We start from the raw sequence: 142,787 nt of genomic DNA, 5'->3' as shown, positions 1-142,787 counted from the left end.
GTTTAAAAATAAAGTAATATCGTTATTGCGCGTCATAAAGTATATCCTTAAGGTATCGAAACGAGCAACACACCTTGTCTGACGGAGTCAACGGTTGTCGAGTCTTGAAGGGAGTCAAAGATTTCTTCGAATTCTCAAAAATTTTAGCGGCATCGCACTTGTCTGCGTTTTTCTGGATATCATTGTTTATCTGTAAGTGAATTCGATGCTGTCTAGGATTGTTCGAGATTTTATCGAATACGATATGCGTTACTTTAAAAATGTTTCGATCGCATCTCGAGACGTTGATGGTTGAGTGCGTTGAATCCTGTGGAAGAATTACAGCAACGTTGTGCGTTGAACATACCGCGGTTGAATTATTGTTCAATGTTCTGGGCCGACACAGGTGATTGATAGGATCCTTTATAGAATAAATATCGCCTCGGAAATTCTAATAGAGAAAAATGGGACTCTCAATATCATAAATGTAACGTATATTTTATAGTAAATTTGCACAGACGTCTTTGTCTCGCAAAAACTTGGTCGATCCTTATCAATTACCCTGGAAGAATTTCGTCTCATAGTCCAATCTATATCATCTAAGATCCTACTGGTTGAATCTCCATTTTTTCTTTCATTATAATGCTTTCTTCTCGATGAAACATTAATTCTCTCTTGATCTCGAATCTCACGTGCTTTAACATTTTTTCCTTGATTTCCCGACGGAGTTCCGTACGGGTGTCCGCACCTCTTCGCCAGAGAGCATTCCTTCCACTTTACGTCCGTTTGCGACTTTAGAAAAGCGAATTTTTACATATAGAGATGTGTCAATGTCAACCCGTTAACCTAGATAAGTCTTCATTAATTTAATAAAACGTTGCTGCTAAAATACTGTTCGATGTACAGAGATCGCATTGCGCGTCGTTCCAGGAATCAACATTTTGGTTCTCGTCAACTCTCTCTCCATTACTGCGTATCTTTCCTCCATCTGTCTTATATATTCCAATAAATATTGGTTGGATGCATTCCTATAATTATTACAATTACACTTGACTTCGATAAATGAAAAGTAAGAATAGGTTCTCAGAAAACAAGTTTGTTTTTACTAACGTTTGTCGCGTTCTGAAAAAAACATCATTCGGTTGAATGTAACCAGTGTCATTAAATAGGATGAAATTTAAATCGAGCGTCAATCCATCATCCCTTAAGGAAGGGATGTTTGCCACTCCGGTAAATGGTATTCCATATGCTTGACACGCTAAAAGTTGTCGAAGACACTCGTTGCGATTCCTTTGCTCGCGTTGGTCATTGATCGTTTCCAAAGGAATCTGTTGTCCGAACATACTTGTAAATTTTATATTGTAAATAACCACGGAAAATTTTGACAAATTTCAGTTGCGATCGAAATCAATTTTTGTGAGTTTTTGTCTAGGCTATGTGTTATCCATCGTATTTTTTTTTTTTTTTTGAAGTAGGGCGAAGAAAGCGTGAAGTTCGAGCCTCGATTTCGAGTCGATCCTTTCTGACAGTTGTTCCAAAACAATTGCGGAGTTTGTTCAATTCTCGTTCCTACGATAGATTTCATTCTGAAGTGACGAGGAATACACGAATTGGCTCTAGAACAAAACTGTATATGACATTTGGCGGAATGAAATTTTACAGAAGGATTTATTCCGTGCTTCTAAAACGAAGTTTCGCGCTTCCTGTGTGTATTTATTCAGCTTCATCTGATTAATGCCAGTACGCATGCAAATATCTGGCATTCCGAAACCATTGGCGACTGTTCTATCGTTCTGTATTTTACGCAATTTTTCAATATTATGTTCTTTGGTTTTATGAGAGACACTTATAAGCTTGTTTCTATTCGTGTATTCCAGGATATGGTAAATATTTATTAAACGAACACGTATGTGCCATGTCGTTCGAAAATAGATGTATATTTTGGGAACATAGTGATTTTGATTTTAGATTATAGACAGAAATATAGTTTCCGTCGATTTAATTTGTTCTGTGTTCGACGAGTCGAATTTTATACATGTATTTTCAGGCGTTCAATTTTATCGTCTGCTGGTAGACATTTTGGTCCGCGTCACGTGTTACAGCTATGATTAATCACACGTAAATTAAGCGTCACAAGAGTAGATCATTTATGTGATGTGTCGCATCGCAAATTAAAAAGTACAGTTATTCGGAACAGCTGCTTTCTATAATGAAGAAAAATTAATAAAACTGTTTGCTTGATTATGGAAAGAGTTTTTCTTGCATTTCACTTTTCAATCCTTTCTTTGTGCAATGGTCAGCCTTGTCAGAAAATTAAACACGTCGAGTAGCGTGAGTACGATTAAAAAAAAATTCTAATTGAGTCATAGCTTTATTGTATCCATTTTTTTCTCGGTCTCAATGTAACGTAAACATAACCTCCATTCGCGACGCTCTATGCGTAACGTTCAGACTAGTTTTAGAAACCAACTCGTTATATTTTATCGCATCGGAAAGCTATTAAACGACGCGATCGTTTGTAATACGTGCATTTGTTAGGGAGCTGTGTTTTTTGATGCGCCTAACAATATGGACGACGAGGAATACCTTCAACCTGTGTTGACTTCTCAGGAAGAAGAACAATTTCAAAAATTAGATACTGTGCCAATCGTATCTATTCCCCTGATATTTGGTGTAAGCCTCAACTTCGCTAATGGTGTTAAAAGATTGTTCAGATTTTGCATCTAATATTACAAGGTTATTTAATGCCTTAGGTATCTTTAGAAATCATAGGAATTGTGTTTGCATCGGTATGGCCCGAAGAGAAAAATAAATGTGACACATATTTTATATATCTGTACCTCCATTGTTTTTATTGGTTGGTGGTTATGATAACCGATCATCTTGTGAAGGCAAAACATCATATGTTACGTATTCATGGATATCTTGACTTTTATCAGTCAACATATCAGCACATTCGAATACCACTTTTTATAGCATCATTGTGGAATGTGTGTTATTTATTGTTAGCTGTGATCTTGCACCACACGCATAAAGTTGATTATGAAGCATATTGCAGATCATCTGAGTGGTTAACACCATTGAATTATTTAATACTGTTAACTTCAATGGAACTCACAATTATTGTGCCAGCTTATGTACATTATATCAGTAAGTATATAGAATATACTGAAAGATTTACAATGTAAAAAATTCTTTCTGTATTTTAGAAAAGGTTTTGAGATTCAATCGATTGCGTCCACCACCCGATGTTACTCGGGAAGAGTGGTTGTCTTCTTTCACTCAGGACACATACGCGGGTAGCGGTGAAGTTGGTTATCGTCCTAGAGAGTCGAACCTGGAAGAACTGATTGAAAAACAAGCAGACTTGATAAGATATTTGAGAGATTATAATGTTCAGTTGAGTCATAGAATGATTACAATGGCAATGCAGAACAGATTGCCAGAATCATGAATTTGTCATGGTATACACAAATTACCTAATGGTACATGATTGCAACCTTGATCTAATATTTGACAAATATAAAGATTTTAGACAAGGGATATAGAAATTTTCATAAATACGAATCCTATAGTAAAATGTACTTTCGATTTATATCTTTGATATTTGTTTTTATCCTATTGGCATTATCATGTATATTTTCTTTTTTTATCTACATACATCCAGTTTGTACGTTACCATATACGTGCTATCGTAATATCTAGTTTACTCCTATTTGTACACAAACCTTGTACCCATCTTGAATTGCTAATACTAAACACTCTTTCCGACATAAATTATTGCATAGAAATTTTTATAACAATATTAAAATGTAATTAAAGACAGCTTTAAAAATATGTTAATTTAGTTAGTGAAAATTTATTACTTACTCAAGATAGGATGTTTCCGATTTAAACGAGCCTCCTTTTGAGTGATGTTACAAAGAATCAAAAATAAGTTCTGTGATGAAGTGTGTAATAATAATTTAAATAAAGTGTATATTTTTTTGAATGTGCAATACTTATCATAATTTTACATGATATACAGTGGTCTTTGAAACATAACAACATTTATTTTTTAATAAAATACTACAAACATTACTGTCGCGTAACATATACGAAAATAAAAACAAAGATTTTTTTTCGGTAACGAATCAAAAAGATGTTTTTCGTACAAAAACTTCGTTTCAAATGTTACGCAAATACGATGGAAGTATCGAGGGACGTTCGAATAACAATGGGATGCATCAACACGTACTTAATGTTTCTGTTATAGTTTAATATTAACATTATAACACAAGTCTATTCATGTATTTTTATACATATGTATATGTGTATATTTCTATAAATGCCTAATAATACCTATTTTATGCGGATACAAACCTGACGCAATATGCACGCAGAGACAAGAAAAATCTTACCCTTGTTGGACCATGCTTAATACGAATCTCCTACTATTCGCGATACTCGACGAAATAAAAAGAATTCTCGATAACGGTTACGTTATTGTGCAACTACATCGCAAGGCTTTTCGCCGGTGAACACTTTGGATGATGGATTACGCTGAGAAAGAAATCTATTTACAAAAGCTCTACGCGTATTCCGACAGGCTTAGAATCCTATGCTATCATACGTATGCTTACGGTATATAAAACTAACTTACACGTATGGAACACTGAAATATACAACGCTATAAAATGTATAAGCTTGTACTTCGTCGAGATTTACTAGATTATACACGATCGCAACGCTTCTTTTAAAAAGCGAAATGACGATGTTCTATCAACGTGGTGGCGTGTCGACGACACAAAGTGCTAGAACCAAAGCTTTCCACTGTTTCCTGGTCAGCACTAAGTTTTGCTGTTCATATCTCAAAAGTTTGTACTACGCTTAGGCCAACCATTTTTTTTTTCTTTTCTTTTTGCTGTGTATGTACATAAAATAACGGTTTTGTTAGTACTCTTTGTCTCGAGATTTTACGAGAATACGCCGAGTGTTCCTCATTATTGTCGTAACTAGAAGTATTTCAGACTTTGCGATAAAACACAAGAAGGATTATCTCTTCGAGCAAACAAACTTCGAACGATACGCAATGGTTTTCTACGTTGATGAGCGATCGAGCCGAGCCTCGCGCAATAAGTTTTCATTATTACAAAAGAAGTGCGCTTGGGCGCCTCATATTTTCATGATCTTCGCAATGAGGTTTCTAAGAATGACAAGAAGAAGCAGAAACACCGAAGCGAAGACGTCTCGTTGCTTCGCGTAAAACTCAAAAGAAGCGTAGAAAAAAGGATAATCTCGTACTTAGGGACTAATCGTCGCGGCGGATTACGACAGTGTAACGAGCTGCAAAATTTGATAGGTATAGTTGTTTTATGACGTAGAATACGTGGATTGATAAGCTAATTGGCCATAAATTTTACAGAATTAAGTAGGTTTGTAATTTGACGTATGTATTTTCAGGTAATCGATAAATATTTGATAAAATTGCATACTCGTTTTCGAACAGAGAAATGTCTGACTGCTATCTGCTTTTTCAGTCCGTCACACCGTCGTAACCCCTTGATCGAGTTTTCAGATCGAACGGTCGTTCACCTGACATTCGTCTTCGATCTTTCTATTCGACGTATCCGAGCCACGCTTTTCATCGCATCGACTCAAGCATAATTTTACCGCATTCGTTAAAGTTCACTCTTACAGTAATTCACTTTTACAGAAAAACAGAGAGTTCGTCGCTTTAGACGCGTTTCAAAAATACGGGTTACGTCGACACTTTGTTTTCTCGGGTGCGACCGAAGTCACTGACGTCGAACGAGTATTTTTGTACCCGCACAACAACCATTATCGAAATTTCTGCAATTTCCATTATTGAACGAATCGGTGCTGCTGCAATCGCGAAAGGGCAGTGGTCCCAACCCAATGACTGTTCTGCCCAATTAAGAATGGAATCACGCGTGCGTGGCTCCCATAACGTTTCCGGTCGACGAGAGCTGTTCCTCTGCTTCCATCATCTTCAGCTTCCTCACGACCTGAGCGTGTTCTTCGAGCAATCTCGCAAACTCTCCTCTTCTAGTCTCAGCTTCCACCTGCATCTGCTTGATTCTTTCCCTGGGACCACCTGGGCTGTCCAAAGGTGTTTGAGTAGACGAATTCTGAGAGCTGCTCTCGTTCGACAGACCGTCCAAGTCGGAATTTTCGCTCGACATCGAGTGAGAGTCGACGTCGTCCACGATTAGGCTGGAAATTAAAGGAAATCCGATATAACACAAATGCGTATTCGCTTGGTGGTTTCTTTTCGACGCTTAGAAAATATCTCTAAACGATACTGTCGTTAGACGTCTGCCTAGCAGGCTTCCTGAGATTTTGTACAAACACCGAGGTATCGATTGATTCTAATACCCGAAATCTTGCCACCGTATCCCGTGTACGATGCACTTGAGATTGAACACACAGGTGTCTATATATCCGTTATAATCTCTACGTATGTGTATACGTATTTACCTCAGAATTTTCGAACATAGTTCGCACACCTTCGTACACGGTCGCGTCCAGTCGATATCCCTTCGATTTCGATATACGAAAAAGCGTGGGTAGATTCCAGCTCGTTTCGATTACCTCCAGGGTAAGAGAAATCAAAAGGGGAAGCCCAGACATCGACCGTCGAACGTCTGGAGTTCAGGTTTTGAGAAACGAACGGGTTTCGTCGCTAAGGAGGAGGCGATTTTCGTAGTCGGACCGAACTATCGACGTTCTGCCCTGCAGCATTGTAGTGGCAACAATTGTCGCTTGCGTCAATGTTACGTCATTGGTACTGAAGCACGTAGCCTAGACTATGGATAACGGATTGATTTTACGTGAAATATTGCGTTACGTCGATGTCGAACGTTTCGACTAGCGATGACATCAGAAATAGAGCGAGTACGGTTCTTCGTTATCGAGAAAAAGTTTTTGTCTGGATGCTTTAGGAGAAAATTATTAGGAAAGAGGGGAAAAAGAGGGAACGAGAGGACGCGCAAATTCAGGGACTCTTATTTGCGTCACGGTCTATAACCATAATCGTTTGAACCACTTCCTACGATACAGCGGCCTCGATAAAGCTATGAAAATATTTGTACTGCGAGAATTATAATCCGCGAATCGCGTTAAGGCGGAAGCCGGAACGAAGCGTACGATTGCTTTCTGGAAAGGTGTCTGATAGGATGATTTTGTTGATCTAGCATCGCGGGGAAAACACCGAAGCGTTCGGTCTCGCCAACTTATTGCGAGACCTTCGAAGCCAGAATGGACGCATTATTTGTGCACCAAACTGGATTGATAGTGCATCCAGATGATCATATAATCCAACGATATCGACTGCCACCCACGCAGACTTTTCCGCAGAAACGATTACAGAAAGGTCGTATTGGAAATTTACTCCCACGAAAATTCTGGAAATAACAGGCTTCTATGCGCGTATTTGCAGCCACGTTACATGGCACTGTCAGAATCGCGCGACACGTTGCATTCGAGAACTGACGACACACTCGTTGTTTTTGCAACTCTCGTCGCGTGACAGAGGTTGCGTAAAATTAACGAAATTAATCATTTATTCGGTCGTCGGATCGATACCTTATTTGTTTTGGCTATATTTGCTAACTCTCTTAACCCTCTCGCAGCTGCTGGGACACGTACGTCCCGGTAATTGTGTCCAAACAACCCAGTACGGTTTGTTTTCTCTGTTATTTTTATATTTAGACCACGTAGAAGTGAACGACAAAGACGTAGAAAAATTTGCTTCCGCTTACCTGAATGCACCGTAAATTTCTCTTCCCGATGCCATCGTCACTGCGATATCAGGCAACGACCCTGGAACAAAAAATGCTGTGACGTAAATTCATTAATTCCGATGGAAAGTCTTTTGTACATTCGGTTCCACGAATCGAATCCGTGCACGCGATATGATTTATGGCATACGACGGTCTCACGGATAACATAATACCCGGTGACGTTAAACAATTTTTAAGCTTTGCTGCTCTCTGGAAATAACGCGATATTTTAAATCGCGTTATCGCTCGGCCTATGTGCGTGGAACTACAAATACTATTCTTAAGTACTATGTAATTTTAACGCAACGTAACACGCGTAACGCTTCGTTCGCTTTCGCGGAGTAATAAAATTTCGTAGAACCTATCAAGACAAGTACGGATGATTTATGGGGATTTTCGGTAATAACGACTCGATTGTCCAGGCGAACGTAATCGTGTTACACGCGTCTCTGGCGAGGACACGATGCGTGAAAGAAGCCTCATTTATTTCAAGACAAGGAGCACGTATAACGGAGAGTATCATCGATCACGCTCGATGTCGCACGTAACAACGATCGTTTCATAGTTGGAAATTAATTTTCCATGTAGCGTTACCGAAAGATCGCTAGTCGCATGATTTGGATCGCATCGGATCGTAACGGATGCCCGATCAAAATACGATCGAGTTGTTCCAAACAGTAAGGTAGTTGGGGAAGCACATTGCCTGACATTAACATTGACACGCCGTCTTCTAACATCGTCTTCTTTTATCATTTATAGGCCAGACGATGGACCATTCAGCGATTTTCTCACATGAACCGCGTCGGTTCGCTTTATTTAACGAGGTTCGATTGGCGAACGATCCTTGTTATCGAGCCATCGATCGTAAAGAAAACGACGCCCCTCGAAAATCGGTTTCTCTTTCACGGTTTACATTTTTCGAAAAAAAAAATCTTCGAAACAACCCTCTTAAGCTCGGAGTCAGATGGCGATCGACTGTTTTGCGCAGACGACACGTGCAAATTTACGTGACGGAAGTACACTACGTCGGGCGCATTTACACGTGCACGCTCACGTCACATCCTTCCACGTCATTAACTACACGAACCTCGGTTTATATTTTGCTGGATATATTTGATCCTTGCCGCCTAATAGCAACGGTTAAAAGTTACACGAGATTAGGACACCGCGATTGAACGGAGTAGGCGAATTATTTCTGCGGGTATAGTTCGTTCGCAATGGATCGTAATTATCGACGTCTATTGCGAATCTGTATTCCCAGAACGATCGGTGATGTATAGGTAACCTGTCTCGCTCTTTCTAAAATAGGATCACGAACGCGAATCCGACTCGATCGAAACCTTGGCCCCCATAGAGAAGAGCTTACGTCTGTTTCGTTAATAAAATGGTTAATTAAACGTCACGTGGACCAAGAAGCATCTCACGTTCGAGCATCGAGATCTTAATAAGCGATCACCTTGGGAATAAATTTTACCAACGAAGCTACATAACGTGTTCGCCCCTTTATATTTGCAATTAAGAGAAATACACCGGGAGAAGAATTATACGACTATTGTTTTTGTAAAATTTCGACTCGAGATCACAATACTCTGGTAATTTTAGACTCGATCTTCTTAACTCGATTCCACCCTTCAATCTGATACTGTTCAACCGTGTTCATCGTACCATGTTCATTCTGTCTTTTCTATTTATATACGTTCTTCTACGTGATTGCCGTCAGCGTTTTTCAAACTCCATCATCCCACGAACACTCTCGATAAATGAATACTTTTGGCGGGTCAATTAGAAAACCATCCTAATGAGAATAAAATACTAGTGGAATTATTTGTATAATTCCACGTTATAATATACTTTCCATCATCAGTTTGAGCGTTTGAGAAACGCTGCTACATTGTACAACGCGTATAAGATGAATAACCCGTTTACTCGTTAAATAAATAAACGAATATATAAATAAACAGAACGTGACGTCATTCGTAGGATCGCGAAGCAGATGAAAGAACAATTCCACGAGCAATACAGAAGGAATGCTCTTTATTTGGTAGAAGCCGGGAATCGACCTTCGCAGTTGCACGAGGAAGAGGATCGGGCTCGAACGAGACGAGTGCCTCGCGACCTTAGACAATGCGACCTGCACACGAGACATACACGGAGCCGTGACCACTTCTGCCAGCACGAACCAAGAGAAACAAAGAAGGTAAGAAAGTCGTGACAGAGAGGAAAGTATCATCTCGTATTATTACACCGGATAAACGTCAGAGCCGTTTAGAACCAGTTGTAACGTTTCTACTCGAGATTCCTGTGTCGATTTCAAGCTGAACGTTTTCGTAGCGGTTCGTCGAGAACTACTTCGCTCTAATTGCATACCAGAGTCTACGTTTTGAATGCACGCGCGAGATAAGTCCGGCACCCGCGGCGTAGCCGTGCGTGCCAAATTCAAATATGCAGTTCCGCTCGTGAATCCTGAGTAGATATAGACGGTTTTTGGTCAGACGCGATTTTGCTCGATCCTATCGGAGCACCGGTGACCCACAGATGAAAAGTCGGAGCGTGACACGATCGCGGTCGAAGGAACAAATTTTAGTGAATGAAACGCGGTAGGAGAAAATTAAAAAACTAAGAAAACGAGTAAAGAACTTTCCCACTCACCTCTGACCATCTGTGCTCGACAGTTTTCGTTGTATCAGCGTCCGTGGAAATTGAGTTTCCTTGGTCGAACTGAAGTCGAGCAACGGGCCAAGAAATTGTCTCTATTCGGTATCGAACGAACGTAACAGAGGTCGTAAAGCGTGCGTAGAAAACCTTGTGCTCGAGTTGATTGAACGTGGAAGGTATCCGAATATCCGAAAGGGACGAACAGAAGAAACGACGTTCACCGCTCGAGAGACTCGCGCAGACTGATCAGCTCGGCCTCTATTGCCGCGCGCTACAACCTCAACTGCAGGTTACCGCTCCACCGGAGAAGGGGGATGCAACCGACAAATTTTATTTTGTGCCACCCCGCCCTGCCCCGTCTTAGTGTTCTCGTCACCGTTCCCGCTGTTTTCATGCACTCGACCAACTCCCCCGCTTTGATTTCGATCGAAGATATGCGCTTTATCGATCGACCGTGACGATTAGTTATATCAGACGTCATCGAGATCCCCGTTAAACAAAAATTCCAGCGCGGTTAATCAATAAGCGAGTCTTACGAATCTTGATTCTCATAGACGATTACGCGTAGAATGTGAATTTATGTAACCCCTCCTTGGTGAGTGTTTCGAACTTAGGGTGGCAAAAGTCAGAAGCGGGCAAATGGGATCCAATGGTTGGATAAATGTCAAATTCAAATAAAATTTACTGTTATGATTGGAATGGTGACTTGTTTCGGTGTAATTATAGTCTTGGCAAATTATATAGTTGAGAAGCAGACAATTGACGTCTACGAGGAGCAGCGGGTAACGGTATTTTAATACGTATAAGAATAGAAACAATACATTATTTCTATTCGTGTCGGTGGCGTTTTGAACTATCCACCGATTCTTCAACACCTTCTTTTTAAATACATTCGTTTCGAGCAAAGGCCATTGCCGTTAAATGATCCTGCGAAGGGCCTTCGACTTTCTTACCTACGCAGAGACGATTAACGGGATGTCCATAATTGTTTTTCTCCGCGATTCTATCCGTCGACGTCACGACGAAGCGAAACCTGACCGAAGAAAAAGCAATTTGCGATAGAAAATTGGATTGCGCTCGTGGGAGCCACTCAGGCGGGGAAAACCTTTTCGAGGTGACAAACTTGCTGAATGGAAGGTGATGATTGTTCGAATCGATGTTTCTCTGAAGCGGATACTGGTAGCTTATTTAATCGGCGGATGAATCATTCCCAATGACGTTCATACTCCTCTGTGAATTTCGATGAATCTTGCGCGTAATACAACTGTACTTTGAACGAATAATCAAGTGTCGACGAAATTATCTGGATATATGGAAAACTCGTTGAAAAAGTATAGGGCATCCCGTAGCAAGCAACACGAACGACAGTTTTATTATATTGACCGATAGTTGTACCGGATATCATTCGTTATGCACGAGCAGTTTTAATAAACCGACGTGTACCGATAGTCGACAGACGTAAAATCTTTACGGCTGTTTAAATCTGTAACGCTAGACTCGTTCGCTTTATCGCATTGTTTTTACGAAATCGAGCTATAGACGTTTCCATAGTCGTGCATTTTTAAATTGCAAGCTCTTTGCGATAACACCCACGACCCGTCGTCGTTGAGAGCCTTGCGTCTTTGATATTCGCGTGATCCATGTATCGTCCACTGTCATGGAAATCTATCAATTCGCTCGAGATTGGGCCAGCGTATCACCAATCTTCCTTGGAATAGATTCGTACTACTTTCGAACAATTTCCTGTGGAAATTCCCATTCCTGCGAGGCAAATATTTACTGAATGCAAATACGGTAAGCTGATGCATTTAGAGAACAATAGAAGACGGAATAATAAGATAAGGTTCGTGGAAGTAGTTGATGATGAATGGCTAGCATGCCTAAGCATAGGTAAATATTGAAGAAAGCTGTTAGGTACGTAGCAAGACCGAACTTTTCCCAGGAACGTGGTTATTATCATCCTGAAAAATGGTATCGTTGTTGGGAAATAGTATGTGGATCATAGGAAAACCTAAACGTTTAGAATGTCCAAGTACCCGCTGGCAGTGGTACAACCATTCGGGACAATACCAAGATATGGACGCCCAAATCATCACAGGAACTAATACATGCGAAAACTTTGAATAAAACTTCGTAGACCTCGGATGTTTCGGTCTCGCAACACGATTGATGGGTTTACAAATGTATAGCGACTCGAAGAGACAGAGTATAGGCAATCCCAGACTTTTCGGCGGTAGTGTACGGCGGATTTCAGGGTCACTGGTGAAACACTAAACAAAACAGACGAAGACCATACAACTCCTCGGGGAGTCCGGTGGTAAATTATTTCGGTTGGTCGCTAATTTTGTCGCGGTATGCCATACCGCACGGAGACCGATGGTTAACCACCGTCCTCGCGTACAACGAAGCGTCTTCGGCGTTGCACGCATCCTTCCATGCGTATGTTTCCGTTCTTTTCTTTCTCATCGAGCATCCTCCTTTTCCTCCGCTTTGTCCCCTTTCAGGAGTATTTGCTCGTCGATTGGCTCCCTATTTTCACTCGTTAGAGTCGGTGTTCAGTGTACCGCATCGGCCGGCCAGGGTTAACATCTCCCTCGAGGCTGAGAAAAGCTTGCAGTGTCAACGAGTCCGTAAACTACCCTGAAAAATACGAGCATTCCTATGGGGAGTCGAAAACGAAGAGCAGGAGGGAATTCGTATGCCACCTTCGCTATAAGCGCACCGTTCCTCTTTCTCGCCTCTGTAATAATTCTTTCCTCGCGTCGTCCCTTTATCTCCCGCTCTTTGAACCCCGTACTTCAGCGTTTACTTCGGAACGTGGAAACTATTTTCTCGGTCTCGCCCTCCCATCGATCAGCGTCGATTTTAGCGCAAGAAGTGTGTTTAAAATTCACTCGATATACTCCAGGATTTATCCAGGATATACCTCGTAGGGGGATTCGATCGGTTCTTAATATAACGCGAATGTATCTAGTTTCTACAGAGTCAGAGGGTCCTGCTTGTACCTCGAAAATGCTCCGTCTCTTCGTATCACAAGAAAAAGTAATATCCCAAAAAAAGTGTAATACGTCTTCCAAACTAACGACACGCGTTGGTTCCCATCCCGGAATAAATGACGTGAAAAATTTAGCAGGCCGCGAGTGGCGCGTTGGTCAATAAAAGGGTTAATTGCGCGCACGTGACGCGGTGGAAAATAAATAGCGATCGTTATCTGAAACGTAGAACACGCCGAGCGATCGTGAGGAGTTAATGAACGCGACGTGCGTCAGTGATAACGATCGTCGAATATCTCTTGTATCGGCGCGTCCAATCGGAGACGAACCGAGAAGAGCGGTCCCGTCTCGGCAGAAGATGAAAACTGTCTCCGAGATAGCTGTGTGCGTCAATGCTGATACTGTATCTTATCTGGCTCTCTCCACTTTTCCATAGATCGTAATCTTCGATCGCCGTGAAAAATTCGTCTCCGGGAAGGTCGACGCAGGTCGACCGTTTTAGATCCCCAACGACTTTCTCCTTGGGGATGTTTTCTCCTCGATGGAAACTAATTTCTTCGGTTCGCTCGTCGAGTATATTCTCGTTCGTTTTCATCCGACCGGCGCTCCATGTCGGATCGTAGAAAATACGAAGCCTTAAAATACGAGACGACCGGAGACCAGCGACGAGGTCTGCTTTCAAATACGTCAAAGCCGTTCTTTATCAAGGTCGTTTTGTTCATACGGCTGGGTACTTTTCCGGATCGTTACGCGAGCCAAGGAATTCATTTCTGTGCAAGCCCTCCCCGTGACAATCGTTTTACTCGAAAAAAATCGACGATGAAATGGGAAAATATCGACATAGGAAGTTTTTTGCGAGTTAGCGGTTGACAATACACGCGCATATCGTAGAAATGCAGAGAACAACAGGATGCCGAATGTTGAACTTTGCTATCGGTGGGCGCTAATGCTACTCTCCCTCTCCATGGAATGGGGGTAGTCGAATTTTCGGGGCTCAGCGCCGTGAAATGAATCACTTGACCCGCGTAATGGATGATACGAATAAAACATCCTGGAAATTTGCAATAAAAGTGTCATCGCGCAGTATGCACAAATTATTCGACTAAAATTATTAGCGGCTTCGTTCGCTGTGCCTGGTCTTTCCTCGTTGGAAAATCTCGTTCGAAAAACGACTAGAAAATTGGGGAATTACTTGTCATCTTTCATCCTCGAACCCATTAGTCGAACAAAAAAGGACTGAGACCTTCGGTTTGTTGCGGACCTTGGATTCGGAACCTGACTCAACGCATCAGACATTTGATATCGAGGTTAAACGTTCCTCTCGAGTTGAGGGAGGCGTGAAGAAAAAAGAACAGTTTGTTTCTCTTAGCAAAAGTCGCGAGGGCGTCGAGAGATTCCACGCATACCGGGTACGAGTTAATAAATCTGAATTTCTTCGTTCGTCGATTCTAATCGCTCGAATTCGCTTCCGTCTCGAATCGAACTACTTTTGGCTGCCGTCCAGCGCGGATATTTTTTCGATTAATTTAGATTCCGGACGGAGAACAATCGCAAGACTTTTCGAGGGACTATCGAGCCTTTTTCAACCAAAAATATTTGGATAAAGATTATGAAGTTTCGCGTTCGTGAACTTAGAAGACGGATAGGAATACTTCGCCTGTACCGTATCGAACTGGCGATAATGTAAAAACGATTAAGCGTAAAATGTCAACATTTTCTGACGGTGAATGAGAACGTTTGGAAATCTTTTCCGGTAGATTGAAACGTCCGGCCATACCACGACGTACGCTGAAAGTCTATAAGCCGCCGAAGAGTATTTTTGTCCGTGGATATTATCGATTGCATATACCCCTGATTCGTTCTCTCTTCCTCTCGCGGCCGTGCCACGACCATATAGATTCTTCTCTTTATTTTTCCTCCTATACGCGGGTTCTTCCTATCCAAAACTGATAGACGAGCTGTACGCGTCGTTTCCCGTTTACAAATACACAGCCGCGTCCGCATAAATCTGTTCCAACTTTGCGAACTGACACGATCCGTGGCAGTTCCGTCCATTTTTAGTAACCCAGGACCGCGTAGTAAACTTCCGAAGCGCGAAATCGTCGATCCTCTTCGAGTTAAACTTTTAATCTACGGAAATGGACATGCTCAGACCAGATTCGAAAAACGTTGGAGTTAGTCTCTGGAGCATTCCACCTTCAAGGGCTGTAGCTATGTTCGATTGTAGCTACGGTACGGGTTTAGCGATCCCGAGGTACTCGAGCTACAGAGGGGTCAATGGGCCCTAATATACTCCTGGCATCCTTAAGGGGAATACAGATCGGTAAAACTCAGAGCTGCAAAGATTGAGAAACCCTGTACTCGATGATCCCCAGGGGAAACATCAAGCGCAGATCCTGTCAAATTTCCTTAACGAACGGTACAGGAATAGCTTGGACTGCGTTCCCGATCGGGCACGTTGTGCAATGCAGGAATAATTCGCGAAAATGTTACCCGTATTTAGCTACCAGGTGGATCGTTTCGAGTCACGTTTTCTCAGGGAAAGAAACGATCGATCCCGCGTACGGAATTGCCGCGCGGACGAAATTGTATTAGAAACGTGGAGTCTGACGCGACGAGACACGAGGCAGGCTCGAAGTTCGTAAATTCGATGGTGAGTGACGTGTCTCAATTGTGATTCACTGCAATGCGTCACAGCGAATAGAGAATCTTATTCTTGGCCCATCGCGGCTCATTGTTCGCAGTCACCTACTTTCATTTGCCCAATTGTATCGTTTGCTTCGCGCGTCACTCTATGGATTATACGTACGACTGGGTATTCTAGAACAGGAAACTTGCACGGTCAACCCCCGCAGCCTGTGAGAAATTTTTGCTCTTCCGCCTCCGTCGGTTCGCCTGTCTCATAAATCTTGGTTCGTATTCCATCGTATACGGTAAACAAGACGCTTCTTATCGATCCGGCATTTATTTTTAAGAAAGTTGTTCATCGCGAGCGATCACTGAAACAGTATCGTCGGTTCGATGAAAAGTTCCATCGTGATTGGCGGAATTTCGCTAGTCAGCTGGTATTTCACCGCATCACGTACTATAAATAGTTTAAATAATCACGTGACGCCCGCATACCACCGCGTACGTGTAGTATTGTAGGCAGCAGACATTTCCGAATATTAGGTTTAAGGATGAGAAGTCAATCTGCGTCGATTTGGTCGACTCGATCTTTCGAGCGATCGTTCCGACGATGGAAAATACCGACTTTGAGTCTGAGTCCATCGAATCGATCGATCGACTCCTTTTTCACCGACAGCATAAATAAATAACTCGCGTAAATGCGACCTCGAACGCTTGAAATTACAATCGACGCTGACCGCTGGACCTTGAATAAGTTCAAACACGTTGGGTGCGAAATAGCGTAGCGCATCCATCGTTTTTTAATTCATGAAACAAACTTGAAAATTCAACTATATGTTGGTGTCGTTTCTCTATTTTCGATAACGAGATAATCAACGAAATTGGATCTTCCTCCTCGACATTTTACATTGTTCCGCAGATGAAAGAGCGACGGGGTTGCGTAGGAAGTCGTAAAGCAACGAGCAATAAACTTGTCTCGAGTCGATGAAAAACTCCCTGTGGTCGGTCCTAGAATTCGGTTCGGTGCTCCGTTTTCCGAAGCTTTAAAAGCTTTCGGCTTTAAGCATCGATCTTAATAGCTGATGCGAGAATTCAATGGCACACGCCATTCCAGCGGTCTTCACGGAGAAATTGTAAATCTCTTAAACCGCCCACTTCGTCCGACCAACTACTCAAAAAAGAAACGTTTCCGACTTTCTTTTCTTTCTCCACTGTCGCGGGATTTACCAGAGATTTCGAACGTGCGTTGTTCACGGGCGAACACGCGTAAAGATATCTTTCCGGAAAACACTCCAGAAACGTCGAGCGAAAAAATATATCGTCGTAGCGCGTCGATGTAGTGACACGCGTTTTTTGTTGTTTGTTCAGCTGCGAAGCTTCCCGCGCCTTTTAGATTTCGTTTTTACAATTGTCCTTTGTACACGGGCTTACGCCACTGGGTTCGCCCAGAAGAATCGGTAAAATAACATAGACTAAGAGGGCGGTTGGAGTAGCACGAAGTGAGATTACATGGACGAGAGAGGATGAGGGACCCAACTTCAACACCAAAATGGCGGAGGCCCGGAGGGTTGAAGGTGGCACGTGTTTGACAGCCTAACGCAGTGGCGTAACAATGAGTTTACACCGTTTACATTCGTCGGTGGTTTATAGCTTCGATTCGCGATTGTCAACCGAATACGATAACAAAGAAGAAAACAAATAATTCATTTTCGCGAGTCATCTCCTTTGCAATATTACCGTCTCCATTTCACGCGATACTTGACCAATTAACGCCGAAGAAATCGAGTCACACAAGCTCGCATTCCTAGCTTCGCGTTGTATATTCAAGTTCACGATGTCGTTTCGATACGACAATTGCAAAACGAAGAGAAAGTTCGTTTCTTTATATAATTTTATGCCCACAGTTTTCCTCTAATATCGCAACCAATTCGAACATAGAATACCGAGAAGTTGTACCAATAATTAAAGCCTAAAAATATTTCTCTCGTCAGCCTGAATTATCCAAGTGTCTTATTCTATGTCGCGGATTATCGGGAAAATTCTTATCGCTGCTTTCCGAACCCTACGCCTCTGAAACTCGACCACCACCGCGTACCACCCCAAACCCACCCCTAATGACGTCATAGGACAGTGGCGCCAACAACCCTGCACTGACGTCAGCTCCGAACATTGGGCAACCGAGGTTACCTTTGTGCAATGAATTCCGGGTTTTCCCCATTTCGTTACACGGAGAAAAAGGATGCGACAGACAAATATTTGTCTGGAAATCGCGTTTCTTCGTTTATCGTTAATCAACGTTGACGATGTTTGTCGGAGTAACGTTTTGCACACGGTCGGGGAGTTGGTCATAGCAGACGTTCTGCATACATACATACATATATGGCGCCCTTATCGAGCCGGCGTAAAGCGGCACCTTCGTCATCGATTCACCATGACGACGCCGATGACGATTTCGCTCGTCATTCGTTACCTGAGTTTTAGTTGCGGTTACCACCCACCGATGCGGTCGGCTAGACCGGTATATTTATAAGCGAACGCGATAACGTCATATCGATACCTTTTACCGAATGAACTTTCCCCATTATTTCACAGTACGTAATAGCGTCCAGCCTTTGGTACATGTACAGATTGTTCATAAATGAGGGACCACGATTTTGAGAATTCTATTCCAATTACCATCTATTCTATGCCAACTTATTGTGTCGAACAAGATAAGAGAGAAGGATATTACATATAAAAGAGTTAATCTTTTTGTTTCACCTTTAGTCTCACGATGTTATAAACGATGTCGAGTAATCCGTCATCTAACCAACGAACACATTAATATTAATATTTGCTAAAAAGACCGAGGCACGTGAATTTTTTAGTCTGGGTACGTTGTAGATTCCATCGCGAGCTTTACGTAGAATACAAATCGCGTGGTCGTTTAAGGGTTAAAAGAAGGTCGTGTTGAAAAATTAATGAACGCGAAATCGTTCGTAGGTTTCATCAATTAAAAGATGATTAAATTCTAACGTACACGATTCGAGGTTGAGCGGATCAATATTTTGTCGCGGGTGTCTCGAGAGGAGATACGATGCCGTCGTGAATTGACTTTTACAAACTTCCGTTTACGCTTACGTTCGCATCAAGCTATCCGGCCAATTCATTGTCAATGCCACGTACAGGCGGATACAGCCCCACGAAGAGCGATGAGCTAAGGTCCCCCAGTTTCGCATTCGTTCCAATAACATTTCAACAAATATAGGTAAATGTTTTTCTTTTGCGATCGTAATTCACCCACCGTTTATCGTAACAACCGATTTATCCTTGTTATATTATTCCACTTTATTTGAGCCTACTCATTCGTATATTTCAACGAACTCGAATAAATGGATTGTCATAAAATTGGCGATACGCCAGGACTGTCATCGCAATTAACTACTATGCCAGTTCAAACGGATTGTTACTCGAAGCGTCCATAAATATTAGTACCTTTTATCTGATAATAAGGTGATCCTAATTGTCCAATGAACATCGGCAAATGTGGATTACAAGTCAACTCTACGCGATGACGAACAATGAACGTATACGTAATAATAAACGAAGGATCATGCATAATAAGCAGACGATCGATATTCGTCAACATTTTTCACTCGTAGGATGTTTGTTAGAAATTCGAAGCACTTGCCATTCATGTTTCCTAATTGAGAAATAATACGTTCAACCCACGCTCGTGATCTTCTCGCTGTGTGTAGGTCGAGATTTACGTCTGCAACTCTACAGGGTGGTCCATGTGAAGAGCTGCAAAATTCATTTTAGCACATAGCGAAAAATATAAATAATCATTAAGAATAGTGATCATGCTATATTTTGCAGATGCAAAGTAACTGATTTAATTACTCTTTATCTACCTTTCACTTACCAAAAGGTATTCTGAAAATGAGTTAATAGACTTGTTATGACAAAATTATTATATCGGAAGTACATTGCATCATTTTCCAAATATCTGGGAAGAATTGATCATTCTCGCGAATAATAGCGAGCTAATGGGTGCGAACTTGTAATAAGTATACTTAAAATTTTGTTAATTCTTTCCAGATATTTGGAAGATGATGCAATGCATTTGCGGTACGATGATTTTGTTATCAAAAGTCTAGTATATCGTTGTTTTTTTTTCTCGAAGACACAGTATACGTGTGTAACACTTCGGTTGAACACCCTGTATATTCTTCGGCTTATGTCCGCATCCCGCTTTCTCGACTATTCATTGTCGGTGATATGCACACCGTCCTCGCAAACGGACGGACAAACGAACGCCGGATCCCTCTTTTTATTGTCGCGACGATGACGTCAATTCTCTCTAATCTTGGCGCTCATTTCCGAAAATTATGATACCACCGTCAGGCCAACGTACGACACAGGCCGACGGACGTTTAGGACGATCATCGGTTTCCTGATTACGACCCTCCTGCCTTTTACAAACGATTTCGCCTTGTCGCTCGCGGCTTCTCATTTTGGAAATCACGCCACACGAACAACGCGATATCATTTTTACAAATTTATTTATTCTACGAATGCTTCCCTTCCACCGGTACCATCATTTCTGTAGACGTAACTAACATAGCCGCATAATAATATCGTTCCCATTTCCATTTTACACAATTGGTTGAATCGCCAGTACATCTACAAGTTTCACAAGTTCATTGGAAGTTGAATCATTTAACGAGTCTCGTATGACAAGCAAAGCTGCAAAGAAAACAATGGCTGATGACATTTGTGTTTTCCAATTACGATTGTTTCGTATAATTGTCGAACTACGTACAAATATGGTAATGTTCTACGATCGTAACGTGTTTTCCACTCTTTCGTAACGTAGCTCGAGATGTCTGCGTTACGTACGTACGTGCTCATCGATGCCTTCATTATCGATTTGCATGGTCGCTGTATTAACGACCGATATTATGTAACGTTAACCAAGGTCGAGGTAGGCGACCGTTCTCACTGATTGCGAGCAAAAGTTCTCCAAGTCACGCTACCATTTTTCTTATCGATACCATAACGCATAGACTGTTTAATTGATTTGATGACGAAATACTTAGCGAAGTAATTAGCGACGAGTTAATAAAATTTAAAAGAAGAATGACCAAGAAAGATCTGTTAACGCGCGTTTGTCATCTCGTTTGCATAGAGCCACCTCGAGCACCATATAATATTCGGCGTGGTTATCACGGTGACAGCGGGCCAACATACGTTGACCCATATAAAGATACGCGTTTAGTATACCGAGTTATCCAGAGGTAGCTGGCACACATATTTAACCTCATTTTTGCTTGGGAGCAACACTGTTTAGACTTCGTTTCGAGCTAGTCCGTCTCTCGTTTGGCCTACTTCGCGCAATCAGGGATTGCCGCGAAAACAGCTCCGCGGATGTTTTCATTCGTCGCGCGAAAAGTATCTTAAAAATTGGCCTCGCGAAATATGTCACGAAATATGCACCGTACGTGAAAGCGCGAAAAGAAGATGTCACGAGGCGACGATGAATTTATAAGCTGGTATCTACCGCCTACGGCCATTGATCAAAGACTTTGACCTGAAAAACGTTAGGGTATGCTCAGAATCTTTTTTACCGGTATTAATGTTAATAAGCCTATCGATAAGGCTATTACATTAGGATTAAACAGGTTGAGAGAGAGAGAGAGGATTACCGAAACGGCAAGCATTAATTCGATTAAATCAACGAGATTGAGGTTGCTTAAGTATTTAAATGCTAAGATTTATTATCGTAGAAGTATACAGAAAATATGCATTGCGTGAATATACAGTGCGTGCTACAATTGCGAACGTGCGGTGTGAATTAAACGTAGGAACATCGTAATACATAATTAATATATATTAATATATTATTATCTTCGTCGAAGATATATTTTTCTGCTAACATAGGAAAACTACCTTACAAACTTTGCGCATACGTGTACCTAATTTTCCTTTTATCTTGCCGTTTCTAACGCGATCGCTATAAAATTATTAATATTTTGCTTGCTTTCCAACGAAAAATATCGAATGGTTACGTAATACTAAGGAAAGCCTCTTTTTATCGCGTCGGAAACGGTGCGGTATGAAATAAATAAATTTATCAAAATAAATAGAATAAACGCGACGATCTGATAAAAATTCATTTAAAAATCTACGCGTCTCGAAGAGACTGTCTTTTTATTTTTCAAATTTCTGACGCGTCACTCGCGTAGTTTGTAACAATTTCTCGAATAAGATACGCGGGTAGCTTAAAGATTAATGCGATGTCAGATAAGTAGGATAAGGATGATACGAAGTTCGTACCCTAACTCGGTACTCGGAAGACTCGAAAGCATCGTCAGCGGCAAACCGATGGAAATCGATGTTCAGCCTCGATCAACTGGTTGCCACTTACCGATAGCGAATCTTGTGCGTAGATGGGTGTTAACGATGAAATAAATAGATGCGCGATGACTCGAGGTTAAAGAGAGAAAGATTCGAAGCGATTCAAATTAAACGACATTCAACGAGACTCGTACCATAATTGGCAAGTATTCATCTTCCTTTTACACGCGATTTAATGAGATGCGACGCTGTTAACAACGATAATTATATAGCGTAACGATTACACAGAGAGAACCGTAATTTCATGAAAGGGTTACGCGTCTTGATCGCCCCATTCGAAACTCTCTTCCCCACCAAAAGTGACTTCCTCGATTCTCGACGTTTCTTCGATAGCTGTCTCGCCTGAATGGGGTTTGCCCTCGGCTCCTTCAGGTTCTTCGACGAAGGGGGCGTCGTGCGTCTCGTAATCTTCGTCTTCCGCGACTTCCTCCTCGACCTTTACGGAAAGCATACCAAATTTTATTATCTTCTAACGAACCTGTCTTGAGTTATAAGCGAAGCAAAAGAGAAGCCAACGTAGTCGCTAATCTTTCGAAGACGCTTACCCTCGTCTCATCATCCACCATCAACTCGTAGGGTCTCTCCTCCTTGTCTTGATCCGTGACTTCGCACACATCGTCGCGGGAATTGAGGTCTTTCGCTTCGTTCACGTCGTCAAACGTAACGTCCGCTAGCCTCTCTTCTTTCTCCTCTTGTTGACGAACTTCCTCCAGGTGTTCCTCGATCACCATCCTTTCTTGCTCCTCCAATAAGGCCGCTACACGTGTTTCCTCTAGCTGCCTGGATACAGAAAATCGATATTTCATCGCGTGTGATCCGCACTCCAAACACCCGTGACTTCTTATCGTCGGTCATACAGCAGCCGGCGCGCAAATTACCTTTCCGCTTCTAGTACTCTCTCGGTTTCCAACCGATCGGCTTCCACCTTCTGCTCCTCGGCTTGCCTCTCGGATTCGGCTTTCTCCTGCTCAAGTATTTCATCGATATGCTCTGCTCGTTCCTGCGCCACCTGCAGTGCTTCCCACGCCTTCAACTCCTCTAATTCGAGCTTTACTCTTTCCTCTTCGGCGGCCTGCTTCCTCTCCTCGTCGGTCCTATGATGAAACGATCGCGAGATGTAATGATTCGTCTGTGTCGTTGCCGATCACTCTCCGTTAGAACTTGATCGACGCGAGTACATGCACGGAATTGTTATATTCTTCGAAGATGTTCACTGTGACACAGTTCTAGCGTGAAGAAATGAGTCGACTGTCATACATAGGAACTAGGCTGTTCGCGATATTAGATTGTTATGTTAGTGTCCGAGATACAGTGCCCTATTAGTTCCAAAACGTTTCGAGATCAGTGAAGGTGCAAATTTTGGCTACTATATCGAGTCAGTTAGCAGGTTACCTGGCCGAGTTCAATGTTATGGCGTCAGTCGTTCAGTGAGCGACCGGCAACTATGTCGATGCAATTATTTTCAAGCATCTATTCGTTGTGTAACATCTCGCTATCACCGCCAATTTCAATAGACTGTACGTACCTCGCCTCTTCGGCAGCATTAATGAGATATTGCTCTATCCTTTTTACCGCCTCCTCCTTGTCTTGCTTCACTGAAATAAGAATTTATCCGTTAAATTTAACCCTCGTTGAACGCTCGAGCATAATTTGTATCGTTGAACGTTGAGAAATTTTCGTCGTGTATAGTGCACAGGGTTTACGACTATTTTCGCGAATTGACTAGAATAGATTTTTTCAAAATTGAAGAAGATTTCGTATAGGTAACAAGATGCTACATTTCATGCAACAAGAAACAAATTTCATGACAGGACTTTCTTACGGACATCGATAGTAACGAACAAAAGACAAATTTTACATAATGCAATAACGTACAAAGGACAGGTTTCTTTCGGGAACATCGACAACGGTCACATTTCATAGATACTCGCCCATTTTTGCATGTTTCCCTTAAGTATAGATTCCCATTCAATTTTTATCTCAAGGTAACACATACCGTTCTTATCATCTGCTCCTTCCGTTTCACTTACAGCTTCCACCGCCGCAGCAGCGGGTTCGGAACTCTCTTTCTGTTTCGGCTCTGGTTCAGCCGCCGCTTCTTGAGCTACTTCCGGTTGTGACTCTTGCACTGGTTCTGGCTCCGGTTCCTTAGCAGGTTCTTGAACTGGTTCAGGTTCCTTCGCGGGTTCTGGGATCGGTTCAGGTTCTTTTACGGGTTCTGGGACTGGTTCGGGTTCCTTCACAGGTTCTGGGACTGGTTCAGGTTCTTTCACGGGTTCTGGGACTGGTTCGGGTTCCTTGACAGGTTCTGGCTCTGGCTCAAGTTTCTTCACGGGTTCTGGTGCCGGTTTGGATTTTTTTACGGGCTTTGATTTCTTCACAGGCTCTGGTTCTTTTACTGGCTCTGGTAGAGGTTCGGGTTCCTTCATAGGCTCTGGTGCAGGTTCGGGTTCGGGTTCTTTCGCAGGTTCTGGCGCAGGTTCGGGTTCTTTCGCAGGCTCCGGTTCCTTCGCTGGTTCCGCTTTTTCTCGCTTAGATTCGCGTTTCTTTTCCGGCTTCGATTCCTGTTCTTTTTCTACCTTAGGTGCTACAAGACACACGAAACGATACGGGAATCACGTTCGGACATAACATGTACTTGCTAGGACGTGAAGGAACGTAACATACCCTTTCTCAGCGCTGCCTCGTCCAAATCGGGTTGCAATGCTCGCGCTAAAATTTGTTGTGCTACGTGAGAACAGGTAACTGGACAACGTTGGTACAGTCCAGGACAAAATTGAATGGGCAGGTGTATAGGTAACCATTATTCAAATCTGGATAAACAAGCCCAAATATTGCATTCGTGGTTCAAACTATCGTAGTGCTTATTTGAATTTGAATAATAGTCATTTCTATTCCCCTTCCACTTAATGTTGTCCCCCACTGCATATACAGCGTGAAACACTTAGGACAGACTACCTAAATAATTCATTCAATTGATTTCAAGGTCTGCCTTAAGTGTCCCACCCTGTATAGACACGTATCGAACAAATTGTACAGACCCTTCCGCAATTCTCGCTCCGTCATCGGCAGTTCTGGCGCTACGGGATGCATGAAACATAAACGCATTCTGTTAACGACAAAGGATCGACGTCGCGACGTTTCTGTCTCTAAAATGAACAGGAATGATCATGCCAAACAAATTCGTAGTTACGAAGTTAGTCCGTGATAGACGTGGAAAGTGTGTTGTAACAAGGCACTAGTGTTAATCGGTTATGCACTTAAACGTTACCAAGAAAGCTATAAAAAAAAAAAGAACGAGTGATTAGTATTTAAGCATACGATGGTGTGCGACGAATGAATTAGGATATTAGAGGAACATCGAACGCGATCGGCGATCGACGATGAAATTTTTTCTGGAATCGGTAACATTTCCAGTTACTAATAGGTATTGCGCAGTAGTTTTAGGAACGATGGAATCAACGATGAACCAGATCCATTGTTCTCGTCTTGCTTTGATGACACGAGTCTGGACTCCGACTACAATCACGGTGTTCGAGTGATGGTCAATTAAAAACACACACACGGTATACTTAGCAACGTGTTTTCATCATTTCTGTTCTCTGCGATGAAATTGAACGTACGTACAATACAAGTTACGTGGTTTTCATTAGAATAATTAGACATCGCTCGCACGCAGAACGAGGACGAATTGGCGCGAGACTCCTTCGTCCCTTTCGACGCAAAATTTCATTGCGATATCGTTGTCGTCGTCATAGGTTTGTTGTTACCGCCGTTAACGTTAATGTTTCGTTTTCTCAGCAACCGAAAAGCACTCAACTTGCCACTTCAGAAACAAAACGTCAGCCGACCTAATTTGCTAGAATAAAATTAAAAAGCACGTAAAAGAAGCTTACCTCGGGACAACGCATTCGCTCGCTAGCCATCTCTTCTAACTTTCCAACTTTCGTGCAAGGAAAATAATTGACGGTATTGTTTACAATTAATCGGGTACAATCATTTTATTCGGACATTTTCTGTGCAAGCACGGACAATTTTAAAGATCGCTACACGTAACGGTGCGAATGTTGTGTTAGTGTTTAATGCAACGAATACGTGCGGATTTCTATTCGAAAAATACTCGTTCTAAAATTCCTTGTTCATTCGAATTCGCGTTCGCCATTCGGATTTTGGATCGAAGGGGAACTGTACGAACGATTGCTATTTCGTAGCCAGTGCTACGGGGATAAGATTCTGTAGGGGATTGTCGATACTAAAAAACAAAAATCACTTTTTACAAAACTTTCGTAAAAACGTACTCGAGCTACATCTCGAAGGCTAAATTATTTCAGAGCGAGATCGTAAGTTATTTCTGTGCATGAGTACGCGTGTATTCAAACGTGGTCGCTGGTTTTCTTTTTTTTTTTTTGTCACAGATTTAAGAATAAACGATATTCAACGCGAGGGTTGTCACTCCTCGGCGGGCTCGTCGTTCTCTATGTCTTCCTCGTCCTTCTTTTTGGGTTTTGTCGGATCCTCGTACAGCTCTGGAACACGATCTCTCCACCCCTTGCCTGAAACGTTCAAAAAGCTCGAACTGGTTCTTCTGCCATTTTTACCCGCGTGTACGTGTCCCAGTCATCTGGTTCTGCCATTATACTGGAGTCTGCCATCGTGTAAAATCTTGCTCTCATTCCCGTTTTCTGTTTCACGCTGTATACTCGTCGATTGCTCTTTTCTCCGTATGTGTAACACGCAATTAGAATTTCGAAGAAACAAAATAGAAAATGGAAAAAGAAACGAGACACCCGCTCGACACAGTTTAGACGGGGGAGGGAAAACCGACATACTGTCTCACACCTTCGTCGCTACGTGTTTAATTAGACACAATATATAACAGAAATGGGCAGGTACGAAACGAAGGAGAAAAAGACGGATAAAGGGGTGACCGTGTAAACGAACGTGGCATGAAAAAAAAAAAAACATCAAAATATAAGAGCCAGCACAGCACAACCAAAAAATTTGTCAGACAGTGCGAATCAATGGCATTCATCCAAAAAAAGTAGGGAAGGAAAAAAGTAGAGAAACGAGCGGGAAAGAAAAAACCAATAGAAAAAAGGTGCACACAACGGCGTCGCATGGCCGCTTTTATTTTCCAAAATTCGCTTCAAAATATATATTCACTGGTAACGCGCGGGGAAGGTTAACGCCGAATAATGCTGTTCTCGAGATGTTAATGATAAAAGAGGAAACGAAACTAGCGTTTCGCGACGATTATTCGTAATTACACCCTCCTCGCGATCGTTCGCTTCTACTCTGTGCCTCTAACTACGTGTTTCGTGTTCGGATTCGGTCGATTTTCGTTCGCATAAAAAATTAAATAAATAAATGGACGAGCGAGGATCGTTCGTTCGTATCGTTTGCCACGGGGACTCGACCGAAATATAAGGAAAAACTTGTTTTTTCGTTCAGTGTCGTCGTTGTAATCGTCGCAGTCGTTCCCGATTGCTGTCGCGTACGTTGATCGGTTGTTTGTTTGGCGTCGCGTCGGTGTAACGAAACTACTCACAGGCGTTGGCGGCCGCCTGACGATTCTTTTTGTAGTAGCTCAAAAAGTTAACGTCGTTCTTGATGTCCGATGGACGTAGATCGGCGACCTTGAAGTAGGGTCTCCTCACGGACTGTGGACTGCCAGCGACATACTTGACGCACGCCAGGTTACCGAAGTTACCTCGTTCGGGCACCTCGTACCATGAAATCGGTTCCGGGTCTTTCTTCGCGTTTTGCTTGCCGGAAATCAGTCGGCGAACGTAGTCTCCGCAACGCATACGTTCCGGCACTATTTCTTCCAGAAAGTCGCTGCAAACATGTTTGAAATTTCGCGTTACGTTCACGATGTCTTCGCTAGATCCATTAGATAACTTGTCGATTCTCTAGATACCTTGCCACGGCTCGTGGGACGAAGACGTGAACTCGTCTCAGAAGGGAGTCCACCCTCGCGCGTATTTCCCTCGCCTCATCGTCGAAGTACTGCGAAGAGACACACGTAAAATATACATTGTAAACGAGCCGACGCTCTCTTGCGAGAGGAATTAGTATTCGCTACGTTTCCTTGTTATTCGATTATTCCTGTTAACTGAGAATCGAGTGCGATTCGACTCGGTTAAATCGGTATTAATATCGAAAAGACGACGCGATCCCGCTGAACGAGGATGACCAGCCCGTCGAAGACGAGCAAAAATCACGAGTAGATGCGACGACGAAGATGATGGATGGTGCGACGTGTCGATGACATGGATGATGACTCGATGACTCTCAATGGTAATGGCGACGAGTTATGGATCTGTTTCGCGCTTCGATAGAGAATCCACGAGGGACGTGGCAGACTTACGATGCGATCCCTGGATTGTAGATACTTCTCCGTGTAGGATTCGGTCGAGGGCCTCGTCAGATGCCGTATCCTGCTGAGTTCGGCTGCGAGGACGCTGGGACGTACGCGCGCATGAACTCTTATCGGTATCAGACTTCCGCCGTGGTACACGGTATGGTACGGCATGTGGATTACAGTCACGAGCCTTTTATGTGCCACGTATGGCATGTGAGGAATGCCCCTCAACTGGAGGGCACGATACTATGCTTTACTAATCCGTCGAGTATCGACTATCATCGTTACGTTCCCAGCGGTGTCAGCGGCAATTAGCATCGGAGAAGCGTGTTTCTTATTAAGCTTGCGGTAGCGCGCCAGTCTCGCTTTCTCTCTTCGATGATCAACTAACGAATCGATCGTGCAATCGTTCTCTAATGGATCTGGCAGCAGTAGACAATCATTCCGAAGCGTGACAATGATCAACTTTCCAGTGGCATTCGAAAAGTAGGAAGCAGGAAAGCGTTGAAACGTGCGATTGCATCGAGGACGATCCTCGAATTGTTTATTCAGCGATCGTGAAAATGAGTAAGCGATGAATGAATACATTTAGTCGGGGAAGATTCGATGAGCATGAGTAGCGAGCGATGAGTAAAGGAATCTTTAACCCCAGGATCACTTCTGGCAAGTTTGAAATGTCTATATTTCTTTTTCTGATTCTTAACGCGAGCTATACGGAAACTCTTGGTAATCTAACCCAGAAGTCTCCTAGAGTTAACGATGGCAGAGGGAGTCGAAAAGCGGCGTTATCGAATGCGCGTAAAAGCGGTCGTTGAACCTGTCGAATCGATGCAGCTCGAGGAAAGGAAACGGGTGAAAGCTGATGGACTCGAGCAAAAAGGCGTCTGCTCGATCTGGTCGTTGCGAAAACCAGAAACAATTTTACTTGGGTTATCGCAGCGGCGTTATCAAAATCCACGATCGCACTTATTGCATTTAGCGTTTAGCGGTTAAAGGCTTCGCGAGCTACATTTTCGTTTACTAGCATAAATTCCATGTTACTTACCTGGAGGACAGTAGAGATTGGTAAAACAATGGGTCGGTCCTGCGGGTCCCGGTTCGGTTGTATTTACAGTAGGCGTATATTTTTGTGCGTTTAATCGATTTTCGACGATATTGGGCGCAATCCGGCGGCGGCAGGGGACGAGGAGTCACATGGGAAGCAGAATAAATAGAAAGAAGAAGAACAACACCCGGTTAGTAACTTTGCCAATACAGAAACAGATGTTTCAGCACTTTCTTTTATTTCTTTACTTCATTTATTCATTTAATTATCTACTTATTGTTTCCTTTTACGCACGTGTCTGTCGTCAAATGGCGATCATCGATCGAATCGAACCCGTGCTCTCGATGTGTCGGGATTAAGAACAATGCGAAACAGAAAGGAGTGTCGAACCAAGAGAAAAAGTATACCTTCGACGAGAGATATAAGCAATACGATTCAAATTATCCGCGAGCAAACATGTTTGGCCAATTGTCGCGTTGTGTGTCTAACGAGATGACGATGAGTATGGGTTAGTCACGGTTAGTTTGGTACACATTATTCCCATTGCGAACAAAGGTCCATGTACCGGCATGAAAGCGGTCGTGTTCTCTCGATACTTGTCTGTCGCGTGAGAAACTATGGTTCCTTTTTTTGTTGACGACATTATGTATAACGAACCTCGTTCTCGAGGTTAAATTAATATTCACACCGACGCTCCACACTGTAAAAGAAACGAAATCTATGGTTGCGCGAATATAAAACGTTCGGTCCGCTATGCGAAAGCAAGAAAACACTCCCACACGTATAATCCATAAGTGGAAAAAGACGAATTACAAAATAAGTTCTACGTTGAATGCATCAAAGAAAATCTAAAAGAAAAATCTATAAAACGCACAGAGCCGCACTTGCATCTTTTTATCTTCTGCGTAAGAGTTGTTTATCTTTTCACTCGATTTGTAACCGCTGCCCAACTCTGAGCCATCATCTTCGATGGTACCTAGCGCGTAGCGAGCCTAGCTTCAAAACGTCTAAATGCAGTTACGGGATACATGTTCGTTACAATATGTGTTACAGATGCACAGCGGCAATTCGGTTAACAAATGACAAAAAACCTGAGCCGTCTTCCTGTCCGCGAGGATACAACGAATGGAAGCGTTCGACGAGTGACAGGAAGGCGGCGTATTCGTTTCGCCAAACTCGATGCTCGCGAAAGCGTTGGTCGAATTCTTGCTTGAAAATTTAAAAATTGAAATTTCATCGCATCGAGAATGGTGAAACGAAAGTATCGAGGGCCACGGGGTCGGTCGAGGCTTTAGACGCGGTAGGAGAAATGGCGGTAAGTGGTGCCACCAGGTAAACGGCCGGAAGCATGGGACTCGTAAGAGGAATGATAGCTTCCAGGACCGCCGCCGGACGATGTCCTAGACGATCTCTCGGTCGAGTACGATCCGTAAGGTCCGCTCTCCCTCTTGACGACGCTCTCTGTGCTGTAGCTAGACCTCTGCGGACGGCTGTACGGATCCGAGGAGGAGGAACTCGCCGAGCTGGTGTTGGTGTAGGCATAGCTGTACTGCTCTTGGGCAGCCCTCATGCCGACTTCCGGATAGTCACGGACCACGTAATGCCGAGGCGTCTATAGATTCGGGTTACACAAGGTCAACAACGTGGAGAACAGGCTTTTCCGGAGAACAGAACGCCATTCGCGACTACCAGCATATCGATTCAAGGGAAATTCGCAATGGCTCGTGATCTAAGAAGCCGTATTTTAATTTATCGGCGAAACTTTGTGTCAAATGTTTTCAACCCAATCAACTCCTGCATCGCAGAAGATGACCCGAAAGCATCGAGTTAGGTAGAGAATATTCGATACAAGTCACCAATGAATACCTACGACTTGTTAGACACTGCCTATCACTGAGTTTCAATCGTTTAGAAGCGAAAGAATTTATTTACGCTGACTTTCCTTTTCGTTTCGGGTTTCCAATCACCTGGTTTGACTCTGTTCTCCGTATCGGAATAACGTGTGCTGGATAAGAGGACGTTGTGTGTCACGGAACAATGGAAACGGGAAGAAAACTACGACGCGTGAAGCGATGCTTCGTCCGGTTCGTTTCGCCAAAACCTCCTCGTAGGATGCTCGTTAAAACGATCCTTCGTTCAGACGCGATTCGATCATCGTTTCTAAGCAATTGTGAGGAATCCAGACGAAGCGTAGCGAGGGACAGTTGGAAAGGGGTTGACAACGTTAGGCACAGTTAAATGAAGATTACAACGGTCAGTGGTTTATTCATGTTACAACGTGGAAGATAGAGAGTAATAGGTTCGATAAGGCGTTTCGCGGTAATATCCGATCTATCTGTAGACACACAACGTGCGGGCCAATTATAAACGTAGAGCGGTACACGTATGCATTAATAATGTCTCCTTGCCGAGATATTCAGGACACTCGGAGTGCTACGTTGAGCAACTGAACTCGCCCTTGCCAAGAAACACATGGATTACGTTACGCGAAACTGTGTACGTTTATGTTCGTGTTCTTTGCTCGAGTATGCACGAGTGCAGCTCGGTGTCTCGTTTCGATGTCAGTTTTCGTCTTATTGTTAGAAGCTTTATCTCGGAGCCTCTTTCGATTTCACCGTCGCCGTTTTTAAACTTCGCGTAAGCATCGTCTTCCGGCTATCGTTGCCGGATATAAACTTCACGGTATCGATAGTATCGACATACTCGACCGGTTCGTTTCCTTCTTTACAGGGAGGCAAGGTTGCCTAGGTGTGATTAGACGCGTTTTCTCAGGAACGGGTCAAGTAAACGCGTTTCTTAAAATCGAAATACTTTATTTCTCCTACGTGCGTACAGGTGAAATTAAAGATTGATTTACAGGTTAAGGGGACAGTCTGCCTTAATTATTCGTAATTACATAAGAAACGTTGTCTCTGCACGCGAGTGGATGCTAAAGAAGAACACGTAGATACATATTAGGTCCGACATAAAAAGATAACACCCGAAGCTAAAAGCGTACTCCAGGGCTATTGTAATCACTATCGATTATGGAATTCCAGTTTTAACCGTACCGACATCCCTTTGAAAAAATTCCGAAATAAAATCCATATTTGACCGACCAAAGTGCACGTAACGCACGCTGTGTTTTTCGATAGAACGACGCTAACGTCTTCCTGACGACAAAGTATATTTCCAGTATTCGAAATTGAAGTGGTTTCGATAGCCAACTACAATCTACCAAGCAAGGTATAAAAATATCTCCCAGTCGAGCTCTAAAACCTTTTTCTTCCACAAAACGGAATCCACCGACAGACGTATCGTTCGTTTGTTTGCGAGTCGCCCTTAGAATCGGTACCAAGATGGCGTTTGGAGTGCCATTAATATCTTGGTACGACCGCTGGCAGGAGTGGTGACGCGTCTTCCAGCACCTAGATGTCTGGCGAGCACACCCTTCTCGAAGACGTGACCCCTGGTCGCCAGCTCGGTCGCCGCATCTAAAGTGACCTTTGACACGGCGCCGCCGTCCACCAGCTGTCGTTTATGTTCCTCTTTCGCGGCATTCTTTCCACGCACCACGCCCTCCTTGTCCTTTAGGGTGACATATTGGTAAAATTCCTTCTGCGGATCCTGCTTCTTACGACCCCAAACGGTGAACGGGTCCGGTACCAAAGATGGCCGTGGAACAAACGGTACCTTCTCCCAAGGGAAGTAGTCCTGCTTCTGTAAATTTTATTCCGTTTGGGGCGTTTTTTTTTTTTAACTCTCCTCCGTCTGGATCCCTCTTCCTTTCGACGTCTTCACTTCCACACCGATCCTCCTACCGTTACACGGAACGTTCGGCGACAGATGTTCGAAACTTCGAGGGGTGATTCTATATGCCAGAATAAGACGAAATTCAAGTAAAGTGCTTCGACGAGCAAAATCGCCCTTTAAGTTACGGACAACCGTTGTCGAACACCCTGCGGCTTTTCCGTTTGTTTTATCTGGCTACAAAAGTTCTAAAATCATGTTCGATGACTAACGAAAAAACATGTGCCAAATTTGACGATAATCTGTCTCGCGCTTTCGCTGTATAAAATTCCCAAAGATGTTCCTTTTTCGCGTCGGCGAAGGGAGAAGACCCCTTTATCTTCTGATCTCGGTTGTTTAAAGTTCGAGCATTTACCATCGCGCTTACGATAAGTACAAGGAAACCATGGATGCTCTGTCTCTCTTCTCTCGCCTGCAACGACTCTTGCCGCGAACGCAAAAATAGATGGAACCAACGTGAATGGTGTACGAAGAACGCAACACCCGCGTTTTCGTACACGCCCCCGCACATTCCTGATCGTTGATCGAAGGCTATACGGCAACCCTCTTCTACGCGGCTTCTATAAATATTATGGTATCTTTAAGTTACGAGAGTCTTCTTCTCTAAGTTTGTCAATTTTTCGAATAATACGAGGAACATTCGCGACTCTCGCGTAACTTTTCCCGTGAAATTACCACAAAGGACGCGGTTGTTCGGTGATCCATCGCGTGGGTCGAATCGCAGCAGCAGCAGCAGCCAAACATACTACGGTATGTCGGGATCTAATTATAACTTGAGAATCGAGAACTCTCTCTCCTTTGTCGTATGAGGCATATTTAATAAAGACATTTCGCGTTACATCGCGTTAGTATAGATCGTTTCGAACGGAATTCGCCATCGTCGATGCAATTCTTTAAACGAACGAAACGAGGAGAAGCGTGCACTTTCGCGATATAGAGTTTAGGTAGCGTAAATATGGCTACCAGAAATCACACGTATGAATTTCCGTGACGAATTCTAGCACTCGTGGTGGGAGTCAACATCGCTGCTACGTCGTGAGCCTAAATTAGGACAGAGTAACGCAACACCCGACGTTCCGATCCCCTCTACCGAAACGAAGAAAGACGTGAAATTTCTTAATAACACACCAGCCGACTATTTTCTGAAAGAGCTTTTCTCCCTCGTGTGTCGATTCACCATCCTCTGTCATTGGAATCGGTCGACATGCTCAAGGTAGAGACCTCGACGAAGATCTTCCGGGCATAGTTAGAATCACTGACAGGGAGTTAGGTATTTGGGCCAGCTTTTAGCGGCACCATTGATCCACGATCGACACCGGAACGGCGCGATTATCCGAGTTGTCAAAACAAATGCTGACGGACGAAACACTGCCAAAACTTGGCGTTTCGTTCTCGGACGAGAGGCTCGATCAAAAATGCTGCAAAGCATTTCGTGTTTTCCGTTAACTTTCGAACTGATGGGCGTCGCGATAGAAGCTTCGTCGTTTGATTTGTTGCTGGAAACGATCCGACGTTTCTTGAAATAGTTCATCGCCAGCTGGTTTACCTACATTCTCGGATACACGCCCTCCGTTCAATCATGCAATTTTCGGCGTGTGCAGACATGTCGGCCAAATACATTTTCCTGTTCACAGATCCAAGATTCGCCGGGTCGTACGGCATCTAAGTTTAACACAACGAAGTCCCGGAAAATGGCTGCGATGCTATGAATAGTCTTTCCTCCAATTCCCTTCTCTCAAACCACTATTTATATCAATTTTCAAATTTTCGTTCGACGACAGAGACGGACATTGTAACTTAAGACTCGTAACGTTTTTTATATTCGATCGGCTCGTGTCTTTGCTTAAAATAAATTGGCTCAAAAATGTTTCGTACGCAAAATAACTCGATATTTAAATAGTCGTAGACGAAAGGGTGCGTAAAACGTGCAGCTGACCCACAGCTGCCAAAATCCCCGTTACTTCAGGGTACAACGTATGCATACAAAACAGGTTCAAAGACGGACACAGCGAGGGGATGATCGTGACAACAAATCATTCAACGGGTGGCTTGCCGTCCGTTTAATTCGACGGATGAACTCGTGACAGAGCTTGTTTTGGTGCAGGTGCAAATTAATTCCGTAAACTGGAGGTTGTGACCGTGCAACAACGCGTATAAATCTTCGCTAAAAAGAAACAAAAAAAAAAAGGTACAACTCGATTCGTGCTGTTAATCTGGCACGTTATCTGAAATGTAGATTGCAGTGAAATCGTTGACAGTCGTGCGACGATTGATTCGTATTGGATTTCCGGTTTGACTTCCGGGAGACACCGAGTGCACGTTTCGAGGTCGGAAAAAGTGGTAGACAATGATAACAGTGGTAGCAACAAGTAATACAGTGGTCGGAATACAGTGTGGAAGTAGAGACTTCGATGTACATCGAACTCGATCTGCCGACAGTAACAACGATCCGTTTAGGTCGGACGCATCTGTTGTCGTTGTCGATGTCGTACCTGTCGTTGATCGATTTCGTGAACGAACGGGTGATCAAGGCGTGTCATTCTTTCGATCATCCGAGACTCAACGTTTCGCCGTTTGACAGATCTCTAACGGTTCCCGATACGAGTGTTCGATTGACTCCACTCGAAGTTTAAGAAGAGGAGATGATCCTGGAGAAATCGTCGAGGGGACGAAACGTTGATTCGGGATCGGATAAAATCACAATAGGGTTGGCTCAGTTAAAGTGTTTCCGTGTCACACGGGGCTCTTACTCGACGTTAGTGCCATCCAGCAAAAACATTATTAAGACATACTTCATCCCGCTCTTTCGGCAATTCCGTTGTTATACTGACCGTGACGCTGTAGGACGAGACGAGGGGCCGCGAATAGGGTCGTCGGGTTGTGTAGAAGTCGCTCTCGTAAACCATTTTTCCTCTCGCTTCGTTCTTCTTCTCGGCTGAAAATTTGCTCGTTCGTTCGGTGCTATACGTGTCTTCACTCGAATTCTCGTCGACAATTGGTACTACGAGTGTGTACGTGTACGTGTCGTAACGATAACGTGTGCACCAGGGTGGAAGAGATCCGCTACTGTGGTCGCGATGAAGGTTCGTACGGTTCTGCTCGTTCGCCAGAACTCTTCTTCGGCTTCTACCACGATCGCCTTTGCCCCACCTCGCTGCGTCTTTTTCTTTTACACGGCACGAAGTACGACGGAAGACGTTTTAACGTGTGTCGTGTCTCCCCGAGAAGAGACCCACAGTCACCGTTTCAATTGCGTCATTTTCAGCACACGGTCTGATGCATCGAAAGAAATAGAATCGTGTTAAGGTTGCAAACCGGCCACCCTCTTTCATCGCCCTCCCACGATCCTCACCTTCGATTCACGGTCCCTTGTTTACCCCGTTTTCCAAGACCTCTACCGAGTCCTTGCGTCAAGACCTCGAAGAATGCCATATCCCTTCGAAACGTTCGTAAACTTAGTGAAGTTTTTCTTTGCGAGGCTATCGATAAATATATAGTAGCATTTCTTCTTTAACCTTAGGGCTTCCGTTGAAAAGCTCATTTAAGAAACACACTTGAGCGTGGGATCAACCAAATATCCAGGAATTCTCGTAGGGTTAAAAGCGGCACACCGTAAATTCTGGGGTAGGAAAATGATGTCAAGGTGCCGGAGCGAATCATCGGTCAGGGACTTTAAAAAAATCGTCGCGGTCTGCTATTAGTTTTTATTTTTGTCTCATTCCACGCAAAGCAACGCAATGAAGTCGATAAAAAGGTAACACGACCATTGACATCAACGTTACAATAACGTGAATAGATTTCTTATTATTCGAAATACCGGGCGATGACGTCTTTTCCTTACAGAAATGGAACGAAATGCTCGACATCACTTTTGTTTATTTAACAATAGACTGGATCCTCGGTTGTACTTCTATTACTTCACATATTACACTGGCAATTCTCCAGTTCAACGGTTGGATCCAACCCTAAGTCTTTGTTACAAAAGCGTTAACTGGCCATACATCTGTTTCGAACAACATGTTTCTGTATGACAATCGCGTATCCTTCCATTGGAATTTAACATACTCGTAGAAATTGATAAACTGCCAAGTAAAAGGCCTCGACTTCTGCGCAGTTCTTCGCAGTTAAATTTGGTCCTTTAATTACAAACAATTATTGTTATTTTCGCGAGAAAATCAAAATATTCGAAATCCAATACATTCATTGCGCGCGCAATGGTTAAAAAAAGATTTTATTCGTTCTAGAAAGAAGGGGCAATAACTTGAAAGGATATTTCTGTAGTCTGCCAAATCGAAGGTCATAAATCTCATGAATGCAGACCGAAATCTATTCACGTCTCTCTAAGTAGTAATGAGGAAAGACAGGCTATTAAAAATACATTTATAGTATATCAATGAAATATATTGAACTTATCACTTGTACACCATTCTTTTAAAACGTTTCTTAAAAAGCTTTTAAATATTCTACTTAGTTAGATGCAGATTTGATCGATAAAGTAACAGGCAAAATTCAGAATGAACCTTTCTTCTGATACAATTTAACGTCACAGGAATTGAAGTATTCTAAACTTCATTCTGAAATTTAATTTTGATAACTCTATTAAAGCTCCAAAATCGCATGACAGAAAATAGCATTGGCTGACACGTCAATTCTATATCTCGTCTGTAGCTTTATGTTGAAATAGATGGAAGGTGGAACATTTCAAAGATGTAAGCACAGATGGAATTTTGAATATTTTAACGTCACGCTAGAGTACATGGGACTAAGAATGTTTTCCAAGTTATAACTGTCCTAGCACCTTACTAAAATTTTCCAAATCCCATCTATTCTCAGAGCCTAATCTGATATCCTATATTTCATCAGAGACCTGGCGGAATACCATTTGGAAATTTGATATCTCTCGTTAAAATAAAATACAAACAATGTTAATCGCTCTAGTTCCATTGATATAGAGTTTAATCGAAACAGTATTTAATTTTTTTCATTCACAACAATGTGTTTGTTGTTTCTTTCATTTGTTTTCTTACAATATGTTTCTCTATTCTATCACCGATAGGGTTGGTAGAACCATGAAAGTGTCAAAGGGGCGAGTTTTTTTCGTGTTACCGACAACGATAAGTCGATATGGTTTCCAAAGTTGCTATCCTTAAACATAGAGGGTGCTTTAAAAGTAATGCAATCGGTAAGTCGATAGACTTCAAGTTTCAATTGATCTGTGTCTGATGGCGACACTGTCGCCTCACTGACGCTGAAATATTTATAGCGACGATGCTGACTGATGCGATAGGCATGTAGTTGTGATACCTACTAGCACTACCTACCAAAGTTTCACTAAGTAGAAACGTGAATTCAATATATTTCACCTACTCTTAGACTCCCTATGTTGATTTTGTCCCTCTAACATTCTTTCGGAATATTCTATACTTATCCTCTTATATTATTAATATTTCCTAATATCTACCCGATATTCTAACGTAGGAATATCAAAACAACACTCGGAAGTTTAATATTTTTCTTAGAAAGAAAAGAATTTAATCATCCGTGGATAATGCAGATGGGAGTAGCTCCGTATGTTTCGGTCTATCATCGTAGTGTCAAAAGTTATGGTACGGATATCGCTATTCAGTAACAGTATTCGTAAACTCTTGACGCATCGGAAAGAAGTTTCATTGTCGAGAAAACACGTGTAGTAAACGGTTAAGCATAAGTATCTGAACTTTATTGGTGTGATTCTGTCGAAAAGACAAAGACTACACATGTTACGAATTAGAGTTGTCATTCCGGGACAGTAAACAGGAAGACTTTCCCGTCCTTGGAGTAGCCGAACATTTCAAATGTCTGTTACCGAGGAAAGAATTCAAGAATTAAACAGACGGTTTCTGGAGTTTATGAACAAAAGCGAGAATGTTGAAACGGCCACGAAAGAAATCTACGAAGACCTTCTCGATGAGGTCTTAATGGGATTTGTTTTTGACGTGCATCGAACTACAAAAACTGGTAGCTCCGATGTCGAGGAGGGTATACCCGATGACGAATCTTACGCTATCGTAGGTGAGTGAAGCAAGTAAATTTTCTTAAAAATATCATCTAACCAGATGATATTACTCAGGTTATGTTTATTTATTATTTTGAGAGAACGTTGTGTGTGCTAAGCGAGTATGTGTGTTGAATTCGAGACATTTGTGGAATCTAACAGTAAAATCCATCATAGATTCTCCAGGGTTAGATGTGTTTGGTCAACACCCTGTAAAAAAATCTCAAGAATGTAATTGTCCAAATTGTGACAGAGGAGTGGCAGCATGTCGCTTTGCAACTCATTTAGAAAAGTGCATGGGTATGGGGAGAAACAGTTCAAGAATTGCATCCAGACGTATTGCAAATAACTCCAAAGATCTTAGCAACTTCAGTGGAGTTATAAGTGACGATGATGATGATGTTGATTGGAGTTTAAACAATGATAAACGTAAACGCAGAAAAGACCGTAATGGTATTAAGAGAACAAAGCAACAAAAGAATAATCAAAGAAATGGAGACAGTATAAATGAACACATCCATAGCAGCAATGAAAATTCTCCTTCAAATTATGAAAATATGTCTTTAGAAGACAAACGGATTCTGTTAACTCAAATTTGTGGAGTGATATCAGAACACACTAAAAAGTTGTGCACAAGATCTATGAGATGCCCGCAACACACAGAGGATCAAAGGAAGGAAATGAGAGCAAATTTAGAAACAGGTAACAATACGCAAACTGGTCAAGATAATCTTCATGTAGATGTAGATACTTATGAAGAAGGAGATGGACAAAATTTGAGAGAAGTTTTGGCACGTTGGGATCGCGAAGGATCGAGTCATTCGAGCCCAGCAGACTCGACATCTACAACGTCTACATCTTCGATAAGTAGGAAACGAGAAACGAAGACAAAAGGCAAAGGAAAAGGGTCCAAACGCGATCGTGGATCCCCTATTTCGCAAGGCGATTAAAATATTGTATTTAATTTATTTTTTAGTGATATAAACTTTCTAACAGGGAAATTTATGTAATATTAATGTTCCTATGCATTGTACAAAGCTTCGAGAATACACTGTTCCACACGAAATACAGCTACAAAAATATCTCCTACGCGTTGATTTTAAATTATTATACAAGTAACAATTTGTACTTTGGTATTCTCATACCATATTATAACTATCATATCATTTTTGTATTATTTACTTCTTTGACGTTATCGTAACAGACTATTCTGTATCAATTAATTGCAATGCAATATAAACAACCTTAACATATACATGACGTTTCTTAACAATATGTATGTAAGCTCGGATGCTGCATACTCTTAGTACGGTGCTGAACCATGCTGAAACCACGGACATGTTTCTATGTACGTGAATATAGGAATTTTTTTTTGCAAGTTTTCCACAAAAAACGCTTCATAGATCGATAGGTTTACTTCCCCTGATTACGAAATGCGTAATCATTATGTGTTTCTCTCATTACTGTGCCTGAAAAACGCGAAAAATTGTTTCGTAGTTCACCTACATTTCCTTGATGGCGCTAGTTTACTTTCTGCGCACCTTTAATGAATAATAAACACTATAATGGCAGAAATTAATTCACCGTCTGAAGAAGTGTTAAAACAAGCTATTTTCGATCTTAAAGAGCCGGTATTATTTCAACGAATGCTACAGGATGCAACAGGTGCATATACCTGGAAATTATTGAATTGGAACTTGTCAGAACTTGCCAAAAAATTTGGAGATTCTAAGTTACCGTTTCGAGTCGGTTATAATGCTAAATCGAAGGTAAATTATTATTAGTTTTTATATGTGTATCTACTTTTTGATGCACAAATATAAATATTAACATAACAAGTTTCAGAACTTTTCTTTTAGTATCCCCAATGGGAGGTGAATTGTCCAATGATTTCGATGACATTGTCAGACTTCATTAGGAATGTAGATCTTAATGAAAATGATAAAAAGTGGTACTACTTTGATTATAAGTATATGCATGAATGGTTTAAAGATAATCCAGAGGTAATAGATTCACTGAGTTGGAAAAGATTTGGATTTGACAAGAGTGGATCTGAATCTACTCTTTGGATTGGAAACAAAGGTGCTCATACAAATTGTCACCAAGATTCTTATGGTTGCAACTTGGTAGCACAGATTCATGGAAGGTTAATTATTTACTTTTCGTTTATATTCATAAATATTTTGTTATCTTTTGTTTTAACAAAAGAACTTGTTTTAGAAAACAATGGTTATTGTTTCCTCCAAGTTCAAGTAATTTCTTACATCCAACAAGGATTCCTTACGAGGAATCAACTGTATATAGTAAATATAATTTCTTCTCTCCTTCCAAAGAAGATGAGGTAGAGATACTAAAAGTGCAACAAGCACCAAAACTGATAACACTTGAGCCAGGGGATGTATTGCTAGTACCTGCTGGTTGGTGGCATTACGTAGAATCATTGAATTTTTCTATTAGTGTAAACACATGGTTACCAATAATAACAGATAATATATCACGAGTTAAAGAAGCTATTGTTAAATTAGTAGTAGCTAGAATTGGCAAAGATGTCTACAATACATCTGATGATGCTCACTGCAATTTATCTTATTATGTGAAATTGGTAATTTATTAAAAAATATCTACAAATATTGTAGTGATGTGGACACGAGTTAATATTAATTTTTTGAACAGCTCAGGGTTGCTCTTAACGAATGTAAAAATGTGGAAAGCATGGAACAGTCTTGTAAAAAAACAAAGCATACTACATGGATAGCAGAAGATTTACAAGCACAATATCCAGCTTATGTGAAGCTTCTTTCTGAACTTAAAACAACAGAATTGGAGGAATTTTTGAAAACTAAAAGAGAAAGATTTTCTGAAAATATTACTGAATTACAAGGACACTCTTCTGAATCTGACAATAACATTCAGAACACGTTTCCTTCTTGCGAACCATTGTCTGAAGACATTGTTAATGCTTTTTGTCATCCAGATGTTGTTAATAAAGTGGCAGATTTGCTTCTATCATTGTAAACGTGTATTTTTTTTTTAATTTCTTAGTACCATTTAATTATATACCACTAAAAACTTTAGCGTTTAACGTCAATGTTGACTGATATAGGTTAACTTCGTTTGACAAGTAGAGGGAGTTTTGCTTTCGATCGTTGGATATTCGGATATTTTAAATCATTACCCGCAGTATTTTTCATGTAATATAAAATGGGCTTGTTAACAGTGCTTAAAAAGTTGAAACAAAAAGAAAAAGAAATGCGCATTTTAATGCTGTACGTATTCTTCTTTTCAGTCTTTGAATAATTTTAAGGTTAGAAAAGAGTTCTGTCACTTTCACCGAAATAACACAGTTTACAATGAAAGTATAATTTAGTACAAAATAATTCATCGATTGTTCTATTAAAGTTCATATTTGCATTTTAATTAATATCATTTAACATTAAATAATATTATTTTCTGATTTATTCGTTAATATTGCACGTCTTTATAGAGGTTTGGATAATGCTGGTAAAACGACAGTTTTGAAAAGGATGAGTGGAGAACCTATCGACACAATATCACCAACTCTAGGTTTTAATATCAAAACTTTGGAGCATCGTGGATACAAGCTCAATATATGGGATGTGGGTGGTCAAAAATCATTGCGATCTTACTGGAGAAATTACTTTGAATCTACGGATGGGCTTATTTGGGTAATTGATAGTGCAGACAAAAGAAGATTGGAAGACTGTAAAATAGAATTGTATAAACTTCTGCAAGAGGAAAGGTTGGAGGGTGCCAGTCTTCTAATATTTGCAAATAAGCAAGATTTACCTGGAGCAATGTCTGCATCAGACATTGCAGAAGTTTTGGAACTACCTAACATTAAAACCCATCACTGGCAAATATATAAATGTTCAGCAGTTACAGGAGAAAACCTTGTCGAAGGAATAAACTGGATTGTAGATGATATTTCTGCAAGGATATTTTATTTAGATTAATATTAAGAAATGCATTAAATTGTACAATTAATATTTTGCCTAGTATTGTCATTTTTTACATTATTTATTTTTCACATCTTATAAAACAGAATTATGGTACTATTGTTTTTTTCACTTGAAGAATTATTATTATAATAAGGATACAATAAATTCATGATATTTCTTAAAATTTCAGTTTCAATTAATCCAATGATATTAATTAAACGATAGGAACTTAATCTTTCCCTATTCATGATTTTTTCCTTAATCCTTTACCTTCTTCTTCCGCTTTAACCCTTTCTCTTTAGCTTTCTTCTTCTTCTTTGGTTTCTCTGGTGGAAGTTTCGTATCAGGGTATAGTGTCAAGTAAACTGACTTTAATAATTCTTGGTCCACAGTATTTCTTGCTCCAATAAATTCATTCATAATCGCATCTACAAGAGTCTTCGAGAGCTTCAACCGGAAGCGGCTCACTGATTCCATAAATTTCGCTGTCGAGAAAAACCTTGCAATTTATCATTTATTTCAAGCATCTACATATTTTCATAAAATTTCACGTGAAAATGTGGCTTGTAAACAATATCATCTTTTTACCATACAATCGCACATACCTCTCGAAATGAGATCATCAGCCAGCGACAACACAAAGTGGCCGAAGTTTCTGCGTCGTCGTTTCTTCTTCGGTCTCAGCGCCTCAAAGTTCGCTCTCCTAAAAAGTAAAGCCTTCACATCTGGACCACGGATCTCGTAGTTGCTGAGTATTCCTCCCAGCTTGACCTTCAACCAAGGTCTGCCATTTTCGATTGCATTCAGCTCTTTCAATATACTTTTATTCGCCCAAATGTTCGTAAGGTCCAGAACGCGTAACTGACTTTCAGGAGACCTTTGCGGGGTGACTGCTCGAACAAGAACAAACGCGCCGTCCACTTTCAAAGGGTTGTTTCCTAAATACAACTCTTCCAATACTTTGTTTCTCGTCAGGCCTCTGGCGATGACCACAGCGTCTTCATCGTAAAATCGGTTTCCTAGGAATAATGACAGAAGAAATACTTCGAAAGGTCTGTTTTAGGTACACCAGGTCTAGATATTCAAAGTTTCTTTCGTCAGTGCAATCACCAAAGCTCTAAGAAGTACTTAATTACCACTCAGATTCAACTTCGTCAGTGTTGGAGAACGCACCAATAGTTGACGAAGATAGGGAACACATTCTTTGCCCAATGCGTTCCAGGATAAGTCAAGATCGGCCAAAGCCACGCTGTTCTCGATCCCTTTGCTCAATTTCCTCCAGGTCACCGCGGTGTACAAGGAGTTCCAGGACAGCTCCAATTGCTGCAGGGTATCCGAACACGAGACCAGCTTTTGTAGAGCGTCGACGCAAAATTCGTCCAAGTGATTATCGTTCAGGGAGAGGCTCTCGAGGCTGCTGCTGTTGCAGACTGATGTTGCAACGTAATCGAGGCCTTCTGCACCAATGTTGCAATTGGAGAGGTCTAGCCTGATCAAGGTTGTGTTGTTTGAAATTCCGTCCTGAAGCCTCTCGACGCCTTTCGCACCGATTCGACATCCTGATAGCAGTAGAGTGTTCACGAAGCTGTTTCTTAAGAGCAGGTCGGTCAGGTGATAGCATGCGTCTTCTGATAACCAGTTCTCCTGAAACAATGGTGATGTGTCAGTACGAATCTTTTTTCATAACATATTTAGTGGCGTGCACTATTCCTCCTCGCTTAGATTATTTTCACAGAGGACACAGAGCACCAAAATAAAATGTCTGAAAGTTACGAATGACTTTACGTTAGGGTTGATAGTCTTACCGTAAGATTGATAGTCTGCACAGTAGTGTTCTCCATAAGGGCTTCGCAAAGAGGCCTGATAATCCTTGGGTCCACTCCGTAATACTGTAAATTGATTTCACTGGACAGCAGCATGTCATCCAAAGACTTTATAGGCTGGATCTTGGACACCTTGATCAAATCATTTAACTTCGCCACGCCATCGTCTGGGTAACTGGTTGGACTCTCCCGAATATTCCAGAACGCTGGTACCAGGCCAGGATCGTCTGGTATCGGGTACATAGTGTAAAGATTTTGTAATTTTAATTGAGAGTCGCTGATATCTATGTCCACGAGGCACGGATGGATAGAGCTTTCCGTGGACGGCGTCACGGAACGAAGCGATTTCTCTTCTGGTGTGATCAGAGTCTCTTCAGACACGTCCCTATCTTTTTTCATCTACAAATTCAACGTGAATATCGAAGAGCATTTTTTACAGAGGATTTCATCTACTCTAAATGCGACATTTTTAACACTAAACCTACCGACGTTAATTTGTAACTATTTCTATCGTGATGGGACAAATGACAAGTCTTAAAGACACTTTTTTCAATTAATTGCAGAAATATGTTACGTGAAACTAAATTGAATAATGATATAAGAACTGTATACAAAAATTTGAAAATGGTTATTTGACCGGTCGTGGTAGGTTTAGTGTTAATTCAATAAAAATAGATTGCTAAAGTAGTATTACACCAATTAGTTCTCGTAGTTTCTCCTTCGTTTCTTCGGCATCAGCAGCGATTCTTTCCGCCCTTTTGTCTCGAATCTGCATCGTCACAATCTCGAATATATCAATCTTTTCCGATTCCTTGTCCATTTCTTTCTGCTTCTCGATCTCTTCCGCGACGTCGTCCAACGCTTCCGGCTCTTCCTCTTCGGAATAGACGGGCCATGCTTTGTAATCGGAATAATCGGACACCTCCGTGACATTGTCGATGTCATCCACATTCTAAAATATGAATTCAGAGTCAAATAAAATTAAAAAAATTAACGTTAAATGAATACTAGCATCACCTCCAAAGGGTCCATTTTTGCGTTCTAGGTAACCTACAATTCTCTATATCTTTCTTTAAACGTTTCCAAATGAAGGAGCTTCCACTTTTATGTGTTATAAAATGATTGTATTATCAGCATTGTATCCTTCCATGGTTACTGCAAGTATGAATCGAAGCTGTGGAGAGTCTGAAGATATTAAATAGTTGACTTGAAGATCGAGGAGAGAAGAAAATGGAGTTGACATGTTAAGTGAAAATGCATAGAAAAAAAAAGAAAACAGACTTTGTGATTCTGTCGCAAACTGAAGGAAGTTTTGTTGCATTATGAAAGAACATACTCATTATTGCCCTCAGGGGCTGTAGCATGCGAATATGAAGCTACAGTACGGACTCAGAAACCCCGGGGTACCCCAGCTAGATGGGGGCCAGTGGGCCCCAAATAACGCGAACTAAATCAAAATTAAGGATTTACGTAAGGCAAAATAATGTCAAGAAGAATAGAAATAATTGTATTGTGATGTATGGATTCAGTGCAATAACTCCTCGACTTTCCTAATTACTCCAGACCTCGTGAATCCATGGCAAACCGTGGCCACGGATTTCAATAGATCGTTTCATTGAGGATAATGCTGTTCATTATCATCGAAAGCGCGTCTGAGATTAACAAAGGCCCCGATGTGGGCAATTTCGTAGCCGAGACAACGGCGTTCATCGGGCGATCTTGACCACGAGACGCGGTACACCAGCGTTGAATGAACGATCTGTCGAAATTACAATACAATGGCCCAGAAGAGCCACTTGACGAATACTCGGTAAATGAGTCAACCATGCCATTGGCCGAATAAGGCCCGTGTGAACCCGTGTGCCTCGTCGCGGCGTAAATGGGATGCCAAGGAATCAAGGTTGCTAGCTAATCGCTACACGGAAAAGAAATATGTCTATGACTATCGCTATCATTGCTGTTACGATGCTTAAACGTCGATGGATGCTGTCGTGGACCCAAGTTTTGGAAGCAAAATGGAACTCGATGAGAAGACTCGAGGAGAATGAGTCGAAAAGATACGTAGACTAACAGCCAGGCTAATAGTCAAATCTCAACATTTATTTCATTAAATTGATTGCAAGAGTAGATTATCACGCTGTCCAATTGTAGATCTCGTTTGAGTGGCTGTAACGATCGGTCCAGAATGTTTACATGACATAATTTGGAACGTTTACCTTCTTACCTCTGAAATCGGTGTTTAACGTTCCCCGACGCGTTCCGAACCAGGAAGGCACGTTTACGGCTACGATTCTGCGTCCACGGTGATTTGAATGCAAGCTGCGCGGGCTCGTCGACACGAGCATCGCGTGAGAGAATTCGTTCGCTCGGTAGCGCGGGTGCAATAAACGTAAAAAAACCAAGACGTTTTCGAAGGGTTGTACTTTTTATTGAAACATTTTCATCTTCGTAACTTTAGGCGAGAAAAAGTGGGGGTGGGGGTTGGAAGGAGCTTATTATTTACACGCACTCACTCGCTCACGCCTCCTTCTGTATCTGACAACGGGGGCTGATCACATCGCGTAGGGATTATCCATTAGCTATCTACCGTTTGACCAGGGACATTAGTTCGTCGGAGTTTTGTCGAGGAATTTCTTATTTTTAAGACATGGACGTTCGATGGATCGCAGGGTTGAACAACGATCATCCACGATTGTTAGATTAGTCGGCAATGCGCATTTCTAATCTGCAATCGTGAAGTAGTGGTTTTGAAATGTGTAACTAATCGTGTCTGATATTCATTATTTCTTAATTATTAATCGCGATTATTGATTATCGAGTTCAATCGTGGGCAGAGTTGGACATTACTCGAGTAATCATTTGAGTGAATCGACGAACAAAAATAAGACGTGGCAAGACGAACTTGACAAATTATTCGTCGTGCTCGCCTCTCGAATAACAAGTATAATCTTACTTGAATATTTTCTGGTTATTCGAAATGAAATTTGCCCACCTCCAATCGCGGTTTACGTTTCGCCCAATGCTGGGGTAGAACCTGGTCGCGGGATCGATGCTCGGAGATTGAGGAACGATCGAAGAACTATTGTCCGTGATCTCGCAATAATTAATACAATACAATAAAATAAAATAAAAATAATATAATATAATATAAAATAATATAATATATATATTTATATATATATATTTTTTGTTTTCTCATCGCTTCTATATATTTGTATAATAATATAGATTTTTCTTTATAAAATAAAGGTATCTGTTATAAAAATTTCTTCCATCCGTTACAACTTACGGGGTACCGCCTAATACGAGTTATGCGCCCTTCCGCTTCCGTTAAAGTCTAAGTGTTCGCGCGATTTCGGTCGTCGCGCGTCGCGACGCTGGAACGATACTATGAGAAGAAGAAATAAAAAAGTAAAATTGCACATCTAAAAGGGAGGGAGAGGAGGAGAACATAGGTAAGGAGGATCCATGGGAGAAACTCGTCAGACGAGGGTTGGATCTGGAACTATGTACGTTTGAGGGGGGCGTGGGAGGTGGCATAAGAATGAAGTAGTCTTACGCACGATGTCCTCTCTCTATGAGTATCACAATAGTATCGTCCGACGGAGCGTCCGAAGCCTGCGTTCGCGCAGAATTGTTCGCCTAAGTGCTGCACAGAGATGGACAGAATTTTCTTCAAATAACAGATAACAAATGAAACCATCGCGTGTCATTCATTCGTACAACTTTCTCCTAACTCATTAAAACGAGGGATGAACGGTTACGCATTCTTCATTCGTTATTGGAAATTTGTGTCTATTTAAGAATCCTGGCCATCTCTGCACGCCTACGTCGTTCAGACAAGTGGGCTTCAGACGACGGGGAAATGGGGGAGGAAATGCGACAATCTACGATCAACGCGGATACAACGTCGAATGTTACACTTTAAGAGAGTTGCAGGGCCGACGGCGCGTCCAGGGGAGATACAGGCTTAGTGAAATTAATAAGTACGAGCTATGTACATATGTACAACGATGAAACAACGTCGGCGTCGTCAATAATATAATTATATATCGTCGATCAATTATTGTCGTGTATCGTGGAATCGCGGGGGAAGGCCCGACGAAGGTAGAGGACAGCAGGATCGTGACTCAAACATGGAGTCTCGCGTGCAAGTACTCGCGTTTTCGCGTTCGTTGCGATCGAGATTAAAGTCTTAACCTCACGAGAGGTGAGAAGAAAAAAAATGCCTCGGTTCTTGTCTCTCCCTATCTACCTATCTACGTATCTAGCCCTGCCTTCGAACGACCTCCACAGGGAAAAGAAACCTCGGTAGCCTTGAGGGTCTCGCGCACAGTGCCGATACGAATCTCTAAACGTCGAGATCTCCGACGTTCTTTATTTCACGACGATCTTAATGTCCTTAACTCGATGCCTTCTCTTCGCCTCAATGCTCTAGTTTCACACGCTTTTAATCGCGAGTCCTCTCGCGTTACACGTGTACAGTCAACACTTGATGCGGTCCTGATGTTTGGCTGGTGCCAGGTTGCTGATGAGAGTACGACGGTTCCTGTAGTCTTGGTTTGCTGTACGGCTTGTGAGGTCCTTCCTCGTAGCTGAAACTGGCGGTGTTGTTTCTTGCTTCCGCGCTGGGTGGCTTGTAAAGTGGTGGCAGGCGGTGTCTACCCTCTTCGGAGACCATCTCCAGGCTTTCCTCGGTTCCAGCCAGCGCGCCCAGAGAGGTGCCCGACAGAGGCCTCACGACGGACACTCTGGGCTCGCCTTGGTCCTGGTCCTTCAACGGATTCGCGTATCTCCTCAGGTTCTCCTCGTTCTGGAGGTTGTTGGATTTCTCGTCCAAGTCGCTACGGTGTCTGTGCAACGAAGTCTCGCTGCTGGTCGTCGCGGTCATGCTCGAGCGTTGCCTGACCGATCGGAGGTACCAGAGTCCCCCGAAGAGAGCCAACACGAGCACTGTGGCCAGGGCACCTCCGAGCACCGCCACGTAGCTGCCAGCGCTGCTGGCGTTCCCTGAGCTCGGCTCGCTGAGCAAGGCCGTCTCCACCTTGACCTCCAGCACGGAGGCCAGGGCGAGAGGTCTTCCCAGGGGTCGACTGAGAGTCTCGCCGAGGTCTCTGGCCGCGTCTACGGCAGCTTCAGAGAAAATTGTCACTTCCACTGTATCGTTATCGCCTGGCTTCAGATCACAGAGAAGAACGATCGACTGCGGTCTTCTGGGATCAGCCAAAAGCTTCCTCAGACGACGACAGAGTATTTCTACCGATGTGCCCGGTGCAAGAGTGTCTCTTCTTAACAAGATGGTGAGCCTAGAGCAGGTTGGTCCCGTGGTAGCTTGTCCAGGCCAACAGGAAGGCGGAGCAGGCAAAGCAGGAGGTCCTACCCTTCTGCCAGTCTCCACTGGTCGACACTCTCCCCAAGCTGGACACGACGGCAATAGACAGCTCTCGCTTGGACTGGGGACGCAGACTTCGTGAGCCAGACACGAGGTCCCGTTCAGACAGTTCCCAGGACCACACCAGATATTGCTGCATTGATTCTTTCCATTACGACACTCGCAGATATTGCAGTCGTCGTCCCAGCTGGCGACCATGCAGCCAGGCCCACCAGCCGTGCGGATTTCGCAGCGCGTCCCGCTTCTGCCTGGCGGACAAACGCAAGAGTAGCTCGCTATGCCATCCACGCAGGTGGATCCACCTGTGCAGGGATCGCTGGCGCATTCGTTCACGTTTATGCGACAGTCTGGCCCGGTGAAACCTGGCGCGCACTCGCACCTGAACCAATTGATCCCATCTACGCACTTGCCACCATTTAGACAGGGCAACGGCTGACAGTCGTCGACGTCGCGACGACAATTTGGTCCCTCGAAGCCTTCTCGACAGACGCATCGGTAGTTTCCATCGGCGGTGTTCACGCAGGTCGCTCCGTTCTCGCAAGGATTGCTGGCACAGGCTGGAGAAGCTATGTGACACGCTGCACCTTCCCAATCTGGTGGACAGTGACAGGTGAATCCGTCACCGCGGTCTTGGCACGTCCCTCCGTGACGACAAGTCCCTGGCTCGCAGTGGCCACCTCGCAGGGTGCACGTCTTGCCCTTCCAACCACCTCTGCAGATGCAGGTAAAGTCTGCTACGCCGTCCACGCAGGTCCCGTTGTTGCGACAGGGCGACTCCATGCACTCGTCCACGTCTGGAAAAGGAGACACTAGTTTTAGTCGTTTCAGTTTCATTCGACTGGCTGGATTGGTTATATTGGATATTGAGAATTATTGGTAGAAGAAGGCTAAAAGTAGTAAAAGTGGGGGTACGAAGAAATAAGGACCAGTAATTAACCTCGTTATGCCCATACAACAGAAAAACGTCAAAGAAGAGGATAACGTGCATTAAAAATAGACATTTACCCTGGTCGCATAAATCTCCACTCCATCCCTCCCTGCAGATGCACTGGAAGGAGTTGACCAGGTCTACGCAGGTTCCTCCGTTCAAACAAGGATTGCCTCGACAGTCGTTGATGTTCTCGTGACAGTGCATCCCCGTGTATCCAGGATCGCAGATGCATCTGCCACCGCTGCATCTGCCCCTGCCGCCGCAAGGAGTGCCTTCGCTACCACATCCAGTTTCCTCGTCCATGATGCCGAACTGCGGGTTGTGAGAGGCGGGCTCGGAGCAATTCTTCCCCTGCCATTGTTGAGGGCAGTGACAATAGTAATCGGTCTGAGTATTGAAACAGGGCGCGGAGTTCCTGCAGGGATTCGGGCTACAGTGGTCCCTGTCGATCTCGCACTGATAACCGGTGAAGCCAACGGGGCAAACGCACTCGTAAGCGTTCACCAGATCCCTGCATTCACCGCCGTTCTGACACGGCTTCGAGGCACACTCGTCGATGTCGACGTCGCAGTCCTTGCCGGAGTACCCCGCGGTGCAGCTGCAGTGATAGTCATCTACCAGGTCTATGCAGAGCGCGCCGTGCTGGCACTGGCCGACACAGTCGTTGATGTTCTTGGTGCAATTCTTTCCAGTGAAGCCACTTCTGCAGCGACATCTGAAAATGGAAGGTTCGAAGATAAAGTTTATCAAAATAGCGTAATATTGCCTTCCTAAACACAGTATAACTCAGAAGTGATTCACTTCGTTTAGTAGATGCAAACCTGTTGCACCTAAAATAAATCACGCTAAAGGAGAAACGATTTCAGAGCCCCCTTGTCGACGTTGTATTAGCTGATTTAGAAACCTCAAAGTTGATTTAGAAACCTCTTGCATTCAGAATAGGTCTGGTGCAAATAAGCTGGTAGAGCGAATTGCTTCTGGTTCAATTGAACCCCATGTGATGTGTAATTATTGAAAGTCAAAACACGTTTCGACTCCAGCTGGCCAGGCACGAGGTCCCAATACTAAATTCTCACGAGAAGATTGCGTCACATGGTAATCGAACGATAACTTCGACGAGGCAATTAGTTCAGGTGGTGCGGATGAAATATCAACGGTTTAAAGAACGTTGCTTTGCATACTCCGTCCACTGGTTACTGCGGGCACCGCGGTAAAGACGTTCTAATTTAGTCTGGACTAATGGGATATCTTAATAACCGACTTCTTTTAACGGCCTGGACGTAAACTCTGAAGCAAACCGGTCGAGACAACTCGTTGCGAAACGCGAAGGTCGGAAACATTCGGATGGCGATGGAATTGACGCATGTTGAAGTCTTATCTACTCCCTGACGTCGATGTAATGTATGACGTAAATATAAAAGCTCACCTGTAGTCGCCGGCGAGATTTACGCAGGTCATCGAGTTCTTACACGGGGACTCCTTCAGGGTGCACTCGTCGACATCGAACTGACAGAGATGACCCTGCCAAGCTGTTGGGCAGTTGCAGACGAATCCGTTCTTTCCATCGACGCAAGTACCGCCATTTTGGCAGGGTTGCGAGGCGCACTCGTCGATGTCCATTGCGCAATAGGGCCCGGAAAAGCCGGGGGCGCACTCGCAATGAGCGCTCTCCCCCAGTTCTCTGCAGGTTGCCCCATTCAGACAGGGATTGGAGGCACAAGGGTTGTCCACCTTCTCGCAAGTTGGTCCAGAGAATCCCTCGGGACACGTGCACTTGTACTGGTCAGGAGCTGTGTTCTCACAAGTGCCGCCGTTCTGGCAGGGCTCGTGAGTGCCGCAGTAGTTGAGGTCCTGGTCGCAGAGGATGCCGCCCCAGTTCGTATCGCAGATGCAGTGCCAACTCGAACCGTTGCAATAGCCGTGCTTGCAACCTGGGTACGGGGTGCACTGGTCGCAGAGGTCGCCTTGCCAGCCGTGGCGACACTTGCACTCGCCGCTGACGTTGCAGTGCCCGTGGACGGGGTGGCAGCCCTCCTTGCAGACAGCTGAAAGCACGTGTATAGTTAAGTAAGAGCAATGGATACCGATGTTCCTATCGTGGATTCGATACGTCCCTTAGGTTTCTAATACACTACAAATTTGAATAAATTAATTACAAAATGTGGATAGGAAACCTATCTACCAAATAGATTTCCTGATAAATTCAGCTAGAAAATCTAGACGATTACCAGCTCTGCCCTTCAATAGGGGTTTAAGTCTTGATAAACTCGAGCCTCCAGCTTGATCTTTGCCCCCGTTATTTATCTAGAACCCCCATCTATCCCATTCTCTCGTTCCCAGACTTCAAATAACGAAGAAAGAAGAGCTAGCTATCGCGCATAACTCAAACGATTTCACAGCCGCGTAATCCTCCTCCGTCGAACAATAATCGAGGCGAAGCGCGAACGACACAAAAGGCAGCCGTGAATGGAAGTTAAAACACAAACGATTAATTCACCCACGGCCGCGAAGGCGCGAGTGTCAGATTATATTCCACGTCCACGGAGGATTATACCGATCGCGGAGGTTTCGTGCGCGCCTTCTCTTGGAGGCTCTCTCTGAAGGCTGTTCCCTCCGACGGAGGCGGGGCAACAGGTACCCAACGTCTTCTCTTACAGGTGGCAGGATGACGAAATCCAATTTTGTGCTGCCGAGGTACCGTATCTCTGGAAACGACGCTCTCGTTCCCCACGGGTCGGCCAGAAAACGAAAAAAAGGACAGCGACGTCGTTGGGGGATCTCTTCTGGCCGGGGCCGAGCAACTCAATTAGCCGAGAGGACAGAAAGACGGATGAGAAGTGACAGAGAGAAGGATTATCCCTCTAACCGTGAAACGAAAATTCACGCCGCGCGACACGCGTGCACGTATCCCTCAAACTTTTAAACCCGGCGCAGCGAACTCCGTACCGTTACGTCCGCGACGTAGACGCGAAAGAGGAGGATCGCGTACAAAGTGGTACAGATACGAGTTACCGAGCGTCGACAAGGCTCTTTGATGTGGGACCTCACGGAGAGCGGCTCGGGTAACTTGTTAGAGGCCTCGCGATTTTTTAGAAACTCCCCGTACGTGTAAGAGAAAGTTAATGAGTATCTATTGCTTCGAGTTACCAACAAATTAAACTTTTCATTTAATAAATCATCGGGGTTAAAATACTATGCATTATTATTATTACCATCAGTGGAAGTCGCTGTTTTAAAATTCTGGATTGAGATACGCTCGTTGTCTGGACCCAATCGACCTTCCCCTTTGAGAAATCCCTGAAACCTGCTGTCACGATCTGTCCATTCGAATCTAGGACAGGCTGTATTTACACACGGCCGAGTCCCAACTATTTTTCAACCTAAACCAGTTGGCCATGCTTATACGTATATTTGCAGTGCCTCCGTTGCATATTTTAAGCTACGACGACAGGGGGACGCGTGTACGAAGGACGCTCGCGGGATGTTTAATGATTAATAGTCCTGCATTCTCGTTCGCGCATATTTATGCGACTGCAACGTGATGTTCGAGGCCCTAAATAACGATATGTCCGCGACTCGTGGGTCGAATTCTTATCTAGATAGAAATTTCAAGTAACGAATAAAAGATAATTAGAAAGTTTAGAGGCGTAATTGTTAAATTTTATGATATAATTATAGAACATGTATTATTTTGACTGTTTAACTTTTTCATCGTTGAGAACGCAACAGGTGCTTGCAAAAATTAGTGTAAATTAGAAATTGATTACTGAGGATTCATGCTCGATTTGAGAAAGTCGATTGCCCCAGTCGACTGCAATGCTAGGGGATCGATCGGGGCTCTGCAGAGTGTTAATTGTGCTTGTCTACGCGTGAAATCGAATAAGTCGAGTGTGTGGGCTGGCTGGGAACGTCGATGGGATCCGTACACGGCTATTTTATGGGCAAAAATAGTGACAAATTTATCTATTATCCAGGATGAATTCTAGAAACTGAAGACGGGTATTGTAACTTTTTTTTCTAAACAGATATGGGGAACATTGGTGGTACTAAAAGTTGAATGACTTAACGAGGATTGTCTTCATATAGTTTCTGAAATGTAATGAAACGAGTGGATTCCAAGGTATTAAACATCTTTTACGCCTTTCCTCGCTCTTCATTCTCAGAAAAATACTAGAGTTAGTTTTACTCCTTAGAATCAATTACACTACGATCTCAAATAAAATTAACCAGTCGTTATTATTCGTAGGATAAAGATAACTGTGGATTATTCAAACCGATGAGGTATTTTTACTCGATTTTTTATTTACACAATATTCTTATCTAGAGGATGCCTATCTTTGCAGTCGCTGGAGAGCGTCCATCGTGACTCAATCGAGGAAGTGCAATATTTCGAACAGAAAATCCCCCGTTTTATCAACACCCAGTACACAGTACCGTTTTCTCCTTGTTCAGGATCTATAAATCCATCCTTCTGGGTCTACAGTTACACGTCTATGAGTTTTTTGTCAATTCTCAGCGGCAGCGAGCAAATTAACTCGCGCAATTCGTCTTCGTACGCCGCGCGGTTTTCTTTATTTTCTTATTCTCCGATCTGGTGAACGGAGAACGAACGCGCGAAGAATCGGATTACAGGTGAAGGTTCACGACTTTCACGGTGTAACGCTTTACCTTTGCCACGGGCAGAAGCGATAATCTCTCCATGGAAAAGCGACCGCTTACTTATCTCGCGCTATTAACTACGACATTTTACGATTTACAGGCTGTGTACCGTAAGTCGCCGACTTCGCAAGCGGAGTCGGCTAATATTGTATTAGCGAAAATAATTCACCGGTTTCACCTGATTGACCCTCTTTCCACTTTGCAATCGTTTTCCTTATTTAAATCATCTTTAATTCTCATTTCTTCGCTTTAAACTGAAATTATTCCGTTATTTACTTCTTACTCTCTTTTACATTAAAAGAAAAGAATCGAACAAAGCCCCGGGAAATTTACAAATCTGATCCAATTTACTCCAGCCGTTTAATATTAATTTCCCATTAACCCAGCCTCGTGTCGAGACCATTTAATTTTTTGAAACAGTAAGTAGAATCGTGCGGGTCGTAGATTTTTCCAGAAGCGTCGAGAGCTTTGCGATCGCGGTTTACGGTGAAAAGGGGTCAAATGCAAACGAACATGTGCCACGTCCGAGCGAGGATACGACGCTTCTCTCCACGAACGGTGTTGCGCGATGCTGGTTGGTGCATAGAGCTCGTGTGAAGACGATGCACGAGTGAAATTCTCGTATTGACCTTTCACAGCGCGACAAAAATGCCGGAGCCAGTTCTCTCCTTCTCGTAACCGACCAGAGGCTCATCGTCTCACGAGTACACGATTTCCATCGATAGTCCCTAATTGGGATCGTTCGTCCTTCTTCCTCCCTTGGCTTCCACCGAAAGTGGAACGTGTCTAATTGCGAGACGATAATATGATCTGCATCGTCAAACGGCCGCGGAATATTCTGGTGTCAAGGGGATACGACCTCTTTCTTTCCATTTGGAGACACTTTCTATGCGAACGGCCCTACTCCGATCACGCCTGATCCTTAATTGGAGCGGTCTGCTTGCTCAAAGTCAGTTTCAGACTATTCTGTTTCATTAGAAGACTTTGTGATTTAAATAAACTAGTTTCTCTTTTTTTAAAAAGTGAAACTAATTCGAGTTGCACCCCTAAAAGCAAAATTTAGATAAATTTATAATTTGATCACGCGAACACTAACAACTATTAATAGTACTGCAGTAAAGGGTCACAGGATACTTTCATACGCGACGATCAAGTTCGTATTTTAACGCAAGCAAGAGGATCTTAAAGTTCACAGTGTCAAGGGAAACTGGCTGCGTCCTCGTCGCCATCCACAATACTTTGAGCTGCTATCACGATGAATCGTCGATTTTACCGACGGACAAATACGAATTCTCTTTATCATAACTCTCCTCGACGAACAGGGAGTCGAAGCAGCTTTGTTTCACTAGAAATCATCGCTAATGCTAATTACCATTCCACGGAAAAGAATTATAACACTTCGTCCTACTTTCTCCAACTTGCTTTCAAGCTATTCAAATTGATTCAAGACTTTCGAAAACCGCTGTCTACCGCTTTTTTGTGTATCTTTGCTCGATCTAGCAGCGCATAAACGAATAGCTGATTACGCGCGACACATGCATGCGAGATGAGGGAAGAAAAAAGGAGGAAGCCATGGGAAAGAATTCTCGATTGTGAAACGTAAACATCGATTAAGGATACGTTCATGGAACGGGGAATAAATTGATTTGTTGAAAGAATTGCTCAAGGTAAACTGCACTTAATGAGCCTCATTAACGAACAAAGTGTGAGTTGGTAATACACGTATGGAGTAAATTATGTCAAACATTGAAAGTAATATATAATAATTATTCTTGGACATTTGAAGATGCACTAGATTAATTCTAGAAAAGTATGGATTACTTGGCTTGCTTTCCATCGATCTTAATGTTTATTAGGACTGAAATGTATCCAAGTATCCATACCAACGTCGATATTTGGAATTTCGTCATTACCGTAACAACAAAATTAAAAAGTAGATTTCCCTTACCTCCGGAGTAGACAGATCTAACAGGAACGATCTGGGCTGATCCCTCACGAAAACGATCCCCGCCGCAAAGGAGGGATAAAACATGCTACGGAGTCGGGTGAGTCGTGGACACGGGGAGGCGGAAGTAACGATTAAGCAGCGAAGAAAGAGCTGCCATATTAGTCGGGCCAGCATTGTGCGAGGGGATCTGGCGTGATGCTGCTATTTACCTTTATACGATCGTACGACATGCGTCTAACGTCCGCTCATTGAGGCACGCTTCGAGATAATTCGTGTGTTTCGCAGTGCCGCTTCTTTGCGTCGATCCACGCATCGAGACTCTGTCTTTCCTTGTTAGCTTGAGAAATTCGATAGGAACTCCGAGGCACCGATCAGAGGAAGAGTTATTCATGGAGGAATGAATGACAGGGTTGCACAAAGCCATTTAACTATCCTAGCATTGTAATCCAAGTGGTTTACATCACTTGATACCGAAGCAGGGAAGTCATAGGACTCAGGTCCAATTATGAATGTTATTCTATTTCTCAAAATGAAATTATTTCTTGGATGTTCATACAAGCCCTATAAACTTGCATAGAATCCTATTTACGAAGAAGGAGATCGAAAAGTCCTGTACCATGTTGCAACCCCATGCTTCGTTGCCTACATAAAGACGTTATATAAATTAACACTTGCACTTCTTGTTTTTCTAATTATAAACGTAACACGTCTATTCAAATGCCTATAAGCCAGTTATTAATATCGAACTAACATATGAAAGCAAGCTGTACATAATCTAGAAACGCTTGGGGTCAACGTAGACCCCGAGAAGTCTTCTAAGGTTAAACTCACCGACCCATACAACGTCCAGCAAATTTTCGCTTTCCCTCCAGACTGACGCAACTCACGAGAAACCTTAAGTGTCCTCGATCGACGTCCTGGCATTTATGGTCGGGAGACTCGTAATTGTTTTTCGGACGACCAGCCGGAAGATACGAACGCTGCAAAAGTGGTCAGCGCGCGCGTCAACTTCTCGCGTTTATTCATTGCACAGAGGCGGCGAAGTTACGTGTCCAATTAATCAAGCGTAACGGTGGTTAAAGATGCTGGGAAAAGTTTACTGCCTTTGAGTCACATCGAAATGTCTCTGGGTTCAGCGAAGTCGGTAGTATTCATTCGGAGCAATGACGCCTAGAGCCCACGAGGTCTCCGTTTTGGTCACTTGATTTAAGACCTCATTTATAGTTCATGTGCTAATACGACTACTATTTTGGACAAGGTATTGTTTGAGGGAGGTGTGCATTACTTCGAAGACATGGCCCAATAATGGTACCCTTCTAATATTCCTCTCTAAATTTCCTTGTCGAAAATAAAACGCTTTTAATTGGACTTTCGAAATAAAATAGCCGACGTCAATTAAATCCACTCTTAAAGATCGGCGTCTCTCCGATCTCGATTTGACCTTCTCGTTAGCGATTCGTCTCTTTTCGTTCCCATTTCTTGGCACCGTTTTTTCCCCGACTCGTTGCTGATTAATCGAATATACTTTTTGCCCGTGAAATGACCAGTCGCGTCTAAAAATCGCGGGATTCCCAATGGCGGCTCGTTAGCTTCGGAATAGCCAACCGCCCGTGAGAAAAGCCAGCGAAACGGTCGCGAGTCGCGCGAGTGCGATTACGCGCGACGCGAGATTTCACGCTTCGTGGATCGATTAATTATTCCCTGGACGGTGGCCGAGCAAAAAAAGGCCAGGGAATCGTTTAGTCGCCAATATCGCCTTGCGCGACGCTTCGTTGCATACGTAACGAGATGGCGAGAAACGACAAAAGCAACGGTTTGCTGCTTGTTCACCCGGGCCTGGAGCAACGGTTTTTTTTGTCGTTGGTACTCCTGGAGAATCGTGTTCCCTCTTACGATCGTGTATCGTTCCGCTTAATTGCCAGGACGAGCGTATCCTTCGGATCGTTCGCTTCCACCGATGGGAAAGACAGCGATCTTGGCAATTTAATAAACTATTCGAGGAAAGGTATCGTAAGAATTGAATAAGATTGCTTGAATTCTTAATTGGCGAAATTGTTCAGATTTCAGAGAAATCAGCAAAATCGTTGTTCTGTATATTAGAGATTTTTCTAGAAATAGTGGTAATTGCTCAACTTTCATATAGCGCTCGCAAGGATGGAAACGTTTGCGATAACATCGGTAGATTCTCTATGCATTATGCCATTAAGTATTACTTGATATGGATCCAGTTCACGAGTTGCTACTGGAATATGCAACTATGTGGAACAGGTGGCAAAAAACACTTGCTCTACTGAAATTCCGCAAAGGAAAATGCAAAGCATACTCCATCGGAAACGTTTGGAACATTAAAATGTCTGACGCGTTATCTACCAAGGTAGCCTATCCGTGTGCCTCTTAATTTCTGTGCACGCGAGTTATAATGTAAACGTAATACGTGAAGTAAAATGTAGTAAAGTTATAATGAATGTAGTTTAAAATGAAAGTGGAATTGTTTAATTATTCTTCTCCGTAAGGAGTAGCGAAATTTAAAAAGAACGGTGAACAGTCGACTCACCTGTTTCGCAGTCGGAGCCCTTCCATCCCTGTATGCACACCTTGTCCCCGTTCTCGTCGCAGGTGTAATGGCCGAATATGTCGTTCCTCGGCCTGCAGAACTTCGTGCAGGTCGCGTTGTAGTAATGATCCGCGCACTGGACCCGAACGCGATAGGCCAGATGAGCGTTTCTTCCTTGATGATTGAGTGTGTGCCACGTGGGTCCTGGCAGGACAATGCCGCTGTAACTCGCTTCCTCGATCACGCCTGCACTCGCCTCGTCTCTCGCTTGCAGGATCAGCGTGAATTGCCTCTGCAACAGCAAAGTTCAATAATTAAACGGAGGATTCTCCAGTCACGAGCAGTTCGAACAAAAACACTATGAAATAGTTGGACGGTAGACTGCCTTGTTCATAGCTTAGGAGACAAGATTACCCTAAAATTCAGATAAATGTGAGGAAATTTCAGAAGTATCAAAGTGAAACTTCTGAGTAATTAAGTAAAGAGTGAAAGAATTAAAAAGATAGAAGGTAGATTTAATTAAAACGAAGAAATTCTGCAAGTTCTGCCTTTCTCCTGATGATCATTATAGTCGAGTACGACTGCACTTCAAATGCTTCCTTCGTTAGGACTATTCTCTGTCAACGTCTGGGCTTGGAATTACCGTGTTCCGGTAAAGGCGAATCGAATACGGAACGGTGACGTCACGACGCGTCTAGGACTGCTTCGGAAGAGGCAGGGAGGTGGTTTGATGAAGCAAGCAATTAACCCTTGCCCAGCTTGAATAATTCCTCAGCGGCCGTGGCCCTAAGTGGAGCCTTCCGAGATGGACTTTTGCAAATTTATACAGCATTTCCTGACCCTTGACGCTGCCGCGTAACGCGACGGAATAAAATTACCGTTCTTCTACCAGCCTAAATCTTCTACCACTAAATCAACCACGTTCCTAGATTTAGGAAAGATCAATTTTGAATTAATTAAAAAAAAAAGAATTATTCCAATTTCTAAATATAATATTCTCATCACCATAAATGGTCGTAAGTCCCTACTGTCTATAGTGTTACCCTTGACTCTGCAGAGAATTAATTAAAAACACCGATAGGTTTGAGGAAGATCGATTTTCTAGAAAATGATGCAGGATTGGACACAACCCCGAGTCGTCGGTGGTTTCGTTCAACCGTCCTGGTGTGTCCATGCATCGGGAATACGTCCCCAGCTCGTCGCAACGTCGGACCTGATTGGTACCACCAATCAAGGTCCGTGAGTGACGGTCGGCTAATGCAATAAATAAATTCCAATCGCGCTCCCGCGGAAGACAGCGGCTATCTGTTCGTTCGGGCAGCGGCAGCAGCAGCGAATCCCCAAAGGGGGTGTCCAGGAGTCCCGACCGACGACAGAAAGCTGGAAGTGTTCCTGATGGAACCGGTCCGTCGAACGAAAAAAAGATTCACAGCGCATCGGAGTCCACGAGCGTGTCCGCGCCTGTGTGCGCTCGGTTTAATGAACTTGGAGATCCTCGGACAGTAAACAATGAGATGGGGGACTTTCGTCCAATTCAGGGTGGACCTGTCGATTTTTTAATTAAAACCGCAGGTGTTTCGCGCGATCGAACCTTGGGCAAATTAATTTTTCTTTGACCAGCATTCCCATTGCTTTTTCTCAGCATCCCTCTTTCTAAGACGTGGAAGACACACAGCTTTCTAAATTGCAGTTGTATCCATAATTTCTTTTTCATATTTCTCCGCAAATCTGGAACGATGGGCACCGTAATGGCGGATAATGGGTGCATCAGTTTCGTCGATTCTTTTGTGCGTCGAGTCCGAGCGCGGTTCACGGGGTTTCAGACTGCGCCGAGATATGTGGGAACGGGTTATTTCCAGTTGATCGATTCGTTTCCCGCTTTTGGTGTCGTGTACCGTCGGCTAACTGCCCGTTCGTGACTGAACTGCCGATCTCGAATTAGCGAAAATGTTTCTTCTCCCGCTGGGCAACCCAAATGCTTAGGTAACGCGGCTAATGCCGTGGCGAGCGTTTCTTACGTACAGATGGCTTCCTAAAATGGCGCGACACTTCCCAAATAGGAAGCCGTCGTTACCGTTACTGGCGTTTTTTGCGCTGCGCCTGTTTTCGGAGGGAACGATTAGCACTGACAATGAGTGGTCGTTGATTTTCAGTTACTTCCATGCATTTACTCGTAAAAAATATTTGATTGGACGGTTAATAAAAATGAAACAAAATAAAAATGCTACGTCATAGATTTCAGCAACGTATTTGAAGGTTCGATAAGTTTACTGAATGGAGTTGTCTATGAATCAGTGTTGTTGATCCGATTTCATTTTTCCTCAGCTTTCACGGAAGCGCAAAATTCCCCAGCCTCGATCTTGTCAGCACAAAGAGCGCGTTGTGACCAATCCGCGGCGAGTCAGACGTCTCGTGCTAAATGTAAAGTCGGTTCTCGTCGCTCTGCCACTACCTAGAGCAGATGAGCGCTAATTGGTGTTAATTGGTGGCTCGCTCGGGGCCCTCCGTTCCCACGCCCGCGACTTTCATGCTCGCCTTTTTTTTTTCGTTACACCTCGTATATATATTCTAATTCGTCTGTCGCGGTGGCTTCCACGTCGGGGAGAGAGAGCCGTCCTTTGTGCAGCTCGTACGCGCTCGAACGCTCCCTTTGTCGAGCCGTCTTAATCGATATGAGTCAGCATTCGAATCACGATCAGATAAAATTTCTATTATTCCGACGTTTTCTGATTGAAACGCCATTGAACGGGGACAGCTTCGAATAGGGTAGAAAATGGACGATGGATTTTGAAGCGAAGCGTTCGAGCGGAAATAAAAGAGAGAATGAAATGACAATTGAAGCTCTGATCTTTGCGGAGTATGGTTCGTCTTTTAAAAATATTCTTCTTTAAAGAGAACAATTAATTCGGAACTCGATAATATAAAAATAGAGAATGTTTTGGGTTGTCCAGAAAGTTCGTGCCAATTTTTAAAAAAAATTCAAAGGCACATTTGAACCTGTATCTGTACCACCTACCAAATATAGACATGGACATTTCAGACAACCGCAATACATTAATTACATTAAATGAAAAATTTGTCCTAAAGACTGCAAGCACGTTTATTATAAATACCTGACTGAAATGAGTGTTGTATTAAATTAGAACGTGAATTTCGAAGTTGCTTTCCTTTCGTTCGAAGAGAAAATGCAAGTCTGGCGTGAACAAACGCCCAAGCACGCGGAGATCCACCGTAACCGTGGATCTAGGAATTCGCGTGGGTGTTCCCTTCTGCACGGCTCGACGAATTTCCCCTTTCACTGGCAAAACACCGACCGCGGTCACTGAAAACCAGCCACGTCCGCGATGTCGATAAATTATCGAAGATCACCAGTCCCTGGCCGAGGATACGATCCGACCACCGGGCTACTCGATCGTCGATCGATCTATTCGCGGATCGTCGTTGGACGTGGGTCGCCACGTGGGCGTCGAAAATTCATTACGTTGAATATTAATCTCTCAGATGTCGACGCGTGTGAACCAATTAATTAATTTCGTGCGACCAGTCGACGCGTGTTAGAAGGAATACTCTTTCTTAGATTTAATTAGAGGACAACAGAAAGACTAACAATAAAAAGTATCCAAGCATCGATTGGTTCAAATGAGCGAATAAACCTCTACCGTTAAGTGTTTCTTCTGATTCAGAAAATACAAAATTGGCCAGACAATGGAGCTATTAGTGGGCCAGTTAGCGAGGCACGGGGTTATCATATTAATTTCGAGGAACGTGGGAATTGGGACGAACCGTAATTTTTACGACCTTCGTCGACGCGACGGAACGTTGTGTAAATTCCGATATTCGCGATCCAAAAGGATCGACGGAAGCGAGCCGAGCACGTAGAGGACGGACGAGCCTCTATCTGCCTGGCTGTCGCTCCATCGTGACGATGGTGGACGTCCACGTACAGGGGGCCGACGTCGAGTGTGTGGGTTGGTAAGTGCACGTAGGTACTTACGTACGCCGAATAGAACGCGTCTCCTTCTCTATGTCAGGCAACGTGTCTTTGGTTTCGCGGAAAAGATCGAACGAGTGGTACGTGAGGACGCGTACTAAGCAGAAGAGAACGTCCAAGACAAGATCGAGGGAACCTTGAATGAGAGTGCACACGGTTTCCTTCGATTTCTTCCATTGCTTTCAGGCGACGCAAGCTTCGAGACACGAAATAAATCATGAAAATATGGTGGCGATATCGAGTGGTAAACTGGGTCGATAACTTGCATCATTGAGGTGACTTTTTGTATTTCGATGTGGACTCGAAGTGTATGAAAAATGGGTTTGAAGGTTGGCGAGTTTGATGGACGAGGATGCCTTTGAGGCATGCGTGGAAGCAAGAATTAAAAATGAAAGAAAGTGAGGGGTGAAAGTACGAGAACCAGTAGCGCGTGTGAAGATTTCAAGTAGTCTGCGATATTTTACTTTTGGAAAGCTCTTTTTAGAAAAATATCTGACAGATGCGTAGAAAAATGGTTCGACTATGAAGATTTTAAGAATTTCAAAGTATTTCACTTCTGAGGATTCTAAACTCAATAAGATTAATAGAGCCTTCTTTAATTGCCTGCTGATTTCATCGTAAAGTTTGAAAGCTTGACTATGGAGTAGAAAGTACTCGATACCTCGGAGTAGGTGAAAGTCAGAATTTTTCTCGACCTTCTCCTTTGGAAAAGTTCTCGAGCCCCCTAAAAGAACTTCTATAGTCTCGAACAATTAATTAATTTCACTAAACTTGGAATGTTCACCACGATTCTGCTCATCAAGCTTTCCATTTGGATCATTTATATCCACCATCATTTTTCATCTTTCACCTTTCCCTTTCGAAAACGAACGCGCGCCGTTCGCGTTTGAATTTCGGCTGAGATTTACGCAGTGATTACGGCAATTTATTTTGTGAAAGCGCCTTACGTAAAATCGTCTCGATGCATTATTCATTGGGCTGCATTATTTCAGTGCATTCATGTGTTCGTCGTAATACCTCAATTAAACGCAGCGCGTTTCGAAAAGTTCCACGAGGAATCGTCATCATTCTGAAAAATCTCTCACAGGGGAGACACTAAACATGTCCCCCCATTAACTGCTATCGTGTTATACAAAACTGGTTCATGAGTTGCTAGTTAACTGTGTTGGTCCTCGGAACAACATGTATTCCCTCAGGGGCTGTAGCGGTGTTTGTAGCTACAGTACGGACTCAGCAACCCCGAGTTACCCGAGCTAGAGGGGGCCCATCAGGCCCCGATAGATGAGAAGTAAGAGATACTGCAAAAAGTATTAAAACAATGCACCATCCAACAAAAGTAGATTGTAATTTCGACACTCTTCGTTCAACTCACTTCAGAAGCTACTCTCGATTTGTCCAGCTCTCCCCAGGTGTCTTTGAAAAGTAGCATCCTGTAGATTTTCAGTCTCAGCTATTTCCCAGGAATCCCTACCAAGTCTAAAAAGCCGCCCAGAATTCCGACCCATGATCACCTTCGAGCATCGACGCCCCCGCTCGCGCTTGACCCTAAATCTCCCCGCATAGAGTCCAAGGTCCGCAGGTCAGACGTCGCGATGCGATAAATTCGCGGCGTCGTTCTCTTCGCCCCCTTCGAGAGACGATTCCCCGTGAAGTAGTCCTCAGGGTTGTTCTTCGTTCCCTGGAAATTCCGACGATTCGCCCCGTGGCTGCGGCATCGGGGAAGCGTCCAAGTTCTGGAATCCTTTCCTCGTCCTCGCTTCCCAATTAGCCGGCTGGCTAATAAATCTCGCGGTGTCCCCAGGAACCGTAGAAAGCACCCGTTGGAGGGTGGAGGGGAGAGAGAAAAAAAAAGAAACAGGACCGAGGGAGGAGGAAACGGACTGTTGGAGCAGAAAGGGGAGAAAGAACGAAGGGGATTCTCGAGCGACAGGGGACGAGGAGAATCTGCCGTGGTAGCCACTATTCACAGGGGCACAAGGCCAAGAAGTCTTTCTGTACGATGCCTCCGCGGCTCTCTTTCTCCTCTACGAGGCTTAAAGGGGCCGAAGGAGGAGCCTGCTCCGCGAGTCGGTGGCTGTTGTAGTGGTGGACCTGCATCGAGCCACGGGAACCTGGCATTCCTCGTATTAAATGCCTCTAGAACACTCTCCTGCGGCAAACTGCTCGTTCGTGCATGCACGACTGCAGGATGATCCTCTAAGGATGTGAGAATACTATCCCTGGGCTCCAAATGACAACTTTCGTCTTTTCAAGTAACTGGAAGGTTTGGATAACCGAATCATCCCCTCGTTATTGTGGCATCACTTTGAGATTGGAGCAGCTTGCCCCGCTTTCGAGTGAATTGGCTCGACTTTGCCACTCCAAGGAGGCTATTACAAGCTTAAAAAACGGAAACTACATTCTCTGTGCTTGGTAATCATCATCATCCATTCTGATCAAGAAGATTTCCTCTTTCCTATTCGATAGTCCTTAATGAATCCTGTGGGATTCCTCCGAGAGCATTAAACTACAATGCAGAGTATGTGCACAGGCGAACCACGCATTAAGCTCTGCTAATTCAGGACATACAAAGTATGTTAGATCTACCCCGAGAGACTCTCAGAGATCGAGAGAGGCTCGGGCCACTTACTTACTTTACTTCTGCAGAAGCCTTGCGGTGTGTGTATTAAAAGAAGAACTCTTTCTTGCTGATCCTGCGTTAGACGCGATGCTATTAATCGTTCCAAGTCTCTTATTACTCGGTAGTTTATTAGTACCTAACCAGCTCGAACAAACTGTTCGAATCATCAATAACGTCGCACTTAAGCCTGCTACGATAAGTCTTGTTGATGAGTCCACCTAGCGCACCTGAGACGAAACACGGGAATATTATTCTCTGTTCAAACTTCAGCGTTAGATCAAGGCCTACCGATCTAAGATCTGGAAGTTCTAGAAGTTCCAGAAGAAATTTCTAGAGATGCCACGCCATCCAAGAACAAAGTTTTCTACCTCAGCAGAATGTAATTAAACGCAATGATGTTTAACAAAAGGTAGTACTCTGTCTAAAGTTAAGCTTGAAATCCGTCGCAACTCTGTACACACTCACACGTGTGTACACATCGGAGAATCGAGGCTGTACACACAGTGAGCTGGACAGAAAACGTGGTGCGGGAGACACGTTGGCAACGGGGCAGCTAACTAGCAAAGAAGAAGAGGAGAAACAGTTCAGCTCGCGGGACGAGGAAGGACAAGCAAGGAGTTTGGTATGCGGTCCGCGCAGCGGGTTCACACACGGACCCAAAGGAGGCCCAGCGAGCGGTGGTAGGGGAAGGACAAGCTCCGGGACTCTCTGGAGGCATTGCCCAAACCGGGGCGACAGTTTCTCCCTTCTTTCTACATTTGCATACGCGATCGTACACCTGTGTTGCACGTACGGTGCGTGTCCCGCCCGCAGTGAGCCGTACACCTGACCAATAAGTCCGCGCGACGAGCGTAAATCTGGAACACGAAACGTGGATAATCTGGGGCCCCCTGCCGCGTCAACCAGGGCAGGCTCGTGTAATCCAGTGATGCACAACGTCCAACACGCACGATAAGATTGCTAACAAACTTTAAAATTTCTAAGAGTTTTTCTGTTTGACTCTTGGTGTTCTTTCTTCGACTTTAAGAAATCGATAGAAGATATGCGGGGTGCTTAACTAATTCTTTGCACCCTTGAATCTTATTAAATATGATACATATAACTTCATTTGGGCCAGTAGCGAAGAGGTTGCGCACCACTGGCGTAATCGATGACTTTGGCCCTGGGTCGTCGTTTGTACGTTCTCCAGTTTAGTCACGGAATAATTAATAATCACGTCCCCGGTTTGTTGCGGGGTCTGTTAAGGGAATTACGGGAGACGCCGCAGGTAATTAACGAGCCGCAGAAAAATCCGCGATTGAATTTAAATCAGGAACGCGGAAACGCATTAATTCCCCCTCCTCCACCCGCCGCTTCCAAGAAACCGATAAATCTTCGAACGGGTCGCGTTGGATTCGTAATTGCCGGGCCCAAGGTCCAGTTTGCCGATATCGGATCTTCGCGTTCGCGAGGGGATCAGCTTTGCTCGGAAGTGTTGACAAATCGACGACGCTTCCGTTCGCGAGACAAGTCTCATCGATGTCGATAAATCACCGTGTCGATTTCTGGAGAAGTCTGGACGAAAGGTAGACAATCAGAGCAGTACGATCTGAAAATTTTGCACGCTAATTGCTCGTGGTTTGTAATTATTTCGTATGTCCCTCATCGTGATGATCATCCTGATGACTTAAAACCCCTCTAGTTTCATCTGGACCACAAAATAGTTTAATATCGCCAAAGTACCTAACCTTCCAGACCCTCTAAAAGTATTAAAAACATACCATGATATAGCTTCACTTAAATAAGGACAAGATAAATGTTCAAAGCCCTTCGAACATAATGCCGAAAGTACCAAGAGGCGTAAAAAGTGACAGATTTGTTACGATGGTACCCAAACGTCGCCTGCCATGATTCCAAGGGGCTCATTAACGGGACACCCGAAACACGCATAAAATCCACAAAAAGCGGATGAACGTTATTCAAGCGGCGCGCTGACGTAAATCTCGCGAGACGGAGACCTGATTGCGATATCCTCGGGGCCCGACGAAGGAGCAGGAACGATTTCGGGCCCCGTTCGATTAACGACTGGTTCGCGCAGTAGCTTTTGACAAATCGATTCCGCTTCCGTATCTGCGTCGCGTGATTTATGCGCGCTTAGAATTGCCCGACGTTGCTCCTCAAACGGAAATATAAATGACGTGCCATGGAATATCTCCATCCTGACATCCACAGTGGTCGGGATGTCTGTCTTCATTTAAATATGCAAAATACAGGACGCACGCACTTGGGAGACAGAGTGGCGTCTTTGAAAATGGTGGTTGGGTGACTGGGTGCTTATAGTTTGGGGCCATTATTACCATTCGTTAATAAAGGGACAATTGATTATCTTCGAGTTCGATCAAAGCTCGTTTCCAGAATTTTAGATAGGTCATGTCACAGTTTGGAGAAGATAAACCTAGTATACAGTTTTCTCAATCATGCCTCAATGAAACTTTTCAGGCAATTAGATGCTGTCCTCCTCGATCACCTCGAATTATCTATATCTCAGTTGGAGCAGTCCCAAATTCAATGGACATCATGTATTCATAGAGGGTCTAAAAAATGTCAGCCACAGGATGCTGAAAATCCCGTGGAACCAAGGGGAATGCCGAGACGGGAGGACACAATGGCCCGGCGTGTAAACCAGGCCCAAAAAGTATGCAGAAATCGTTCAAGAAGTACACCTGTTGGATCCTGACTCATGCTGGTCCCCTGCGGGGATTCGAGGCGTGCCTCCGCGCTGACTCCTTCATTTTCGTTCGCCGCGGTTTTTATCCGTCCTGCGCATAGGGTACCGTTTAGGCGACCATCGTTTATCATTACACGCGCCATTATCAGGTTTGAAATTATCGGAATTTATCACGGTCATCGGAGAAAGGAGGGTAAAAGCCTCCGCGGCACTGTTCGTCTCGTTCGTCGGTTTTCTCTTTTCTTATTTCGACCGCGATCGTTTGTTTAATACGACCGTGCTAATTGTGCCACCTGGACGATACCCAGGGAAGTTTAACGCTCCGAATTATTTGCCCTGGGGTTTATTACGTCTGGAGTGGGTCGGGGAAGTTCCCGTTGGTCTCCAACTCCGGTTACGTTGATCAATGTTTACCCATTAAGTTTCTAGAGAACGATCAGCCCAACGACGCGTGAGAAATCTTCCGTCTGTAATTAAAGGTGGAAGACTAATCTACTCGGTATCGCGTTTTGAAACCTAATGCCGTATAAATTGAAGGTGAATTGAATGATGACATCCGACACGCGGCATGGCTAGTTTCAATCGAACGATACCCTAACGAGAAACTAAACTAAACTGGTTTCTGAAGGAGAAAAATTGCTTTTCCTCCTCCGATTTGAATATCTTAGCACGTGTAATAATAATTTCTCTAGGTCAAATTCAAAACTAATGTAGGTGAACGAGTCGAATAAGATCCCTGGATTCAATTTAGATCCTTCATAGGCTTAATTCTTTCAAAACAGTATAGGATTGCACTCTCTAGTTGGGCTATAGGTCACTCACTTCTTGATGCTCGAACTGTTACAGCTATAATGATTGCCCTCGAGTGATGTTTACACGATACGAGAGAAACCCCTTCATTCGCCCATAAATTGCATATTCACGATGGTAATGCTACCAGTCGTTAGTCAATTCTAAATCTGGGCCAACGGTGAAATAATCTTTTCCAAAAGTTCTGATCACTAGATCCGCATTCCAACGTGTTGAAACAGATTAACACTAACTCGAGTCAAACACAAAATAATTAACAAATTGAAAAACACCCTAAGGCTTGCAAAGCTAGAGCTATAAACATTAATGCTATATTTCCAAGTGAACATTTTGCTCCAAATCTCAAACATCTTTCCTAATTCCAAATAAACTTGGATCCCATCCAACTACTACCAACTTCCATGCTTTTCGTATCTGAGACCTATCAAGGCCCTAGTGTCTCGAGTACTTAGAAGTCGAGTAAGATCTCCACGTTCATTCCGCGCCAGGAAGCCGAGGTCTCGGATCGAATCAGCCTGCGGTTTTCAACCGAGCCTCCCCCAAACGTCGGGCAAATCGACGGCACCGCTAATACAGTCGACACAATACGCCAACGAGCGCAACGGTAACGTCCACGTGGGCCCAGCAGGCGTGACGTCACATCATTGATAGAGGCGCCCACATCATCGGCTCACCAGCCGTGGATGTTGTGCCGTGAATAGATGTCCACCTATTCGTTTCGACGCGATTCGCTGCGTTTGCGCATCCACGTGCCGTGTACGTTCACTGCAGGAACAAAATCCTCACGAGAAGAGAGAAACCTTTCGTTAGAAAAATTTTACCAATATTCCTTTTCACTACCAATCGTATTACCGCTCACCCGAATATGGAGTAATGGTTGCGAATAAGCGAAGCGGTGTTTCCAATCATCGTCTGTTATTCGAATAAAATTTTGCCCACGTCTGCAGTTGGCTGGAGCCCGCCAAGTGTGGGAAAGAACCGCGCGATGAAAAGAGCAGGAAAATGATCGAGGCCCGAATCGAAGACAAAGATGCCCCGAGGAACACCGCGACGAGGATGAGAACGTATCAGGAGGCAGCCAGAAGGAAAAGGACGGAGACACGAGGCTGGAGAAAGGAAAGAAGCGAATCCGTACCCGTCTTGCCGAAGACACACACTCAGAACGGCCAGGATTGTGCAAAAGCTCGGCGTACACTCATCTCACTGATCGTTTCCTGTGCCATTATGCTACCGCTGAAAAGGCGGTTATTCCCTTCTTACATATGCCTCTTTACGTCGCTATTGGAATTGCAAACTGGAGAAAGTCGAAGGACGATTACTCGAAGTCCGAGACGTGACGCCTGGAAAAGGGACCTGTTGCCCGATAGTCTTAGACATTAGGGAATTTTTAGAGATTCATTAAGAAGGCTGTAATCATGCAATACCTTTTCCATGGACACGAAGAAATTCATAAAGCTACTTCAATTATACGTAAACGTGCCCCCAATGTATCGAAGCTATACACTCGCCTATTTCTTCCAAATAAGTTCTTGAAAATATCGTAATTTTTAGTATCTAAAACCGGAACGGTCCCCTTTAATGAATTTCTATCGCAGTTACAGCGAGGACTTCCGCCATTAGTCGATCGAAACGCTCGTCGTTTCTGATGAGAATCGAGAATTCACGAAGGATTCCCAGGGGGCCGTTAAATGCAGACGGCGTTCTCGAACGGTCGTGTTGTATCGTGCCCCGCTCGAATGAGATTATGTATACCGTATTCAATCACCGTGGACGGTAATGACGAAATTATCCACAGAAGCGATGAAAGTCAGGCTTTACCGTTTTTCGAGGTGGGCGCCGCGAAAATGGTTTTGTAGTTATTACGAACCCGCACGGCCATTTCCGCGAGATGGGCACCATTTTACTCGAACAACGAATGACAATCACAGTCACAGTCACTTTATTTACTCGTTTCATGATTATACCATTGAAGATTTTTAAGTTTGTTAAGTTTTAACTATCTTCTTCTTACCGACCTAATACTTTACACAGCGCAAAGAATAGTTTCACCACCGCCCCAAAAAAATGTTGTTTATCACCTATTCTTCAAAATTTCATTATATAGAATTCCGTCCACCCCTGCGGTCTACTTAGCGTCCCCTCGAAAGCCCTCTGTATGTACACGTGCACGGCGCTTATTTACTTTCCATAGATATTTTTTATTGCGCGCCCCGTCGCCCCCTCTATAATTGAATTAGCTCGGGGAGCGCTAAATGCTCGAAGAAGCGTACACCGTTCAGGCCGCCGCGCCGGGCGAATAAAGAGAGAAGAAAAACATCATGGAGGGGGCCAGCGGAGATCCTTCAAGGAAAGGAAGCAATTTAAGGGTCTCTGTTTATGCCCCCGTGGGCCCTCGAGATGGAACGTCGTGGACCACCCTTTGTCGCCCTCGAGGAACGGACCCCGCTCCATGGGTCCTCTTAGAACCTCCACGAGCGAGTTATGAAATATACAAACACGCTGGTTGCTCTTCAAATAATCCACTGTTGGAGCCTCGTGTGTACGTGTGCAAGAGTACGCCTCGATTCGGTCCGTTAACGTTCCGAACGAGGACCCTTGACGTGTACCCGTCACTGTGTATACCTCTTGCGGGGAAACACGTCGTCATGGTTGCTCGAGGATCTCTCGGAGAGGATCTCTCCTCGAGACGCTCGAAATCGGCCGTTCGTCTTGGCGTAATTACGCTCGACAGCGGCCTCTGTGCCCCCGGGACCCTGGTGACACGTCATGTGGGTGGGATGTTAGCAATCGGTTACTGGAAACTCTTCGTTCCTGTCTGTCCTGCTAGACTGGAGGGCTTACGGCTTTTTAATTACGCGAAGATATATTGCCGAGTCGCAGCGTGTGTTTGGAGGGGTCCTCTCGAGAGGGGCTTCTCGAGGGCCTGGCAATAATTGGTAGACGACTTGTACTTAATGCTACCATGAGACCAGTAGTTCGTGGATTGGAAGGTTTCACTGTTTTTCTTGGACTGAGATTGTTATCGATGATACTCTCCCGAGAGCGTGGAAGAGGGGCCCAGTAAGGGTTGTTGGTGGGGACAGATGTTACAGTTTTGCAGAGGTAGGGATAGAAGAGACTAGGGTAATTAAAGGAAACTACGCTGAGTATAATAAACAAGAGCAAAATAAAAGAAAGAATTTTAAAGAAGAAATTTGTAACACCCCCTCAAAACATTTAAAAACTATATCAAAGCAGTAGGTAAAACAATAGAATTCCTAGCCGTGGTCTCACGTCCGTGCACTCAGGAATTCGAAATTCAAATTCAACTCCATGGCGTTCTACCTGGAATGTTTCCTCAATCGTGGATCCCGAGGTGTCGGGTGGCGATCTTTGCTTTACAATACCGCGATTTGTGGATGCATCAGAGGTGAACCGACTCACGAGGATTTCGTGGTCGGAGGTTTTGGCACGAAACGACGAGAAGGATGGCTAGAGGAACAGAATGGAGGAGGTGTTGCCAAGCGAGTGGAACCAACCTGGAATTCTGCGTAACAACTCACGGATAGAGGAGCAACAGACCGGAAATCCGTCTGATTCGATAGCTCTCGTGCGCCCCGCATCGACAAAGGAATCGGGCTAGAAATTTGCGATCGGCGCCGCGATACAATGGCCCCTGTGGAAGTCTTTTTCCAAGAGGTCGAACTGGAGCCCCCCCGTATTGTTGCGAAACGACGCCGACGGTTCTCGCCGGAGAGATTCACTTGGTTGCCTTTCAACGATTTCGAGAATGAGAACGAGAGCTACCTTTTAAAAGGATCTCTCATTCGGGACGTACCAAAAAGTCCATTTTCTTTTTCTAACCTTGGTTCTTGCGATCATCCCAAGCATTTCAACGCTCTCTTTTATTTTTGAGTAAAATTTTAATTTAAATGTTGTACCATGAAGACGCATGTTTCTTTTATGGTCATATAGAGCGAGGACCTTGCGACAAAATTAATTGTGGGTATCGAAACGTTCACACGTTTCGACGATTGTGCAATGCGTTTTGGAGCGCTAGTTCGTGACACAGCGAGAAGCTTTTGTGGACGTTCCACGGTTTCGAAACGGTCTTTTCTGACTCCATTACCGATCCTGCTTGAGAAAATATCATTAACGCCGTTTATGGTACTTCGCGGACCGAGCGAAAGGAGGCTTTGTTTGTTTAAAACGTAATGGAAAAATAAATGTTTCCTCTCCGCGGTCTCGAATCGTCCCAGGGTTCGAGGAAGTGGATGACTCAGTTGGAAATTATGAACAGAAGTTTTTGAAGAAGAAATTCCAAGAGATTTTCGTAGGAAGAACGATAAATGTCATTTCACGCCAGTTAAATGAGGTTGTACTCACCGTCCATCGGAAGGTGAAATGCAGTTGCAGGGTGACGGGTTCGTTGAGGGTGAAAGTGTTCTGGCCGAGGGCGTGACTAGATACGTTGCCAAAGCTGCAGGAGCCGATGGCGGTGACGTTCGACTGGTACTCTTTCAGGCAGAGCCAGAACGCCGTGGAGCACGGGGTCATGCAGGGTGGAAATCCTCCCTTTCCTCCGCCATCTCCTCCCCCGCCGCAACACCTACCGTCCACCAGGGTGCCCCTGTTGTTCGTCAGCGAGAGGATCTGCACCTCGAAGTATCCGCCCGCGTTCGTCGCCTGAAACATCAACCAACACCATTCAATTAGATTTATCATTAGACTGAGGAAACAATTTTTCTACCGTTACACGTGCCCCTTAAAATAGTCCCACTTGCTCCGAGAGTCTTTTTCACAGGGTAATAAATAACAAAGTTACTTAGCTATTCCCATTTAAATGCCCCTCTCTGTATACTTTTGGATCTCTCCAAAGCGGCACTAAACTAGAAGCAATTGCAGAGGTCTATCAGTTTGCGATTTCTCGGTACCCATAGACGAAGCCTTCAGTCCAAGAGGAGTTCATTAAATTGGCTTTCCATACCATTTTCATTCTTCCACCTATCACTTTCGTTCTCACCGTTCCTCGTGCTCTTATTTCTCTTCTAATCAGCCCGGAGCAGCGTATTAAATTGTATCGTTCCATTTTAAATCACGTCGTTTCCTCTCTCTTCCTCTTTTTCATCGTCTACTCAATACCAAGGTGAATTTATCGGGTTCGTTACAGCTCGCTTCGTTAAACGGGGAACGCTCGGCATTAAACAGCACGATTTCGTTCGTTTCTTTCTAATGGGCATAATAACACAGCGGGATTTTCCAGCTGGAGCACTCGTGAAAACGGAAGTCTCGAGCCAGGGCCCCCGGGAAGGCGAAAGGCCCCAGTTTAAGTGTTCGCGCCGAGTGGTTTCGCCGTCAGCTTCTAAGGCGATTCGATGAAAGAAATCGAGCAGTTTCGAAACTACCGAGCTGGCAATTTCCAGGAGCCCCCTCTACACGTATCGTTAAGCATCGCGTGGCATCAAATTCCGCGATGTACGTTTAAATTTCACCTCACGGTATTAATATCCACAGTCTACTTATCATGTTTATTTCCAACGGTTCCCACAGTTAAACTCCCCGACTCCACGTACCATTTCGAGCGTTCGTTGTTATTATTCGCAAGCCAGAGTATTAATCAAGCATTCAGTAGCCAAGGAGATCCATCTCAATTTTATTCCCATCCTCTGATTTATCGACCCCAAGCTACGAGCGAGCCAACAACAAAAGCGAAAATGTTGCCGCTCGAAATCGTCTGCCATCGACGTCGAGAGTCTTCCTTTCATCGTTACGAAACCGTGCAGGGTACGTACACTTCACCTACACCTATTGGTTTCGAATGTACGGCCGCGGTTGCATCGGCGGAGAGCACGTGCATAGGCCCATCGCTCAGATGTGGATGCGCGTCCGTGTGATCGCGCATGCACACACGTAGGGAGCCTCGACTCTCGGTGTAATTACCGTAAGAGTAAGATCGAAGGTAGAAAGCGCGAAGGATCGTCTGCTGGCCTTTGCTTTCCAAGACGCGCTTCCTACTACGTTATATAATCCCCTTGGGCATCGCGAGTGACATTTTCGCTGAACCGCGAAGCTGGCTTCTGCGGTTTCCTTCGACAGAGGGGTGGGATTCATAAGAGGGAGAAATTGAAGAGAATGTTCGTTAAGAAATTCTTAAGGGGGAGTCTGGTTCAGCCAAGGTTTCTTTCAAATGTACATCATTTTAAGATACAATTCATTTGGTTCTTGAAACTTTTTGAAAAAAATTTGACATTGAAGACTTAATATGAAGGAGGGAGTAGTCAAAATTAACTTCAGTTTTTGAGAAAGAAACTATTTCTCTAGGTTAATTCAAATTGGTGTGGGAAATCAGTAGAAATTAGAAAGCATAGCTAACCTAGCACGTATACAAGATGGAGTACTAATAAAAGAGCAAGTAGACTTCCTTGGATACGACAAGGCTTCGTAATAATGTACACAGTGGCATCAAAAATGTCCCGACTCCCAAAGAATGACTCCTATAGATCCTCGTATATCTGCATTCCTCCCATACAAATACCTCCGTCTCTATGTGTATCCGACTGTACTCGAGCTCAACTCGGCGTTAGGTGACGCTGAAAGGGCCTGCAAACGACGTCCCGATCCGCCCAGACGGGGCCAGTTTCCGTTAATGGGACGACCCCTGGTCACCGAGAATATATCAATCGATGCAAAACGGAATTGTCCTGAACGTAAAATGGCACGCAGGGTCGTAGAAGCGCGTTCAACGATTCCCCCTGGGGTCCTAGAAGCTCGCGTCACCGAGGAATCCGAGTCGTCGATGGCGCGTTTACGACGAGGTTCGACGCTAAATCCAAGTTTCTTCTCGCGTGGAACGACTGTTTGAGGAGGGAACGGTGTAACGTGCGTCGTTGGCGTTTTATTGGTCGTGCATACTTATTCTGGAGGCTCTCTCGGTAACCCGTGTGCCTCCGAAAGAAGCTGAAAACGCGCGGAACCGGAGTGAGGGCACACAAACCCGACGAAGACGTTTACACGGGAAGCCGAGTTTGCACAGTCCGCTCACGTGCCGGCGCGAAATTGCCCCGCGAGGATGGCTTTCAGACCGCCGACAAGGAAGTGGCCTTTTCGAAAACTGGGATCGGTCGTTCGATGATACGACGGATGAGTATCGGGTTGGCGAACGAGTTGAGAATTTTTAGCAGTCGATCGCAACGGGTATCGTTTTCTCACGAGCTCGAAACGAGGCCTCGCGGGGACTTTTGCGTAATGCCGGAGGAATTGAATTTCGGGGAAAAGTTAAGATAAGACGCGAGGTGCTCCGTGCGTGTGATTAACAGCAGTTTGAGGGAAGTATGTAGTTTAAATTTATTGCCACTGGATACAGCGTGATTATTTTTGACGTGACAATGCCATAAAATGAGATGTCGATGATGATAACGGATGACTGAAGGGATCAGGTCTGACGTGACCGAGGTTTTGAAAAGTGCATTCGAAGTTTTTGATTATTTTACACCTTGAATGGTACGTTTATATTACCGCGTACAGTCATGTATCAGTATCAATTTTAGGCCGATCTAATTTAGGAAACCAGTCCAATTAAGACTACCAGTTTCCTAAATGAGACTTTCTGGTTTTACTTACAAATATGTAATTTCCAAGTATTTTAGTGTATCAATTATAATCTTTAGCAAATCTAAAATAAATTGGATAGGTTGTAATGTATACAAGAACGAAAAATAAAATTTTTACTTGGTCCCAATTAGGCAACCTTAGCTTACACAGAACGTTTCGTAAAGGGATACCACGAATTACCTTAGAATCTACTTAACCCTCTATGGGCTCACGTAACTTTCAGGTTATATGCTAATATATCGAGGATTGAACTAAATATACAGTCTATTTATATTTCATTCTCCAGAACCTGGAATTTCACTTGGCTCGAGATCAAGCCCAGCCATTCACCTCATTTTAAACACAGCCTACCAAAGTACTACCACGCTTGCCAACGAAAAATTGAGATGTCACGAAATTCGTTTCGCATTATTCGCATACCTTAACAATTCTTGGCACTGAAAAGGGGCACGACCCGACGTTTTCCCACATGATCGAGGGTTCCAGTCGCCACCCAACGATAATTGAAGTCTCGCGGAGCTGTCGAAAGGTGTAATGAAGGTGGACACCTCGTATTAGCGACCAATTCCCATCGTGCACCGCACCTTTCAACCTCGGGACAATCACTACGCTCGAGCTGCTCGCTTTCACGGTTATTAGGTCAATTGTGCGAAAGCTCATTTTTCATAGGGTGCCTCCTACCATCAGGTCAATTGTTCTTCACGTAACATTGTTTCACTCCAGCGCGTTGCGTGACTCCATTCTTCTTACTACGAGATATCGAAAGACGTAGACGTGAACGTTACAAAACGAGCCTAACTCTCGTTCTTCCGTTCCGTTTACTCCTCTGCGCAAACTATTAATTGTAAGAATTAATTCTGTCCCTTTCCGAGGCAAACTTACAATTTATTTATAAAGAAAAATCATTAGGATATAAACGACAGTTATAAATGTAAATGCACAGAATTAATTTTTGCACTTAATAATTTTGCACAGATGTTTGAAGCACTAGCGCGTTTAGCTAACATAACTTTCTTTTTCTCGTTCCTTTTCTTTACGTTTTCTTCTATCGAATGCAATTATGTAGTATATAATTTAAAACGTCTATCCTGAAGAAGCTTAGTTGTCTGGCGTTGTTACGAAATATATGTTCCCCTCGCGAAGTAACCACGAAGCGCGAGTTCAGTTTTGCTCATCACTGTAATTGATCGAGTTTCTTGCGTAATATGTCAGGGCTTATTAACAGAAGCCGTTGCCTATAAAAACCGTTGCAAGACGTGCAATTGGCCGTTGGAAGTCTATCAACAAATCCGCGCGGCGTGATGAGCGCGCGAATCGAGTTGCCCATCATTTTTATCGTTCGATCCGTGCGAATATTCAAACGTTCGCCACTGTGGTACTGTAATATAAACAGACATTAACGCGGCAACCGGTTAAATGTGTAAGAAAAGAACGAATGCCGCATCAGTCATTAAAGTGTCAACTACCTCGCCACTTTCCACTTCAGATGCGAATCCGCTGTCCAAGGAAGTTATTATGCTTCTTGGATTCGTGAAATATTTTCTACTATTTTACTTACTATTCTCCAACAATTACGATCGTTTGGAACCTTGAACAAAGAGAGCGTCGATTTCAGTCTAAAAGTGGCTCTCGATGGACCACCAAGGGTCCCTTGTAAAAAATCTGTGCGATAGTTGGCAAAGGGGAGACAAAGGAGCCTGTTTCGAGATTGATTTCTGGACACACCTGGTACACGAGGAGAGGAGGAGAGGATTTTACGCGCGTCTTAGACCCTTCTGGGGCATTACCGTGGCCGCCAGCGCGTATACACCTCCAGTGACTTGTTACGAGACCGCCATGCTGTACGTGTACGAGGATGAGCCACACGTTTCCCCTGTCTGTGTGCCGATTCGCAGGAGAACAGCCTTTCCTTTCCGCATAGCCAAGGTGCAGCGAGCCATACCTCGCTTGCTCTTAGTTTTATACACGTCGAAGCTCGCGGGAGTTAATACGAATAACTCATTCGACCGAAAAAACGACCGTTGAACGCATACTGAGGAACGAGCCTACCGTGTCCTTTCTGCCATTTCTCGTGGGATCTCTCGTCGTCTCGTCCTGGAGGATATCGAGGGAATTCAGCGTTCTTTGTTCCATTTCTTCTGACCTTTTTCTTCCTTTCTATCTCCTCTTATATTTGTATCCTTCGTCTATTGTTCTTTTGGTGAGCAGGGATTACTGCAACTTCGGTCGGGCTCGCCTTTTACATTCTGGACGAAACGCAGGAGAGAGTATCGAAGGATGGAGATGAATACCGCGAGTTGTGGGGATATTTTTATCCGATTCGTATTGCATTATGATCGCTGGGGAGTGATGCAAGGTGTGGGAATCTTCGTGGAAAACGTGTCGAGAGTTTTCAGGAATTGAATGCCTCGAGCTGGGATTTCTCAGAATCTTCTGACTGTGATTTTATTGGCCTCAAATTTCGTTGGAGTGTAAAATGGTGGACTAGTGGAAATTAAAATTAAACTTCACTATCTAGTCATGTAGATCTTGTAATATAGCTTCTTCTGCTCATCGTGACTCTTAAGAAATTAAGGGACACAGTTACTCCTCCAATCTGATTTGAGAATTCGTCACAAAAAATTTCAACGGATATTCGTTGTAATATCCTTCGAAATAATCCCCAATTAAGTGTGTGATTTGGATAGACGGAGGGTCATCAGGACCACTCAAAGGTAAAGGATCGGGCGATAAAATTTCATTTTCCCCAATCAGAGTGGTCTTCCAGCGACTTAATAACAAGATGACTCTCGAAAACGGCGCGTATCGTCGAGGATAATCGAAGGTAAACGGCGGGGCAAGCGCACACTAATTGTTATCGACGATCTCATTAGCACGCATAAAACGAGGGCGGGGAACGCATGAACGAAATACGTGTAATTATGTAAATGCTTAATTAGAGCTGGATGCAATTATGTAAAGTCCACGGAAGGTGAGTTCGTAATATCTTAATTGAGAACCTGCTAACTGGCTGGGTCGCAGCGGGATGGATCAATGAAAGCACGTTTTATCGCCAACCACGGATGCTAATTAGCGAGTTGCGCCGGTGTTTACTTTCGTTCGAGATAAATAACGTGGAAAATAAATACGGTAGTCTCGCGCACGCACAAATCAACCAATGACGGAAAGCTGGGCAAAGACCTGGCTCGATTGAAAAGCCAGGAAGCCAGGCAGCGGGGAAACCGAGAATACCGTTGATTGAAACGTATGGAGAGGAATTTCGCGTTTGTGGTTTCCGGGTGCCGAATGAGTCCTTTTCGGGAAAGTAGTCTACCATTAGGTAGTTAATCAGATCTGAAATCTGATTAAATTATTTAGCATGGCGAGTCCAAAGGGTTAAGCATAAAAGTCTCATTATTTCGTAAATATTCGTACTGTTAGATCAACCGAGCACTTCCAGAGGAACACGTCCCGTCTATCTCGAATCGACATCTTCGATCACCGTTCATCGATTACCATCGAGAGCCTGGTCGTCGCCAGGCTGGTCCAGACGCAGGGATCAGTCGCTCACGCGACCCGCGTCGAACCGGAAAACGAGCAAAAGGAGGAAGCTACGCGGACCTAATCCGTAGGAGCGGAGTGGAGACCATCGCAACAACAACAACTGACGCGAATTTGGTTCTCGAAAATCGTCCCTGGGGCCTTTCATTTCGTCTTTGAGAGCTCCTAAGTTGTAGGTAGTAATTACCAGTGGCCGCTACCTGCCCCGCTGAAATAGACCTGCCGAACACCATTTAATTTTACACCGTTGGCATATCCACAGACGAATCGTTGCCTTCTTTACGTCTGTGTGCGGCTCCATCGACCATATATCTCTCTCTTTTCGCGGAGAGGCCTATACTTAATATTATTTGCTACCCACTCGATTTCCATCGTGGCTGTGCCTCTCGTCGATCGGCCACAAATTACCGAAATAATTAAAAACTGTTACTCTGCGTGGGAAGTCTATCTTTCTCTTCGTCTCGTTGGCTCTGCTCTCCGTTCAGGACGATAGCGAATTTCTCCAATTTATTCGCCTCTACCTCCATCGACCCTATCGTCCGCGGGATTATTCCTCGGTGGGTGGAGTGAAACGACCTGGGAATAAATTAATTCCGCTCGTGGTTTCTTTTAATTCGCTGACCACTTCACGGGAAGCTTGTCCTTATGGCGAGGGTCGTCTCTCAGCGGGAATTTAGGACCGATTGGGCGAAAGTTCGGACGCCAGAGATCTTTTGGCGATGAAGCATGGTAGCTTGAGGTAATTAGGCGCGTTTTTGGGTTACTCAGGAGATTGAATCGCCCAAAAAAAAAAGAGGTCTGAAGCTTGGACATAGTAGAGATGGATCTAAGGCTCTGGGTCGCCACGGCATCCAGAAATGGGTGACAGGACTTTTAAAATTAATTTTGGATATTGCTAAAATTGCTGGAGCGGTTTCACGCGGGGCTAACGTTCCCTGTGAAGGCGACGACGGCTGGCTGAAATGTTTACGAGACCGATCGGCATTTTCTCAGGCGATTTAAGGAGTAATCGTTGCGTGGGTGTATCGTGTTCTCCGTGGGAAGAGCCATGGGAACTTGTCGCCGGCACAGAAACGGCAGGCCGTTATCGATGAGCTTTTGTTAGCCCGGTCAAGGGTGGGTGAAAGACGATCGAAACTCGGTCCTCGAGGGATCATCCAGTTTCTTCAACCTGATCCGTCTACCTGGCGGCCAGGGGAATCGAACACTCGAACACGAAGAACAGGTGCCAGTCAAGACCGTTTTGCTGGCGCTCACACGAGGTGTCCGAAATGTACATAAAATCTGGACGCCAGAGGATTAATAGGATACCTTGTTATCGTGTCTCCAGTATTTTAATACATCCTGTATTATGTATGCTTCGAAACTTGACTAAAGTCTCAATAACAACCTGTTGCCCCTACCCCCTCGAGAGCCACCTTTTTTCCTCCACTGGAGAACGATAATTTGTATCCACTCGTGCTGCCTCGGTCGTCATCATTTTTATGGGTCAACAGGCCGAATTAATCGCGGATGACGGAGATAAAAGGTGTCGTAAACTGGGCGTTCGACGTTCCATATTCAGGAGCAAATTTCGCGGCAGTTTCGTATATCTCGTCCTTTTTTCCGACGCTGATCGTCGATGATTGGATCAGCCCACTTACGCGATAAACAATCAATCAGGTCGGTGCCTTTTCGATGAGAAAAGTGCGGCGCGTCGAGCCTCTAATCAACGGACTATGCATCCCGTGACCGATTATTCTCGATTACACGTTGTGTAAGCACGCGTGACAGTGCCATGGACCGATTACGCAGGTAAATCGAGTGGCGCGACAATAAATTAAAAAGTAAAAACGGGGCCGCTGATGGCGTGCAAAGGTGTACTCTTAATCATACCTGACGACGACACGGTCAAGTTCAGTGAACACGAAAACGTGTTCTGGATGTTGGCTGGAGGGTCGATACACGAGGAGGGGACGAAACTGGTCCAGGTGTTCGGAAATGGCCATTTTTGGAATTTATATCTCGGTATTCACTGTGTGTCGTTTTTTGAAAAATAAAGGGTTTTCCAAAAGAGACTTTACGGTTTGATTTTTTAATGAAGTATGTTAATTCGTAGATAATTAAACACGAAAGATAATGTTTAGGTGTCCACCTTTTCGTAGAACTTTTTATTTGTTATCACTGGGCAAACTTCATGATTCTTCAACTACATTAAAAACAGTACGCATGAAAATTAAACTACAGTTAATTCACTAGTGTCAGTCGACGGCTCTGAAATTGTTCTGTTTTATCCTGCAAAACTGATAAATAATAGTCACTGCGGAAACAAAGCCGCACAGAAAACGCAGGAGTCAGCGAACCCGCGGCAGACTCTAAAGTAGTCTTTCTCTTTGTCCTTAAATCGTTCGTTTTCACGCAACACGGCGTGTCGATACTTTTTATTCTCTACTTGCCGGAGGAATTCGAGTGGAGAAGAAGTAAGTCTTCTTGAAGTCTACTTCAGACACGTTGATATTTCAACGTGACCGTGAAAACCCTTCTAAATTAATTAGTACAAATATATGTGTAAAAATAAGCTGACAATGCGGAATATCATTCTTCGATATCGTGCCATTCACAAGCTGTGCCAGGACAGACCGCCTTAATTAGAAACGGACAGCAATGCACAGACACGGTTGCGCACGTATTCTACGCGGCTACCAAAAAATTTCCCTTCGCATTTCCAACTTCTCTCGACACAAAGAATAAGCCAAAAATTTTGCCACGCCCTCTACAGCGGGCAATTATGAATATCGACGCCCCTGTTTATCGTGCGTTACGCGAGAGTCGGTTCGGCGTTTCGCAGCCCTTTTCCCCGAACTCGTAAAACTTCTGGCCATGTTTCGCTGCTCTTCTTTCGGCCACCGTGGAGGCTGGTGAACCGTCGTGGTGAAAAAAGGACTCGCAGGCACGCACCTGTGCGCTCCACGGTCCACAGGGTAGAAACGCGGGACCAGCAACACACAAGATCTCGCCGCAGAGGCGCACAACACCACCAGACGGCATTATCTGTCTATCTGCGGAGCATCCGCCGAAGCGAGCCTCGGGGCTGATTTTTATAGGAGGTTCGCGTGACCGCTAGCTAAACGCTTCGCTTTAACCCGCCCAACTCTGCCTCAGCAGCCGCTCGAGCTCTCTCCTTTCTCCCTGTTTTCACCTCCTTCCCGGTATTCGTCTTCTCTCGTTTCCTCTTCATCTCTTCACACTCCACTCACTTCCTCTATCCTTCTTGAGTCGAATCCTCCACTCTGGAGTTCGAGCCATCCTCCCCATGTTAACGTTCGACGTCCCTCAGACCTCTGATCTCGATCGAATAATTTATTGAAACGTCTCCCGTTTTTTCATATATCCGAACTAGTCGCGCATTTGCATTTCCCTTATCCAGGCTGGGTATCGCGGCTTTCCTCAACCGGTACTTCCGTACCCGTGTTACGCCTCGTTCGTCCTTGTATTTCCACCTGTTCGGCCCTGTCCCTCCAACTCTGGGCTTTATCATTTCCGTCACGCTACCAAAGCCGTTCCTTTTCGTCCAATTCACGTCACACGCCACGGATGCGCGTGTACGTGTGGTTTAATAGGATCCCAGAGTTGGAGAGACTTGAGCGTGCAGAGGTGACTGGCAGGAGATGGGACGATTGGGCTATCTAGGCCTATAGCGTCGTTTGATACTGTTTGAGACCAGGGAGGACCATGCAAGAGGATGACAGGAGTCGCATCTACTCTTGAGATCTTATTTAACTCGCTGAGCTGTTCCTGAGGGGCTACATGCGTGTTTCACGCCTCAGAATTGATAAAAAAGGATCAAGGAAGCACAAACTCATGTTAGACAGTCGCTCGAGGATGTTGGATTGCATGTGCCAAGTTTAACGAGGTCCCTGAGACACACCGAGATTAAAAATTCTTTAGGGTAGCTTTTCAAACTATTCCATCCCTTGAAGTGAGAAAATGTTACCACCTAAACACCGTCAAACACGTCAATACCCATCAGGTGCGCATTTCATGTCAATTCTGAAGCGTCTAGCTCAACACGTTCGATAAGATCCCATAGCGGCTCAAGCGTGCAGAAGTGAGTGGCAGGGGTGAGATGGAACGATTGGAGTATCGCCTAGCGTATGTAGCCTAGCCTGGCCAGTGTGATCTGATACTGTTTAAAATAAGCAAGCCGGTGGAAGGGTGACATGGATCGACGTTGAATTGAGCCCAGGGATCTTATTTAACTCGTCGAGGTATACGCGTGTATCTGCGCGTCGCGTTCCGTGCAGCTTCGGTCTAACAGCCTACCCAGCGTTCGCTGCTGATAATTGGCCGTGCTGATAGGAACGAAAGAAGAGGAACAAGAAGCATCGTGCCTACGAGCTCGTACGAGCGGCAGACAGAGATCGGTTCCCAGGGTAAAAGCGGAAGCGGCGTGCTAATGCGTTAAACGGGTCGTCATCGAACGCCGCGAGGCATACGAGTGTCATTTTCCCAACCCTTTCCGCTGGAATCATCTAACGCGAGCCTTAATACAGTTCTTCGTTTTTAAGACAAAAACCACCGTGCCTCATCATAGCAGCATCTCCTTCGATAAGCCTGACATTTTTATTAATACAGAATATTTGTAAAATTAAAATTACATTAGATAGAAAAGAAGATAGTTAGAAATCCATTCGCCTCGAATCGAAGCCTGATGATGGCGTGTCTCGCGAGGACCGTGTACAAGCGTGACCGCCAGTGGAGGGAGGCTTCTTCTCCGCTTAGGTGTGTGTTTTTCGTCTCGGAAGCCGCGGTCGATCCATCTCGAGAGCACGTTCGAGGTGGGTAATTAAGACGCGCCGATGGGGGACGATGAATTATAATCGGGGACGTCCCGATAAAAGTCGCCCGACTGAATCCCCGACGCGGCTCGCATGTGCATTCCCGTCCGACGAGAGATCGATCTCCCTGCATGGGCCTCCATAACGGGGGTTTACGATAATTGCTGCAAGCATCCTGCAATTTCAAGCTTAATGGACTGGCCAGGTCGGTCTGCCGCGGATGGAAATTCCATCGTCGTGGGGATCCACCGCGGAAAACTGGCCTTGAGAGCACCAGGGGTTGGAAAATGCTTGGGGGGTTGGATAGTATTGTATAAAATATGTTCCCAGAAGGAGCTTACTTTAACTCCTCGATTTAACATATGCGAAAATAGAATTGATGCTTGCTTGGCAATTCTCTAAGAGAACAAACTAAATCCGATTCCCATGGCGATTTAAAAAATATTCCACCAACCCCCAAAGATGCGAACCAATACCCAATACTATGTCTAGTTACCCCACCCTGTAAATTCACCAATTCAGACCTCAACAATTATTCCAAAGTGCGTGTAAAATACCTACGTTTTCCCTCCCCCTGTCTTCGACAAGATAATGTTTAAGAGCTTCGACGGGCCATGAATGGTCCAGCAAAGTGACAGAAGTTGCCCAGTTGAAGACCGTGGCTGCAGAGCATCGGTTTCTCGGAATACTTTCGGCAAAGTTTTTTCGCCGGCAACCACCGGCGCGTTATAACGGTAATTCCCCGTGGACTGTAATTGAAAGAGAGCAGCAGCGGCGGTTAATTGCACTAGGTCGAAATCATCGAGGGAGCGACGGCGCGGCAGCCCTCTTCGCTGCTCTTCTTCGAAAGTCATTTGTAAGAGGCCCCCTTTGCCCCCTCGGTAACTCTCGGGACCTTGGTGCCAGGCTTTTCGCTTCTAAGCTCCAATTATTCCCGCACGGGGGTTGCTTAAATCGAAGATCGCTTCTCGGACGAACGTTTTCGGGGTCCCCCCCCCTAGCTGGTACAGAGGCTGTGTTTAGCCGTCAACGAGATTGCCACTCCGAGGTTGCGTACTTAATGCTCTGGTTTACCGTGGACGGTTTCCTTCGTTGGGGAAAGATTGGAAGGAAGCTTCGATTCGTTTGAACTTTGACCATCGAGATAATGGTGCTTGATGTATTGAGAAATTAGGAACATGGACAGTCCGATAGCATCTAAACAAAAATTAGACGCGCTCCATTTCCAGGATATGGTAGTAAGTGTTCTGTGTGAATTCGTTGACATTTTCTGCAGCTCGACACACTTTCTGCCCAGAAGGCAGCTTCATATCATTAACCCACTTAGTGTGTCGATATTAAAATTCACACGACTCTGAGTTGTTTCTTTTATACGTAGACCTAATTGCAAGGGTCAATTGCTAGGTAATGATATACTTATTATTAATTATAATGGCAATGACGACAATCTACTTCTTCTATCTTCTACAGTTCTGGAGCTACTAAAAAACAATATAATATACACGAATAAATCAAAGTTCCTTAGAAACCCATCATACTCGTGCTCCACTTTCTACTTGAACTACTCAAAATCAATTCGCTTAGTGCCAAACCTGCGCAATCAATTAATCAAGCACAAATAAATAATCGTCTCGCAACCCGATCGCTCCATAATTTCAACCTCCTCGTATTTTAAATTCCCGACGTTCGCCACAGGCGCCGACGAATTAACGCGATCGTTCTCGATCTTCGATCTCGACGCCTCATCGATCTCCCCCGAGAAAATTTCCATCCGGGCCCCCTTCTCGCTCCCAATGGCACCGTGTGCCGTGCGCGCACACTTCCTGAATACACAACGCGGCCAGGAGAGCGTGTAATAACCGCAGGAAGATACAAATAAGACCGTCCCATTACACTGATGCAACGTGTTATACATTTTTCGACGGCGCATCGTCGGCGACTCGCCGCGGACAATAGAAGTACACGCGGGGTCCGCACAATACCAGAGATACTGCCAGAGAGCCAGATGATAAGTGTGGGTGACGAAGCAACATCGGCGGAAAAAAGCCCGTAGTTACACTGTAAGTATGTATCTCCTTGATGAGAACAAGGAGAAGGATGCAGCGGGCCGCCCTCCTATCCTTGTGCAAGCAGCGAAAGACGAAGGTGGAAACGACAGAGAAAGAGGGACGAGGAAACACGCTGAAACGTCGTGGGACACCGCCGGCGCGTTCGCCGATCTCTGCCCGCGTACAGAGTTGTGCAAAAGTAACGTATGAATCCGCTAGACGTACAAGTCGAGGCGCTCGATGTGTTCACCTCGAGCAACGTCAATAATATGCGGTGGAAATTTTTGAAAAAAATTTTCTAAGCGAAACTTATGCTACTCGGAGCTGAAACGAGTGGAGTATATTTGGGGATTTTTTGGGGAGAGCCTAAGTGATGGATCGAGACTAGAGAAAATTGAGAAACTCTAAAATGACAAAATGACAAATCGGGTGATATAAGACAAATTGGGGCTTAAATTTAACTCGAAGTTTGTTCAACCACGAGTGATTAGATCCGTCCCTCCTATTTAACGACAGCTGTGCAGGATTCCAAAGACTCCAGGAAGTCTAGCGCTTTTGTGGATACCCGTGGCCCCGTGTAATTTACGTGGAAACCCCCCTGAGCGGAAGAGACTATCCGACAATGGGACAGTTTGGCAACTCTCGGCTAGAGAATGCTTCTTAGCTTCGAAACGGGAGCAGAACTGCCATCGATGGCGATAAAATCGCAGAACCCAGAGGCGAATAATGGGGATAAAGCAAGAAGAGACAACATGCGTCGCGGCGACCGTCCTCAAGCGTTCATCGAATTAGCGTCTAAGATAAGTTAATAAACCTCATCGAATGATTCATCACTGCGCCGCCGCTACTTATCTAATCGTTCCACTTTGCGACAGTTTACTCTTCCTTCACCCTGATGCATGTAATTAATAAGTAATCTTTTTCTGTAACCTGGAACCGATACAAGACTCGTCTGACTGGAACGTTTACTGTCAGTAATTGCGGCTTATCGCGACTTACAGCGTTATCATTAAGTATCGACGAGTAATTGGCCCCGTCTACCTGTGCGAGCGCTCGATCGATGTCTAACTGGACGTTTGCCAATGTAGTTTGCTCGATCAAGAATCAACGATGTCGGCGCTATGTCGTACACCTTGTCCCGAGTGTTACCAGTGTGTGAGAACAGCGCTTCTTCCAGCTTGTCGATATTCTTCATAAATCATTCCGACCGCTGCGCTTTCTACGTTCTAAATATCCGTAGATCAACATTCCGCGATGCATTTCAAGGAAAATATATATACGTATATATGTATACATAATAGAAAATTTATTCGATTCTTCCAAGTTCTCCGTTCGACCAACTTTCTAACTCAAGTTTTCTAGAATCGTCAACGCTTTGAGACTTCTAACGCTAAGTTGACGAAGCCATACTCAGAATTTCACAAGGAAAGTTACAGGTACCATATAATGCAAGATATGCGGATATTATAAATAAGACTCTGCAATTGCTTCTTCTGATCTCATCTGATCCTGATGCAGTCGTTCTCATTGACAATAAAAAAATACTCCAAAGTAAATGTCAAATGATATCTCTAGTAGCTTCGGTACCTACACTAAACCCTCCCACGTAAACATTCTCCTTCTCAAGCTTCCGTTAAAAAAGTCTTCAAAACTTGCTTTTTCTGACTCGTCATAGTCGCCGGGCCCATTAGACGCGACAGCACGCCCGTATGAATCGAATACGGAAGAGAATCGCTTGTTGTCGCGGATTAGGGTAGATAACGCGTACACACTTACCTGTATGAGGTGGGCAAGGAACAGAACGTAGGCGGCGGCCGCCCTCATGTCTTTCCTCGAGGAATCCCTCGACTACCGCATCACCATTCCCCGTGGGTCACCGACGGTCTTCCCTCGGGCCACTCCAAATTACCAATCGGCCGTATCTCGTCGCCGGTTGTGCCAGGATCCTCCTTGGTACCTCGTGTATTCCTCAATCGCTGCGACACTCTTCACACTTCACTTCTCGATGCTACTTCCGGTCCGCGCACACACCGTATATACGATCCACTTTCGATACTTGGTCTCACGGTTCTCCACTTCGTACGAACTCGGGGTTTAGACAGGGCACTTCGCCGCGATTTTAAGTCGACACTGTACACTGTTTAACACTGTTTCTCGTGCACTCCGACCCGGAATCGTCCGCGGTTGAGTCTCCGCGGAGACCTGAAGAGTAGCTGGCGGGCGAGAGCCTAGCTTTCGAACCCGATCAAGCGTCGAGGACGCTGGAGGATGTTTACGCGACAGGTACCTTTCCCTCGCGCTGTATCGGCTGGTCCTCTTCGTTTTACACCTTTCTCTCTCGCGAGATGATCCGTGTTAAGCTCGTTTCACTTGGAGCGAAGGTGATTAGCTTCGGTGTTGTTGCTCGCATCGAGGTGATATCCTCGAGGACGTGGGTTTTCTTGGATAGTGACGATGAAACGAGGTACACTCCAATTTAAACGCATGGACAGTTTAGGTTTGACACGTGGTCGGTACACCTGTCCTCTGCCACAGTTCACTGGAGCACGTGTTCGAGGCGAGGATCTCCGTCAAGTCCACGACGTTTCGAGCGATCTCCACGACAATTGGACATGGAACACAGGGGTGTCCTCACTGGAATATTAAGCTCTGGTGGCAGTCCCTTCGCACGTGCGCGGAACCACGATTCCTCGGGCCGGGTTAGGGACACCTTGGAACGCGAACCATCGAACTGAAATACTCCGAGCACAAGATTTCAGGAGTTCCTCAAACGTAATCCATCACTTATGGGGGGATTCTTCGTCTGGCCCAAAATTCTTCACGATTACCAAGAGTGTCGAAGTCGCGAAAACGGTCGCGATAAACCACGCGTCGTCGAACTGTCGCGGTGTGTTTCTCAGCGATCGACTCCTGAAGGAACAGGTGTGTGGACCGAGTCACACATACGCTCACCTTTCCGCGAACGGGCCCGTGTGTGCGTGGACACGCGTGCCTGTATGGTCACGTAAACACCGTGGGTGTACACTGGTATAGTGTGAACGTGTGTATGTGTGTGTCGTGCACGCTGGAGCACGGAAACGCAGCACCTCCGCGGGGTAGACGAGTCGGTCGCTCCGGGGATACTGAGTCGGAGCCGCAGGCCGGCCTGCGGGCCTCCCCCACCCCCTCGTCGTGCTCTCGATCGTTCTCTTTCCCTACCCTGGTCTCCTCTTCGCTCTTTAGCTACCTGTCTTCGTCGCTCCCTCTCTAACTGTCCAGTCCCTACCCTCGAGAGACCCCCTCCTACCTTCACAAGGAGCATCGACGATCCCCACCACCGCGGGGAACGCTCTTCACCCCGAACCCATGGATCCGCGCCACTCTCTGGCATCGTTGCCTCTTTATACATGTTGCTTGGCCTCTCTTGTATGTCCAGCGTGCCTCTTGCTCGCGATCATGTAATGGTGAGTGCGTGCACGGACGTGATAAGAGTGGTGGTACGATGCTTCGGTTGTGTAAGGGAAATTACTGGCTGGCGGTGTTACATATAATATTATAATACGAACGGGGTGTATGCTGACCGCGCGGAACCTTCCTCGGAGCAGGATCGAGGACAGAGGATGAATGAGATGCGTTTGTATGGGACGTATGCATTGCTTGACCTTGGTTTTGTTAAAAAATCTCTTAGATGACCTTGTTGTCGGAAATGTGAACCTTGGATGACCTTGGGTTTGGGGATGTTTACCCTGCTTGACCTTGTCCTTGTAAAGATACGCCTAATTTGACTTTGCTTCTGAGAAGATACTCTTTAAATTCTCGAAATAGTCACCTTTAGTCTGTATACATAGGTATCTGCAGACATCGTGTTCAGATAACAGGAGTCGAGTAAATAAACATACGTAAGTGACCTCAAAAGTAAAAGTGAATTAATTGCTGTAGTCTAGTTATAGATACTGTCGATTCATTACATTCATTAAATTCAGTATTCATTATACCGATCTAGAGTTCCTTTATTGACACTTGTCGATTGTCAACAGTGTCAATTAATTGAGAGAAAGTATCCTGGAGGTAGTGTGCTTTAAATGGCGGTATAATGCTCCGATCAATGGACTGTATGATGGATGTGCTTTGCTGGCAAAAACACATTAACTGGAATGTACGTTTCTATTGATTTAATCTAATAGCAATAACGTCTTTGGCTCTAAATTGCTTTAACCACGTTAGGGTTAAATATAAGAATTCACTGGATTCAGATCTGGGGATCGAATAGACCAAGCAACAGGGTCTGCAGGATCTATCCATCTGTTAGAGAATCGTTCACTCAAGAACTGTCTGGCCGGCTGAAATAGGACGGTGCAGAGTCACGCATAAATCAAACGCGATGTACAACATCTAATGGAACTTCTTCCAATAATTCATGCACTTGATTACCCAAGAAATTGACGCAAGATTGACCTGTTTGTGTTCCATTAAGCAGAACAAGGAGTTATCAAACATTTTACACCGACAGTTTTGTAAAATCAAGCTTGTTCTGCGATTAAGAATTGTCAGATCCTTATAATCAATTATATACACTACTCATGTCCATGCATTTGTTGGTAGCTTCATCAGGATAGATATACAGAGTCTTCACTGTTACTTTGATTTTATTTGGCTCAAAGGTCACTTCAAGTACTTCCTCTAGGACACTCCAGATTATACAGTGGTACCAAAATGGCTACACTTGAGAATCAAGGTCAACTCAGGCACATCTTCATGCGAACTTTTCCCATCTACCCTTGGGATGTTACATATTAGGCTACTCCATCTCTATTAATAATCTAATCCCAATAATAAATTACCAGGGTTGCACGTCCACTCTTCTTGCCTGCCCAATCATCAGTATTAGTGCGCCCTCCGTGCGTGCGCAAGCATCGCACGTGTGTTGGTTCGTCGTTGCGATTGTGTAAGAGGAATTGCCAGTCGTCCGTGTGTTGGTTCGCGTACACGACTGAAGAAGACTCCGGTGCTCCGTCTCCGTTCGCCCTCAGAGGCTCCGTTCGCCTTTCTAGAAGGCATTACACGACGGTACACTTGTGCCCTGGTAGGTGGATGCTGGAGCCTTGGTGGATCCGTCCGCGACGGTGCGCGCGTGTATATCTTGCGATCGGTTTCATCGCGAGCGTCCGCGGTTGTGTATTCTCACCTCGTCCAAGGAGGAGTGGGTACGAGCTGTTTGCACGAACTAACATCTGGCGGTTCCTGCAACGGGTACCCTTGGAAGAACGTTTTTGGTCCATGGGTATGGAGTTTTAGTATATTTACATGTTCTCTAGCAAAAATAATTTCTTAAGCCCGGTGACTAAAACTACGATGTTGGATGCAATTGTTTCCTCGTAGATGTACCTGAAGTGCCATTACCAGAGTTCCCAGGGTCCGCGGAAACGGTGGTCGCGAGGCCATCGGAATCGACGTGTCCAATTTTCGTCCCCTGTTAAAGCTGGGGGATTAACGTTATTAAATGTACGGTTACGTGGACGATAATGATACGTAAGCGGGTATCCTTCGCGGGGTAAACATCGGCGCCCGTGAGAGAGAGGTTCCCGGTAGAAGGAGGTTCCACTCGATGGGGGGACGAAATTATGTATATTCCGGAAGAATGATTTCGGACGATGAATAATGGATAAGTCCTGTCGCGTGTCCACCGTCATTACGCCTGGGATATCGGACCACGGTAATCTGCCCTTGCGAGAAATGCCATCGGCGCAGATCGTCATTGAATTCCAGCCCCCGTATACGACGTTCCACGTAATTCGCGTGTCGAGTTATCGCGCAAACTGAAGGGACGGCCGGTTAAACGGCAATAAATTATCGCTGGGACAGCCGGGGCCCTCTTTTGCAGGGACTGCTTTCTAGTCGCGTCTCGTCCCGTGCATCATTCTGCGAAACGGAGTGCTCGAGAATCGGTAAACAATTCCGGGTACTTTCCATGGCTGCGCGTAGAGCGGAGCAACAGTGTACCGCGAGCTAGGTTGGGCTGGTAACCTGTCAACCCCTTGGTCGAACCATTGGTTCTCTAATAGGAGTGATTTCTTCTATAGGTCAAGGTATATATTTTTGTGGGTGAACAAACACAGAGATTAATTAAAAGGAAGAGAGCTGAACAACTGAACTCACTAATGCATAATCTGAACATGTATATTTGTATTTATAACCAAATGTATTTCGCGGACTAAACACGAGACTACTCATTACCGAATGCTAATTATGGTCGCTCCATTACGCGCTACCTGGCAGGACGCCAACGTCGCGACGCATCAATGCGATGCCTCTACTAGCGCATACGTTCGAACTTGCTTGCAATTCCTACGGGTACACTTCCCCAGGTTCCTTGGAAACCGTCAAAAACCATCAGGGCATTGATGAACCGATTGATCGGCGCTTTAGTGCACCGGTCGAATTCGTTTAGCTCGCGAAACGGCTCGATTGTCCGCATCTCGCAATCACCGGTGGACCGATTGCAGGCATCTATCTCTGCCCGAACAAAAACGAGCGGCCATTTAACGAACCCCGCGGCGATCGAAATTAAATTTTCGCGATCCTCCCGGCAGCCCCGATCGCCGGTTGGTCGCAACAACCGAGGTCAGCCTCCCCTGAAAGAACCTGTACCGAGACGATAGCGGCGTCGAGAGTCCAAGTCTTCTCGGTTCTCTCTGTCTGTTCGTCAGGGGTCCGCGATATCGTACCGGAGCGACGATGCTCGTGGTAGCGTGCCGGTACGGTGCATCGTGGGCCACAGACGGATGGACGGACGATCCATGGACAGCGGTAGTGGGATACTACGCGGTGCGCTGCCTGGTCCATCTCGCTCTCTCCCACCTTGGAACACGGTCTCCCTCGTGTTCATCTCGAGCTTCCTTCGTCTCTCTCGGCAGCGGCTTCTCATCCTTCATCTTTTTCCGTCTGCCTACCGGCATATCCCGCTCCATCTCATCCGCCATCTCCGTCTGCCTCGATACCGGCTCGCTCGTGGGCCCAGAGTTAGCCGGCGGGCATCATGGTGGCTACACCGCTGGCTTCTCGCGTCTCTCGAAGGCTCGCAAGAGAGTGTGCCCCCCGAGGGTCAAGGAACTCCCTCGGGAACAGGTTCACCTCCTCCTCCTCGTCTCCCTCCTTTGCGCCACTGGGCCCCCCTCTTGTTCCCCTCTCGTGCTTCCCTCTTGTCTCCTACCACCGTCAGCCGCCCTATGCCCCCTCCGGTTCGTATATACCTTAGGGTTTTACTTATTTTCTCTTATTACCGCCCGTTGGGCATGTGGGCACGCTTAACGCGCGCACACAGCCTTCGTCGCGGCTCGTACGTACACGAGACGCGTTGGGTCCATCTCGAGGCCCCCGTCAGTCTTCCTCCCCACCGCGAGGGCCCTTTTCTTTCGTTCCTTCCTTCTCTTCGGGCTGTTTTCTCTCCTCTTAGGCCTCCTTAGGTACTCCAATATGTGAGCACATTATTACAGGCGCAACAGAGGCCCTCGAGGGGACCGGGGGTTCCGTAGGGCCCCGGGGGACCGCGGACGGGGCTGAAGACGAGGCGAAACGCACACGCGCTTCTGGGCGGACGGAGAAAACGCGCGAGCGTGCACGCAAGGGTGTTTAGGTGAAGCCACCATCAGGCCCCGCTACCCTCCCGTCCCTTCGGCTCTGTTACTGTTGGCTAGCCTGGCTCCGTTCCTTCGTCTTCTTCTCCCGCTTCGTGCTCCTCTTCTTATCCTTCTTTCTCGTCCTTCTCATCGTTCCGGCTGTCCCACCGGCTCTCGACGGAGAGTCAGATACCAGATTCCACCTGTGCTGGCTGATATCTTGCCCGTTGCTGCCGTGCTCATCCGCCTTGTCTTCGTTGTCTCCCCTCGTGTCGTGAGATCGTTTCGAATTCGTTCGGGGGAGTTCCCCGGACTTTTTTCACCCGTCCCTCGGGCGCGATCGTCTAAACGGGAGAATCTCGCGGAACACGACCGTTCCACCGGATGATCCCTCTCTGGAATTTAATATATCACTCGTTCACGGATAACCTAGCCCCTCTTCTAACGTTTGATCTCGTCGTTTCGCGCGCGTTGCGGATGGTTTCGCCGAGTATGATACTTTGATCGCATATTGTGCGGTGAAAGATTTAGGAGACCATTGAGTAGGTTCTATTCAGTCCTACCGTAGACTCACTAGAAAGTTTAACACTAATAGGTGACCTTCTCAGTTTCACTTCCTTATGATGTTTTGCACTCACATTGAATCCTTGACGTTTCAGTTACCATCCATCCCTAAATATTTCCCCCCGCGTTTCCTGCTCATTTCCATTTCGATTATTGCCTTACGCATTATGCGTTGGTCGGTTTACCGAAAGGTCTTCGCGAAATTAAGGCGTAATGGATACGCGACGGGGTACAAACCGCGCGGGCGCATACGCAGAGGGATTTTAATGATCTTCCTTCAGGTATTCGTCGGGTAGCTATAGATACCAGATTCCACCTGGCCGCCGCTTGGAAATCCACCGCGTCGTGGCTCGTTCAGGACGAGCTGAAGCTCCCTGGCTTTTGATACGTTGTCGCGAAATTGGCGCCAGTCGTTGCATTCGCCAACAGGAAAATCTCATGGCGAGATAATGGAAGGCTGCAAACGAGTCGACTTACGCGAACGAGTGAATGTAATGTTTTTTAATTGAATATTCATAGCGACTGGCAGAATTTCTGCGCATGATAAGAGTTGGACTTCTGTAAATGGAGAAATGCAAATTTATTGATATGCTTAGCGCGCGTCTATTATCGATTAGAATAACAAAAAATATTATTACTCACGTTATATTAATTTTGAAACCAAATGAACATATACACATATACACTTGGAAACAGCAAATCTAACGTCGAATTTAAACAAGTTTCTTCAATAGACCGAACATGTACGTATATTTTCAACGATTAAAAAAAACTTTCGATTCAAGAAAAATGCTTGGTCTTCTGATGATAATCTACGTCGCAGCACAGCAAGAAGTCGTTTGTCAAGAAGTTTCGCAAGACGTCCACGATTGGAATTTCGCGAAACAGAATTCCCGTCGATCGGTTCGCAGCATGATTTGCATGCGTGTCACGAGGCAAGGAGGATCCCCCGTGTTCCGTTACCCGCGGATACATGTCAGGTGTCCTTTTGACACGGGTCGCTAATTGCTCCGCTGAAATTGCGTGCCCGTTACGTAGACAGCGAATTAAAAGCCGCATTCCGTGACTTTTCTTTCTTCCCGCGCGAAACCGTGTCGACTCTCGCTGAATCGTGGTAAACGCCACAATTCCAGCATGCCAGCGCTCCCAGAATGCTCCAATGAGATCGTGCAAATTACCAGAGCCACGGCTCACCGTGAAAAGACGAAGAAAACGCACGATTTACCCGCTAGATCGTCGTAAATTCGTTCAATTAAGCCCCAAGGACGAGATACGGCTGAGCCGTTCGGTAATCGAGCGAATAGAGGAAAAAATTCTTCCTGGCGCAACTATCTTATTAAATTCCCCATCGAGTAACTACCACTGTGTATTGATTCCTATTCGAGGACGCGGTACACGAAAGGAAAAAACAACTCGCGTACGCGATTCACGATTCATTAAGTCTCCAAGTGACTAATAACACGTCGAATCTTCCTCGTACGAGGCTCGTGGAGGAACGCAAAAAATAAAAAATAAAAAGTAACGATCCCTTCCTTCAACAATGTATAATTTTTCTCCTGGGGTGAACACCTTTTCATCCGTCCTCACGCGAGGACACCACCGCGATTTCATGAATTAATAATGCGTTCTGGCAAAACGTATTATTCAGCAAATTACACGTTCCTATCCAGCGTCCCGTGGCTCGCGCTAACGTATCGGACACGGAGCGTCGATTCGTAATTGTATTCATCCAGGGGACGAGGAAACGACCGATGGAATCACGCTTGACGCGCGGAGGATACGAGCCTCTAATTCGTCCTTTGAGGAGGCGCCTTTCAGCCCGCCCTGGCGGGAAGGGAAAAGCGGAAAGACGCGCGTCGCACCGTTAATTCGGTGACGTTGTCAATAACGATCCGATCGGAGACGTATAGATGGATGGCTGGATAAGGGAGAGAGATTTATCGATGGCTGAGCTGGGCCAGCTTTGCCAGAGACCTGTACCAGCCGACGAAAATCGACGACTGGGTCGCTAACATGCCTTGAAAGAAGCTCTTGGCATATGCAATGTTGAAACTGCGAGTACAAGCTTGCAGAAGGTCGAGGTCAGATGTGTTGGTCACTCAAGGCCACCGAAGAGTCCCCACTGTATTTCAGATTTTTCTGGTAAAGATTTTATGTAGTTTCTCAGTGTTATTCATTAAATGGTCACGATCATGTAGAATAAAGTGGGGCATAACTTCAGTGACCTTAGACAGTCATTTAAATTGGAACCAAGATCAGAGAGCGCACTTTCCGCTCTCGTATCGCGCAGTACGCTTCGACTGTGTACCGTTCTTTGTGGGGAAAAGAATTTGTAATTAAACGGGGTTCCACCCGTTTCGTCGTTAAAGTGGGCGTGGACGGACGTTTGGGCCGTAATAATCGAATCATGTCGATGACGTTCGGAGTTCGGCCAGAGCGGAGTGATCGTTCAATTTTCAACGCGGCCAGTCACTCCGCGATTGTGCGTCAACGTACATGACCAGAAATTAATTACTTAATATTCCCCAAAGAGGAAAAATGAAATTTAAAAGCATTTCTTCTCCTGCTAATTTTCTGTGCCCTTTCTTACATTCTTCCAAACTGTTGGGGACTCGCCACACGTTACGTTGGCAACAGACAAGATGGGTAAAAGTCTTCGTCGATGAAAACATTGTCGCTGGTGATTTTAAGTAGACCCACCGGGTCCAGAGGTTAATTAATGGCGGAAAAAGGCCTCCTGAGATAAGGGGCCCGAAAGGTTTCGTGGTGCGTGCGTGATTTCGCGCGATGGGGCCCAAGAGGACCTACCCCGTGGGATCAGCCGACAACGTATGCATACTGTGCTCGTTAAACGGAATAATCACCCCGGGATCGAAGTAAAAATTCAAGTAAGGACCTATCTAATCTTCCCCGAGTGGTCGTGGTGCGTCCAGAGTTTCTCGACTCCAAGGGTTCGATCATTAGGAGACCTCGGGGCTCCGTGGCCCCGTTAAGATATTTTTTCTTTATCTGCGATGGGATGCCCTCCGCGTATGGGAGAAAAAGGACAGAGATAAAGGTGGGGGAAAGTCGATCAGCGAATTTTAATTAAAGATTTAATGAGCGCCGTGCCGGGGACGGACATCGAATCCATCCGATCAATTCGATAATGATTTTTCGGGCGCAATTAATCGGATGCCGATCACGCGCCCCATTCGATGCGGATTTGTAATCGAGTAGGAAGTCGATTTTAATAATGTCGTGGATGTCGAATGTTTCGTGGCCGAGGGGGTTTGATTAATTCGTCGATATTAATCTTTCGGGGACCGGAGGCCTTGAGGAGATATTTATGCTCGTCTTCGGGAGCTTGCTCATAAATCCGTGCCGTAGGAGCGCTTAAATTAACCCTCTGTAATCCGAATTACATTTAAACGATTCCATTTTTTGCTCTCGCGCGTATCAAGAATCAAATTACACGTGATGTTTGTCAGTGGAAAAGACAGATTGAATTCAATTCGATAAATTAAGTTTCTTATTCTTTCAAACGAAACAAAATCTGAATACGTAATAAACAATTAATTGAAATAAATATTTTTGTCAGACCACAAGTCTCAAAATGACGTGTCCAAAAGTACCGCGACATAATTGTCTCCGTGAATCGTGTCGTGGTAAAAGGAATCCGTGAGTCTCGAGGAAGAAGGTTTCCTGGAACAACTATCGAGAATAAAACTCGAGTAACGTTCGATTGGGGCGAATACGCAGCAATCGATTCAGGGGGGGCACAAAAGAATCCAATTTAACGGAGGTCGATAGAATTCAGCTTGAGGGAGCAGCGTCGTTAATTCCATCGGGGCAGCGATCGATCGATCGGGCAGGTTCGAGTCGTCGCCAGCGGTGTCCGCTTCTTCTCCGCCGATCGTTAGTTAAAATCCCATTAGTCCCGGGGTTCCCCCGTTTTCTGGAGGACCCGTCCGTCCGTGTCAGCCGTGTAGATGCCACCGTCGTGATATATTGGGAGCGAGGAAGGTGGCTTTTTAACGAGGGCTCTGAGTGTCGTGCCTCGTGGGAGACGATTTTCGGGCTCGATGGAATCAACAGGTGTCTCTTCTACCTGCCGTCACGTTCCCCGCGTTCATTGAGCTTCGTTTAACAATTACGAAAGGCAAACAAGAACCGCACCGGGGGCGACCGAGCAAAAAGGCAGGAAAAACGTTTTGGTCGCACCCGGGAGTTACCTTCTTTCCTCCTTGTGTACAGGATGCTTCAGAAAGGGTGCTTTGGGAACATTTTTGTGGGGGAATTCCTTCTAGATAAGTGCAATGTCCTAGAGATAGTGTAATTAATTGAAAATAAAATCTTTTTTTATTTCGTGTTTGAATTAACAAGGTGAATCTACTTGTAGAGATTTAGTGAAGCAATCCAAATTATCATAGAATGTGTAAACCTGTAATTGTACCCCAAAAGTGAAACATCGAAAAATAAACGAAAGAAAGCAATTACCAGTCGCTGTCGTTAGAGCCGCCAGAATTTCCACGCGTTTCATAGAGACCGCCACTTTCTCTCGGATATTCCGAATATTTTCGAAATTTATGCTCCAGGCCCAGCGTCTCACGCGTGATAACAGATCATCGGATACGTTGAAACGGAGAAGCACACGGGGGGACGAACATATAGAGAAATATACCTGGAAAATTCTTTCAAGCCTTTCGAACGGTCGTGGCCAGTCCCTTCGGACTCTCGAGTTTCACAGTTAATCTAACATCTACGCGTCGTCGCGTCGTCGAACTCTGAAATCCCAAAAGGCTCGTCTATCGAGTACGATCTTCCTGTGTACCTTTAACGAAGAGCGAACACGAGTCGTTAATAACCGACTGTGCCACCTAAGGAGGCGTCTCTCGATTTTCACCACGAGCTTTCCGGAGGGATGGACGCTCAATTTCCTCGGGATAACGATCCAGTTCAAGAACCTTTGAAGGAGTCGGTAATTGACAGGTGACTCTGGAAGCTGGAAGCTCTGACGCCCTTGGAACCTGGAAACCCTTGGTCCCTAATTACCTAGAGGTGTCCAGTACTCTCAGAGCCTCGTTCTGCCTCTGTCCTCACTTCATCCTTGCCCTCCTGTAACCATTCACCTGTTTACAGGTCTTTGTTAAGTACTTCATTAACTACGTTCGGGTTAAAGCATGCGTGATGGATTGCCTCCAAATGAAATGCGAAAGTATCGCGTTTTTTATACTGATTATTCAGTGGAGAAATTGTTAGAGAGAAAGTAGCGATTGCCACTGATGTTGCATAGAGCGATGTGACCCACCTGTGGACGAAGAGCACGCCAGATGCATAGAAATCAAACAGCGTGGAGGATTCGAATTGTCCAAGTTGTGATTGAGTTAGGTCTGAAAGAAATTTGATCGATGAGTCTGATGAGAAATTTAAGACATCATGGCTGTCCGTGGAGATTTACATGCGATAAAAAGAGTGATAAATGGGGTGTTACAGCGTTCTTCTAGTACCTCTGTCAAACTCTTTACAGTCACAGAGAAGTCAGTTTCCAAAGAATTTAAGGAGCTAAAACTAAATAAAATAAAATTCAGTGATTCAAATGAACCGAGTTAGGTCTAACAGTAACAACGATTCAATAGACATCTATGTTCGTATCTCGAAGCGTCCATGGTTCAAATAAGCACGTTCCACGTAATTTGCCGCTCTAACGACTAAATAAACTAGACTCGAGCGAAAGAATTATTTCCAACATCCTTTATCGATAAATTCGTTCGGAGCCATCAGTGCTCACGACGAAGCTCGGATGGCAGAGGAATCCTCCTCGCCCTGTTGGTTTGATTTTCACACGCGGAAGAGCTCACTGAAAGCTAATCGCGCGTATATCCTGTGACGCAAGGCGCCACCCTCGGAATCTTCGCGATCCCTGAGAAATTTCTGGTATGTAAGCGATGGAAAGCCAGAGTTATACGGTTTACGGGCGATTCCATTGGGGGACGTGGAATAAATAAGCAGCTCGACTGAGTGCATCTCGAGTTATACGCGTTCAGCGTTATTTATAAGAGCGATAGCGGCGTCGTTTGTTGCTCAATTTTCCATTGGGAGTTTCTCATCTCTGGAATTAATAATGAAATTAACGATATGGCGCTGTCAACTGGACTGGAGGAAACGACCCCGACCGGTGTAAATGATCAGACCTGGAGAAGAGCGGTGACTAAATAATGAGCGCAAAGATTGTTACTGTTTTAGGTTGAAGTCGTCGAGGTCTTTAATGGCCATAGGGAGCCATTTTTATTCAAATCTCTCGATCGAGTAAAACGTGGAATGCGGTACGATGATAATGTTCCCTCGTGATTGCTGGAATCCAGATGATGTTCGTTTATGATATTAACTTAGGTCGAATTTTATCGACTACCATGCAATGCAGTCTCTGTTCAGTAGTTAGCCACTCGTTCTTCGCGTCGTAAATTACCAACTTCAGTGCAGATATATTCGAATACCCTATAAAAGAGACGGTATATCGATGATTTTTCTGTCACCCCGTATGAGCACTCGTCGAGATTTTTATTTCACCCTAAATTACTTTTCCGATGTCTTTTTAATTCTGAACCTAAGTTCTGGCTCGAGAGTACCCCCGTCAAATCCATGAAAATATTTTTCAAAGTGTATTTAAAAATGCGTAAAATCGAGGGGGTGTCGTACTTTATTCGACAGCAATAATTTTCAGTTTTATTCGTTGGCAGTCAGGAACGTAAAATCGGTTGGGATCGGTGACGCCTAAATCCCGTTGAGCACAGAAACCGCGATTCTTATAAATGCCTTTGGGGTACGTGAGTGGCGTATGTATCGGGCCAATGGCGACTGGCATCAGGTACCAATCAAAGAATCCCATTAAATTGCAGGAATTTCTTGCCAACCGGCTCCTCTCTTCTCCTTCTCCCTCCCCCGCTCTTTCTCGATCGGTTGCATTGGTCGTGCAAGTCCCAGTGTGCGCACGCTTGTGTTCGCCACCGAGTGAGCTTTTTATTTCCGTCGCATGTATTTTTGAAAGCTGCCTCCCTTTAGCCGGTCAGCGCAAAAAAATATGAGACAGAGTGGCGCAAATAAGAGGACGCCCGATCAACCGTCCTTTAACCCCGGAGTTAACAAGGATACGCGTTAATAAAGATAAGGGAACGCTGCCGGGGCCTTATCAGGTGTTTCACCACGGTGAAATGGTCGCGTTCAGTCTTCGTGGTTGCGGAATTAAACGCGCGAAAGGGGAAAAATTCTCGCACCTTGGCGGTGAGAAGCGGTCCATTACGTCCGCCATATTTTACCCAGAATGCTCGTCGTGATAAAGTCGAGGAGGAGCGTCAACTGGTGGATTTAAAGGGTTACTGCCTGGCGGCGGTTATTCTTATAATAAACGGTACGGGTATCGGGAAGTATGCGCAGAATGTATCAAAGCACGAATATTTAATTACGAGAATGCGTCTTCGCGACTGGCGATGAGCTAAGGGGGTCCCCTCGAGGCTGCATTGCCTGGCACCAAGATGGCGGCGCTGTGACATTCGGGATAATTCTTCGCAATCGAGTAACAGACCTAAGGCAGTCCATCGGTGGGCAGATTATTATTTAAATTCAAAAAGATCTGTTACTCTTGAAATAACAGTTTAAACTTAAATTGTGAAATGAAATATTGTACAGTGTTAATGAAAGCTCATCATCACTTATAGTCACTTATACAACACTGTTCCCGCTATTCAAAGTAACATTGTTTTTAAATACCGCGTGAATTTCCTCCGCGTTCAGGCTCGATCGGCAAAAAATCGAACGTCGTCGGTGTTCCGACGTAAATAACAATCATGGTGGAGATACATGGAAAATAAAGTATTGTAAAAGACGGTCGGCATTATTCGTAACGTCTAGACGTTTGCATTGACGCGACAGTCGTCAGGATCTGTACGCCTCCTCGTCCCCTCTCCGTCTCTTTCTTCTTGCGTCTTCTTCTTCGATCCTCCATTCAATGGACCGTTCTTCAGGGCCTTACGGTGGTACTCACGCAAAACGCCGCCACGTGACGGGCATCCGGATCACCGATGACCGATGAAGATTCCTCCGTGCTCCGGACAGGATCGACGAGTAATTGCTTTGGTGCAGCACGGGGACACGGTGCCATTGGCCCACGCAAATCTGGTCTTTGTCCTCCCCAGGGAGGCCATCGGGAGCTTCGAACTTGAAATCAACCTGACGCAGGATCTGTTCGAGCAGGGAGCAAGGTTGTTGTGCTTGGAACGACAGGCAGCAATTGTAATCATGTTTTGAGGTATAAAAGGGCAGTTTTGATAGTTACCATACTGACGCTTTCTTCCTAACCCTTTCAGACCTGGCGTTCATAATTAAGGACACATTTACAAATTACCGACACTATCGATTAGAGCGAATGTCCTTATTTGTGCACATTGAGTACTTTCTTGTCTTTATATAAATGGAATTTGGTTTTGTTTGGTCTGATGTGGGAAATGGGAGTGGCTCCTGTGGGTTTGCGGCTGCAGATCCTACAATATAAAATCTTGACATTGATCGCAGATAACATCGTAGACACGGTCTCTATCATCGATCATTAATTTCTCCTGCATGTCTACCTAGATCAGTGCTTCCCAACTCTTTTCGGCATGTGGACCATTTAGTTTATTCTATTTTCTGACTTTCGTTATACTGGATGACCTACATGAATTGGAATTGGAAGCTTCAATGGGAGGAAATTCCATATCATTATATATCCGAAAATCTCAGAATTTCCAAAACCCAGAAATTAGGGAGTCCCTTTGAAGCTCCATCCTCTAATCTACCAGTGGTCCACGATTGGGAACCCCTAACCCAGATTCTAGATTCTAGACCAACCTCGAAGAGCATTCCAGCTAGTGAAAACTCGCATTACTACGTCTCTTGGTCGCGAACTTTGGCAAGGAGTAAAAATATCCGAAGCCTCGGACATCTACATCCTCCTCGGCGTGTACAGTGATCGATCGGTCTCGATGAGGCGAGGGCCAGCGAGGATTTGAAAGTCCTTTCGTCGATTCGCGAACCAACGTGTCGAGACTTGATCGTGATTTCGAGGAGAAGAAGGTGGAACAGAGGGAGTACTTGTGGCCGTTAGGAGTCGAGTACACGTTCGAGGTATTTGAACAAGTAACTCGGATTGCCGGACGTGAAATAAGAGAAGCACGTTAAACCGCAAACGGTGAGGCGCAGAGTTTGTGGAGCAATAAAATGTGTTTACACTTTCTTGCGTAGACGTGCTGTATTGCTATTCTAATGGCAGAGGAGCCGTAATGGATGGTATTACACGAGGTATGAACGCGAGATTATGGATTTTAACAGCTCACATTGTTTAAGAATTAACGATGGGGTAGAGAGTAATTGAATGATGTGGAAATGCATTGGTACTTGAAGAAATGCATAGCTCTGGAGGATTTTAGTAGCAATTTGAATTGTATGGCATATCATAAATCTTGTTATAAAAATGCTTGCAATGTCTTCATTGGTATGCTATGTACATCAAATCTTAAAACTGCATTGGAGGAAATATTGAGAGGGTTTGGAGTGTGTTTCTCGTGTGTGGATGAAAGGAAGCAGGGCCTCGCAGGACGAAAAGGGTACACGAAAAGCCCGATCTTCGGAGCCCGTTTATTAATACCAGGCCCGAAGGCTCTCGAGCAGAACCGAGGCGGCGGAGCGTACTCGCGAAGCTCCGCGGCGATTAGCTCGGCTCGACAGGGCCCCTGGCTTGCCACGGGGGGTCAGCTAGGGCCCAGAAGGGACCACTCGTGCGAGGGCGTAGCGGCGGAGGTGAGACGATGCCCGTGCAATTTTTAACTTTTAATATTACGTTCCAGACCCTCCTCGGCGATGGCCCACTCTCGAATCCTCGCGGTTGCCAATTTTTCTCAATCTAAGTGGAGAAAATTGTTAAATTACGATAATATTTGCACGTGAATTATATTGTGTAGGAAACCGAAGCACTGATTAATGTGGGTATTTTTTTCTTTTTCTTGCGAAAATGGCTCAGACATCAAAGCAAAACTCACTTACAAGGCAGTTTAATTTATTCCTAAACGTGTCGACCTACTGCAAACCATAAAACAATGCAAAGACACGAGACGAAAGCAAGTCCATATTCAAATTGAAAAATGGTCAATTAGCGAGATAGAAACGAGCATAATTCTCCCTTTTTTTTTGGCTCCCAAACAGTTTGGAATCACCGGCCCGGGTAGAAATAAAAATTAACGAAGAAAGAGACTGGAGAAATCTTGAACTTTAGTAGAATCCGGTGAAACTTTTTTTAGTCGAACTGTGGGCCCCGGATCCACGATAGCGGAAGATGGTACGGCACGAGGAATGTTAATTAGTTAATTAAAACGTCTTGGTCCGTTTCCACCTCGGGATATATTTAGATAAGAGGTGGAGTCCTATATCGAGCGGTTTTTCGGGCGATGGAGCTGGCCAGGTGATTACGCTGGTCCTGGCGAGCCTCGACAACGGAGATAAGTCCAAGATGGACCGACTGGTTCTCCGAAGGCGTTGCATTTAGAAACCGCTACGAGTAATTGGATTACTCTACCTGGCGGAACGCGAAACGGTAACGATTAATTGATTTATTGCAAAAACGTCAGGATGTGCAGTTTGAATCGAATTGTTCGCGGTCGCGAGTGGAATAGGTACAGTTCCCATTGAATTATTATTGTTATTATTGGTGAATATTACGGTATTTCTAGTAATTGTTTATTCGCCAAGTTGCCTCTGAAAATATCAACGTACAGATCTGGTTATTATGTTTTTGTCTTTTTATAAACCCTTATTATGGAGTACAAGCGATATCTTTTACTTTGCATTGAAAATAATCACTTCATTTTTCATGCTGTATTATTTTTTAATTTCCGATTACATTAAGGCAGCTTTTGCCTCGATCGTATCGAAGTAGATCTAAAACTGCAGCAATAATTATTTGTTTTATTAGAGGAACGTCAGGTCGGGATGCCAGCGTCGGTTGAAATGGAATTATTTGCGGTCGCGGACGGAATTGATACAGTTCCCACTGGGTTATTATTGTTGTTATTATTGCTGGATATTACCATCCTCTCAGCGCACCTTGCGAAGGCTTAACGCTCGCCGAGATCGTCCACGAGCATTATAGAACAGGTATCGAGTTGCTGCGGGGAATTCTCGGTTATTACTGAAATGGGAACTTCGCACTTAATCCTTAAGGATCTTTTTATTAGGCGGAGTACGTGTCGTTAGTCTGGATTTTAAGACCACGTTCAGACGTGTTTCCTGTCTAAGTAGGATTCGTAAATTAGTTTTAACACCTGTAATATCGTCACAGGATCGATTGTGTCTCTTGAGCCCTGAATACAGATCTTCTGGATCATTTTTAAATCGGGAGCCTCGAGAGGAGGGCACACAAATTTCAGTCGTCGGTTATGCACTCGAATTCCAATTTTCATTTCTCAATAATTAATTTTGACGGCCAAATCCGCCCTGATTAGCCTCAGGTGTATCAATCCGAAAATTTCGAAGCGCCTCGATGACAAATGCAACACACTTCGTACCTGTAAGCGATTCAATTAACAAATCTGCCAGGCGATCGCGCGAACACGGTTTCAAAACGAATTCCGTGAATTAAAACTGGACGGATCGCAATATCCGACTGCCCCGCGGCAAATTACGCGGCATGATTTACCTCTGGGTACCCTCGATGTATCGCGCCATTTATCGTACTTTGAGATTAGGTTGTCGCGGGCAATTACGTCCGCGTGACAGGCAGGCCCCACGCCACCGGGCCCCGACGCAAAAAACTATTTAAGTGGTCCTTCTACTTGAGAACCCTCGACGGAGGCGTTTCTTTCTCAATTTTTTACTCGGATACTATCGGCGATAGCGGTTCCGAACTTTGCATATTCATTCGTGAACATCTCAGGGAAACGTACACTTTTTCTCGGAAGAAAACGGTAACTTTTTGCCTGTTTCAGCGAGTGGTTGATCATGTCCTCAATTTATTGAATTCCGATTTATTCTCGTGAAATCTTCTGGATAAAACATTAAATATCAGATTACTTGGAGCCAAGAGTTGACAACTTCATGACTTACTAACTAACTGACACAAACATTTTAACATCCACTGTCTTCTGTCGCAAGGACACAGACGAATTAAAAGGCCCGAGGAATACGTCCCACCAGGGAGTTTCGTGCGCGGCAAAACCGCCTTTATTCTCTTTGCGGGAGACGGAATGCCGGCGAAAGTCGTAAAGACCATTCCCGTCGTCCGTCCTTTCACCTGTCACACCTTGACACTCGTAGGAGGCCGAAAGGCTAATGCGTTCGTGTAACCGGATTACAGCCGCAGGATTAGGAACGAAGAAACGCTCGAGTTGATTCGCCATCCCTGGATATTACGCGCGTCCACGGGACACAGGAATGTTTCAATTCTCACGCAACCAGCGTGAACGAACCTGACGAGCACGTTTCACATGTGTGTAGGTGTACTGGTCACTTTTTCCCGAGAATTTTCAATTCTATTACCGATTTCCTGGAGACATTTGTAGTTTTTGGAGCAATTTTTAGGGGGGAAGGTTTACTTTGGGAATTTTTTTATGAAAAAGTAGAGAATGGGTAGAGTTAAGAGATCATTTAAAAGTTATCAGTGGTAGCATAGCGAGTTGGAGCTTGCTGTTTTGGAAAGTCGTCCCTGAGGATAGTGAGTTATTTTTGCAAAATCAACTCGTGATTTTTAACAATAAAGCAAATCCAACATTGCCCCTGCATCTGGCCATACTTTCCTCTTCAACAATTTACTTAAATGAAAATACCTTACGGCTAATTCGCAGTGAAACAGCTATCAACGATGTAATGAAATGAAAATAGGGTATCGCGGTCGCGGCTCGTGGGATTGAGCGCGTAGAAGAGAATCGAGGCTCGATATTCCTGTTTTCGAGGCCTGGCGGCTGGACTTGCGCTTGAATGGCTCGTAAGACCCCGCAGGGGTTTTCTAGACGCTCCTTTTAGTCGGCTCCTGATCCGTGACGAAATATTAATTGACACAAAAAGTAGTAGCGCGCTGGGCCTTACGTCCCCGCTACCTTACGAAACTATTCTCCGCCGCACGTCAGATTTCTATGGGCCTCTCGGACCACGAGCACGTAAATTAAATCGTATTAAATCGTAGTTGCTCGCGGTAAAGGGTCGGCCATTGTCGTTAGAACCATTATTAGGTTTCGGGCTTTGTAGGGAAAAAACGACACGTCACGAATTGGTCGTTTTGTCCGGTGTAATTGTATCGATATCGTGGAATGAGTCAGACTCGAGCTGGCGAGTGAATGTCTCCTCTTTTTTCGAATTCAACGTTTCGCTAATCTTTGAATTAATTTTAACGACCACCTACAGATTTTTTGGGAGATAGATAATAAAGAATTCTATTCGAATGATCAGCGCGATGATTGAAATTTATAGAAATTGCCAAGGCCCAATTTGTACGTTGACTATAACAGAAATACATATAAAGAAGCAGAGTTACTACCAATTCGTACGGCGATAAAATTTCGAAGATTACGTGCTCATCTTCGAAGTAAAAAATAACTCGATGAAGAGTTGAAACACGCCGAAGGAAATCATTTCGGTTGATATAGACATCGTTCGAAAATACTGGCCCGGAAATTATATCAGTGATACACACACGAGATACGGATGCAATGATGTTGGGAGAAATAGGAGCACCCGAAGGGCTGTAAAATTATATGGCACCTTCTTTGTCCTTTCTCGAATTCACCAAGCGTTTTTACGGCTGCGGATGCTCCTCGTAAATTGACGGCACCCATATAATATTCAGTTGTAAAAGCGTGAAGATAAAAAGAGAGGCACGAGTACTAAAATTTTTTTTACTCCAGACCGTGCTTACATCGAGGCGGCTACGTTTCTTCGAATCAATTTTCGCGTAAAATGAATGCCTCTGAAATATATAAACATAAATACATGCCAGTCTGTCACGCGTGGTCTTGCATAATAATAAAGTAGAATCATCATGGATTACGCAGATGGTCTGCTTTGAACGGCAGGATACTCATATTATTTGCCTCGTCGAAGCTTTTAATTGCACTTTTTCTGCTTCAATTCCTCGATTTCTTAATTCATTTTTCAAATTAAATTTACATCACAACCATGTTGGGGAGAAATAATTTTCTTAATTTTTGTTACCAACGAATTTGACGAAAGAGATCGAACTGTAAGGTTCAGACTTTGGCATTTTGTAGAATAGTCTCCAGCAGACGACGTGGAAACGTATTCAGAAGAGCACGAGACATTACTCCAAAATTGTGGGTAAAAGTCCGCAAGAATCTCCGCGGCAGCCAAATAACGCAATTTGCATGCACGTGACCAGAGAACGGGATTACGTCCTCGACAACGAGAGACGTTCCGTTCGGGGCAACCTTCTGTAATTTATGCGAGGCACAATTAGGCTACGGCTGAATTCTGTCTGTAAATCACGTGAAACTCCGATTGGTCGCCGTGTTCTTCCCCTTTTTCCCCGCCGTATATCACGGTTTTATCGGCGGTGTTGATTTTCCTGGACTCCAGAGAACTCGTATATCACCAGGAAGAGGCGCAGACTGGGACCCAGGTACCTCGAGAGATTTTTTTAAATTAGCGAAAGGATTCTTTTTGTCTTGTTATTTCTTAGGTTAAGGAAGAACTTCTTCACAAACGTAATGTTTGCAAGCCATCACAGGAGGAAGTTAAATGTATACAAAATATACAAAAGCATTATATATGCAATGAATGGAGAGAGAGAAACGCTTATTGTTATAAAATTAGAATGTACCAACTCCGTCCTAGCTGAATATTATCACTATTAGCCAGACGCTCCAGGTTATGTACCGACAGTGGAATAAATTATGACTCACTTAGTTACCGCGAATCTGGGACCAATGAGCCGGCAAATGCAAACACAGGTCCATCCACGTCCGGTTTAATGAGCCAGGAAAAATCGGTTGATCGAGGATTACACCGCGCTAGGAATCCCGTTGATCTTGATCGGTGCTGCGTGGCGTAAACGGACGTAGAACGTTAGGCAGCGATTATGGCGCCTCAACAGTGTTGCAGAGTGTGGTTGGTGCTTGGATATCCTCAAGGGATTCAGCATGAGTCATAGAATCCGATACGGATGAACACGTACTTGTGAGAACCGATACTAATGACCTACGATTTAGGAACCTGGTTTCAGACGTTCGTGGGACTGTGAGAGCGCCATATTAACGATCGACAATTCTGAAAATGCAATGTGGTCCTTAAAATGAGAATTGATGTTCAAGTAATACTTCCGTTCAGTAAAGTCGATATAGGAAGCTCAGAACTTGCAGAAATCTCAATACTGAAGGCTCAGGACATCTGAGGGCCAACATCAAAGATTCATTGATTAAAGGAAATCAGATACAGGAGTTGCAAGTCTTATGGGAGCTCTCACATCAGATCCCTGCAAATCTCAAGCGCACTCCCACGTCGCAGCAGATCCGAGTCGATTTTCTCGTGTCCCACGAGTTTTTCATTGCCCTCATACAGAATCGTGCTCCTCTATCACGACTCCAGTTAACTTTTATTCGTCATGAGTACCTTCTGCACGTCCCGTCGCACCTGGATGCACGCCTAAACGCTCGTACGCTTTCCCAGCGTCATGATGTAAATGCACGATTACACATCCGCGTGCCCCGGAATCCTTCTTTTTACGATCCAACGATGCTTGGTAATCTGCCAGAACTCCCGTTCGCGCCGGAAATCGACGACACGTCCGCATTGTCCGATGATTCAAGCACTGGATATCCCATAGATGATCTCTCTTTCCTTCTCTATCTAGGAACTCGGTTATCCTTCCTTTTCTGGCATCTGCAGACTCCTTCCCTACTCGCGCGAACGAGTAAATAATTCCACGTACCCGGTAGCTTGGTTTTGTTTTTTAATTGCTGTCTAGGATGCCGTTTCCCTGGGTGCTAACGACACCGTCCGGATCTAATAATGTTCGAAATAAATACCCGCACGGGCACCGCGAAGGGGGCAGCCGTGCTTCATTACACAACGCTACAGGAAAATAACGAGCGAGGTGTTTCCACACACTCGGCGTTCATAATAAACGGACCATCCAAGGCCAGGGGATATAGCCTTACCGCATTCAAGGATGCCGAGGCTCCCATCCTCTTTAAAGCGAGTCGAAAACCTCTGCTCAGGTGCATTAAATCGGCTGCCAGCGCTACACGGAGCCTCCTCACCAGGCGCTGGCATCTTCGTCCTTTTTATTGCGCCTCGCAATGAGAATGATACATTAGCGTTCTGCCTGGGCTTTCAATGGCGTCATTGTTGTTGCCAATAAAGTTGAGTAGGTACCGTTCCCCGACACCGCTACGCCGCAGCACTTTGCTTCGTTTCGATGGTCGGGGGGCTGCCGCTCGATGGGATCAGGTGTTTTACGAGGTATAGTTATCGATACTGTGTCCTTTGTATTATACGTCGGAGGTATGGAGGTGAACAGGCTAGGAATGGAGGGATTTGAGTTAGAGAGATAATTTGTTTAGATGAATTAGCTATGGAGACGTGGGAACATCAGTTTTTAAACCTTTATGTTGTGTATCTTTCGCTATTACTAAAAGCAGTCCTTTGTAAGAGTATCGCCATCAAGCATCACAGGTTCTCGGTTCGTCGAGGACTTTTATGATCCTTTAAAGTGAGGAAGCTAGTTCTAAGTAAGGAGGATGGGATATAAAAATCGAGACGCAGCGAGGAGAAGCGCCCGGTACTCGATGAACGTTCTTCTTAACCTTTCGCCTTCACTCCCACCCCCCATTCTCTAGATGCGCCGTCCCATTTGAATTCCCTCGCGAGCATCGTGCACGACAGAACGCCTGAACGAAATGTCATCGCACGCGTTCCGCCGTACTCCATAAATCCCTGGGAAACCGAGACAAAATCTAACGAGGTCGTTTCGTCGCTACGGCCGCCGATCGCCTCGGGATCAGCGTTAAAAGCGACGTCACGATCGCTGGGATCTCCGTTAATCTGTTTATACGGGTCAGCGTGGCTTGTCTTCTTCGTGTTTACTTAAAGAGGTCCAAATGTGGTTGTATTTAGATGTACTATAAATTTCGGAGCTTGAGATACTATCTCAGATTGCTTATATGTATGTAGGTTTATATTTATTTCTCAATAGACTTGTTTTCAGATGCTCCCCTCTAGTAAACTATGAACCACTCCATATACAACCAAATAAGTGCACGTTCTGCCCCGAGAACGTACGAGTTCTCCATCTCCCATTGAAAGCGCTGATTAATAGTCCCACAGGTCCAACCCCCGTACCTCCGATCACGGTAGCGGTGAAATAATACGCGCGAGTCGCCGATACCTTTATCGTTCCCCGTCCAGGCAATTTGTAATCCCCGAATATTGGTCCGGGTCGGCTGTTACAAACGGATCCGCGTCCAGGGGTCTCGGGAGCAGGTCCGGAAGCGCGCCTAGGGGGAAGAGAACATCAGAGATCTCGCTGGCGATGCGGCATTAATCTCGTCGGCGTTTAGCGGGAGGACGCTGAGGAGAGAAGGAAAGGCCGTTAGAGGAGGAGGAGGAGAGGTTGAAAGACGGTGAAAAGGTCTATGGAGGGAGACAGGGCAAAAAGGGGATCGTTTGAGTCCGAGTAAGCGAGGTAGCGTGCCCCGGGGGCCTCTGCAGGCCGATGTAAACGGGGTCGTCGGTTGCACCGGTGCCAGCGCCACCACGACGAGGACAACAACAACATGGAGCTGGTCTAGGAAAACTGGCGGCGGCCCCAGGCAGGCTTTATGAATGCAGTCCTCGCCGCGCTTATGACGGCTAGCTGCAGGCGCTTTTGTGAAAACTGATAGCAACGAACTCACGAAAGTTGAGGCAGGTGAGTCGAGGATTTGTGGGAACCAGTACCGAGGTCTCGTAATCCTGGATGAGCGATTCTGACGAGGGAGATGGTGTGGTAAATGGTACCAAAGGATGTGGGGAAGGAAGGAGTTAATTTTAAACTTGTCAGGATTTGTGAAAATCAACCTCAGACACTTACAAATTAGGAAATAACAAGGACTGAACTCTTGGACTCAAAACAGTTGACCCTCAGCTTACGAGGTGCATGACCCAAGTTAGGAAATACCAACCCCAAGCTCTCCTACCCAACTCTTTTGACCCCCAACTCGTGAGATGCAACACCCAAGCCCCAGAATCACTTAGATATCCTAGACATCCCTCGAACCAAGATTCACGTGATCTCAGGTGGTCTCCAGAGCAGCAAAGGACCTGACCACCATCGCGAGGCTGGTCTAGGAAAGCTGTCGGCCGGAGGCAGGCTTTATGAATGCAGTCCCCGGCGCATTTATGCCAGGTAGCTGGAGGCGCTTATAAATAAAGGGTCCGCTGCGGATAGACGGAGAGTCGGATCTCTCTCCTGCAGGAGGGGAAAGTCAGGCGGTGGGAGGAGGAGGGAAATGACAGATAGAAGGAGAGGACACAGGGGGATTGGTTAGTGGCTTGCGAGCGCGGATTCAATTATTCCGCGATTACAACGCGACCAGCCTGGCAGCCTCTATCAGCGGTGAACAGACCGTGTGCGTTTCAGCGTCGCAGTTTGTTATACTGGCCGATCGGCCTAAGTGGAACGTTGTCGATGGAGCAACACAGGGGGGCAGGGGGCACCTATCGGGGCGACGTTGCTTGTTTCGTGAGGATATGCGCGTTATTACGATTTATACGGCCACTTGAGGGAAAAAGAAGGGGTTAGTTTGTTTAGACGAGCAGCGGTTGGCTCGATGGAATGTCCCGTGCGTTTCGTGTCAGCTGGATCCGGCTAACTCGCTGAAATAACGAGTGCACATTCTTCGGCGAGCGCTGAAGAAAGAGGAATTTTCTGTTATGAAGTCACACTCGCCGTTTCGTAAGGATACCTGACGAAGCGCGGCGTGGGCTCCTGAATGCCTTCGGCTGTCGTTGGCTGTCGCGTAACGATACCCTTGTGATGCCAGCAAGAAATTAAATGAAGAGGACATATTACAGTTCATTAAAGGTAGTGATTTGGTGGTATTACAGGTTGAATTTGAATTTGACTGCTGCGAGGATTGGTACCTCAAAATCTTCATTATTTTAGGAAGGCTCGAGTGGAAGAGGCAAGATGACGAAGAGTTTACAAGTTCAGATTTGACGCTCACGATTGTGGGTGACGCAGGTTTCAGATGAGAAGCTACGAGCTGATAAGGGTGCATTGTACCCTGGCAGTAGGCTGGGTGCATTACACCTTGGCAATATTATATCATGGATTGACGAGGTGTTAAAGGCTTTTAGTGCCACGTACCTCTTGGTACAAGACACAAGGTAAAATAATCGAGCAGTAGATACGATGACTCGACGATACACCGATAATGTCTTCGATGCTCTCCGCTGAACTTCCCTTGTATCATTTTATCGCGACGGGTTTGGAAAAATGCTGATGAGTTATTGTGTGAAACGTTGCTTGAATGATTAGCTGATGGCCCGATAAGGGGAAAGGCGAGTCTTCTTGCGTTTGTGAAATCTATTGGGGGACGATTTTTACACCAGATGACAACAATAGAACTACCAGGAGAATCAATCTGACCCATGCTGTCGTAGTAATTATTTGTTGAAAATAATAGAATTGCAGAATATAAGAGAGGATTTGTGATAGTAAAATTTAGACTAACTTCAATCTAATTAGAAATTGTGACACAAGATTTATAATAATAAGAAGAAGAATTATTTTCTGATATGTATACCGAAGAGGACCCCAAGGTCTGCATTTTGATTAAGTTTGTAATTATTATGAATTACAATCTATTACAACCTGACAGTACCGTGTCAAACCGCCGACGTATCCCAATATCAAAACCTCAGATAGCTCCAAAGCCAATTTTCCACGACAAATCGATCGGCACCCGATTGCGTTACCAATCGCCACCGATTCGAGAGATCGCGCCTCTGTCGGTGTGTTCGAGTTTAATATTATCGCGATTTGCCACGGCGCGTTACGACTTATCGTCTCGCGTGTCATAGTCGACCACTCGCCGCCGCGAATAGAGCCCGCCATTAGTACAGACCGGGCGTGCGCGTGAAATCGATTCATCAGAGATACTTTGCGTCACATCGTGGCAGAGGCTAATATCCAGCCAGACTATCTCGCCACGGATTTATTACGTCCTTCTTAATTAGTTTTTACTCCACGAGGGGTCCGTCTAATCCAAGCTTTCCCAAGTTCTTAATCACGGAACCATTTGATCGAATTAGTGGAGCAACTTGCTGAAAAAAACTAGTTCTTCTAACAATGTACATCTCATCGAATATACTTGGGATATTTGGTACATAGTACTGGGTAATTTATAGATGTATTTAAAAGTTTCAATTTCCACGCTCATAACATTATTAGTTACCACTTCTGAGGAACACTTGTTCACACCAAACTGAGCACCAGTTTGGGGAGCATCTAATCCACTGACTCGATCAGTGGTAGGGTGGTCGGAGCGTTATCGGGGAACGCGTATAATTACGTGGAAAGAATCGAACGGGCTTGGTCCCCAGGTCTCGTCCTTTCGCCGACTGGAAGGATCAAAGAGGACGATATACCCGCGAACGACGCGGCTCGCTTCGACCGGTCCAACGATGCGTCACGGTTTTAACGGGGGAACGAGTTCGGGTCCCGCACTCAACGAAGGCGTTCCCGGTGAATTTGCGTGAAACGACTCTCTGCGTATCGGTGTGCCATGAACCAAGGATAAAGGTGGTAGCCACGGCCCCCCATCCTCGGACGAAAGCTGACTTGCGAAGAAGAGACGATGGCGAGGAACGAGCACGAGGAGGAAGTTTTGCTGCACACTCTTCAAGGAAGTCTTCTCATTAACACGCCTGAATATTTTCTAAAGAAGGCGATTAAACATTTAGTTTTGCTCGTCGTGTGTACAAGTCGGTTTCCACATTTCTCATCTGGATCACAACGATGCATACATAAATCTCTCCAAGTGCGCTTTTAAATCGAGAAAACACGTACAGAATTTCTCTAATGAAACTGAAAGTTGTGGAGTATCCGCGAAGCTCGATTCGGGGTTCCGCGGCGAATCAGTCTCCGCCAATTGTTCCATCCGATCGCAGGGCTCGTCGTAACGAAGGGGGCCCCTAGAGGGAGGGCTTGGAAGAGGAAGAAAAAGTAGAAAGCGCGGTGGAAAAAAGGGAAGGACCGGTGAAAGATATCGAAGAAGAAAGACTCGGATCGACGCGAAAGACAGAAAAAGAACGGGTGGCGAACCGAGCCGGGTAAAGAAGAGGAGATGTAGAGGGGGTAGGTCGAGTGGAAGAAGGACAGACTACCGAAGATTCTCGAAGGATGGAACTATGGAAGCAAAAACAGAAACCAGTCTCACTGGCTCAAGGCTGCCTACCCCGAGAGTACCTGGGCCCCGGAGCGGAGGCCGAGAGCTGAGCCTCGGCTACCTGGTCTGCCCGTGAGTACCTGTCTGCCTTTACCTCCGATTCCTCTCTGTTCTTCCTCCTCCTACTCCTCCTTCTCTCCCGCTGGTTCCTCTTCTCCATCGGCGTCGTCTTCTTCTCTTCCTCGCGAGTCAGCTTCTCTTCCCCTCTACCATGAGCTACCACCTTCATCCTTGGTCCGTGTACGCAGTGTTTATTCTGTGTCAAGTTTCGCGGTGCTTTTAAGTCTGACGTAATAGCCACTTTAATTAAAGAAAAAATTGATCCTCGAGGTAATTTTTATTGTCGAAGAAGTGGTCGATAACCTGTGACCTGTGAGTCACGTGGAGATTCACGGATGAGTCATTAAGGAGGGTGACAACTGAGTGTACCCCCTTAAAGGGAATTAACCCTTTGGGTGCCAGAGGAAATTTTCATACATGTCCGAGAAATGTCGGAAAATTTTATTTTAAGGTACATGACAAACACAAATAAATCTATGGGCATTAGATATTGACGTTATTTTCATAAAGCAAAATTGATTTTTTAATGAGTTACAGCACTTACAGCTTCGAGCAGCAATATATCGCTCCTTGGCAATCAAAGAGTTAAGTACTATTTTTAATTTGGGAATTATATTAAATATAAGTACCAGTTATCATAAATTGCCACACTGGTCCATTCCCACGTGGCGAGTCCTCGTTACGCACAGGCAGTCGACAAGTGTTTAAACCAATTCCATCGTTAGCCCGAAGACAAACAACGAGGTTTTTACTCCTTATTAATTAGACGAGCAGACGGTCGGTACACGGTGTTCGATAATTAGCTGCGTTTTATGCCCGATAAAGCGATTGGTCACGGCGCTTTCGGCGCGAGTCTTTCGCCGTTGCCTCCATTAGATTTCCGGTCGTATCTGTCCGAGAAGCGAACTTCGCCAATAATGAAAATGTCCGCGCCGTTAAACGCGAAGATCTTGCGACCGTCGTGGCTTTTAATTACGGCGTGCGGTTTTACGAGTGAGCGGGAATGGATCTAAAAATTCCAGGCGTTCCCGTTGAGAGCTCGCAGCTCGTAGACGGGGCCCCATAAAAATTTCTTCCGGCGAGGTATGACCAAACTCGGCCTACTCTTTCACCCTGGTCCCTCTCTTTCTTGCTCTCGTCTCGTTACGCTTCTTTTTTCCATCCTCTCTCTTCTCTACGGCGGTCGTTTTCGTTGTTCTTTTCACTCGTCGCCCTTTCCGAGTGAATTATTCGACGCCATTAAGGAGCCGAGAAGAAATACACAAGATGATGTCACGGCGTGCAAGGTTAATTCGGAGATGTAGCCTCGCGTTGCTTCATTTAAGAAATCAACCTGATTTATACCTGGGTAGATTAAACGGATCTACGTGACGCGAAACGTCTAGCGTCGCGACCCAGGAAACGAGGGGCGTAGATTCGTTGGCTTCCAAGTGTCCACGTAGTTTCTTTTAATGTTCGACTGTTGGCACCGGAGGTGCTCGCGGAGAAAGTTCCTTTGTTTCAAGACGATTAGTTTGTGTCTTTTGTAGTACCTTATACTTTATGACGTTGAAACTTAGACGTATTTCGGGTTTTCTTCAGAAAGATACGAAATTTTCCCTGCAGTAAACCGTTGTGAGCTAACAATAGCCACTCCACTAATTAAACAAATCAGTCCTCCGATTCAATACAAACGCGTGCTGAAGGCTTATAAGATACACCTTCGTAACACGTACGGTACCACACGTAATAAGGGTACACGTCGGAGGGTGCCGGCGTTAATTTCCCCAAGACAGAATTGTATGCGAGACGGACGTTTAATATTTATGCGCGGAATTTGCATTTTAATGCGATTTCTTTTAACGTGTTACTTATTAGGTGGCCCGTTCAGACTATTTATGGAAAGATTGAATGACTAACGAGTAAGTTACATTTAACTTACAGTAGGACTACGTGTAACGTCTATTTAATGCCAAGAGGTGTCTCGGTAATAGAGACGTTCGAACCCCATTAAAATGCTGCGAGCAGGTAATAGTGGGTAACTGCGCTTGTTCCATTGTGGTCTGGAACGATTACGATCGTTGATTATTGTTATCGGCTTAAGCAATAGCGCGCTAGACAGCTTTGGGTTTAGATAAGTGGAAAACTTGGTGGGAAACAATTAAAACGGAGGTCACTCATCGCATACCGGATCTTTGTCTGTTAATAGTATCTAAGAGGAGGGTTCAGAAATATCTAAATAAACCATAGAGAAATATTTGGATCAAAACGTAATTAACCCTTTGCACTCCAAGCAATTTGCCTATGTACAGATAGTCAACTACAAGACCATTTTTTGATTTTAAATTATACGATTCTTTTTAGAATTTTACATTTTTATTAACCAAACATCAAAGTTCAAGGGTTGAAATTTCACTTTTCCTTTGTGAAAGGGTTAGTGTTGATAGTTACACTTGTGCTAGTATCCATTGCGTAGCAGAGGTCTGGACTTGTTACTCTAAAAAAGGACATGTATCACAGGTGACGTGGGTTGGTACGTTTAGTATATTGAGACATTAAATCTGGACTTATAAGGATACGACTTTTTTCACGAATCCTTGTTTGATGTTGAGGCTACTCGGAATTACAGTATTTCTTTTCGCGTTTTTACATGCTCCGCATTGGGCTCAATACAGTCTAGACTCGACTTTTCAAAGATACGCGAGGCTTGACACAACCAGCACCAAGGAAAACTCCAATTTTTATTAATTAAAATGCCTCCGTCACTACTTTACCCTCAAATATTCAAAGTTACACAAGATCTAACGCACTCCAAAGCCCAATATTTATCTCCAGAGAGTCAGAGTGTAAATTTCTCGATGCAGAAATGGTCGAAGAGTAATTTTTCCGCGACGGGTTCAGCTCGAAGCGGTCGCAAAGGCCCACGGACCCGGTGGCGCGATAAAGCGATTTCTTCCCTCTTTATCCTCATCCCGTTCCCCCCGATTCTGTACGGCGGTCTCCTTCTTGCTCCTCGTCGACTCCAGCTCCGCGGTGGTACACGCTGGACAGGTTGGAACGGGCGCGGACTGTACACCGGATCGGGACTCGTAGCATTCCAGAGTCGGCTTCTTCGTGCACCACCCCGGTCGGGGCCACGGTAGAAGGAGGAAAGCCTCTCCGTGGCAGCCTTCTCGTTTCGTACCTGGAATCTGTTCTTCGTTCCGTCGCGTACCCGACAGAAGTATCAATGGGGCCCCCGGCATTAACATTAAGTAACAGTACCAGCTGAATACTAACTGCCGTATTATCGCCCCTGCCGACCGTCTGTCCCTTCATTCAACCCGTGTCCCGCCACTGGTAATCAAATACCTCGATAAGGGAATTTCGAGGCAATATGGACTCTATTATTCAAATGCGTCGGAAATTATGCGGGAGATAGGGAACTCTTTCATTTCTGTGGCTGGAATAGGTCCGACAATGGAGGAACGCTATCGAAATCTAAGTGGAAATGGAATATTCTTGCCTTTTTAAGTATTGTTGGTCCAAACGAGACTTTTTCAAAGATTGAACAGATTCTTTTCAATGTAGAGGGTTGAAGCTTCTTCTAGCTACTTTCAGAGTAGACCTAAGACTGATAATAATTTCTAGCAATTAGTACATTATATTACACTTACAGTGTTTCCAGTTGGATTCAATGAAGTTCATATTTTTCGTACATAGGTGCTCCAAGGTTTTCGTGGGGTCGATGATCGACGCACCTCGGGCTCTCACGTGCTGAAAACAAAACGAGGATACCAATGGCTACCCGACTACTCCTCCATGGGGTCGTTAAACGTCGAAACGCCGCGGTTTCATTCACGAATCGCTTCTGCTGCCCCGAGGCCAGAGTCGCGAAACGTGTGATTTCCAATGGCCAAGGTCTCTGCCGCTGGTATTAGCGTCTTCCTTCCTGTTTTCTTTTTTCTTTTTTTATTAAACTAAGCTTGGCCTGACAAATTCCAATTGCAATAAATAAATTGAAGTACCGACATTGTTCTCTAGTCGCGACCAGAGTTTATTCCAGGGCAGTTTTGGGGGAATAATGGTAACAAGCGCCGCAGCCAGTGACGGAACACGGTTTTTCTGACCTCGTGGTTCCGTCTCGGTTCCCTTCCCGTGGCCAGGGAGCACTTTTTCGTGCAAACCGGGAATTCGAGACGGTTCTGTTGTTCTCCGTCGCTGTTCGGTCGATTTTTCTCACGAGACGCTGACTCGAGAACGGAATCTGAAAAATATTCATTAAAATGCGGTTACAGGGACGGGGAGGGGTGAAGTGGAAGCTGGGAGTAATTGGAAGACGGTATGCGATCGAGAAATGGAGCGGTGTTGTTTCATTGCTTGCGGTTACTTCGGGGAAAGAGATAATGGAACATCGGGACGACACATCGGGACGGACGTGGACGGGGTTCGTGATTGTTTTCAGCTTTACGGGTGCATCGTACACCGAGGAAATTACGGTTGGGTATTACGTTGAAAATGTACAGGGGGTAAATGACAATTATTGAGTGGCTTTTAAATGTCAGTGAGAGACGGACATTTTTTGAATACGAGGAGATGAAAGTATTATAACAATTACAATTTAAACCATTATTATATTTTTGGGAATAATATTTACTATTACAGTAAAAAGAATTCAAAGCTCGAGTCATAATCCGTTCGAAGTGAGTGGAGTCTATCAACAACGCTACGAAAATTATTAATATGGTAAGTGGGTACATTCACGGATCTGCCTCGGAGAATTTCATTTTTTATAAATGTCCGAGGACGAGCACGGCGGATTATAAATATTTATGATGCCCCGTAAATGGCTGGGGTAAAGGTCGAGGAAAAAGGATGGAGAAAACATTGTTGTTGACAATGCGAAACGGCGAGCGGAATAATCAACTATTTACAGATCCACGGATCGACGTTCGCACTTCACTGGCCATAAATAGATAGGAAAGGAGTAGAATTATACAGCATGATTTCTAAATTGATACAAGGAGTTTTTAAAACAGTAAGCGTTAACTAAGCTAGAATTTTCAGATCGATGTTTGTTCTTTACGATGTTGTACTTAACAAAATACACTGTCCTCGCGATGCATGGGTCACCCTGTATAAGAGTCACCTATTCCCACTGCACGAAGAGATCGTTGCTCTAAACGAGTGTTAAAACGCGGCCCTGCACGCGACACTAAACAGTCGCGGAGGCGAGACAAATGAAATAAGAATAAAGAACCTGCCGCGTGAAAATGGAGGCCAAAGAAAAACGGGCAACAAATTAGCGGATGATCCGACACTCCGTAAGAACGACTGGACGACCATGCACTCGGGGCTGCGTGGAGCAGCGCACTTTCTACGGACGAGCCGTATAACTTTTTCTTCCCGTGACACGCGGCTGACCCCTTTAAGAATGTTGCTCACCAGCCCCGGCTCGGCCTTACCCGTCACGGTTATTACTTATTGCCGATCTCAAGGAGATTCGCCGTGCGCATTGTTTATGGCACACGAGATCCCAGCGCGATGAAGCGATCGCGAGACGCTTGTCGCGAGCGACGTCGGAGGACGCGAACCTCCTCGTCGAGATGCACCTTCGGGCCTCGATGACGCGGTAAGCCCCCTCTCCCACTTGAAGGTTAGGAAATATGGCTATATGGTTGAAGTAAATGCATGAATTTGTTAGTAGTTGTAGACAAGTGCTAAACATAAGCATTCACTTGGCTCTCAACTGCTCGTCATCCACATGAATTCAACCAATCCCACACCAATAATAGATTAATTCCTATTGCACTTACTAATTTCAGCATTCAAAAGGACAATATGCCCTTTCAAACACGATGTCGTACCCAAAAAAAATGAAATTCCTGGCCAAAGCCTGTAACAATCCAAGAAAGTACCTGCAACGTTGCAACACTGCATTTATTGCTGCAATTCCGTGCAGTGCAGGGTGGTAGTGGGGAGGGTAACATCCGTGGCCGATTGAAAACTTGTCTATTTTCGCCTGCGCGGGTAATAACGATGACGAGCGAAAGAGTCTGGTAACTAACGACCGTCGGTGCTCGATGATACTTAAACGCGAGCCATCCTCGAGTCTGGATTATTTCGGTCGCACGATCGGCCGTGAATTATCGCGTTAGCCGCGCTGACCGGCGATTTTCGTCCCGCGGTCCGCGGTCGATATTAATTAGACTTCAAGAGCTCGCGGTTACGCGCCGCTGCAACAGAATGAAACGCTGTAATCGAGCGAGCGTGGAAGAGATATTAGCCCCGGCTGGTGGTTAGATCTTTACGACAATTCGAGTAAACGGATTTGCGCGAGAAGTAAAGAGATTCACCGTTAACTCTCCGGTTTCGAGGAGTCTCTTCTGCACTTTTTGTTCGTATTGCCAAACGTTTTAACAGTAAAACAAACATGTGCTTTTCAGAACTAAAATTTCAAAAATTTAAATTTGAAAACGTTTCTGTTAATTTCTCAAAAATTTGAAAAATGAAGCTGTCTCCTTATTGATGCACATTTTCATATGTATCTCAAACGTTGGATCGAATAGCCACTAACGCTTACAGTAGCGCGGAATGTGTCAATAATATTAACAGTTCTATTTTTACTTTTATGTGTATCTCAAACGTTGGATCGAATAGCCACTAACTCTTAAAGTAGTGCGCCTTACCACAAATTTAAAGTTACAGCAATGCCCCCTGTTATCAGCCTTCATACTCAATTTTATTGCTCGATCGTAAATTATCTAGAATTATTCTTCAAGTATATGTGATCAGGTTATTTAGCGTGAACCAAGGTGATATCAAAGCTACCGTTTTCATTCCTACCGCATAAACTACTGTTTCACAGAAGCTGCAGCCGCGCCTGTTTCCTCCATCGTTAAACAATAATATCACCTACTTTACAAGAACGATCGGTACCTTACGACTTCCAGGACGCGGAAGAAGCGGGAGCAACCCTGGATCGTTTCCCAGCTTCCCTTCGTGTTCTCGGCGTGTTTCTAGTCGATTTATGAAAGAAGTGAAAGCTCCATGTAAATCAGCGACGCTCTCTGGCTCAATTAAGCAACAATTTATCGCACAATTACGCGCCAGTCCGTGCACCGACATTTTAATCCTCGGTGGGCGTTTCTACTCTACTCGCCGCTTCGAGTTTCCCACCTTTCTTTGAGAATTACTTCGTGCGATTATACTCGTTTGCTTCTTCAAACATTTATTCTGCCGATAAAATAATGGAACACTTTTTAGATGTTATAATAGATAGAGTAGATGTTACGTTTTTCAAGCTAGTTTCGAATATTTATTCAAAGCTTTCCACTAATTTTGTTTGAATTTTACCCCAGACCAACCCAAGTCTTGCAGTCTTCTCACATTTTCCCAAATATTTTTCTATCTCTTCGAAACCTCAAAAATCCCCTTTAAATTCAGGATAATCGTTCTCTACCATTCGTGCAGTGATAACGATTGAAGAACGATAATAATCTGCGTCGAGAATCGAGTCGGCAAGTCGCATCCGCATGCTGGCCGCTCGTGGGACAAATCGATGGTGAAAAAACGCACGTCGCGGATGGAAAGCGAGTAAAAGAAACCGCATCGGGACGCCGCGGATACGCGGTGGCACGGTAATGAGACCACGAGCTCGAGTGCTGCAGGCCATACCGAATGCAAGAAATCGAGTAACGATATCCCGTCATACATACGTAATGGCCGCCGCTATTATCGGGACATTCGTGGACCGCGAACAATCCATCGATAATTCCGGTTCGACGGGGCCCAAGAGGGACGCTGCGTTACGTATACGCTCCTGGGTTGCTCATGCTCGACATACAATATTAAAAGTAAATAAAAATTTCAAAATCATATCATCATATCACCATTGCCCTCAGGAGTTGTAGTTAAATAATGAATAGATAGCCTGAGACTACCGACTTGCTCTCCATTCATCGACAAGCTCACCTTCCAAATAAAACATTTCCTGGGCTACAGTCTATCCACCACAAGTGGGAATGAAGCTTCAGTTGCGCGGAAAGGAAAAGAGAGACTGGTGCGCGATCACGCTACGCCGATCGCTAGCTCCTAATACGAGCTAATTGGACGCGGACTTAATCATAGTTTCCAGTCTTCCAGCGTACCGCCCAATTACCGCGTAAGGTCTCTGGCGCGTATTAATTAAGTTATTTTTAACACCTGCCGACCGCGATAAGCGGTTCCCGCGACCGGGGAGATTGGCTTCAGCTCGATCGAGACGAAAGTGTCTGCGGGGGGCGGGCTGGGAGCCTGGGGTGAGTCTGTGAGAGACGAAGCCTTTAAGAGGTGGCTTCCGGAACGCCAAGTAGCTAAGTTACGAGCAATTAGCGATGGCTGGACGGATTAAGGGCATGCAATCTATGCGTAGCACGAGTCTCGTGCGAGTCGTGCCGAAGGGGCGAACCGGTAGGTGGTTATTTACTCGCTCCTGGCAGCGGGGTGCGAGAAAATCAGACTGTTATGGCAGGTGAGTTGGACGGAGTTTTCCTGAAAGTCCAGTTGGGCTGTCAACGTCCTTCACTTTCCCTTCCTGTTGGGAAATTAGAATGTTCTCCAGGCGACTGACAGGCATTTTCTTGGTGCAACAGCCGAGTGATCAGAGGCAGCGTTAAGAGTGTGAGAGCAGTTGGTCTACTGGAGCTAAGGTTTACTGGAGCTATTGTTAGTTAAAGCTAAGGTCTACTGGAGCTATGATTTATTAGAGCTAGGTTCTACTGGAGCTATAGTCTGTTAGAGCTAGGATCTAGGATCTAAGTAAAACCATTACAATTACTTAGTTCCCACGAAACAGCTTCAAAGACATGCCTTCGCATTGAACCAAAAAAGAAAATAATTATCATGTGATCCTCCATGCCTACCGCCAGTAGACCCTTATCATTGATTCATGGACGATTCGCTATCGCTACACGAGGCAGTAGATAACCAGACGAGCAGCTCCACAGAACCTGAAACCGCCAAAATGGTTTCTAGTCACAAATGCGAGCAGCGCAAACGTTTGTCAGGCCCAATTATCCACAGACCAGCTCCTCCAATTATTTTGAACTGCGTAGTACGCGTCTGTACTTACCTCGTTCCCTTTACGGTCCTCGTACCTCCCACCTTGTCCCCTTCAATACGTAACGCGTAATTACAAGAAGAGGATTTCACAGAGGAGCGACACGAATCTCTAATTACGCGGTCGCGCTCTCTCCACGAGAAAAGGCGCGGTTTTCCGAGCATCGTCCTGCGCACGAACCGTTCCTCTCGTAGGCGAGGCATCCGCGTACAGCGTTTCACGGTGAATCCCCGTTAACCCTTTCCGTGTCCGCTTGAGGCTGCCTTGACTCTCACACTTTGCTCTGAAATTTAAAAAACGTTCGATAAGAATAATTAGACACTGGTGGGAATTAGAATGAAGAAAGCGTGTCAGTATATACGCGAACGAAAAATTGGATTTATAGAAACACGTAATATTTGTCAATGAATAAGCATGAAGCATCAAGCTCTAACAGACTGTAGCTCCAGTAGATCAATTGATGAAGCAATTCCAAAGGTACCAAGAACACCAAAGTGACGGGAATACAGCGAAACAGGAAAACAGACATCGCTCCCCCATTCAAGTATCCCAGTTTCCACCTTCCCTTCGACCTCGCCGATCTGTTCCTACCATGTTAGTAGAATTTTCATTACAATTTGTCCATATGCGTGCCACACGTGGCACACAGGAATTGCCCGTGCTCCATATACGGCGCACGGTGCATGGTAATGGTATCCTAACGGGGTGGAGGGCGAGAAAGCGGGGTTCTCGAGTCGGAGGCAGTAAAAAGATGGAACGAACGAGCCCCGCGTCACGGCCAGCGGCGATCGCGATCGCGATAACGCCTGCAATGCTCGTGATAAGCGACGCCGCGATAATTAACAGCCAGGGGGAACCGGCTCCTCCCTTTACGCTGCGACGCCCATACGCGTGTTAATTGTATCGCTGTCGCTCGTTACCTGGCCGATGCGAACGCGTGTTCTGGCCGGAACGAGTGACCCGTACGAACTCGTTCGTTCCCGCCGTTAGAAACACGGCGATCGCGACAGCCGGAATAATAACGGTACACGATCCCATGGATCAGTGACGGTTAAAAAGATTCCAGCAGAAGCGTCAGAGGGTCCTCGTTATGGGTGCCATGCGGCCCAGCCGTGGATCGTATACACGTCGGGCACGACAAGGGAGACCGGGACGTGCTGAAACGTAGGCGTCGATCTCTTCATTTTCACGGTGGCAGCGTCCACGCCAGGAACCTGGCCAGTTCCTGGAACGCATGAATGTTGGATCCTGAGACCAGGGGAGCCGATTTATAGGGAGTTTTATAGGAAGCTCTGGAATACAGATGAGTGGAACGATAGACCATTAGGAGATTCATAGATTCCATGGGCTGGTGTTTCAATATTCAATTCGACTAAAGTTAGTAGACTCTGAAGAGGTTAGATATAAGTTGGACTGGGGCTACTTTGATCTTTAAGAATAGATTCAAGTCCAAACTTACACTTGGTCAATTTGATGTGAAATGCATTAGGATTGCGGACCTTTAAGGTACGCTATATCCTTCTCCTTCTCGCCCCTTTCTCCAAATATCTACCCTACTATTAAAGCACAACCCAGAGGTCCTTACGAACTAGAAGCTGTTCTCACGTCACTCGAATCGAGGTTTCCAGGAAGATTTTGTCCCACGAGACAGGTATCGGGGACCACACAGCGCTTGACAACCCGGTAGGTCAACTTCATCCTCAAGAATGCTTTACAGTTCCACGATAACGGCGAATACTCGGCGATTTTCGTATTCCCAAGAACAGATGTTCCACTTCCAGATGCGAGTAAACAGCGAGACTAAAGCTTAGTCACGCTACGCAACGAAACTCGCGATTGGTCCCGGAGGTTGTCCGCGTTCGCTTCTCACACCGGTTGGTCGTTCTCGAAGGGGACACCACGAGCACCGGCGCGGCATAACACCTGAGCTATTACGTGTCGTTATTGGGTCTTAATAGGTGCACCAGCCCTTCGCTGGATATGCCGATTATCGGATTACCTGGACGCCAGCCTGCGCCAGTGTGCCAGTAAGTACACGTTGTTATGCGTGCCTACCGTACGGGCACAAACGCGTGGCTGTCCGTGCGAACGTGTCTGGGAATGGCCGAAGGGGGTCCAGCGATCGGCGATGGCCATTCAATTCTCTTTCGATTCCAATGCCTGGGGCCTAGAAACTGCTCGATAGCGCAAGGCTCGAATTAAGTATACTCACGAGGAAAAATAAACTTCAGAACGTTAATCACATTATTATAACGATGAAAAACACACATGCAATTTTTCATGAACTGTAGTGCCAGTGATTGATAGTAGTAATGCTTGTTTTCTCGTCACTCGCCGGGTACTGAGAAGATTCTATCCTTGAGTCTTAATATAGCGGCTTTCTCCAATCGAATAGTTTCTCGAGGAAACAAGGATGATCCAGTGACGGGAATACAGCCTGAAGAGTGACGGCAAAATATTCTTATGTGTGGTTAACGTACGATCACAATTGCATGTCTATTTTCCGTGCGAATGGGAATAACCGAAGGGGGTCCAGCGATTGGCGCTGGCCATTCAATTCTCTCCATCGAGTTATCCAGCGATTCCTATGCGCAGGCCGCCGCGGGACTAGAAATTGCTCGGTGACGATTTTTTGTCGAGGCGTAAATTAGGTATGCGAGAGTCGCGAGGACTTTACACCTCGGATACCAGTATATTAAACCTGGGATTCTTGGCCATCTGGATGCCACACGGGTTATTTCAACCGTTAGAGCCATTTGTAATGGACACGGGGAAAGAGCTACCAAGTTGTTAACGAATGCTTATTCTATTAACGCTGAGGAGATCATGGTTGGGACCATATTTTACGACGAATCGGGACCGTTATTTAGATACTCCGCATTTTAAGCAAATTTCTCTCGTTCAATACATGGAGTACTTCCTTGCAGGTACGCAGTTTGCTCCAAATCGATAATTATTAAAGACAAAAAAAAAACATTCCAAGTTAGAGTTTTCCAAGAAGAAGTTAGGGTTGTCTATAAGCTCGTATCGAATTAGTCGTTGGATATCCAAGGGTTCGATAAATTCTATTATCAATCAGCTCATTTCCCACGCAACCGGACATTTGCTCGGTACGGTTGTCAAGTGGTGATCCATTTGCATATCGAAGGTTCCATTTTGACGTACCTGTACAATGTCTTCTGGTGCTGTTCGAAGCAACCAAGCTTGTAGAAGTCTAACACTTGCAGCGAATCGTAATGGTCCCAACAGCGTTACACCCAGCGCGAACGAAGCATCATCGCGTCCAGATCATCGAGCGGATCTTCCACGGTTTAACAAAACGACGAGCACCTTATGGCGAACATTTGTCGAGGGCTCCCAGCCGGTGTAATAACAGACGTTAGCCGTGGTTTCGAGCGTCCGCGAAGCGCTTGATATCACGGCTCCCGTTTGCCATGCGGAATGTTCCTTGCTCGATACCATCGCGGATGGAGTCGCCAGATATTACGGGGCCAGCAGTATTTTCTACGCTGGATTATATCTAACGCGCCTCTGGAATAGTAAGTCCGACTTCGATCGGGGAACAGAATTCCTCTAACTACTCTGACGTCCTTTTAATCCCCTCTGAAACGCTTCGACCGGAATTATATTAAATCCAGGATAGAGTGCTTCTACTTTACGGCTGTAGCCATGGAAAGTGCGATAGAATTTCAGAAATTCAACGGACATCGTTTAGAAATTTCGGTTTTATTAGGTCATGTGAGAAAGGTGGGAAAATATTGTAAAACGAGAGAACTTACCTTTTTTTTATAGCAGTTAACGGTATGTTTTACGTATCAATTTGAGTAGCAGAAGAATACGTGGCACGAACTTGTGAAACAACGTAATAGACCTAGGAGACTATTTTAGAAACGATATTCTAAATGAAGGCATTTGCTTCGAATTGGATCTTTCCACCTGGGAATTTTAATCTTTCCGCAGAAATCGCGCTTTGTGCGCGACGTGAAGAATAGTGCCAGGAATAATGATCGAATCCGCGTCACAAGGTACACCTTCTGCCCTTATTCGCCGCTCGTGGAAATTTATCGAGGGTCCCCTGTACGCGATAAACCGACGATAAAATTCGCGATGGGTTCTACGAGCTTGGAACGATAAATATAAATCGCGGTTTTGAGCTTTGTACAGAGGCCAGGCCGCAGTATCGCGATTCCTGTTTGCCAAGCTGGATGTTCCACGGGCCGATACGATCGCAGATCGAGTCGCCAGATATTACGTGGCTAGGCTTGCGTTTCCAACGTTCAGCGCGCTAGCAACCTAGCGGCGGCGGCATAGCGTTCGATCGAGTTTCCAATCGGGTCCAGATATCGGCCAAATGGACCGTCCAGATCGAGATCTGACAGATTGCGCGTCGGTCGCGCCGCGACCGAACGGATTAAGTTACAGATCGGCGTCGATCTCTTCGCGTGTCCGATGATCTCTCATGCAGAGGACGATACTCGAAAATGGAGAATTACGTGTCGTATCATCATACAGACGTGTCATCGCGTCAGCATGTAGTCACATAACTTTGTCGTCATTATACCGATTTAGATTATACATCCTTAAACTGCGATACTCTTATGTGATTACATCGTCATACTGACGTTTCATTTGCTTCCCTGGTTTTCCGTAAATATTCCACGCAGTTTTTTATTAGCGACCTAGCGAAGTGAAAGCAACGATCGGCGTTAATAGGCGACGTTCGACGGGATCGAGCAATGCCCGTGCGATACGATAGGAAACAAAACGAGATCCAGTCGTCGAGTCGCCCGGGATCTCGTAAATTGCCTGCTCGTTCGCCAGCCCCGATGCTGGAAGCCTGGAATCCCAAGCACTCGAGCGTACGTCGCGGGAATACTAAGTTCACCTTCGATCCGGTTGCGAGTCCCCTCTGTGGGCTCAGGGCTGCCAGTGTGATTTTCGCTAAGATATCGAAACCTCTGCTCGACGAGTATCGAATCTGAAAATTCGCACTGCCCTATTTAACCTTACTTGACTTCCTTGTGCTTTAACACTTTCCTACCAAAAAATGACCTCAAATTCTTTCACAGTACACAGCAGGTCTAAGGAGGGTAGCGTTTCAAAACAGGTCTCATTAGTTCGGAGGTTCGATAACGTATCGAGTCGTTCTAAAGTGGTATCGGAAGTACCCGATTTGGCATGATGCCAACTTTGGGCAGTCCTGCATGGTTAGGGCGAGGCACGATGCGGTGTTTTGTGCCCGCGGGAGCATTGCACCTCCGCCGACGCATCTGGACGCCGCTGGTGCGCGACGGAGAGCGACGAGAGAGACCACTATCGTCAATGGGGAACCCAGTGGCACGCACCTGTGTACGTTTTTCAACGGTGAATAAGCGCCCTCGACGGGGCCAGGAGGGGCGGCGGCACGAGTGCCGAGGGCTGCGAAAACGTCCTTTTAAAGGGACACGCGCGACCACGCATCTGTCGCAATCACCGCGGCATTGTCAGCAAGCCGGGAGCCAGGCGATTTAAATGGGGGTACGCGAAGACCCCTCGTGCATCCACGCCCCTCTTTTTTCTCTGTTATTTCCGCTTGCAGGTTCGCCATTGGCGTCGACTCGCGCTTCCTTTCTCGAACATCCGAATGGTAAGCGAATTTATTCCTTACGCAGGGAGATTCCTTCTGCAGTAATGAAGAAAAAATACAGAACACATTTTTTGTATACCAGTCTTCACTTTCGGGATAACAAAAATCAAAGATTCATTGTTACATTACTGGCTGTTTCTACTTGCTGTGAAATCGTCACGGCCTACGAATAGCGATGGAAGTAAAAACAGACAGCCATCGACAGACACGACCGCGAAGACACAGCTGCAGTATTTATATTCTCAGGGAACGATATTTTGCATGGAAAACAAATCTACAGGATAAATAACTCGCTACGATTACAACCAATATTAGAAATAATAACAATAACAACGCATAAAATAAAAATGACTGTATCCAAACTAATTCCAGAGTAATTATAAGATCAGAAAGGGCTGTTAGGAGGATGGCTGCGAGATGAGTCGGCTCGACGCCCATGGGGCCCGTGTTCGCGTCATGGTCGAGGCGTGCTTTGACGAAATTCGGGTTCACGCGTGATCCCGCACGCGCTACGGATACGTGCACCGGGCCAGGGTCCACGTGCGACAGCTTAGGACAGCTCTCGTAATCCGAGAACGGGAGCAGCCGTTTACGCTAGCGGGCCGCTTCTTTTTCTCGGGTTCGCCTCTCTTGTTTCCAAACCCCTTCGAGGTCCCTTTCTTCCCTTTCATTCCGCGCGGCGCGCTTTCTGTTTCGGCCGCGCGCATAACTCCACTGGCGCTAAACGTAAGACGAAACCACCTGAGTGCCGCGAAGTGCTTAAACGCTTTTGCACGCCGTATGCAGTATCTACTTATGCGGGACGCCGGGCTAATCTTTCCGACGCCGTATTATGGCGGCTTGAGTTTCAGCTCGTAGAGGAGCGCGGAAAATAAAACAGTATTGTACTTGTTCTGTGAGATGAAGTATTTTTCTTTGATATAAATATTTGTATTTCAAGTGGAAACAATACAAAAACGCTTACTCGTCAAAGGGTTAGTATTCTGACGCAGAGTAGACAATGGCATGGAAATAAAACGGAATTATCGATGTGACACGAGTAAAATCAACGTCGTTGCGAATAAAAAAGGGAAAACGGTGACTGCGTGTTTTTGAACGGTGATCTCGATGGGCAGATGTAATGAAAGAGGCCATGGACTTAAAAGGGGGTGACACGTAGGGTGCTGAGGACACTTGTTGTCTTCCCACTAGCGACAGACGGCTCTTTTCCACATCCTGTCGGCTGTGTACGCACCCCTCGTCGAACATAAACTGATGTAAGCATCGTCGAATATCTGTCGAGATCGATCAAGAATTTTAGCGTCATATTTCACAGCTTCCGCGCTAAACACTTGAAATGAACTTGGATGAGCATCAAGAAACCACAGAAATTTTCTAATCATTGCAATTATATGGCAATCGTCACGAATATTTATTTGCACTCACTTTCAGTGGTTAATATCGATAATATAATATTCATGAGCTGTGAAATAAATCGCAGACTGCTCGGCAAGAAAAAGAAACATGGATGAAGATCCAAAAATCGCGAGCAGCTGCTCATTCCGAGGCATGACAGATCGCTTCCGCAGTGCTCACCTTCAGGTAGCGTAACAAAGTTCGTACGAGCGTGGAATCGGTTCGAACGAATGCCAAAGCGATTCGACAGAACGACTGGGAGATAAACCGAGTGAAAAAGAGAGGGTCTTAGGTGAGAAACCCGGAAAAACGATAGTACGCGATGCGTAACGGAACTGTTGATCGATGCAGCGTAATCTAGATCGGCTGTGATCGGCGTAACCCACGATTCGTCATCATTAATTTTCATCGTGCGCGGTCTTCATTGGCTAAATCTATCATTGCACCCCGTGCGCCAGTGGTGTTCAACCTTCTTAACCAAATAAAATAAAAGGAAATCGTGCTTCTTATATATAAAGCACAGAGTCACCTAACTCATTGTGTACGAGCGTAAATAGTTATCTAATTCGTGAAACCTATGATTTTTCATGTTTCGACTCCTTGGATCCACTCATTTTTAAAATCTGTGGATAAACAGAAATTCTATATTAAATCGAAATCTAAGCAAAGAGTTTGCCCATGTTGAGTCGCTCTTCTAAACATGTTTAAACTAATTTATGCACCCAATTTTTTTACTTTTAAAACAGCGATTTAATATTGTGCACCACTGGTGTCCGCAGACACGTCCAATGTGCTTTACGCGATGCTAGAAGCCGAAGCAAGCGCATTGCATTCGGTGCATCGAGGTAATGATGATATTGCTCGGATTAGAGCCCGAGTTAGAAACGACTTGGGACAGGCCGTCGTTGATCGATCGCTGGGGTTCGATGGAATCGCTCTGGCTGTCTTGGCGCAAGGTTATTAATTACCAACACGTAGATAGCGGGAATGATTTCGCTGCGATTGAAACTCGGAGAGACGTCGATGAATGGTCTGATGCTTGTTGGATTAAAGGGGGTTCAAAGTTGCAATGCATCCACTAATGCGTTCAGTTTTTTCCCTTTTCTCGCTTCGTGTTCATCGCGTGAGAAGCCTGATTCGAGAATCGTTGCCATTAGGTGTCAATAGTTGACATTAAATGTTAATTATCGGTGCTTCAAGGTGGAGGAATTATGTCTTGTGACGACGATGATTTTGTATTTCTCTTTTGATGTGTTGTACAATTACGTTCACGTGGTAGGATAATTGATGTTTATGTTAAAATGAAGACTGAAAGTAAGTACCCATAAATGATTCATAAGATAGAAGTAGAAAATGCTTGAATTATGTTTATGGATTATTTATCATTCACTAAAGAGCACTAGTTTTTATAACAAATAGTTTCTTGCGGGAATATTTTTTGCTTTCCCCGGGGAAATAAATTCGTGGCGCGTCTTTGTAACTCAATAACTGTGATTGATGGCACAAGAAGCAGAAAAAATGACCAAACGATGAAATTACCGTTTAAAACAGATTGATCCTATTAATACCTCTATACGAGTTACTACGCGTGGCCTTACGCAATGGCCATCCTTGCTTATGCTCCTCGAAACAGCAGCAACAGCGTTGGAAGTCTAATCCAGAACGTGAGATCATTTAGAATCGAGCGAGCCACGTCGATATGAAGGTATCGAATTATTAATTACCCTAACCTCGAACTCGGCGTAAGTTTGCATGTGTATTATTCTTCGGTTACAAAGCTAACCGAGGAGCTGTCTCGATCGGCCGTATTGTCGCTCGAATGATCCATGGGAGCGGTGTTTTCTTAGTGACGCGCATAGTGATCGACCAATCGATTATTTCAGTGGTTTCTCTATTTATTCCACTAACAATTTCATTTATCGTTCAGTACAGAATTATTAAACAGTAGGATACTTCCAAGCACTAAATATTAATTGAGGATAAAAATTACTTTCATTTACCAACTACGAGTTTATTAAAAAAGTCCTAGGGTGGATATTATTATTTAATCGTTCTGAATTCCACTTCTCCTTCAGTTCTCGTTAAACTGGATGTTTCGGCGAGCGATCGTTAATTATTTCGTGTTGATCTCTGCCGTTTCGATAAAGGAGATTACGTCGAACGGAATCACGGTCGAAATCGACCGAAATAATGGTTACAAATGATCCGCGATTCGCATTAATACAGACGCAGGTTAATAAATTGCGCTCGACAAGCAGTCAGTAGGACATTGTGTTTCTTTTCACCGTAATTCATTCGCTCTGGTCCGCGAGCCGAGGCGAATAATACTCGCTTGGCCACGAGGAATATCGTAAAATATTTATTCCAATGAAATATCGCGTCTACAAAGGCCCCATTTATATTTATGGTGCTATAACGTTTTAATAATATCTTACCATCACACAGTAGCCTTATTTAGACGAGACAAATTTGCATAGCCTGAATAGCAGAAACCGAAGCACGCCTCTGATTCATATTTAATTCTGAGTTCCGTTATCTTGACCATTTTGATATTCTCTGTACTCTAAGAATAGAACTTAACATTTTTATTATTTGTACGTGTGAATATTAATATCTCGTTATGAATTTATAGCAGGTGTGTTAAGAAAATCGATCTCTCTTGTATCGATACTCGAGCAGTTCTTAGCTTCTTATAACAAATCCGAATCCCTTTCCATGATTTCACTTATATCAATATCTTTAGTTCATTTCTACTCGCACAGACCCTCAAGATGACTCGACACGTGTACGCGAAACGACGAAACGTCGCTAATGAAATTCCTAGCACCTCCCTTGAAAAACCCACATATAAATTGCTGCCAATTGAACCTCCAACTATGAAATGCACACATCACAAACTTGCAAGAATCCGCCAACAGGCTCCGTCTCTCTCTCGAGGTTCGGGTTCGAGGTGCAGGTGATGATACACCATTAACATGTTTTAATCACCCCACCTCCAGGAGTTCCATGTATTAAAAAGAGCCACAAAGAGCAACGAAATGGAGTTAGCAATCAGTCTTTATCAAACCGTGCGATTCACACCACGGAACCAAGAGTCACGATCCGCCTGGACCGATATCTACACGTGGAAGGTCCATCCACCTTAACCTGGATGACTCGATAGCTCCGCTGAATGCGGCCAAGGGGATTCGAGACCCCCGAGCACGCCATACACTCTCGCGTGTATGAATATAAGGGTATATACGGGGTTCGGTGGGGGTAAAAATGGGGTAAAGAGGGCTCACGGGCTAATAATCATTAATCGGAGATGCGGGAGCAGATATCAGTCGAGGCAATCACTGCGGCGTTCGATCAAACGAGCGGACCCCGAGCCACGATCCACAAACGAGGATTAAGGTACCCACACACTATCACTAATGGCGAAAATGGCGAGAAATGGTTGCGTCGCTACAAAGAATATTTACACTTTTCCTTCTTTTTTTTTGCAGGAGTACATTGGAGACTGAAATAATGTTGCACGTACTATCCTCAGATGAATTTATTGATGGCGGCTTTGACATTAGATATTTTGTAATTATTTTAGTGTCCTGTATTAATTGATAATGTTATCTCGAGGGGAATTGTGTTATTGTGAATAGTTTATATTCGACAATAATAATTACAGTGTGTGAGGTATCTTTAGGCAACGCGATGCCTGCGTCACGATAAATCGGCGAATTTCTCCGATGGCGGAACGCTTTCGACCGCGATTTTTCTTTGCGTCCGGTTGTAGCTGCACCGAAATGTACTGGGTGTCCTGAAAAACGATGCACTTATGCTACCACCTCCAATCATGTAAAAATCAAATCCTAAAAATGATCAGAATCATGTAAGTTATTGAAATAAAAGTACTACACAACATTCACTAGGAATCAGACAAACTCGAGAGTGAAAAGTTTACAAAAAAACCTCAAAAAAAAAAAAAAAAAATTAACAGAAAGTGAACATGATTCTTCCACTAAATCCGAATACCCTGTTCGATAAACGTCACCAATACCATGCCAATATCCACACCAAAGTTACCACTTTTAAATCTCCTTAGAGGACCGCGCTTTTCTTCGGCGCAAGGCGTCAAAGGAGTACGAATTTTACGACGACACGAGCATCCCAGTGGCTGAAGGTTCAGGATGAAAGGCACAGGACGAGGTAATTAAGCTTAACGCGCATCGTCTCGCAAGCCACCGGCGATTCTCGTCCGCGGTGTTTCGCTCGTAGGTTTTGCCGCGGCTGCGTTCTGCGGTTTACCGCATGTCCAACACGACCGCTGCGGGGTCTGCGCCTCCATTGGCCATAAACCATCATTACGCTAGTATATACAAGCGCATAAGAGGCCTACGGACGGATCTTCGCGTCTCTGACCGTGTCCTACCGGCGCGAAGCAGCATTCTTTGCGAAATTTCTGCTAATATTTCCAGCGGGAAAACAACACGCTCCGATCGAAAGCACTCCCCGCTCCTTTAAAACTAATTTAATTTTCAATTTGATCCAGGCTGGCCTCTTTGTCTCGAGGGAAGAATCCCAGGCTGTGATACAACATCGAACAGAGGAGGAAGGAAAGATCATAGAAGGAGGAACTTTGTAGTCGAGTGCGACTCGACATCAGTTTTGATCTCAGGAGCTCCTTTGTTAAACTTACTTTGTTAAAGTAAATGTTCATAAGCGCGAGTGCGATTATTCTTGGCCAAAGACAGTCAATGAAGAAAATCTTCCATTCCAAAACAACCTTCGTTACTCAGTAACTCCAACACTAATCAATCTGAGAGAAACGAGTTTCACCTTTCCATCCTCGCAGATAACGAAGCCATAACCATGATTCTAGCCTGGTTTCCCTCTCGAGTCGAAGGGGAAGAACCGGATGACTTAACGCGAGGAGCGTGACAATTTTCACTTAGCTGCCAATATTCCGCGATCATACGGGTTCGTAATTGTAATGGATCCATTAAACGACACTGTAACTCGTGGCGGGATCGGCATTGTAAAAGAAACCATAACGATAACGTCTAACCTGCGAATATCGCCTCGCAGGCGCGAGGTAATTGGCTTAATAACATAATCAGTGATAATTTCCAGCTTAACGGCGCGCACATGTAAAATCAACTTAATTCCAGTGGAGGGGTAGGGGAGGCAGGCTGTTAAGGGGAAGGGAACGACGATAAAACTGGGACCGTTAAAGATCGACATAATTAAACGAGTATTTACAAGGCGTGCGTCGGTGTGCGGGTATCGCGACTAGCCATGGGGCGGCGGCTACCTCTAGGTGGCGAGATAATTCAACTTCTTATCAACGTTAAGCAGTTTTGTTCATTAACGGACACGGGCAAGAAAGAGAGGGCAACTGCCGCTCGCGCAACTGTCCAACGTAATAAAACGTGTTGCCATAATAGCTCCTACGGAGCACCGTCGGCCGCTTGGCTACTTATCAATTACAATAATGGGACTATTAAATAATAATGGCGGACATGTTAGGTGCAAGAGCAACCTTTTACGACTGCAACTTTTATAATGGGGATAGGTGTTAGGCGGTGCTTCGGATTTATAGACGATGTAGTACAAACACTATATCGGCCCGAGCCGAGAACTGCTCTCCAATCTGGTAACACCGGCCAGGGGACCGAGTGCTCGGCCTTCCCGTACGCTTGTTTCCCTGAATCCCCTGCTAACCGCTCATTTTTTAGGCTCCTGGGCCTTTTTTTATATCGCTGGGTCGGTATTAGCAGACCCATCGTCGAGAGAGGTTTCTTTAAACTCTCGGAGAAGGTCCACCATGTACGCTATCACCATTACGATCACTAGACTTTAAAAAATACTAATTTTATCTCTATCTTTTCATGTCATCCTTGAACCTGGCAGCTTTTCTCCGACAACGAGTACCAAACGATTTTCGGAAGGGCTTCGCGGGGAAAACGTCTCGTGATTGAGATCGAACGCGATCGGTGGGATTAATTAAAGGTAACGCTCCGATTAAACCGTAAAGACGGGCCCCCTTGGTTTGCACGCTACTCCCCAATTAATTTCCCGCAATTACTCGTTTATCCGTAAAGAACGCCGGCAACCGGTTCCACGCCGCGATAAAACGAAAAATGCCCGGCACGGGGTTCGAACCGGGCGGACATTGGTCGTTCGAGCTGGGCCCATTACAACGAAATATCTCGCTACGTTCGTCGATCGGGACCGCTTCAATAAAATGCTCATATTCGAGCACCGAGAAATTAGCCAGGAACGCGCGGCGATTCCCTGGGACCTCTTGAGGCCCCTTTCGTAAGACATTACTCCCCACGGGATCGAGGGGGGATAAAAATAGAGGCCACGAACAAATTTAATTCTCGCTCGAAGCGATTCGCTACGACATTGATTCCTGGATACCGAATCGCGAGCGTGTCATTCGATTCTATTAACTGGCGAGCTTCTTACGTTATATCTCGTTCGGCTCTTTTTTCACAATTGTTCGTTCTCTTTTACTTTTTTCGATGTTCTCGTTCGTCGCCTGTAGTGGTGGAGGTAACAACGCGGTCGAGGGCCAGCCATCCAATTCGCCGTTCGTGTTGCGTCGATTCCACAGGGTTAGGCACGGGAACGGCCTTCTTGGACCGCCTAGCGTGATCCCGAATGCCCGCAAAAAAGCACTCTCTATAACCGTGATACATGCTACAGATTTAATTGGGCCGTCGGATACCTGGCCGGTTTTATTCCCTTCGTCGCGCTCGTACCCGTCAGTGCCACTCACGGGGGATCCTGGGAACTCGTCCAACTCTGACTTTTCCGTTTTTTGGAATCGCTCGATTCTCAAATTTCCTTTTTTAACATGCTTATCCATAGAAGAACTATTTCTTGAGAATATACAGGGTGGACCAATAACTATTAGCAACTCAGATATCTTCGAATCTATAAGTTTCACAGAAATATTTACTGAAATAAAATCGCACAGTACGAAGAGATCCATCCGGTGGCGATAATAGTTTTTTTCCAGGTGGAGGTGGTCATTAAACTATCTCGTGCAAAAATTTTGTAAGATACGACTTCGAATTTCCGTTCCTTTTGTTTGCAGAAACTCACAATGCCTGCCACCCTTCATCCCCCCATCGCGGATTAGCGTCTGGTGGACGTCTATGAGTACGGCGTGTACGGCGTAGGCATCCACCTACGTATTATCATTCAACAGGAATTGGCTGCAGTGAATACGCACGTTGGCCACAATAACACTCCGGTGGCGCTTATTGTTGCCAACGTACGAGCTCGTTGCGAATCCATCGAACAAGGAAGAGGCCAAGCGTAGGTATGCTCCAAGGATAGTTCCTCATTTGTGTACAGGTATGTGCTCATCGGTGGCCAATTGGATTCAATTGACTCTCGATGCGTTCTTAAATCAGCAGGGGCTTCCATCTTCCGATGTTTAAATAAGGCTTCTGTAGTTAGAACAGTGCACGTGCCCCAAACAGGGTTCAATCTCAATTTTCTCATAAACGAAGCTCAGCAGGAACAAATTTGACACCGCGTTAACGACTAATTTTTTAAGAAGACCGAGAAATAATTAAACATTTTTTCCTTTTGCCATCTTACATGCATGATGGATAAACGAGGAGATACATTCTTCGGCAATAACGAGCAACCTCGCAACATCAATACAGCGCGGATACTTTGTCTTTCAGCGTGAGTACCTTGTTTAAATACCGGTTAAATTAATGATTCACGGGGCTAATCCGTATCCTCCCGCATCGCTGGAGCTTAACGAGGTTAATTAATCGCTTGCATAATCCACCCCGAAGCTACCTTGTCAAGCTCCTCTCTCCCCCTCCCGCCCCCCCTCCTCTCTCTCTTGTCTCTCACGATAATTTCATCATCCACCGCTTGACAAATAGCGCACGAGTTTCTTTCGTTGCGGAGCTCGTAACTTCTATTGACACATCGCGGATCGGAGCCAATCGGTATCGACGCTCGTCCAGGCGGCTTT

At 45.0% G+C, this 142,787-nt stretch overlaps 9 protein-coding genes across 17 annotated transcripts in view; 4 read left to right on the top strand and 5 right to left on the bottom strand.

Moving 5' to 3' along the window:
• The window catches only part of LOC128879959 (uncharacterized), a 3,203-nt gene extending 1,195 nt beyond the window's left edge, over positions 1 to 2,008 (bottom strand). The window contains exons 1-3 of the mRNA XM_054129538.1: positions 872 to 2,008; positions 541 to 771; positions 74 to 430 (exon numbers count right to left, since the gene is read on the bottom strand). Coding sequence (XP_053985513.1) covers positions 74 to 430; positions 541 to 771; positions 872 to 967 — 684 coding nt within the window. The 5' untranslated portion in view covers positions 968 to 2,008. The remainder of the gene's footprint in view (positions 1 to 73; positions 431 to 540; positions 772 to 871) is intronic.
• Positions 2,009 to 2,055: 47 nt separating this feature from the next.
• LOC128879855 (transmembrane protein 192) lies at positions 2,056 to 3,983 on the top strand. 3 transcript variants are annotated; one of them, XM_054129385.1, is made up of 4 exons: positions 2,056 to 2,310; positions 2,518 to 2,652; positions 2,733 to 3,129; positions 3,189 to 3,983. In XM_054129385.1, exons 1-4 carry the CDS (start codon positions 2,272 to 2,274, stop codon positions 3,431 to 3,433), a joined length of 816 nt encoding a protein of 271 aa, XP_053985360.1. In that variant the 5' UTR covers positions 2,056 to 2,271; the 3' UTR covers positions 3,434 to 3,983. The 3 variants fall into 3 exon arrangements, with proteins under 3 accessions (XP_053985360.1, XP_053985362.1, XP_053985363.1); XM_054129387.1 differs by having other exon boundaries at positions 2,057 to 2,314; XM_054129388.1 differs by having other exon boundaries at positions 2,082 to 2,157.
• A 26-nt stretch (positions 3,984 to 4,009) lies between these two features.
• Positions 4,010 to 10,730, bottom strand: LOC128879858 (uncharacterized). Of its 2 annotated transcripts, none has more exons than XM_054129391.1 (3): positions 10,413 to 10,730; positions 7,743 to 7,818; positions 4,010 to 6,195 (listed from the first exon to the last, which is right to left on the bottom strand). In XM_054129391.1, the coding sequence occupies exons 1-3, from the start codon at positions 10,420 to 10,422 to the stop codon at positions 5,907 to 5,909; spliced, it is 375 nt and encodes a 124-aa protein (XP_053985366.1). In that variant the 5' UTR covers positions 10,423 to 10,730; the 3' UTR covers positions 4,010 to 5,906. The 2 variants fall into 2 exon arrangements, with proteins under 2 accessions (XP_053985366.1, XP_053985367.1); XM_054129392.1 differs by having other exon boundaries at positions 7,743 to 7,803; positions 10,413 to 10,727.
• An 11,033-nt stretch (positions 10,731 to 21,763) lies between these two features.
• Positions 21,764 to 36,837, bottom strand: LOC128879851 (eukaryotic translation initiation factor 5B-like). Of its 4 annotated transcripts, XM_054129374.1 has the most exons (12): positions 36,468 to 36,827; positions 29,848 to 29,886; positions 28,809 to 29,033; positions 28,359 to 28,447; positions 27,987 to 28,276; positions 25,480 to 25,518; positions 25,106 to 25,150; positions 24,435 to 25,025; positions 23,964 to 24,033; positions 23,317 to 23,532; positions 22,984 to 23,218; positions 21,764 to 22,874 (listed from the first exon to the last, which is right to left on the bottom strand). In XM_054129374.1, exons 1-12 carry the CDS (start codon positions 36,540 to 36,542, stop codon positions 22,692 to 22,694), a joined length of 2,097 nt encoding a protein of 698 aa, XP_053985349.1. In that variant the 5' UTR covers positions 36,543 to 36,827; the 3' UTR covers positions 21,764 to 22,691. The 4 variants fall into 4 exon arrangements, with proteins under 4 accessions (XP_053985349.1, XP_053985351.1, XP_053985350.1 ...); XM_054129376.1 differs by lacking the exon at positions 28,809 to 29,033 and having other exon boundaries at positions 36,468 to 36,837; XM_054129375.1 differs by lacking the exon at positions 29,848 to 29,886 and having other exon boundaries at positions 36,468 to 36,831.
• Positions 36,838 to 38,969: 2,132 nt separating this feature from the next.
• On the top strand, positions 38,970 to 40,736 carry LOC128879854 (ataxin-7-like protein 3). Its single transcript, XM_054129384.1, has 2 exons — positions 38,970 to 39,687; positions 39,848 to 40,736. The coding sequence occupies exons 1-2, from the start codon at positions 39,471 to 39,473 to the stop codon at positions 40,618 to 40,620; spliced, it is 990 nt and encodes a 329-aa protein (XP_053985359.1). The 5' UTR covers positions 38,970 to 39,470; the 3' UTR covers positions 40,621 to 40,736.
• A 133-nt stretch (positions 40,737 to 40,869) lies between these two features.
• On the top strand, positions 40,870 to 42,686 carry LOC128879853 (HSPB1-associated protein 1). 3 transcript variants are annotated; one of them, XM_054129381.1, is made up of 4 exons: positions 40,870 to 41,439; positions 41,530 to 41,816; positions 41,891 to 42,272; positions 42,344 to 42,686. In XM_054129381.1, the coding sequence occupies exons 1-4, from the start codon at positions 41,236 to 41,238 to the stop codon at positions 42,683 to 42,685; spliced, it is 1,215 nt and encodes a 404-aa protein (XP_053985356.1). In that variant the 5' UTR covers positions 40,870 to 41,235; the 3' UTR covers position 42,686. The 3 variants fall into 3 exon arrangements, with proteins under 3 accessions (XP_053985356.1, XP_053985357.1, XP_053985358.1); XM_054129382.1 differs by having other exon boundaries at positions 41,298 to 41,439; positions 41,516 to 41,816; XM_054129383.1 differs by having other exon boundaries at positions 41,300 to 41,439; positions 41,510 to 41,816.
• Positions 42,687 to 42,718: 32 nt separating this feature from the next.
• On the top strand, positions 42,719 to 43,813 carry LOC128879857 (ADP-ribosylation factor-like protein 2). Its single transcript, XM_054129390.1, has 2 exons — positions 42,719 to 42,936; positions 43,155 to 43,813. Exons 1-2 carry the CDS (start codon positions 42,872 to 42,874, stop codon positions 43,642 to 43,644), a joined length of 555 nt encoding a protein of 184 aa, XP_053985365.1. The 5' UTR covers positions 42,719 to 42,871; the 3' UTR covers positions 43,645 to 43,813.
• A 74-nt stretch (positions 43,814 to 43,887) lies between these two features.
• LOC128879958 (leucine-rich repeat-containing protein 74B-like) lies at positions 43,888 to 45,695 on the bottom strand. Its single transcript, XM_054129537.1, has 4 exons — positions 45,435 to 45,695; positions 44,766 to 45,273; positions 44,235 to 44,648; positions 43,888 to 44,114 (listed from the first exon to the last, which is right to left on the bottom strand). Exons 1-4 carry the CDS (start codon positions 45,693 to 45,695, stop codon positions 43,888 to 43,890), a joined length of 1,410 nt encoding a protein of 469 aa, XP_053985512.1.
• A 2,186-nt stretch (positions 45,696 to 47,881) lies between these two features.
• LOC128879846 (protein jagged-1) lies at positions 47,882 to 92,157 on the bottom strand. The gene is made up of 6 exons (XM_054129371.1): positions 90,836 to 92,157; positions 75,430 to 75,729; positions 60,937 to 61,228; positions 53,202 to 53,820; positions 51,850 to 52,490; positions 47,882 to 51,638 (listed from the first exon to the last, which is right to left on the bottom strand). Exons 1-6 carry the CDS (start codon positions 90,881 to 90,883, stop codon positions 49,924 to 49,926), a joined length of 3,615 nt encoding a protein of 1,204 aa, XP_053985346.1. The 5' UTR covers positions 90,884 to 92,157; the 3' UTR covers positions 47,882 to 49,923.
• Between the last annotated feature and the right edge of the window lie 50,630 nt (positions 92,158 to 142,787).

Source organism: Hylaeus volcanicus, chromosome 7, assembly GCF_026283585.1.
Source record: "Hylaeus volcanicus isolate JK05 chromosome 7, UHH_iyHylVolc1.0_haploid, whole genome shotgun sequence".
NCBI classification, from domain to species: Eukaryota; Metazoa; Arthropoda; class Insecta; order Hymenoptera; family Colletidae; genus Hylaeus; species Hylaeus volcanicus.
The sequence above is the reverse complement of the archived record's forward strand: the minus strand, read 5'-3'. Positions and strand labels throughout refer to the sequence as shown.

Coding starts and splice junctions, on each gene's coding strand:
- LOC128879855 (XM_054129385.1), top strand. CDS start 2,272: ATGGTCAGCCTTGTCAGAAAATTAAACACGTCGAGTAGC. Junction 2,311..2,517: donor AATTAAACACGTCGAGTAGC/GTGAGTACGATT, acceptor TGCATTTGTTAG/GGAGCTGTGTTTTTTGATGC. Junction 2,653..2,732: donor CTATTCCCCTGATATTTGGT/GTAAGCCTCAAC, acceptor TTAATGCCTTAG/GTATCTTTAGAAATCATAGG.
- LOC128879858 (XM_054129391.1), bottom strand. Junction 6,196..7,742: donor GAAATTTACGGTGCATTCAG/GTAAGCGGAAGC, acceptor TTTAATTTCCAG/CCTAATCGTGGACGACGTCG.
- LOC128879851 (XM_054129374.1), bottom strand. CDS start 36,542: ATGGTTTACGAGAGCGACTTCTACACAACCCGACGACCCTATTCGCGG. Junction 28,448..28,808: donor TACAATCCAGGGATCGCATC/GTAAGTCTGCCA, acceptor GTCTCTTCGCAG/TACTTCGACGATGAGGCGAG. Junction 22,875..22,983: donor TGGTGGATGATGAGACGAGG/GTAAGCGTCTTC, acceptor CTTTCCGTAAAG/GTCGAGGAGGAAGTCGCGGA.
- LOC128879854 (XM_054129384.1), top strand. CDS start 39,471: ATGTCTGTTACCGAGGAAAGAATTCAAGAATTAAACAGACGGTTTCTG. Junction 39,688..39,847: donor CGAATCTTACGCTATCGTAG/GTGAGTGAAGCA, acceptor AATCCATCATAG/ATTCTCCAGGGTTAGATGTG.
- LOC128879853 (XM_054129381.1), top strand. CDS start 41,236: ATGGCAGAAATTAATTCACCGTCTGAAGAAGTGTTAAAACAAGCTATT. Junction 41,817..41,890: donor GTAGCACAGATTCATGGAAG/GTTAATTATTTA, acceptor AACTTGTTTTAG/AAAACAATGGTTATTGTTTC. Junction 42,273..42,343: donor TATCTTATTATGTGAAATTG/GTAATTTATTAA, acceptor TTTTTTGAACAG/CTCAGGGTTGCTCTTAACGA.
- LOC128879857 (XM_054129390.1), top strand. CDS start 42,872: ATGGGCTTGTTAACAGTGCTTAAAAAGTTGAAACAAAAAGAAAAAGAA. Junction 42,937..43,154: donor GAAATGCGCATTTTAATGCT/GTACGTATTCTT, acceptor ACGTCTTTATAG/AGGTTTGGATAATGCTGGTA.
- LOC128879958 (XM_054129537.1), bottom strand. CDS start 45,695: ATGTACCCGATACCAGACGATCCTGGCCTGGTACCAGCGTTCTGGAAT. Junction 44,649..44,765: donor GACGAAGTTGAATCTGAGTG/GTAATTAAGTAC, acceptor CATTATTCCTAG/GAAACCGATTTTACGATGAA. Junction 44,115..44,234: donor TGATGATCTCATTTCGAGAG/GTATGTGCGATT, acceptor TTTTCTCGACAG/CGAAATTTATGGAATCAGTG.
- LOC128879846 (XM_054129371.1), bottom strand. CDS start 90,883: ATGAGGGCGGCCGCCGCCTACGTTCTGTTCCTTGCCCACCTCATACAG. Junction 61,229..75,429: donor ATTTCACCTTCCGATGGACG/GTGAGTACAACC, acceptor TTGCTGTTGCAG/AGGCAATTCACGCTGATCCT. Junction 53,821..60,936: donor GGGCTCCGACTGCGAAACAG/GTGAGTCGACTG, acceptor ACGTGCTTTCAG/CTGTCTGCAAGGAGGGCTGC.